This window comes from Panthera pardus, unplaced genomic scaffold (assembly GCF_024362965.1).
Source record: "Panthera pardus isolate Hobbes unplaced genomic scaffold, ASM2436296v1 HiC_scaffold_20, whole genome shotgun sequence".
Classification (NCBI taxonomy): Eukaryota; Metazoa; Chordata; class Mammalia; order Carnivora; family Felidae; genus Panthera; species Panthera pardus.
In genome coordinates this window covers 57552892-57697070 of record NW_026526766.1, presented here as the reverse complement: position 1 = coordinate 57697070, position 144179 = coordinate 57552892, and the positions used below count along the sequence as shown (strand labels likewise).

The 144179-nt window shown below is 42.3% G+C and overlaps 3 protein-coding genes across 17 annotated transcripts in view; 2 read left to right on the top strand and 1 right to left on the bottom strand.

Annotated features, from left to right (window-relative positions):
* RNF38 (ring finger protein 38) overlaps nt 1-20239 on the top strand; it is a 130206-nt gene extending 109967 nt beyond the window's left edge. For all 10 annotated transcript variants that reach the window (XM_053908098.1, XM_053908096.1, XM_053908101.1 and 7 more), the window contains 8 exons: nt 3737-3904; nt 5167-5337; nt 8250-8411; nt 8679-8785; nt 10290-10374; nt 13890-14011; nt 15278-15377; nt 16772-20239. In XM_053908098.1, coding sequence (XP_053764073.1) covers nt 3737-3904; nt 5167-5337; nt 8250-8411; nt 8679-8785; nt 10290-10374; nt 13890-14011; nt 15278-15377; nt 16772-16834 — 978 coding nt within the window. In that variant the 3' untranslated portion in view covers nt 16835-20239. The remainder of the gene's footprint in view (nt 1-3736; nt 3905-5166; nt 5338-8249; nt 8412-8678; nt 8786-10289; nt 10375-13889; nt 14012-15277; nt 15378-16771) is intronic.
* A 50839-nt stretch (nt 20240-71078) lies between these two features.
* GNE (glucosamine (UDP-N-acetyl)-2-epimerase/N-acetylmannosamine kinase) lies at nt 71079-109447 on the top strand. 6 transcript variants are annotated; one of them, XM_053908094.1, is made up of 13 exons: nt 71159-71250; nt 73699-73901; nt 76360-76565; nt 82730-83181; nt 84529-84681; nt 86795-87007; nt 91482-91569; nt 92311-92521; nt 95391-95520; nt 96566-96787; nt 98680-98862; nt 106508-106624; nt 107715-109447. In XM_053908094.1, the coding sequence occupies exons 3-13, from the start codon at nt 76402-76404 to the stop codon at nt 107948-107950; spliced, it is 2169 nt and encodes a 722-aa protein (XP_053764069.1). In that variant the 5' UTR covers nt 71159-71250; nt 73699-73901; nt 76360-76401; the 3' UTR covers nt 107951-109447. The 6 variants fall into 6 exon arrangements, with proteins under 6 accessions (XP_019310046.1, XP_019310047.1, XP_053764069.1 ...); XM_019454502.2 differs by lacking the exon at nt 73699-73901 and having other exon boundaries at nt 71118-71250; XM_019454498.2 differs by lacking the exons at nt 71159-71250; nt 73699-73901 and adding an exon at nt 71257-71560.
* Nucleotides 109448-116943: 7496 nt separating this feature from the next.
* On the bottom strand, nt 116944-138887 carry CLTA (clathrin light chain A). The gene is given in 8 exon segments (XM_019454503.2): nt 116944-117372; nt 118325-118360; nt 119541-119594; nt 123895-124006; nt 128678-128795; nt 130829-130866; nt 138539-138578; nt 138580-138887. Coding segments are annotated over 8 exon segments (747 nt in total). The 5' UTR covers nt 138757-138887; the 3' UTR covers nt 116944-117200.
* Between the last annotated feature and the right edge of the window lie 5292 nt (nt 138888-144179).

Here is a 144179-nt window from a genome sequence, read left to right as displayed (position 1 = left end):
GTTACAAACTTAGAGGTCTTCTAATTAACTGCAATATGTAAACCATTTTTGGATTCGGATCCAAAAAAAGAAAAATGCGTTTAAAATTTTTGATATTGATGACACAATTGGAATTTTGAACTAGAATACTTTATTTTTAAGGGATATACCTTATTTTCCTAATAATGCTATTGTGATTGTGTCTTCCAGGAATACGTACTAAAATATTTATTAAATGATGGATTCTTGGGATTTGCTTCAACAAAATACAGGAAAGGGAGAAGTTGATGGAAGTTGATGGGTTAATGGTTTTGGAGGCTAAGTGTTACATATAGGGGTTCATTACACTACTTTTGAGCATGTTTGAAATTCTCCATAATATTCAAGTAAAAAAGTTTCACTGAAAAGTCAAAATAGTATGCAGGAAGTTATGCAACAATCTTGGCAAAAGATGTTTAAGATTTCTATGTAGAAGATTATAAAACTTTGTTGGGGCAGTTTAAAGAACACTTATCTAAATACTGAAGGTTTGGCTTGAAAGATCCAATTTTGTAAAAACTGCTTGTTGTCAAAACTGACATGGAATAGATAAAAATAATGTAATGTCCAATAAATGTCCAGTAAGTTTTTGGTGTACCTTGGGCAGCTGATTCTGTAATTTCTATGGCATTTTATAAAGGACCTGGAATTACCTAGAGTGGGGAAAAGCAAACTACTGCTGGCTGTTTTTGTAGAGTTTTATTGAAATACAACTATGCTTGTTTATCATCTATGGCTGTTTTGTGCAGAGATTAAGATGCCCACAATCCTAAAATATTCACTTTCTGGCTCTTTCTGAAATAGTTGGCCTACTGACACTCTGGTCTAGTGATTCTCAAAGTATGTCCTAGATAATCTGGTGGGCAGAACATCACCTACACGTTTGTTAGAAATGCAAATTTTCAGACTACCTTAGACGTTGTGATTCAGAAACTCTTGGTGTGGACCCAGCAACCTGTTTTAGGTGATTCTAATGCCAGAACACTAAATAGGCTAATGAAGTAGAACATAAAGCCCAGAAATAAACCCACACATTTGTGAATACTTGAATGATAAATGACTTCAACAAATGAGTTGGAAGAAGACAGAATTTTTCATAAATGATCCTGGGACAATTGGGTATCCAAATGAAAATATGAAACTGGATCCTTTATCACCTGCCATTCACAAAAGCAGTTCTGGGTAGATAAAGATGTAAATGTTAATGGCAAAACTATAAGCTTTTGAGAAAGTAATGTAGCAATAGCTTCATGATCTTAAAGTAGGGAAGGCTTTCTTAAGACATAGGAAGAGTACTAATCATACATAGAACTGTTGATATATGGTCAGAAATAAACATTTATTTGTCACAGGTGCTAAAGGAATTCAGGGAAGGAAAGGGAGGTCGGTCTTAGTAATGGTGTGGTAACAACTGGGTACAGTGCAGATCAAGTTGAACCTTGACTCCTACTTAGTATCATACACAAAAATAAAGTTGGGTTCTAGATCTAAATGTGAAAGGTAAAAAATTAAGTAGTTAAAGGAGATTGCCTTCATAAGGTAGGCAAAGATTTCCTAAACAGGATATATAAATAGCCACTTAATAAAACCCCAACATGGTATATTTCATTAAAATAAAAAATTACTGCGTATCCAAAGATAGTATTTAAAAAGTGAAAAAGCAAGTCACTGCTTGGAAGAAAGTATTTGCAGTATTTTCATGGAAAAGGCTATGAACCAGAACATAAAAAGAGATTCAGTAAACATTTCCATGAAAATCAGATATGAATGCCTTTGAACATCATTTTTGACGGTTCTTTATCACTAAAGCAAAAAGACAAGTAAATAATTAGGTTGAATCTTTGATTGAACAGGTAGAATTGTATACATAGGAAAGTGATTTTTTAAATTCTGGAATTAAGTTGGATCAGATTATTAGTTTCAAAATACATAAAAATCTAACTTTTCTCATAGTGCTAACCAATTTATATGGAAATAGAAAAAAACCATTGACAATATAATTAAAACCTATAAACTTTAAAGGAGCTTTGAGGAATAAATTTTGTAAGAGTAATACATCTTTATGAAGGAAAGTAATTTCTTGAAGGACAGTACTATAGTATTGAATATGTGGCATAATACTCCAATGAAAAGCCTTAAAATAAAATTATGTGTCCTTTATAAAATAACATAACCTTTAACACAGATTAATAGAAATTACATAAGAATAAATGTGTGAAAATGGCCAATAAAAAAAGTATGGTAATAAGAATTTGTCTTCCTAGGTACTAACTTTTCTAGTAAGGTACTATAACAGAAGCAGCACAAATTTGGCACAAAATATAAGTGGGAAGTTACTGAATGGAAAAAGATGGTATTTCCCTTTATAGAGAAAAAGGACATCTTAATAAATGAAACAAGTATTTCAAGAAAAAATTAGCGCTTACCTCACACTATAAACAAAAACCGGTTTTAGTTGGAGTATAAATTAAATGTAAAAAATAAAGGTATCAGAAAATTTAGGAACTTATATGTATAACCTCATCAATAAAGGGAACTACAAAAGCTACACTTTGTGTCCAAGAAATATAAATTCATGGAAGATACACTTTAACCATTAAAAGGTTTATCAAAAGATAAAACATATGCTGGGAAAACAGTTTTATTAGACATGACAAGCAGTAGTTGTGTCTCTAAAAACAAACTATAAATGAATGTGACAGAAAACCTAATAGACAATGGGCAGCAAGTAAAGGATACAGTTTACAGAGCAAGTGCTGTTTTTGTTTTTTCATTCTTCAGGTAGGTAAGAACACTTGCAATGAAAGTACATCTACTTTGAGTGGAGGTGCTGGGAAATGGGCCCTATATAGACTGTTAGGACTGTGGCTTACTCAGCCTTTTGCAAAAAATTTAAAATTCACCCTTTACCCAGTAATCCCTCCAAAATAAATGAAACTACTAGTATGTAGGGATATGTTCAGTGATATTTTTTTTACAATTGTGTTTGTGTTGGCGAAAGAGTGAAAACAACTTGAATATCCCATTAGTATATTAATGATAGGACTGTATTGAGTGAGTGTACTTGAAATATCTGGCTAGTATCAAAAACAATGAATTGACTTTAACTCCCTTGAAGAGATCTCTACAATACTAAATGAAAAAAGTAAGTTGCAGAGCAATATCTCATTTTTGTTAAGGAAAAGAAAATAAACATGACATCGATTTGTGGATAATCGTGTATATATATATTTGTGTGCTTATGGAGCTTCAGGTAGGATAGGAATAAGACTGGCCAAGAGAGAAGGAAATTATTTAACTTCTTTTATACTACTTTACATTGTTTTACTAGTTGGGTTTACATAAAAAATTTTTTTCGTATTGGATGTGGCTAGATATTAGAAGGTAGGAGCTTTCATGTTTCAAGTTTCCTCTAGAAAAGTTTATTCTGTAAAGGAGGCAAGAAGACTTAATACATCAAGTCATTATTTTCTTGGCCTTTTCAAGTCTTTTTGAGGGTAGAGTTGAATCCCAGTTCTCTGGTTTTCATATACTATTCTTGAAACAGCTTTCCTATATAATGACAAAGAATATTCTGGTTGAAGCTGTTGGAGAAGTATATTGTGGAAATCTATGTAACTGAGAAGGGAATCAATAAAGGCCCAGATTTAAATTTTTAGTAGTTGATGTTTTACCCAAATAGCTGAAGTTCTAAGGTTCTGTTTTTCTTTCCTGATAGCTCCATCAGGGCACTGTCCCTGTTTCTTACACGGTAACAACAGTGGCACCGCATGGGATTCCACTCTGCACAGGCCAGCACATCCCTGCTTGCAGTACCCAACAGGTCCCAGGATGCTCTGTGGTTTTCAGTGGACAGCACCTCCCTGTCTGTAGTGTGCCTCCTCCGGTAAGTCCGCAGCCCCTCTTTAGAATGGCTAAGTGTGTCGTGTAAGCAAACAGAATTGAAGAGACTGCCTTTTGTAAAAAGCTTTTCACTTCCAAGTAAAGGGCAATTTTATTGCAACAGAAGTCTCAAAGTATACTTATAATGACAGTTTAATAAAATTAGCTTTAAAACGATGTATTTTTACATTAACTAAATTTATACATATTTGAATATCCTGAAGATCAAAGCATAGTCCTTCATATATCAACATTGTTTATAATTAAACCTTGATAAAGGTTGAGTTGAGGGTACTAACATAGGATAACATAGGAACTAGTTAGTTATAAAGTCTCACAGGCTTTACTGATCAACAGTAATAGTCTCAGCACTTACGGGATTCTAACAGGCACTTCGAGTGCTTGGTGTTACTTACTTAACACGAGAGGAAGCCCGCTGTAGTAAAAATGGTATCCCCATTTTCTAGGTGATGAAATTGAAAAATGTCCCAGAGACAATTAGTATGAGAGAACAGGGATTCACACCCACTTCTTTCTGCCTTTTAAGCTTATGCTTTATCCTTTATTCTACCAACCTCCAGTCCAACCTCCTTATTTCACCTCCTTATTTCACTGTAATCCAGAGGATTTAAATGACTGTCTAAGGTCTTCAAAGGAAAGCACTTTGCTGAATCTAAATATAATCCTAATATCCTTATTTCAATTTGAGATTAAAAGGAACACATAAACACCAACACTAGTTTAACTTATTTATCCCAAGCTAGGTTTGGTTTCTCAGTAAGAGATTATGGAGTCAGTGTACTAAATTAGCAGACTAAAATTATGAGAGACATAACATAAAGCACTTAACTGTGAATCGGGCTCTTAATAAATATAAAAATTCTAGAAATAAAAACATTTCTCTAAGATTGTAAAGGAGAACTTCTTGGAAAGGAAAGCAGTAATACCTGCTACTTCTTCAGTCAAGTAGAGAGGGCTTCCTCTTCTGTGCAACACTTTTCACCCCATTTCATAGGACATTAGGTGTTTTGACTAATTTGTGAGAACTGTATAAAATACAGAATTAAGTACTAATTACCAGTATTTTACTAGCAGATGAAAAAATACACTTGTTTCATTGTTAATATAGGTTACTAAAACATTTTGGTATTTTGAGGGGGGTATGGCAATGATATTTCAATCTCAATGTATAGACTTTTAAAAAATTGTTACCACTGGTTATACATTCTGATACTTTTTAACAACAAATAACACTATCTTTTACAGATGCTTCAAGCATGTTCAGTTCAGCACTTACCAGTACCATATGCTGCGTTCCCACCCCTTATTTCTAGTGACCCATTTCTTTTACATCCTCCTCACCTTTCTCCCCATCATCCGCCTCATTTGCCGCCACCGGGCCAGTTTGTCCCTTTCCAGACACAGCAATCACGATCGGTAGGTATCTGCTCTTGTGTCTTTAATTTTCACAGAATGTGTAGAGACCCTAAGAGGCAGATTAATTTAGTAGATGTAATTTGTTACCATTTAAAAACTATAATTTAGATTCTTAAAAGAATCAGGGAATTCACAGACCTACAAAAAAATAACAAGCATATTTACCTACAATTAACTTGCTTTCTTAAATTTTCCTAGTTGTTTTTTTTTTTTTTTTTTTTTTCCTTAAAGGGTGGGGCTTGAATTCACCCTGAGATCAAGACCTGAGCTGAGTCAGACGCTTAACTGACTGAGCCATCTAGGAGCCCTTCTAGTTCTTTTATATGTGTTTTGTATAATTTAAATTTCTTCTCTCATATCGGCAGTCCTGCAGGAAGTAAATCTGAAGAAAAATTCAGTTCTGTTTTTTCCTTTTATGTATTTCTGAAATAGAAAGTGAAAATATAAAATTGTTTATACTTGCCACAATAATTTTATTCATTTAGGCAAGTAAAGTAACTTTCTGACCCTCAATCTTTTTTTTTCTTAAGTCCTGTTTTTCTGTATTCTGATGAAAAGAAGATGAGATCGTCTGTTAACATAATTCTGTCTTGGGACTGGAATATAGCTAAGAGGCATATTTTGGAGGGTAGGGGGTTGGAGGAGGGATAAGCACTGTAGAAGAGGAAGGGAGGGCACAGGAAGAAGGTCCAGATATCTTTTGGACTGGCCAAATTGAGCATCTGAACCATCAGGCATGGGTAGAGATTTCAGCCCTGTGAAAGGAACTTGACAGTGTATTCTACAGAACCTAACCATCCTTTACCAAGGATTTATGCACCATGCTGGGTCTCAGGTAGAGGTGAACTTAATGGCTGCTCTCCTGAAAACTGTAGAAGCCAATTTTGACAGAAGTTTGGCTAATCCAAAAAGTTAGAACTACTTCTACAAGAAAAGCTTTTATTAGAATCAGGGCAGGATTGATGCCAAGATGTTTCTTAGTTTCCATTACCTGGGAATTCAAGGTTAAAACAAAATTTAGCCATCACTTATTCCTGGGTTTGGAATCCTTTAAAAGGTCCGGTCACATAATCAATTCAGAACTTAGGTTGTGTTATCACAGTGTCAGCCGTTGTAATTTCTCTCAACCATGCATAAGCTCCCACATTAAAGTGTAACCACTTATGTTTGAATAATGTATTGATACTGCCTAACTGCAAGGGGAAGTCAGAGTAACATTTAAGCATAAATGTTCATAGCAGCATTATTCCTAATAGCCAAAAAGTGGAAAGAGTTCAAATGTCTCATCAGCTGATGCAGTGGATTATTTTTTTAACTATAAACAGGAATGAAGTACTGTTGTACTAAGTACAAGATGGATGAGCCTTGAAAACATTATGCTAAGTGACAGAAGCCAGATACAAAGGACACACATGATTTCACACATGTGAAATGTCCAGAACAGGCAAACTTTGGAAACAGAAGGTAGATTGGCAGTTGTCCAGGGCTTGGGGAGGACTGGAGAAATTGGGTAGTGGACTGCTTGATGGGCACAGGTCGGGGGTGGAGGGATGAAAATGCTATGGAATTAGGTAGTGGTGATGGTTACACAACTCTTGTGCATCTACCAAAATCTATTGAATTGTACTCCTTAGAGGGTCATTTCTATAGTATGTGAATTATACCTTAGTAAAGCTACTGTCAAGAAAAAAACATGCTCTGTGCTTTGATTTTGTACATTGTCTCAGTGTTCATAATACACTTTTGAAGTAGGCTATGAACGTGTCAGTTCTGTAGATAATAAATAATGAGGTTCATGTTACATTATTTATATAAAAGTTACATGGCTGTTTAGTGACAACAACAAGGATCTGTCTGATGTATTAGAAATACAGCATCATGCCTGCTGAATTTTATCCCTTTAACCCTGGTTTTGCTTTATAAATATATACCCTATGTGGGACGCCTGGGTGGCTCAGTCAATTGAGCAGCTGACTCTTGATTTCAGCTCAGGTCATTATCTCACAGTTGGTGAGATCAAGCCCCGTGTTGGGCTCTGTGCTGACAGCGTGGAGCCTGCTTGGGATTCTGTCCCTCCCTCCCCCACTCATGTGTGCATGCTCTTTCTCTCTCTCTCAAACTTTAAAAATAGATAAATATATACTATGCTCAATTTCATCTCTTAAAGATTAAGTGCCTGAAAATTTTGTGAGTAGGTAAGTGTATATGACTAAAAAGTAATTTTAACTTTCATATGATTGACTTACCCTTTTTGTCTCTTTTTAAAGAGAAGTTTCAGATAATAAAAGAACTGTATGGGGGAGCCTGACTGGCTCAGTTGCTAGAGCACTTGACTCTTAATCTCAGGGTCATGAGTTCAAGCCCCACGTTGAGCGTGGAGCCTACTTCAAAAAAAAAAAGAAAGATACCTTTGTTTGTTTGTTTGGTTTTTTTAAATTTTTTTTTAATGTTTATTTATTTCTGAGACAGAGGGAGACAGAGGATGAGTGGGGAGGGGCACAGAGAGAGGGGGACACAGAATCCGAAGCAGGCTCCAGGCTCCGAGCTGTCAGCACAGAGCCCAACACAGGGCTCGAACTCACAGACCGTGAGGTCATGACCTGAGCCGAAGTCGGACGCTCAACCAACTGAGCCACCCAGGCGCCCTAAAGAAAGATATCTTTGAATGGATAGTGGAAATGTTTAATGACGTGTTTCAGAAAGTGTCTTATTGAAATCCAATTAAAGACAGGAAGATACTACAGTCTGTTCACATGTATGAATTTAGATTGATATAAACATGAAGAAATAAATGGCCTTAAAAGTGTTTTGTGGGTAGTTAATTTTTATTATTATAAAACACTCTCTGAACACTAGGTATCTAATATACTGGAAGTATGTTAATATATTAGTTTGCGTTTTTCCTCCCTCAGCCTCTGCAAAGGATAGAAAATGAAGTGGAACTCTTAGGAGAACATCTTCCAGTAGGAGGTTTTACTTACCCTCCATCGGCCCATCCCCCAACATTACCTCCATCAGCTCCCTTGCAGTTCCTAACCCATGATCCTTTGCATCAGGAGGTGTCCTTTGGAGTAGTAAGTTTTCATTCATTGTTATTAATTTATTACTTGCTTGGATAACTTACGCCTAACTTTTATGTTTTAAACTAGTTGTGTCTGTGTTAACATTTAAGACATAGGAAATGTGACTTAAAGAACTTTGTAGATATTTTGGTTTCTTTGGGGTTTTTTTTTTTTTTTTTTTTAACTTTGTTGGTTTTTTAAGAAGAGAGACTGTTTGACAGATTAAATAGTTGCAAAGGTGGAATGATCTTAAATTGTTTTAACATTTTCCCCTTACAGCCTTATCCTCCGTTTATGCCTCGGAGGCTCACAGGACGTAGTAGATATCGATCCCAGCAGCCAATACCACCTCCCCCTTATCATCCCAGCTTACTACCATATGTGTTGTAAGTTCTGTTTTTCTCATTTTAATGAATTCTGAATTTTTACACCCTTGAGAGTTTATTTTATGAAATGAATATCTTCTCTGTGATTTATAATTTAGGCTGTGTTAGATATTAGGTTTTTTTTTTTTTAACGTTTATTCATGTTTTTAGAGATAGAGACAGAGCGTGAGCAGGGGAGGGGCAGAGAGAGAGGGAGACACAGAATCTGAAGCAGGCTCCAGGATCTAAGCTGTCAGCGCAGAGCCTGACACGGGGCTCGAACTCATGAACTGCGAGATCATGACCTGAGCTGAACTCGGACGCTTAACCAACTGAGCCACCCAGGCACCCCCAGATATTAGTTTTTATTTAATGTTGAGTGGTTGGGGTGGGGGACCATTTAAAGGTGAACTAAAGAGAAGAGCCAAGGACAAGGGAGAAGTGGGAGAGGAAGAAATTTGTGAGCCAGAAAATAGGTTTAACAAATCAAAAGGTAGAAAAATTGACAGTTTTTGCCTCTTACGCAGCTGTCATCACTTGTCACCTTTGATTATCCAGCTTTCGATGCTGCTGCTTTTCTCAAGGGAAGAGAGAAAAGTTATCTGTGCCTTAGAAATATTGTTAGGATTACATTTGTAACATACACCCGTGGGTTAAACGTGATAGCTCTTTTTTTCTCTCTCATGGAATGAAGTTCAGAAGTAGGCAATTCAGGGATTGTTTGTTACCCCATAACTGAGGAATGGTTCTACCATCTTCAAAATTTTATGGCTTTCTCTATGTGATTAAAGATGGTTCCTCAAGTTCTAGCCATTACATCTATACTCCAGCTAGTAAAAATGAAAATGGATCTCTCTGCCCACCTCTCAAGGCTACTTCCTAGAAGTTGCATGTCTTGTACTCCTGCCTACATCCCATTGGCTAGAATTTAGTCTTGTGCCTATAATTAATTTCTAAGAAGGGTAGGAAATGTTTTGTACAGAGGGCCATGCGCCAATGTCACACTATTTTGATAATTATAGCTTTATTATAAGTCTTAAAATCAGACAGTATCAGAACTTGGTTCTTAAAATGATTTAAAGTCTTGAATGATCCATACAAAGTTTAAAATCAGCTAGGTTTCTACTAAAGCATAGCTTGCTGGGATTTTGGTGTAGGGACTGCATGAAATCTGTAAATCAGTTTTGGAAGAGAATTGACATCTTCTAGTCCACTCAACAGTATATTTCTTTATTTGTTCATTTAAAAAAAATTTTTCCCAGCAGTGTTTTTAGTTTTTAATTGTATAGGTCTTGTACATGTTTTATTAAACTAATCCCTAATATTTCATATTTTTTATGCTATTCTGAATGGTATTTTTAAAATGTCAGTTTTTGTTTATTGCTAGCAAAGTCCATTTCATTAAAATTGCCACTGAGTAACACTGACCGTTCTTTATCCCTGTAGCATTAGCCTTGTTCTTCCCACCTGTTCATTGAAGTGATGTACCAGTGTATCAATGCTAGTTTTGATTATTTCACTGCAGATCAATGCTTCCAGTGCCACCTGCAGTGGGCCCAACTTTCAGCTTTGAATTGGATGTGGAAGATGGAGAAGTAGAAAATTATGAGGTTAGTAGGTGAACTGTGAGTTTGTTTGCATAGTATTATACACAAAAGAAGTATTTTTTTACTCATTCACTCATTCATCTAATTAAACATGTATTAGATAAATCGTTGTACATTTCACAATACAAATATATCAAAAAGTGGTTAGCATCCTTAAGGATATTTCTACATGTACCACACAGCTGTGATAATGAGATAGACTTTGGTGTCCTGTATTAGAATTATATATAATTCCTTTGAGAGAATGTACATGAGAAAGCAGTGAATTATGATTGGATATTCTGAAAAGATTTTGTGGAAGCACAGTTGTTTAACCTGGCTCCTGAAGGATGGGAAGGCTGCTTTATGCGTGAGATTGAGGTAGGAAAGTGCTGGATATTCTTGAGGAACAACATTGGTGACTAAAGTGAATATTGCGGGAGGAAGGTGCCTCCCAGGTGCCTCATATTATTGGAGGTTAGGAAGAGGAGGTGCAGTTTAGGGGTTGGAAGGCAGCTTTGTATTGTTGAATGTGAGCGACAGTGTCACTTTGTTTTGATACTGCTAGTTCTCTTTCTCACTCCATCCTCACTCAGTCTCTATTTGGACACTGTGAATAGAAGCTAGAGACAGGGAAGAGACACATACATACACACACATACACAATCTTAAAACACCTTTAGTTTGGTTTTTTTTTTTGGTTTTTGTTTTGTTTTTAACACATGTGAAAGAGATCAGGCCAGATGGTATAATATTCTGTAGTTTTCAAAATGGTATTGTGTCATTTTCTTTCTATATATATAGTCACACTGCCCTGACCTTTGGATTTCATTTCCACTTAATTTTTTTAGTATTTTATTTACTTTTGAGAGAGAGAGGGAGGGAGTAGGGGGTATAGAGAATCCCAAGCAGGCTCTGCGTTGACAGCAGAGAGCCTGATGCAGGGGTCAAACCCAGGAACTGTGGGATCATGACCTGAGCCAAAGTCAGATGCTTAATTGACTGAGCCACCCAGGTACCCCTCCATTTCCAGATTTCTAGAGAGAGAAAGGGGCTGTAAAGATTTTCTGGTTTTGTTTCTACACTGATGACTTCAGTTTTCTGCAAAGGAGTTAGTTGTCCTTTAGGCATTCTGTACTAAAAGGAAGTCATAAGTCATGTCGCCAAAAAAGACAGCTCTTGATTAAATGATCATGTACCCATTAATGAAAAAAACCGTGATATACTATCCCAGTGTAAGAAAAATATTTTTATTTGGCATTACCTTTCTAAACTATATTTTAGGTTAAATATGTTTGATCTTCTGCAGTCATACTTTAATCCAGTCAAGAATTTTTTGCTTTTCTTGTTTTGACCTAAAATCCAGTTTAGAAAGGTATTCCAGTGCCAAATAAAAAAATACTTTTGCATTCTTGCCTAAGTGCCTTTACTCCCTTTGTCCTTCTGCCTAAGAACTTTCCTCCTCCTCCACATTTAAAACTTAGCCATCTTTTAAGACCCAGCTAAAAATACTACGTCTATGAAAGGCATTTCTAGTCCATTTCCAGATCCAAATGAGTTTCTCCCTCCTTTTTGTTCTTAAAGTTCTTACGAAACCATGCGTACTGGGGCGCCTGGGTGGCTCAGTCAGTTAAGTGTCCAACTTCAGCTCAGTTCATGATCTCACGGTTCAAGAGTTTGAGTCCCGCCTTGGGCTCTGCACTGACAGTGTGGAACCTCCTTGGGATTCTCCCTCTCTGCCCTTCCCCCACTTATGTGTACATGCTCTCCCTCTCTCCTTTCCTCCCTCCCTTTGTCTCTCCCTGTCCGTCTCCCTCTCTCCTAAAAAAGTAAGTAAACCTAAAAACAAAAAGAAAGCCATGCAGACTTGTCATGTTCTGCCTTCAGGTGTCTTGCTTGCTAGATCATATAAATTCATTGAAGACTTGATTATCATAGCCTCCACCCAGTAAGGGCTTAATGATCATACTTTATTGAATATAGTTGTCTTAAGTTGTTTTCATTGACCCAAGTGTCCTGTAGTATAAAACAGTTAATACCAGCTATATTCTAAATTTTATGTGCTAATTGTAATCAGCATCAATTAAATTTAACAATTTGCTATCTAACATTTTAAAAGGACTTAGGGGCATGCATGGTGAAGGAGGAGCAATTTATTTAGATGACCCAATTCTCCAAATAAAGCTGTATCGAAAACAGCATTGTGGCTTCAAATATCACAGCATTAATTATTGAGATTTTGGGAAGTTGATTCTATTCCTCTCATTGTCCATCATCATTTCATTGTTATACATTCTCTGTGTATACCCTGTGGTAGCCTAAGAAAGAGGGGAAAGCAGCATACGAAAGACTGGAAAATTGTAGAATAAAGCAAAATGAGTAATTAGAACCAATGAAAACTGGGAGAAAGGAGGTACTGTTGTAAAATCAGTAAGTGTAATAGCAGCCATATATTGAAACATAACAACTGTCTTAAAATCCATGAGTTCTTAGTGATGACTTCAAAAAATAAAAGAAAAAAACTCATTGGCCTACCCTTTTCTATTTAAATTATGCTACTGAGTACAGTTTCATATGGGGCAGTTGCTCAATATTAGTAATATTTCATCTAATAAATTAAGAAAATGATAGAATATTACCATTTTGCCATCTTTAATGGATTAATGGTCCTAGGGATGATGAGCCTAATGGGAATAGTTGAAGCCACCAATTTATAGGAAGTACAGGGGACAGGAAAACACAAATCTTGGGTAGGTAGGTTCAGTCAGCAAAAATCAGACTGTGAATTTGTACAAGCCATTGACCCGGTTTGTTCAACAGAACAAACAGTATCTAAAAAAAGATACTAGAGACCTGTCAAACAGTGGTAAGGTACGGATTGATTTGGATCCTGATTTGAACAACTATTTTTAAAAGTGTTTTCGGAAATAATTGAAACAATCAGAGATGCTTAACATTTAAGGAATTGTTAATTTTTTAGGTGTGATGTTACTGTGATTATATTCTTTTAAAACTTCTTTTACTTTTGAAAATGGTGAGTCTCAACTTGAGGACAGTTTTACTCCACCCTGGCCCCCAGGGTATTTAGCAACATCTGGAGACAGTATTGGTGTGCTGTTACTAGCATCCAGCAGCTGGAGGCTGGGGGCTGCTACTAAATATCCCACAATACACAAGGACAGCCTCCTCCCCCCACCCCCAATGAAATTTTGTCCAGCTCAAAATGTCAGAAGGGCTGAAGTTGACAGACGGTTTTAAAGATATACACAGAACTATTTTATCAATGAAATACAATATTTTACTTTTGTTTCAAAATAATCTGGGATTTAGGAGTGGACAGTACTAGGTGAAATTAGCCATGAATTGTTGAGTCTGGGTAATTGGCATGTGGAAGTTCATTATGCTGTTTTCTACTAGTGTATGTATTAAAAATTTTCCATATTAATGATAGGGTTGCGGTTTTTTGTTGTAGGGGTTTTCGATTATTGAAATAGAAAACTTAGAGATTAAAATTTTTACTCCTTTTGCCCCCTTTCTAGGCCCTCTTAAACCTGGCAGAGCGACTGGGAGAGGCTAAGCCTCGAGGACTGACTAAAGCAGATATCGAACAGCTTCCTTCTTATCGGTTCAATCCTAATAACCACCAGTCAGAGCAGACTTTGTAAGTACATTTTGCCGACATCACTCTATGTGAAATTTCCTTTTTTACCTTTATAAAATAAAAACTTGAAAGTCAAAGATAACTTGATAAATAGTCTCTATTGCATACCCTAGGCCTGTTCCGTATGGTAGCCACTAGTCATGTGTGGCTGTTTAAAATTTTAAAGTTAAGTTTATTGCACTAGCTAGTGATACTGTGTTGGAAGATGTTCAACATTTCTGTCTCAGAAAGTTTTGTTGGACAGTGCTGTTCTGTATTTTGAGGTTGCCTAGAAATTGTTTTTGATTATTTTATTATTAAAAAAATTTTTTTTAATGTTTATTTTTTTTCTTGAGAGAGAGAGTGCAAACAGGGGATGGGCAGAGAGAGAGGAAGATGCACAGAATCCAAAGCAGGCTCCAGGCTCTGAGCTGTCAGCACAAAGCCCGATGTGGGGCTTGAACTCATGAACCCCGAGATCATGACCTGAGCCAAAGTCGGATGCTTAACCAACTGAGCCACCAGGCACTCCACTTTTATTTTTTTAATGTTTAATTTTTGAGACAGAGAGAGAGAGAGTGGGGGAGGGAGAGAGAGGAGGAGACACAGAATCTGAGCTGTCAGCACAGAGCCTGACGTGGGGCTCAAACCCACAAATCATGAGATCACGACCTGAGCTGAAGTCAGACGCTTAACCAACTGAGCCACACAGGCACCCCTAGAATAGTTTATGTAAGATTGAAGAGTCTCATACATGTAAAGATTGAGGTTTTTACCTAAACACTCTGCTTATTATTATCTTTAATAACAACTTTATGGAGATATAATTCACATTTAAAGTGTACAGTTTGGGAGTGCCTGGGTAGCTCAGTCAGTTAAGCGCCCAACTCTTCATTTCAGCTTGGGTCATGATCTCACGGTTCATGGGTTCGAGTCTTGCATTGGACTCTGTGCTAACATCGCGGAGCTTGCTTAGGATTCCCTCTCTACCCTTCCCCTGCTCGCTCTCTTATCCCTCTCTCAAAATAAGTAAATATTAAAAATATTTGTTAAATAAAATAAACTTTAAAAATAAAATTTTCGTGATGATCTCTCAGTAGAGCAAAGCACTCTTACTAAATGTCTTAAGGTTATGATTATTTCAGGGTATTGATAGATTACTTTGTCTTAAAATTTAAATGACATTTTGAAAAGTGAGATGGTAAATGGTGTTGTAGGCTTCAGTAGTCATAACAAAATAGGAAACCACTTGGTTTTATGGTTAAATGATCTTTTTGCTTTTTTTAGGTGTGTAGTATGCATGTGTGATTTTGAGTCAAGGCAGCTACTTAGAGTTTTACCCTGTAACCACGAGTTCCATGCCAAGTGTGTCGACAAATGGCTTAAGGTAAAGAGATGGTATCTGTGAAGAGAGTAACATTGAATTCTTTTTTACTGACTGTAGTTTTAAATCCATTGCTTGTGGAGGGTGGGTAAGGGGACAAAATTTTCAATGATTTCTGTGAATGAAGAGAAAACATCAGTAAAAATTAACTACAGTCATTAATGTGGGAGTAACTTGAAAATGAGTTATCTGTCCTTGGTCATCAGTGTTTCCTTTCTCATGGTGTGTGGGGACAAGGCCTGAACTTGACGGGCCATTTTTCTCTTAAGAGTTTACAGGTGGACCTCACTGGAGCTCCTTTGTCAGAGATTTACTTGGGAAATAAACCTCTAGTGCTTCTTACTTAATTCTGATCATTTTTTCTTTTGTAGATCTGAAAAACCCAAAGGACACAAGTTCTATATTTTATAATAGTAGAATGAAAATATGATGCAGTAAAATAATTTAAAGATGATCAACTGTTTTTTGGTTTGTTTTGGTTTTGGTTTGTTTTTTTTTTGAGCATTCTGATTAGGAGATAATACCCCTGGGGTAGAGAAGTTTACAGTTTGGTGAGGAAGACAGAGAAGTTAAAATAGAATCAGTCTTTTCTCTGTGAGCACAGATTAAGGGTGCCCAGTTTAGCCCAAACCGAACCCTGAAGGCAAAGGGTCTTAACTTTTCAGAAGAAGAAAGTATTTTATGTACTCACAACCCTGTCATGTGGGAACAGAGACTGACCCAAAAATGACAGATTCCGTATGGCTGATAGCGAGAGTGGCAAGAGAAGAGCCGTTCAAAGCTATGGCCAGTGAGTGACCGGCTTATGAGTGTGAGGGAGTGTGGACTTGATCCCAGAAACAGTGTGGAAGGCTGTGCTTGAGATTGTGTTTTAGAAAGACAACTGGCCACTGTTCGGGGACCAGAAAGGGAGAGATCTTTCTGAGAAATGGGGAGATGGAATAATGGGTCCTGGGCTAGCCAGAGAACAAGTTCTGGCAATTGGATGAAAAGAGGAGGACTGATTCGAGAACTGTCAAAATGTAGAAATGGGAATATTTGATGAATGATGGATGTGGAACGTAGAGCAGGTAATGCTTAGGTTTCTGCCTTTGGCAACTCGAAAAATGGTGGTGCCATTTGTTGAGATGGAGTTTTAAGCTAGTTATTAAATCTGAACTGGTGATAGGTAATCTTGTTGGTGTGATAAAACAGACCTATTAGGAAAATCCTCAGCTACTAAGTCTGAGTTGATGGTGTATTTTTTTTTTAAGAAAGATTAAATGATTACTTTGTACCTTTTTAAAGGAATAAAGAATGTAAAAACTATATGGGAGGTAAAAATAGTTTATTGCTTTTGACGTATTTCATTGTGTGACTCACAATTCGGACAAGTTTTTTTCTCTTTTATGTTTTAGGCAAATCGTACTTGCCCAATTTGCCGAGCTGATGCTTCAGAAGTGCATCGGGATTCAGAATGACCAACCTAAGAGCACAAGTTTAGTTTGGGTGTTCCTCATCACATGTATATACGGACTATCCATTGAACTTAATCTGTGTGGCTTCCAGCCCTCCCTTTACCAAAAGGGTCAATGGACCTTTCTTTGCACTGTGTGACTTAATCAACTATAAAAGCTTACAATTAGTCTTCACAATTATGGGATTGTTATACTAACCGTGTGATTGGAACTCCAAAGACTTTTTCTTTAGCTTAATTTTGTGTGTGCACTAACATTCCCTGGTTTTTGTGTGATCATTCCGAGTGTTGCTGCAAGATTACAGTGGACGTGATCTTTTAGCATGTGCTTTTATAAAAAGTGGTAGCTCCAGATGATATAGCAATCTACCTTATATAGAGCCTTCAGAAACTGTGAGTGGAAATGAATGCAGCGTGTGACTGTTGGTGATAAATGTATCTGTGTGAGAGAGAGAGTGTGCGCAACTACTTGTGTGAGGGCATGGTCGCTAACGTGTGTCTGAGATCCTATCTACCAGCATGTACCAAGAATGTGTGTGTAGTTTTAATTATGCTGCAATGTATAATCTGGTGTGTTATTTAAACAGCACTAGTACTGTACACTGGTTTTTTCCCTTGTGTTTGCTGTTGCACACTGATTGCTAAGGGTGCATCAATGATAAGCATTGAATACTCCATCCCCTTCCCTCCCAGTGAATGGAATGAGAAAAGCCTTCTTCCTTTGCTTCAGGCAGCTGTCACCTTCTCTTCGTCGGTGGTCCCGAGTGGGTCACTTAAGAAAAAAAGTGTAACAGATTCTCACTCCATGAACCTGATTTTTTGATTCTGTTGTGGGAAAAAATTTTGTACTCTCCAACTTGCTGTTTCCAAAAAGAAGGTGCAATATCATACATCATCAGTTAGCAATATTAGCATTTCAATCAGTGATTTGAATGTTGATGGTTTGTTTTTTTCCTTTACATTTCCAGTAAGCTTCTTACAGGAAGCACCTGTGATTTTTTTTTTTTTTAATGTTTAGATTTGTAGTCTATTCTGAAGATATTTGAGTAATATATTTCTAAGAATACCGCTCGTCCCACGAAGTCTCACCTCCTTTACTTCCACCAGAACAAAATTTGTTAACTAATTCAGCTTGACTTCTGATATGTTCTTTGTTAAGCTCTCATAGGCAACTAAAATATTTTAAGAAAACTCTATTTCTGTTCGTATTGATTCACCTGCCAACCTCCAATTCTGAAAGTTGTCTAGTAGTGCTTCTCCTGGAAACCCTCATTTCCAGGATGGGTCAAGTGCTATGACAGCTTGAATTCTTAGACCTGATGTGCTTTGATGTTTTATTGCTTTTAAAATTTTTTTTTTTGTTTGAGAAAAATTTAATATAACAGGTCCAGAATACTTGCAGTATAAATGAAGATTTGATTTTTGTATAAAAAATAATGCTGTAAAACAGGAATTGACCTTCATTTAGTCGATCTGAAATACATAGCTGTGTGGGTTTTGTTTTTTTTTTTTTTTTTTTTTTTTTTTATAGGTTCATTGAGCATCATTTAGATTGTTTAAAGTCATTTTTCCAGCAATGTTTCGATTCCTCTCCTTCTGTTGTATTCAGCATTGTCTGCCTCTTCCTGCAGTTGGTGTCATTGCTTTGTTCGCAGTAGCACAAGCTGCATAATCCCAGTCAGGACTGTGAGGACTCTCCGCCAGCCTCACTCAGCTCTCAGCTGGCTCTGTGTCAGTTTTCTCCTCAGACAGTGTTAACGACTTGTTACTGCCATGCTACTTGCCTTCCCTTGAAGTCTCCATAGACTCATCCCAGCTTAGAGTTCAGTAAAGTCAATTCACACAGAAGCACAATTTTGCCCTTTTCCAGACACTGTTGCCTCTATCTAGTCATACAAATAGGATTTTGCACACTTTGTTTGCCCCTGTATTTGTCAGTGCATCAGAAATACATCTCAACAGTAGTAAAGTGCACGTTACTTTTAACTCATTGGGACACTCCCCACCTGTTCCTGATGAATAAAAAGTGTGTTAAAGACCAAAATTATTGGCATAATAATCAGCTACATTACAAATCACGTATAGTTTAATCTTTTTTTTAATTAAAAAATCATGTTGAAAATGGCAAAAGCCCATCTTATACATAGACTCTTTTATATAGCTGCAAAAAATTTATATCTGTACAGATCTAACATAACACTACTACACTCAGTATTCATTTTATTGAAGCATGCAAGTAAAGCACTTTTTCTAATTTATATAGATACCTAATTAACAAGGCACATTGTACTAATGACTAGGAAAAGTAGCCTTTTCTCCCCTCCCTCTGACGATGAATTCTTGTCATACAATCCCTTGTCCAGCAAAATTTTGAGAGGCATTTGGCAACTTAGGAGGCAGCAGGGTCTATTTTGGTAAAATCCTGGATTGTCGCCCTCTTGTGACTGATCTCTCTTTGGGAATGTCTTTCTGTGCATGGGGCCCTTAGAGATGTGTACAGACTTGCTTATTAGGTGGGTAGTGCGGATTAGGAGCATATGTGCATGTGCTCTGAACCAGCTCACGCCAGCCACGGTGAGCGCCTGTGTGGCGACCAGAAGAGAAGGAACAGTTGATTCATGCCCGGCTGTTGCCACCTTGAGCGATGCGCCAGGTAGCAGGCAGATGTTGGTTTGTTGCCTTCTTCCTCTTTTCTCCTAAAACGATATTGGCTTTACCATCTTAACTCTGCTGTGGGGTTTCGTTTTGTTTTGCATGAATAATCATCTTGAAATTTTTTTTAACTCTCTCCCCCCCGCCCCCACCCGCCCCAAAAGGACAAAACAAAAAACAAGTCAAGGCCTCCAGGTATCAAGATCTCATTAGGATTTTCTGTCCTGAATTTTTCTTTTTTTTTTTTTTTTTTGAGCAAAATCTGGAAAATGTGAACACATATTTAGATTTTATACACTCTCTGAAACGTGATTTATTAAGATTCTTAAATTTGGGCCTCTTACAGTATTTTGAATGAGATCTACCAACTCAAAGAGAATATTTTTCACAGATATCTTTAGGCCTTCATTAGAAAGCTATTTTCCCCCCTGTTGGTACATTTGGTTACCTCATTTTGCTGTTTGTTTCAGATTATGAAAGCTTACAGGGGTGTTTTTTGGAATCATTTGCTGAGTCATTTCCTGAAATCATATTCCATTGTATCAGTTAACATAGTTTTAAATGTACGTATTATAAATATCTGTAACCAAATCATTTGAAGGCTTGATAAATTTTTAACAAAGTTTGTACATTTTTTATGAAAGTTACTAGTAATGCTTTACTAAGTAGTGCAATGAATTTTTATTTTTAATCCCTGTGCCCAATTTTGGAGTTGAGAGGGTTGTTGGTAATAAATGTATGATGTACACTTAAAACATTTTTTTGTGGTTCATGTTTGTGTTGTGGAAGGGGTAGGGTTGTGTGTGCCTGGAGGGAGGGTGGTAGCAGGATTCCAGCAGGAAGATAGAGCTGCTGAGCTACTAGCAGCCAGATCTCATTTTTAGACTATAATTCAGATTTTGTTTCTGCATTTGTGTAGACGTCTTAGAAACTCAAAAACAACTAGCATTACAACACGTAGAACATAATTCTATCTTCTAAAAAGCCAAGAAGATAGCTGAACGTAGCCACACATGTGGCCTAAACTCACCGAACAGTAGGGCTACATAAGTAGGTAACTAGATTTCTTTCTTTATATGTTGACCATAAGATGCAGGAAAGAAGATTACAGTAGGTAACCAGGCAAAGTTGTCCACATTAGCTACAGCTTACATCCAACTTCTTGTCAGCATGATAGGGAAAGAGGAGCCTCTTTCATTTTCCGTACATGTTTGTGTAATTCCTTTCCTTTCACTAAAAAGGAAGAAAATAAGAGTAATCTACTTCCGTGTACATGCTGACTGTGTTACTTGAGAAGGAAAGTAGACACAAGATACAAAAAATTGAGGCGAAATAATCCCACTTCCTTCCGTTCCCTCTTTCAGGAAGCATTCGTTCTTTGGCTTAATTAAGGAAGGATGATGCCCTCTGCCCGCTCCAGTAGTTAACTGGTAGAGGCATTCAGTAAAGTGACCAAGTCCTGATTGTTTCTCTCTTGTATCCAGCATATTTGAAAGAATGTTTGTGTTGGACTTTGAATGCCTCAAGAAACCCAAAGCTGGTGCTGTCTTACGGCAGAGGCATTTTCTACTCAGTAAATACCGGTGCGCTCTCTCGTGACTCCTTACCTGCAGTGAAGGCAGGAAAGCCCATGCAGCTATTTGAGCCTTTGTAATGTGGAGAGTCCAAATTGAGATGTGCTGTAAATTTATACACTGGATTTCAAAGACTTGGTGTGAGAAAACATAAAGTGTCTCATTAATTTTTATACAAATCTGAAGGCCTTATAAGCATAGGTCCTGTGGGAGCATTTAAAAGCCAGCTCTCTTTTCCTCTGCCATGGTGATGGCAGCTCTGAGTTCTGAGTCACTACATGGGAAAGAGCTCTCCTAGAAGAAGCCTCGGGACTCAGCAGATTTTCTGTGAGCAATAGAGGCCCTTAAACAAGGTGTGAAATGTGGACTCTTATCAGGACTTCATCTTTGCCGATTTATTTCCCCCTTTTACAAATCTTTTACATCTTAAATTCTTAACTATGCTTTGACACTACTAAACCACTATTAAACTGGTGTTTAAATGTGTCAGTTAAACATCACTGGATACAATTACTTCTTAACAAATCATAAGACCTGATTTGTACCAAAGGAAAAAATTCTTGTGAGAGTCTGGTCAGATCACTGCAAGTGTTTGGGGTCTCTTGGATATTTCACATAGACTGCTGTCCAATACAGATGTAATGAGCCATATGTAATTAAAGGTTTTTTAGTGGCCGCATTAAAAAGTCAAAGGAAACAGTTGAAATATTTTTAATATATTCTGCCTAACCTACCCCAAATATCTCAGCATGTGATTAGTATAAAGATTAATGAGACATTTTACGTTTTCTCTTACCAAGTCTTTGAAATCCAGTGTATAAATTTACAGTACATCTCAATTTGGACTCTCCACATTTCAAATGCTCAGATAGTTATCTGTGGATGGTAGCCATTATGTTAGGATCTAGATAGCTGGCCTACATAACCTTCAAGAGCAAAGTTTTTCTTGTCAATACATTCCCTCATCAGACGTTTGCTTAGCCCTTTCAGGATTCACAGCATCTTGAAAGATTATTTGCCAGTCAGAGTTGGGCAGTCTGAAGGATTGGGAGCAGGAAACTTCCAACCCACCCTGAGATGATGGAGTAGATTCCTATCGCGGTTGCCCCATAGTGCATATGCTCTTAACCTCTTTCATGTGGCTCTCTCTACCTCCCAAGATGGCAAGCAGGAAATGCAGGAATAAGAAAGAAAAATAAACCAATGACAGCCGGGGATACTGAATGTCACCTTACAGTCTGAAGTCTGAAAATGTGCTGTAGAGTCAGTATGAATGTTTTCCTACTATAGAGGAAGTGAATGGAAGTGAATTGTTCGGTAAAAAGGAACCCATGTTCCCTTCAAGCCTCTGATTCTTGGTCTACACATGGAAGCAGTACAGTGGCTGGCTAATAAGACCTACAGCTAATACCCAATATCTGCCAGAACCCATCACCATGTACGGTAAACTTATTCAGAAGCTGCTTTCGTAGCCTCCCTTTCAAGTGTTAGTTAGAATCCCTTCCCCACAGACAGACCCTCCGTAAACTTAAGAGATTTGCAATGTGGTAGCCTCTTTCTTCCCATTACCGCAACCCTTTCGTGTTTGTATTATCCAACCTTATTGGTAGTTAATACTTCTAATAAAGAAGGGTTCTATAAATGTGGTAAGATAACGCTTCTGACAGTGTAAACTTTATCCTAGTAAAGATAGGCACTTCTGTTGACGGTGCAAGTATATGATATCCATGTGTTCTAGTTGGTTCTTTTCCTCCCCTTCTGCTTTTGGACATGTTAATACTGGACTTAAGCTAAGTCAGAGGAAAATGACCTTGACCCTTGTACCAAAATAAGGCCAGCCTTCTAAAGAAAAAATTTAAACTATTTGGTGATTCAGGCTCAGACTGCCCTGGTTTTGATACCAGTATGGAGGAAAATAGATGCATTTATTCTAATTCCAGAATTTCTAAAAGAAGGTTGGACCATTCTTGTAATCCAGACTGCTAGACTTTAGTTGGGGAAACAAGTCAGGAAGAAAAAGTGATGGGGCTCCTTCTGGCTCAGCTGGTAGAGCATGTGACTCTTGATCTCAGGGTCATGAGTTGAAGCCCCACGTTGGGTGTAGAGCTTTCTTTAAAAACAACAAAAACAATGGAAAAAGTGAGTTCAAAGTCAATTTCTTTTCCTTACAAAATGAGAGATTCGTCTTTCCTAAAGTGTGTTCACAGCCCCAAGGATGTGCTGTAAAGCTTCAATAGAGTACCAGTTTATGCCAGGCAGTGTCAGAATTGGGAGTTCATGTATTTAAAGTTTTTTTTTTAATGTTTGTTCATTTTTCAGAGACAGTGTGAGCGGGAGAGGAGCAGAGAGAGAGGGAGACACAGAATCCAAAGCAGGCTTCAGGCTCTAAGCTGTCAGCACAGAGCTTGATGCAGGGCTCGAACTCACAGACCATGAGATTTATGACCTGAGCCAAAGTGGGACGCTTAACCGACTGAGCCATCCAGTTACCCCAGGAGTTTTCAGGTATTTAGGGTTAGTTTCCTAGGACTACCGAAACAAATTACCACAAATTTGGTGGCTTAAAACAAATTCTCCCACCATTATGGAGGCCGGAAGTCTAAAGTCAGGGTGTTGGCAAGGTTGGTTTTCTCTGGACGCGGTGAGGGGCAATCTGTGTCTCCGTGGAGTTGTTTGGCCTGTAGATACATAGCTCCACAATCTCTGTCTCTGCACGTGAGTCTTCACATTTCCTCCCTTGTGTCTGTCTCTCTGTGTTCTCAACTGAATGGAAGGCTCTATGCCTCCACTTGGTCAGCTGTATGGGTACCTTAAGAAAAGCCAGATTTGTCTCATCTCAGGAAATTATTTGAATCTGCTCCAACAAAAGAACTCAGAACTCCAGAATTGATTATCGAACATGGCCAAAATAATTTCGACCTGGAAAATGTCAAAGGCAAACTATTCCTTAACCTTCAACACTCAAAGATAAACCACAGTGGCTGTCACAAATTGATTCAGAGTAGTGCGGCTTCCTAGTATATCCATGAAAATGTGTAAACTATGAAAGTTATAAATATATCGTCAGGTAAGGGAGCAATTAGCACTGTCTTTTAAAGGGGAATGTTTACACTTTGACCGTGATGGTTTCTCTGCTGAATCAAAATCTGATGAATCATGAAAACATGGTAAGTGAAAGAAGTCAGACAAAAGGCCACATATTGTGTGATTCCACTTATGTGAAATGTCAAAGGCAAATCTGTAGCAATAGATTATTTGTTGACCAGGGCTGAGGGGATGAAAGGGTCGGGGGTGACAGCTAAGGAGGCGTGGGGTTTCTTTTTGGAGTAATGAAAATATTCTGAAATTGTGATGGATGTGCAATTGTGGGAATATATTGAAACAAATGCATGCACCAAAATGCATGTATGAGAATATTCATAGCAAACTATAATAGCCTCAAACTGGCAACAACCCAAATTTTTATCAATTATTGAAATGACAAACTATGGTTGAGCTTCACAGTGGTATTGTTATATAGCAAAAACAATGAACTACAACTACACAGAGCAACGCGGATGGATCTTGTCAAATACACTGAATAAGACACAAAAGGATACATACTGATTATTCCAGTCATATCATACTCCAGTTATAGTACGTTCAAAAACAAGCAAAATGGATCTATGCTATGAAAAATTACACGAGTGGTCATCCTTGGCCCTAGAGGTTGTAGTGAATAAATAAAGGAGCTGAGGGCATAAGCAGGGGTCCATCCAGGCTGTCTGTAATTTTGTTTGTTGATCTATGTGCTTGATTACCCAAGTGCTTCAGTTTGAGAAATTTGCTGTGCTTTATGATTTGTTTAATTCTCTGTATATATAATTTTGTAAACTTTATTTTTTTAAAAAAAGGGTAGGTCCCCCTCTGTGACCCATTTAGTAGAAGCACATGGGCAAGTGAGTTTTTAACCAATTTAAAGGAGCCCTACTAGCTACATCGATATCCCTCCCCAGTGTTGCATGTTGCATCCCACAAAACCTAAATAAGCTAAAACCTAAATCAGTCACCCCCACCCCATGTGTAAGAGCAGGAATAATGTTTTGAGAGGATTGCCTTCTTGCTAATAAAAGATAAGTTTTTATGCATGACATCCACACCAGGGGGCACTGTTGTACACAACCAAGTTCCAAATAAAAGCCTTTAAAATACAGGTCAGGATCGATGCGATTATAAACATCCAAAATGTACCTTAATGTTGCTTTCACCTAGAAAGCATACATAGAAAATCTTTTCTCAGAATAGTACAGGATCACAAGAACTCAGAGACTCATTCCTTTCTGAGTAACACTGTTCCATACGAAGTGGGGTTTCTCACAGTGTAAATTTTTTTTTTTTAAGTTTTTTTTTTAATGTTTATTTTTGAGAGAGAGAAAGATGGCAGGGGAAGTGCAGAGACAAGGAGACACAGAATCCTAAGCAGGCTCCAGGCTCTGAGCTGTCAGCACAGAGCCCGATGCGGGGCTTGAACTCACGGATGGCGAGATCATGACCTGAGCCGAAGTCAGAGGCTTAACTGACTGAGACACCCAGGTGCCCCTAAATGTTTTTTTTAACGTTCAGTCTACCACTGGTTGGTTGGTTGGTTTGGGCTGTATTCTAAAATGTTTAAAATCAGGCTCCCTTTATATTGATCCAGATCAATTCATAGGTATGAACTCCACTCCCATACTCCTTCCACATGCACACAGGTGAGACAGAGGCTACTGTATCTGCTAAGACCAGTCCCAAGTTTACCAGCAGCTTCTTAAATGTCAAGTCCAGTGAACACTGTCCAGTCTTAGTCTTGCTGGACTTCTCTCTGGTGTATGACACTGCTCATTTCTTAGAGCTGTGTGCCTTTGGCTTTTGTGATGCTCTTCCCACTCTGACCTTCTTACTTCTCTTGGTATCTCTTCTCTCCCAGCTCTCTTAGTTTCTTTTCTTTGGCCCACCCCTTTCCTTTCCAGGCTCCCTAGGATGGTCTTCACCCTCTGGTTTCCCTACTCTGCACACTCTCCCTGCACACATTCCTCCTGTTGATTCAACGGTTGTCTCTCGGTTCTCGTGACTCACAGATTCACATCTCTTATCCCAGCTTCTCCCCCGCAGAGCTTCTGCCTGTGTTCCAGCTTCCTGCTGACCTCCCCTCCCTAATATCCCTCAGGCACTCAAACTCAGTGCCTCCAAATATAAACTCATCACATTTCCCCCCCCCAGGCTTGTTTCTCCTTCTGTGTTCTCTGTTTCCATTGCTGGCCCCACCAACCACCCAAACACCCCAGCCAGAACCGAGAAGTCATTTTAACTCACTCATCTCCCATCTCCCCCAAATTTAATCAGTTGTTCCTTTGTCTCCCCTTCCTCCTCCCCCGTCTCCCCTGGTTCAGTTTCCATCATCTGCCTTCTCAAGATCTTGCTTCCAGCTTTGCATCCCTCCCACCCACCCTCTTATTCAAACCTCTCCACAGCTTCCAGTGTGAGCCATTCAAAATGCAAATCGGATTTCCTTCACCACCCACCTCCCCCACGAAGTCCCAAACCCTCAAATGGCTCTCCATTGCCTGCAGAACTAAGTCCAGTCTTACTCTCCAACAAAAGCCCTCCTAAGTCGGCTCCTAATCATGGTTCCAGTCTCAACGCTCAAGACGCCTCCTCTCCTCCACTCTCTTCTCTCCTGACTCAATACAGGCATCACCTCTTCCAGGAAACCTTTCCTGATCCCTGTGCGCTGGGTTAGACACTCCACTCCTCCTCCTGAACAACCCGATGTGTCACACTCATTCTTGTGGGTTCCCCACTGGCCTCTGAGCATCTAGAGCCTGTTGTGATGCCTGTCTTTACCTTTAGGGCCTGGCACAGAGTCTGGCACTGGGTAGTGGTTCAAGAAAGGTTTCTTGAGAGGAGGAATGGAGAATGACTCCTCAGCTTGAATGGTTAGGCAGCTGGAGGGAACAATCGCCCAAGGAATGAATCTTGCAGGAGGAGCAGGTTTTGACAAAAATGAGGACAGGAGAGGAGAGTGTGTGTAAAAGATGAGGACCTGGCCTTTAGACACCCTCTGAGGTGAACACACAGGGGCGGATGGATACCCAGTACCCAGGTCTGGAGCACCAGAGAGAAGCTCCGGCCACTGAGTGTTAGAAACATTTAATCGTGTCAGCTAAGAAAAGGCGGACTTCAGGAGGCCTCATCAGGAAGTCTCCTCAGGGCTGGCTGCGGAGCCAACTGCACCTTCTCCCAGATCTGGGCCAGGTTCCATGTGGCTCTGGATGGTAGAAAATAAACACACTCTTTTGCTGACACGTGCCAGAGAGAGGCCGCCATGACTGTACCAGTTGCGGTACCGTGAACTGCCCTTCCTGGATTTGGGTAATGAATGACTTCAGGTCACCATTATCCCAGGCAGGGCGAGAGCCACACCCCACACGCCCAATACAGGTGGAGACCGCAATCAGGAGGAAGACCTGGCCTGTGCGAGGAACCCAAATGCCATCGGCTCCTTGCCTACCCAGGGTCCAGCATTTGTCTAGAAAGGGCCTTGCTTGTGCCCACCCCGGGCTGGCTTTCATGACTCTTCTAGGAATCCACTGCCCACACCCAACCTGGAACCAAAGTCCACGCTGGAGGGAATGCCCCAGAATCGCATTGCACAGCGATGTGGCGGGAAACTCAGGTTCCAAGCAACCATTTCAATGAGGGTTCTCAATCCACTCTGAATTGCACGATAAACTGCTGTAGGGGTTTGGACAACAGGCCTGCGGAGAAAATGAAGTCGGCAACCGGCAGAAGTGGGCTCAAAACTCGTTTCACAGCAACTCACCTGCTGCTGTAAGCCCCTGACTGAGCACACAGAGGTTTGCTACCTGTTGCTGGTCCACAAAGAAAATACCGCTCCTGGGTTATGCACTCCACTCATCATGACCTTAGCTAGGGGGGCAGAGGAGCAGCCATTTTGTATAATTTCATTTATCCCCTGTGCCCATGCGTGTGCCACCTCCAGGATTTAGGAATTGAAGGAGAAAGAAGAGGATGGTGACATTAGTGCCATAGATGTCCCTGGCACAATTTGGAAGGGGGGATCCTCAAGGGTGTGGATGCCGGGAGGCCAGGATCACTGGGGGCTGTCTTGGAGGCTGGCTACCAGAGCGGTGCATGGAAAGATGCCCCTGGGTGCAGAGGAGGATGGCTGTGCATCTCCTGGAGGTCTGGCACCAAAGTCCTAAACAGCTCACTACAAAGGAGAAATGTTCTTGACATCTCCTGACTTATCTCTCTTGTATTAAGTACTGAATCATTATGTTACATCCCTTTTTCGCCAGAACTTTGAAATGAATGTGACGCTGTCGTGGCCCCATGGCATACATTGGGTGTGTCCAGTGGTAAGCTTCTCCCAACTTGAGAAGCAGGGCAGGGGGTTAGATGGTGTGGGGAGGCCAAAATGACAAATGTTTATAAGAATCAGCAGCTAATGGGGCGCCTGGGTGGCTCAGTCGGTTAAGCGGCCGACTTTGGCTCAGGTCATGATCTCACGGTTTGTGAGTTCGAGCCCCATGTCGGGCTCTGTGCTGACAGCTCGGAGCCTGGAGCCTGCTTCTGATTCTGTGTCTCCCCCTCCCCTGCCCATGCTGCATCTCTCTCTCTCTCTCTCAAAAATAAATAAATAAATGTTAAAGAAAGAAAGAAAGAAAGAAAGAAAAGAAAGAAAGCAAGCAAGCATCAGCAGCTAATTTAAAAACCTGCCTGAGGTAGCTTGTCAGCACACACACAAAACAACCCAATGTCCATCATGAAATAAATAAACGATGGCATCTGTGACTGGATATTAAGGCGGGATTCTTTGTGTCTATGTTTCAGCTGAGACCCCAAAGGCCAAGACTACATACACAATGGATGCTTAGTTCCCCTACATCCCAAGGGAAGGACTGCACCACATATGTGGATCATGCTAAGACATCATGAAACACTCTTTGCTGGCATCAGTGCTCACTCCCAGCCAGCCTGTTGGAGTGCCAAGGCCTCCCCTTCCCTCTCCATCACCCAGTGGGGAGGAAAGATGCTTTCCCCTCCCCTGAAGCTGTGCCCCTGGACTTCGGGGGACAGAAGGGATGACATCTGATGCCTACCGGAGAAGTGGGGAGGCAGAGGGTACGGGAGACTGAACAGGGCTGCACTGGCAACAGTGACTTCTCACTGGCCAGGGCTGGATAGCAGGTGTTGGGGTAGCAAGCTACCTGCACTTGAGTATCTAGAAGGATCAGAACCAGAATATTAACAGTGACTGTCTGCAGAGGGGAGTGGAATTCAGGGTTGAAAGGAGTGGAAGGGAAGGAAGGCTCTGATGTTTTAATCCAAACACTTTTACACTGCTCAAATAAAATGTGCTTGTATGCTACAAGGACCAAAAAAAAAAAAAAAAAAAGAGAGAGAGAGAGAGAGAGAAAAGAAAAGGAAGATAAAGGAATAAAAAAGTGCATACAATAAATACAAGACAGTAAATTGTTTCTCCTGGGAGGCAGTTCTGGGAAAACACTTGCAGCGATTTTAGATTTTCATTGTGTTTGAAATTTTTACAATGAACACGTTTTATTCTTAGAAACAGAAACATATCCAAAGACAGAACTTAATAAATGAGTGAGTGAGTGAATGCATGCATGCATGCATGCATGAATGAATGAATGGAATAAAAGCCACCACACTGGCCAGTTGCGTCCCTCTTCTCTTCATTTCAACACACACTCAGACCTGCTGGGTGGGGCTGCCGCTCCCCTGTCGTGGAGGCTGTTGGCACCTGTAGAACGTTCTCTCCTTTTCTCGGACTGCCCACACCCAGGGTGGGGGAGTCCAGCCAGGACTGCGGGTGGGTTTGTGTTTAAGAGCAGCAGTGGTTAACTTTCCGATATGGGGAAACCGAGGCCCACTGGGAAAAGGAAGTCAAGCAGGAGGTTAGAGAGAGGCAGGGCCAGGGCTGGGACCCAGCTGTCCTAGTAGCTAGTATCATGTTCTTTCCATGAGTGGTGTTTGTGTGGGTGGTGGTGAGCATGGCGACTTTTTTCCTCCTTCGCCCTCTCCCAACCAGCAGCGCAACAACTCACCTATTTGCTCTTTGGCAAGTAAATGAGATTGGCTAGGTTTTTTGTTTGTCATTGGTTTTTGATCTGTACAGCACTGGATTCCTAGGAAAAACAGCACGCTTTGCTTACCGTGCCCCTGCAGAAAGCTCGGCATTGCCGGATAAGAAACCTGGAGGCTCTGCGGTGACCGCAATTACCTTCCCACACTCCCACCTCTCCTTACCTACACCTTAGCTGGGGCTAACCAGGGACATATTTCCGGGCAGTCACTCTAATAACCCTCCACAGCCTAGAGCTTTGCTATCCCCAGAGGCTGCTGCTTAAGCCACCCATACCAGTTCCCACAGAGCCTTTCTCCTCCCTGGTCAGAACCCCTTCCTGTTGGCTCCTGGCCATGCCCCTCCACCCCCGGGGACTGACTTGGAGAAATGGGCTGTCCCCAGAGTTAATGTGTCCTTGACGCATGGCCAGACTCTAAAATAGCCTCCTTAATGAAACAGAAAAATTAAGTTCAAGTGAGTGTTTAGCACTGAACTTTGGCTCGTACACTCAGTGACCAAATGGCAGCAGAGTCACCAAACAAAAGACCATAAAGTCCATCTTGACCTTCTTGAGGCAAGATGTTTGGAGTCTGAGAGTTCTTCAATAGGCAGAGCAGCTGGCCGGCAGGTGTTAGGAGCCAGCTGGGAGTTTTAAGCAGACAGTTGCCGAGTCTGTAAGGAACCAGCTGATGCTGCAGAGTGAGAGACGCTTAAGGGGCCAGGGGCCCCAAGCCTCTGCTGATTTCCACTCTAACTTAGGTGCTTAGACTCCGTCATGGTGTTGGGGGATGGCGGTGGGGAATGTCAGCTGTGACTTTCCTTTCCTTCATGTCTCCGGGGGCCTCCGCCCATTTTCTCCCACGTCTCCATCCTGCTCTCTGTTGGCCCTTGATCAACTTTCCAGGGCATGAGCAACAAAGAGCTTTGTGTCTTCTGAAAAGGATGTTGAAACGGAACTAAACACTTCTGTATTTCCAGAACCTCCCCTTTGCTGGCTGCTGTTCTGAGTTCTTAACCTTTCTGTGTGCCATGAGCTCACGCCTTTGGCAGGCTGGCTTTGGCAGGGGCTTTTCAGAATGCTGTTTCTTAGAATTAATTAATTTTAATTTTAGAGAGAGCATGTAAGTGGGGGAGAGGGGATGAGCCAATCTCATTTACTTGCCGAAGAGCAAATAGGTGAGTTGTTGCGCTGCTGGTTGGGAGAGGGCAAAGGAGGAAAAAAGTCGCCATGCTCACCACCACCCACACAAACACCACTCTTTCCCCCTCTTTCCCCCTCTCTCAAAGAGAGAGAGAGAGAGAGAGAGAGAGAGAGAGAGAGAGACAGAGGACCGTAAGCAGGATCCATGATCAACGTGGAGGCCAATGCAGGGCTCAATCTCACAACCATGAGATTATGACCTGAACCAAAATCAAGAGTCAGAGGCTCAACTGACTGAGCCACCCAGGTGCCTCTCAGAATGCTGTTTCTAGCTAAAATAACTGTGAAGGGAACTGACCATATTGAAATATAGTTACCAAAATATAAACAAACTTGTGATGTGGAAAATAAATGTTACTTTATTAACGCATTGAAGGACAAAATCTAGGGGCGCCTGGGTGGCTCAGTAGGTTAAGCGTCTGGCTCTTGATTTTGGCTCAGGTCACGATCTCATGCTTCATGAGATCCAGCCTCATGTCAGGCTCGATGCTGACAGTGCAGAGCCTGCTTGGGATTCTCTCTCTGCCCCTCCCCTGCTCGTGTGTGCTCTTCCTCTCTCTCTCAAAATAAATAAATAAACTTAAAAAAAAAGGACAAGATCTAGCAGTAGGTCTAATAACGATTATGCTTTTGAAGAAGTGATGAATGGGGGCACATGAGTGGCTCAGTTGGTTGGGCGTCCGACTTTGGCTCAGGTCATGATCTAATGGTTCAGGCCCCACATTGGGCTGTATGCTGACAGCCTGGAGCCTGCTTCAGATTCTGTGTCTCCCTCTCTGCCCCTTCCCCACTTGCACTCTCTCTCTCTCTCTCTTTCTCACTCTCTCTCAAAAATAAATAAGCATTAAAAAAAATTGAAGAGGTAATGAATGTAAGTGATATTTCAAGGTCTCTGCAGCAATCATGTGATAGTGAAAACATACGTAAGCCTAGCTGGGGCAAATGCCATGGTTTGTTGGCTACATTCTTAACTGAAGGCAAGTCTAAATTGTAGTTAGAGGTTAGTGAAAATCAGAGTGTAATTGCTTCCTTACTGATTGTACAGATGCTCTCAGTTCTATCTGTGGACATCTGGGAGCCCCCAAGTCAAGGCTTCTGCCTGTAACAGGCTCTTTGGTAGTGCTGGCCAGGGTCTTGCAGCCAGGCTCTCACCTTTATTCTCACCCTGTCCTTAGCCCCCCATCCCCTTCAGCCTCTCCTCAGCACTCTTTCCTCAGGGCTAGGAGTTAACATTTTCTTTTTTTTTTTTTTTTTTTTTTTTTTTTTTTCAACGTTTTTTATTTATTTTTGGACAGAGAGAGACAGAGCATGAACGGGGGAGGGGCAGAGAGAGAGGGAGACACAGAATCGGAAACAGGCTCCAGGCTCCGAGCCATCAGCCCAGAGCCTGACGCGGGGCTCGAACTCACGGACCGCGAGATCGTGACCTGGCTGAAGTCGGACGCTTAACCGACTGCGCCACCCAGGCGCCCCAGGAGTTAACATTTTCAGATTTAGATCCATTCGGCAAGAGGCAGGCATTGTATCCCCCAGTGAACCAGCTGGTAGGCAGGTAATGTCAGCCTCAAAATCCAGGTCTGCCAGTGCTCAAAATAATGTTTTTTCCCACTAGGTCTGTGGCTTTCCCAGTCATCCATGAGTGTTGCCCCCAGAAAAGCAATGACTGTCTCTGCTTCCCTTTAGCTCTGCAATGGTTCCCATAAATAAAGGGCAGCCAGTCAGACCTGCAATAAGAGAACTTTCAAATGCTCCCATGCACAGTGGGGCAGGAGAGCACTCATCTGGTTTTGCCTGCCTGGTCTTCAAGGGCTCCGGCCTGTGCACCCCAACATGATGGTGTTTCAAAATGTTGTTTGGTAAATGGGGCGCCTGGGTGGCCCAGTCGGTTAAGCGTCCGACTTCGGCTCAGGTCATGATCCCGCAGTTTGTGGACTCAAGCCCTGTGTCGGGTTCTGTGCTGACAGCTCAGAGCCTGGAGCCTGCTTCAGATTCGGTGTCTCCCTCTCTCTCTCTGCCTCTCCCCTGCTCACACTCTGTCTCTGTCTCTCTCTCTCTCAAAAATAAACATTAAAAAAAATGTTTTAATGTTGTTTGGTAAAGATCTCCCTTTATAGTCTCTATTAAAACTGGGGAAAAGGGGGCGCCTGGGTGGCTCAGTCGGTTGAGCGTCCGACTTCGGCTCAGGTCACGATCTCGCGGTCCGTAAGTTAGAGCCCCGCGTCGGGCTCTGGGCTGATGGCTCAGAGCCTGGAGCCTGCTTCCGATTCTGTGTCTCCCTCTCTCTCTGCCCCTCCCCCGTTCATGCTTTGTCTCTCTCTGTCTCAAAAATAAATAAACGTTAAAAAAAAATTTTTTTTTAAATAAAAAAGTAAAACTGGGGAAAAGGATCCAACCCCAAACCTCTCCCTGCCAAAGCCAGATACTTGTTTGTGTTTACTGCCTCTGTGTCCTACAGACGTGAATCAGAAAGCCTCTTTGACTGGACACAGGGGAAATGAAGGTCACACTACTCCCTGCACACATTGCTCTGAGGCCGAACAAAGGTTTGCCCACAAAAGGCAAGTGTCTGCTTCTACTTTCTTTGCAAAGGATTTAAAGAGCTGTCTACCAGTCAGACCTCTTTTTGAATGGCTCATCTGTCCCCCCCAACTCACACTCTGTCCCCCTCTTCCATTCCCTTGATGGAATCAAGACAGCCTTGCATATTTCATCCATTCATTTATTCACCCATTCACTAGTCATCACTTGATGAATATACAGATAGGTGCCTGAAGCCAGTCTCACCAAGCTCATGATCATTGGATTAAATTCCCTCTTAAAATGGATATAACACCGTGTTCTTACGTTGCTTTTTATTTTTTCTAGAAACACGTTCAAAAAGAGGATACTGGTATCCGAAAGCAATTTGTACATAAGCCTATGGATTATGGCTGGTTGTTAGAAATACAGAAGAGACAGAGCTTTAGTTCTGACCTGAAGGCCTAAAGGATGGACATCTGTCCTCCCTCCCCTGATAGCCAGAACCCTCTGGATGGCCATAGGGACGGTCCTAACCTATCTTCTCAGCACCATCCTTCGTAAACCCTTGGCTCTAGGAGCTCTGGTCAGGCTTAGATGCTTCCACAAAGCATCTTCCTGTCCCTGCTTTGGCCCTGAGACCCTCTGCCCTCCCTTCAGGCCCCGTGGGTACCACACGTCCTCTGCGAGGGGCCTTTCCTGTTCCCATGAAGTGAATGCCTCTCCTCCAAACGGACACGCTGCTGTCTGTGCTTCTTACCTGATGCTGGCCACGTGAGTTCTAGGACCTCGCGTGCATGTCATGTTTCTGTGTTACGATCGGCCGTGTGACACCTTCCCCTCCAAGTTCTCAAGATGCTGCTTCATCGTGTTCCTTACATCTGAACCTTTTTGTCAGTTACCTCCAGCCCTTGTCACTTCATCTTGAATATAACCTTTTATTTAGCGTCAGGTGCCTACTTGAGGCCACGCCCTGTTCTTTTTTTCAGTTTTATTGAGGTGACAAATAAAATCGCAAGATATTTAAATGTACGTGATGAGTTGACATATTCATATTGTGAAAGGAGTCCCACCATCGAGTTAATTAACACACACATTATTACCTCACATTTACCTGTCTTCTCTCTTTCTTTCCCTTCCTCCCTTCCTCCCTCCTTTCCTTTTTCCCTTCATTTCTTTCTTGCGAGAACATTTAAGTTCTACTCTCACAAAGGGCAGAAGTCTGCTTCTGCTTTCTTCACAACTGATTTAATGTGGGGTCTGTCCTTTGGGTGGCAGCTGCGAAAGTTGGGGCCCTTGATGTGTGGACAAGCTCTTTCTAGGAAGATAACAGTAACTGGGGGTTACTGTTGGAACAGCTGGAGGGGGAAGGCAGGAGGATTTGAAGGACAGCAGCCAGTCCCTAGCTTAGAAGCCAGGCCCTCAGACAGCATCTTGAGTAATGTCTGCAACCAAACCTCTGTCAGGGAGGGGCGTCTGGGTGGCTCAGTCCGTTAAGTGTCCGACTTCTGCTCAGGTCATGATCTCGTGGTTCGTGAGTTCGAGCCCCGCGTCGGGTTCTGTGCCGACAGCTCGGAGCCTGGAGCCTGCTTCGGATTCTGTGTCTCCCTCTCTCTCTGCCCCTCCCCCACTCATGCTCTGTCTCTCTCTCTCTGAAAAATAAATAAATGACATTTTAAAAAATTTAAAAAAAAACCCACCTTTGTCAGGGAAAGACAGGGAACTCTGGCCTTCTCTCCCTGTCCCGAGCCCTGGGGAGATGGCAGCAGTGCTGACCACTCATTGATAACTGTTTCTTTGTTAGCTACAGTCCTGTGAGTCTTTTGAAGGCCAGTTTTTCACGTGGGAGTCTTTTGTTGTTTGTTTGTTTGTTTGTTTTTACATCCAAGTTAGTTAGCATCTAGTGCAATAATGATTTCAGGAGTAGAATCCAGTGATTCATGCCGTATGTATACACCCAGTGCTCATCCCAACAAGTGTCTTCCTCAATGCCCCTTACCCATTTAGCCCATTCCCCCCACCCACAATCCTTCCAGCAACCCTCAGTTGTTCTCTGTGTTTAAGAGTCTCTCTTGTTTTGTCCCTCTCCCTGTTTTTATATTATTTTTGCTTCCCTTCCCGTATGTTCATCTGTTTTGCATCTTAAATTCCACATGAGTAGTAAAGTCATATGATATTTTTCTCTGACTAATTTTGCTTAGCATAATACCCTCTAGTTCCATCCATGTTGTTGCAAATGGCAAGATTTCATTCATTTAAAAAAATATATTTATTTATTTTTGAGAGACAGAGACAGAACATGAGCAGGGGAGGGGCAGAGAGAGGGAGACACAGAATCCGAACCAGGCTCCAGGTTCTGAGCTGTCGGCACAGAGCCCGATGCAGGGCTCGAACTCACAAACCGCGAGATCATGACCTGAGCTGAAGTTGGACACTTAACTGACTGAGCCACCCAGGCGCCCCTAGATTTCATTCTTTTTGATTGCTGAGTAATACTCCATTGTGTGTGTGTGTGTGTGTGTGTGTGTGTGTGTGTTTATTTTCTCTGAGTGAGAGATAGAGAGTGGGGGGAGGGGCAGAGAGAGAGGGAGAGAGAGAATCTCAAGCAGACTCCACACTGTCAGCATAAAACCTGCCAAGGGGCTCAATCTCACGCTTCAGGAGATTATGATATGAGCCGAAATCAAGAGTTGACACTGAGCCAAATGAGCCACCCAGGTGCCCCTATTCTAACGCTCTCTATCTCTTCAACCAATATTTATTTAACATCTAATTAAACGCCTGTTTAAACACCTAACTTAAGACCCATTAAATATATATTTAACATCTAATATTGGGTGGTGGTAGAGGGGAGTAAGTTTCAGCTATCAAAGAAGTACAACTTAATTGAAGACACAAGAAGTAACAATTTCTAAAACTGTAGACAAGTTAAATGATATGATACAAGATAGTACATGATAGTTCCAAGGTGATACATGATGAATTGTTTGCCAAACCACACAGTTTTGCAAAATTCAGGATGTATTGATTCTCTCTGGCTTGGCTTGAGGGCTTGCAAGGGCAAAGTAGGAGGGTGGCATGGGAAGCCTATTGGGGCAGCAAGTGGATGGAGGTCTTAAAGAATGGAGCTGCACATACAGCTAACTCCTGGGCTACCAGCTGGAGGAACAAAATGGTGGGTTTTGGAACTGGCTGTCCAGGCACACTGTCTCTAATCCCCATCATGCCCCAGAGAGAGCAGGATTCCTGTCGTCACTGACTGGGAATAAGGAGCTGGATATGGCAAGGGCCTGCCTATCTCGATCTAAGCTGTTCTCAGCTGACTTTGTGGTCCCACAGTTCAGAGTGAGAAAATGGCAAAGACTCCCTCCCAGGCCACATCCTAAATTAGGTGTAGGTTTTGTTAGGAAAAACTGTCCAAGATGGAAATAGGCAAAAGTGATTACGTACTAGGTTTCCTTTCATTAGAATGCTTAGGGGCGCCTGGGTGGCTCAGTGGGTTGAGTGTCCGACTTCCACTCAGGTCATGATCTCCCAGTTTGTGGGTTCAAGCTCCATGTCGGGCTCTGTGCTGACAGCTCAGACCCTGGAGTCCACTTTGGAATCTGCGTCTCCTTCTCTTTCTGCCCCTCCCATGCTCATGCTCTATCTCTCTCTCTCAAAAAATAAATAAACATTAAAAAAAATTTTTTTTAAAGAATGCTTATCACCACCTCTTGGAATCTCTGTCATTTTCTTTTTTTTTTTAATTTTTTTAAAGGGTTATTTATTTTTGAGAGAGAGAGACAGAGCATGGGCCAGGGAGGGGCAGAGAGAGGGAGATGTAGAATCCAAAGCAGGCTCCAGGCTGTCAGCACCGGGCCTGATGTGGGGCTCGAACTCATGAACTGGGAGATCATGACCTGAACTGAAACTGGACGCTTAACCAAGTGAGCCACCCAGGCACCCCAGAATCTCTGTCATTTTCTGTTTCTATACATTTGTGCAGCTTGACTGATTTCCTGTTGGTTGAGCTATTTTCCAACTCTGTAGGAATTGAAGCAAACCTGTGAAAAATGGCTCAGTCAGTTTAGTGTCTGACTCTTGATTTTACCTTAGGTCATGATCCCAGGGTTGGGATAAAGTCCCAAGTTGGGCCCTAAGCTGAGCACTGAGCATGGTGCCTGCTTAGGATTCTCTCTCTCTCTCTCTCTCTGCCCCTCTCCCCCACTCCAGTACTCTCTGTCTCTCTCTTCCTAAAAAACAAAACAAAAAAACGCACAAAAAAAACAACCTAAAAAAACAAAACAAAACAAAACAAAACAAAACCCAAATTGTTAGTAATGCAAGTAGTTCTTATCCATAGCAATACAAATGAATGTTGTCTGGTAAAGATACAAGCGATTTGTTCTCTGCAGAAAAGATAATCCCAAACATGACATTCTATTGCACTAGGATATTAATTAGTTTTGCATGTATTAGCAAAACCATTTTATCTTTCCTCATTGCCTCTCTGTTCCTCACATTCTCCTTGGAAACAGTCTTAACATCTTACTGGTACCCTTATGAACTGATGGGTTTGATTAAAATCTTTGACCCCTGTTCGTGTTATATTTGCCCGGGAGTCAGATTTTTACATTTTTGAAAACATCATACTTGAACACTGTTAATTCCTGCAGGTTAATCAGAAGAAAAGATCTGCCACAATTTCCATTAATGAACCAGAAGTAGTTTCCAGAAATTCTAACTGTGGAGCTTATTGGCAACACTTTGAGAATTCTAAGCAGAGTTTTAAACAGATGCTTTATGAGCAATTAGAAAAGAAGGGGAAAAAACATTTACTGTGTATATTGCCAATTGCCACGCTAGGTGATTTACATATATTATCTCACTTAATCCCCAGCAAATCTCTGAAAGAGGTATTATTGTCCTAATTTTGCAGGTGAATGAGCAGGAAATATTTGAGTAAGTATGGTAACACCCATCTGCAGATCATGTTACGTAAGTGGAAAATTACAGTAATGGTTCATGAACCCCGGTGGTTAAAAGGGAACACCATAGGGACGCCTGGGTGGCTCCATCGGTTAAGCATTCAACTCTTGATTTTGGCTCAAGTCATGATCTCACAGTTTGTGGGTTTGAGCCCTCTGTTGGGCTCTAGATGGACAGTGTAGAGCCTGCTTGGGATTCTCTCTCTCTCCCTCTCTCTGCCCCTGCTCTTTCTCTCCAAAAATAAACTTTTTTAAAAAAGGGTATACCGTAAATAAGGGTGCAAATGCAATAAATATGTGAGTGAGCGGATAACCAGCAAGATTAAAGTCATGAATGAGTAAAACCGGTGCCAGTGCTCAGCTCTTAGTGACACGGCAGAGATATTTACACATCCTGTTTCTTTACACCTCAGTTAACAACGGATCTTCCCACATATCCACCTTCTGCTGTCTGCTTCCCCTTCTGAGCAGGAAAGAGCGAATTTAGGGTCTACTTCAGTGCCTGCCTTCGAGTACCAAGGGACGTGTGCTCCTCTGCCAGAAGACATCTCCCCCCCACAAGAAGCTGAAGGAAATGGAGTCGCCCCTTAGAAACAGGAAGGGCGGACCCCTCTGTGATATTATCTGTGATATTAATCTCATTACAAGACTTACTGCAAAATGGCATAATGCTAACATTGAAAAGCTAGGCAGTTACATTTTTCTCTTTTCCAGCCTCTGTATTTCATTAAAAAAAAAAAGTTTATTGTTAAGAGGGAAAAACATCTGGCGGGAAAAGGTTTAAATTATTCATTTCGATTCTGGCCCACCCTCTAACAGCAGAGAGATGAGGGGGCCGAGGGAAGGCGGGGATGACGCCTGGTGTTCTCAACACCGCTGGGGCCCCTGTTCTACCCCTGCTGCTCCCAGGCCATGGACTCTTCCTGTCCGTGTCCGACCTCCCTGGTCCATAGTCCTCTCTGTCTTACACGTGATAGATGCCTCTTCCTCTGGGACACCATCTCTTGGAAAACGCAGGCCAGCGCCGGGAGATCCCACACTTATGAGATCTGCTGGCGGAGGCCGTGAGCGTCTGTGGGTCTCATGCCTCCCCTGGCTCCGCTCTCCTGGCTTCAGTTCTCACCCAGCCCCGCCCTCTGAATCTTCTGCTCCCCCTCTCTGTATCTGTGTCTTTTATTTTATACTCTCATCAATATATCCCCCATCCAGCACACACACACACACACACACACACACACACACACACACACACACACACACACTGGCCCAGACCAGTGTGTTACAGGTGCTGCAACTTCACAACAAACACCTGTTGATAATAAATTAGAGCCTGGGGGGTGGGTTCCTGCCTAGTTTTGCCTGAAGCCGACCCGTCCTCTCTGGCTCTGGGAACCACTGCTGTAATGGGGTGGACGGGGTGGCCCGCCTGCTTCTTTTTTTTTTTTTTAATTTTTTTTAATGTTTATTTTATTTTTGACAGAGAGAGACAGAGTATGAGCAAGGGAGGGTCAGAGAGAGAGGGAGACACAGAATCTGAAGCAGGCTCCGGGCTCCGAGCTGTCAGCACAGAGCCCGACGCGGGGCTCGAACTCACGGACCGCGAGATCGTGACCTGAGCCGAAGTCGGACACTCAACGGACTGAGCCACCCAGGCGCCCCAACCCCCTCATTACACTCTGGCAGCTCTGCCCAAGTCATTGGGAGGACCTGGGGCTCACATTCCAGCAACACGTGAGTACAGCTCTAGGAAAACACCTGTCACCCCTCCCCAGGACACCTGTTTCCCCGCTGGCAGAGAAGCCGCTGATGTCTTTGAAAGAGGTTTCTGCCACCGTCTGATAAAAAGGAGTGCGTGTAAGGGCCTCCAGGTCTCGGCAGAGAGCACTAGGTGGGCTACGGGGTGCTGAAGGAGCCTGGAATAGCAGCAGGGGAGGGGGCTGCCCACGGGCTGTCACAGGAACACTCCTCAGGCCTTTGTTTTCCTGACCTTACCTGAGTCTCGGGTCACTCTGACATGGTCACGGTGCCTCAGGGGCTTTTCCTTCTCCCTAAGTCCCACCCACAAGTCTTTACGGTAAACGGTCTTACTTCACTCTCACCTGACCCCCAGGTCTCCCTCCTGACAGTGAGTCTATCCTGACCGGCTCAGACTGACACCCATGTGGAACCAGAGGCCCCTGTCTACACAGTGCCCCAGGCAGCTGACTAGTTTGCTTCCTGTCAACAGAAAGCAAGGCGGCTGGTCTGCTATGTCTCATTCGTTATGAATCTTCTTGTTCTTCTGAACCACCTGACTCCCCATGGATCATGCTTCCTTTCTGAAACCCCGGGTTTTTCCTAATGACCTTCTCAGAGGCCTTGTCACGTGGCTTTCAACATTTCTATTTTTAGTTCTGGGCTCTGAGGGGGCATGAGAATGGAACATGAGAGAGAAAATGTCTCATGAAGGCTGAAGGTACACTGTGTGGAAGGCAGCTTGGCCAGAGCTGCTCTGAGGGAGTTGACGAGTGCAGGGAGACAGGGAAAGAGACCAGAAAACAGCCCCCTGGCTGCCCTCATCCGGGGTGGGGGGCAGAAGATGAGTCAGGAAAAGCCTTGAAAAGGAGCCACACAAGGCCCCCCCGGTGCCACAGCCAAAGGAGGGTCAATGCGCCATCACGGGCTGCCGAGGTGGACAAGGGTGCTGACTTTTCAGATGGCGTTTCAGGAGAGCGGTGGGGCCTGAAGGCAGACTGGACAAGTTAAGGAAGAGCGGGTGGCTGGCGAGTGGAAACCCTAAGTGTAACCTGTTCTCACAATATTATGTCACGAGAGGAAGGAAGGAGATGCCCCCTCCCCCATGCAAAGTGGCTACAGTATCGAGAACTGGTTTGGGTTGATTGTGTTTGTTTTTGTCCTAGAGAGACACGTTGGTACACAGACAGGAAGGCCTGTCAGGAGAGGAGGGGACTGAAAAGGCAAAAGACGAGGGGGATGATTGAGCAAGCCCCAGTCCCAGTGAAGGAGGAGCCTTGGAAAATCAGACTGAGGTGAGAGTCCGTTGTGTTGAAGCAGCACGCACATCTGACAGTCAGACAAAGCCGGGTGGAGCTCTTGGCCTCGCATAGAGCTGGCATCTCCCAAACCACCCCCATATCCGAACCTTGGCATCTCAGCGCATGGACCTGGAGCCCCAAGCAATGTTTTGAGAAGGATGTAGGACCCTGAGGAAAAGATAAGAGGGTAAGTGTGGCTTGCTTACCCAGTCGCCGTGGCCCTGAGCCAATTTACTCTGCAACGGCCCCGAAAGAGGAACTGAAGGCAAAGAGAGAGAGAGGAACACACACACCCAGAAGATGGCCAAACCCACACAGCAGGCTTGAGTCGATTGTCCTTACCTATAAGGAAGACTTAGATGAGAAAGTAAGAACAAGATGCTCAGGCCTTCAAATAGACCTTCCAGCCCCCAGCCCTTTCAACTTCCCTCCGTTCCACTGCATCGCGGCAGTGGAAGGGCGAAAGAAAGCCTCCTGGGAGCGCCTGGCTGGTTCTGTCAGTAGAGCGTGCAACTCTTGATCTCAGGGTTGTGAGTTGGAGCCCCACATGGGGTGTCGTGATTCCTTTAAAAAATAATAATAATAAATAAACTTGAATGCAAGAAAGCCTCCCACCCAAGGCCTAGGATCGAGTGCACTCTGTCTGGGCTTCTTGGTAAACACATAACAGACCCTCCTAACCAGTGTGGCAAGTCATGGATCTTAGTCCCAGGAACAAGGGGGGTCTGGGGCCGACTGCCTCAGCATGGGTGCTTGAGAGCCTAGATTTGTGCCAGGCTGTTCTAACTCTACTATCTGCTAAATGAATGGCTACATGTATTCATTATCATTTGTATTGGAAAAAAAATCTATTAACTGGCATGGTAATCCTATGGAAAGCATAAAAGTCACTCCATATCTTTTAAAGATCTGTGCGTTGGAAAAATATATAATTAGTCAGTTAAACCCATGATGTCACAAATATTATTCGCTAGTACAAGGTTAAGTAAAGAAAAAAAAAGAGTTGATTTAAAGTTGATTTCAGGAAAAATAAAAGTAAAACAATATTACAAGCAGATAGGGCAGTCATCAGACTGAGACACACGGTCTCTCCCATTGCCCTCCGCCCACGAGCGCCTGTGTCCCATTCTGCCCGGGGCCTGGGGAGAGGAAGGAGCTCACTGAGTGACACTCAGTGTCACTGAGTGTCAGGTGCTGGGTGTGCATTTTGCATAGAGGTCCCCTTCGACCTGGCAACAGTCTTCTGAATATTCTCCCTTCGGAAGTATCATCAACCTTAGAAAAGCCCAAGATCAAGCAACTACAAATGGCAGAGGCAGAATTCAAACACAGCTCTGGCTGACCCCTCCGCCTGGCTCCTTTTACTCTCTGCCAGGCACAGAGAAGAGGGTGAGTCAGTGTTTAGAAAACATTCAGCTTAGGGGAGGAAGCATGAGGGAGTTTCCTTGGGAGGTTCTCTGTCTCCACAAAGTCGTTGGTGAGGCCACTGTGGGGGATGTGATAAGAAATCACGCTGACTGAAACTTTCATCTTTAAATTTTTTTTTTAACGTTTTTATTTATTTTTGAGACAGAGCGAGACAGAGCATGAACAGGGGAGGGTCAGAGAGAGGGAGACACAGAATCTGAAACAGGCTCCAGGCTCCGAGCTGTCAGCACAGAGCCCGACGCGGGGCTCGAACTCACGGACCGCGAGATCGTGACCTGAGCTGAAGTCGGCCGCTTAACCGACTGAGCCACCCAGGCGCCCCTGAAACTTTCATCTTGATATGATAGAAAATTAAAAGAAATACAAGCACTGGAAAAGGAAAGCCTTCAGTAGGTTTGCAACCACCCATGGCTCCTCATGCTGGGAACTACTTAGGGATTTACCTGTGGCAAGATACTTTTACACTCATCCCCATATTTGAAGGGCCTCAAAGTTTCACAGTCCCCCCTTCACAGGGATCTCTAGCTCCTTACTGCTTACAGTGCGGTCCGTTGGACCAGTATTAGGGTCGTCAACCAACTCGGTTGGCTGGGGGCTGAGGGACAAGGGGACAAGGACATTTCAGCGCTAAAACTGGGATAGTCCTGGGACACATTGGTCACCCTGACCAGTAGCACCCAGAAGCTTGTTAGAAATGGGGAATCCTGGGCCTCATTCCACATCTACTGAATCAGAATCTGCACTTGAGCAAAATCACGTGCCTATTCGGGTCTGAGAAGCAGTGTCACAGAAGGGATATTGGTGTAGTACATCTAGTGGTAGTCCCCTGGATTAGTCAGGGTTCTCCAGAGAAACAGAGCCGATACACAATATACGGATAGATACATATCTAAAGACGTTTATTTTCATGAATTGGATCACATGATCGTGGAGGCTTGGCAAGTCCAAAACCTCCCCAATGGGAGGGGCTGAGAGGCTGGAGACTCAGTAAAGAGTTGTTGTTTGAGTCCAAAGGCAGTTAGGCTGGAGGCCCAGGAAGAGCCAATATTGTAGATGAAGTCTAAAGGCCATCTGCTGGCAGAATTCCCTCCTGCTTGGTGGAAGTCAGCCTTTTGTTCCATTCAGACCTTCAACTGATCGGATGAGGCCCACCCACATCGTGGAAGACAGTCTGCTTTACTCAAAGTCCACTGATTTAAATGTAAATCTCATGCAAAAACACCCTCACAGAAATATCCAGAATAATTTTTGGCCACATATCTGGGCACCATGGCCCAGCCAGGCTGACACATGAAATTAACCATCACACCCCCTCAAAAGATATGTCCACGTCAAACCCTGGGAACCAGTGAGTAAGTGTTACCTTACTGATAAAAAAGAACCTTTGCAGGTGTAATTATGTATCTTGGGATGAGAACATCCTGGGTCCTCCGACATAAACCCTGAATCCAATGACAAGCATCCTTACGAAAGACGGAAGAAGAAAAGGTCATGTGAAGATGCACAAGAGGTGAGCGTGACGTGGCCACAGCCAAAGAAACCAAGGTACATCTACAGCTGCCAGAAGCTGGAAGAGGCAAAGGAATCTCCCCTCGAACCTTCGGAGGGGGCGTGGCCCTGCCGGCACCTCCATTTTGGACTCCTGACCTCCAGAACCATGAGGGAATACTTGTTGTCGTTTTAAGCCCCCAGTTTGTGGTAACTTGTTGGCTGCCATAGGAAACGAATGCCACCGGGAAATAGCCAGAGGCTCCCTCTCGCCCACCTCTCTGCTGTGGTCCATCACCTGCACACTTGCCCACCTGTGAGAAAAGGCTAGAAGCAGTCCTTCCCTCCTACTCCCGGCTTCTGCTACTTGGGTGGTTTGAGTCCAGGCCCCCATCCCACGTCAGGACCCTTTGCCTCTAGTGCCCTCGAACCTCCTGCCCACCCAGCCCTGCAAGCCTGCCCGCCTCAGGCCTCACAGACTGCCCGTCTCCTGGGACATAGTGCGGATGGTGTCTTTCAGGCTCTCTGCTCGGCCTTGGGCCCCCACGCTGTCACCGTCTCAAGTCAGCAAGCGTGTGTTGTGTGTCTGCTCCTGATGCCCCCAGAAGTCCTACCCTCCATAGGTTTACTGTCAGCTCAGTCATTTCCCACCCTCTCACCTCTCCGGAAACGCGGCCCGCGGCCACCAAGGCCCAGGAATCCGCGAGGTGCCTGCTCCTCGGTCTCCATGGGTAAGAGCACACCCCACACCCCCGTGTGGGGCAGCGGGACCGATGGAACTGTAGAGCCTCTTTGGAATGTGCACTTCACCTGTTGGCCTTTGCTGAGGAAGAAGCCAGGTACCAAACGAAAGTAAGGCATGGGCTGACTTCCACCCATGGAGTCAGAGATTGTTCTTTCATGAAAACCTCAGACCCGATGCTCAGGCATGTTTGTATAAGAAAAGATAGGGAACAATGAGGGTATGTTTTCCAAACTAGAATAGTTAAAATTTACATAACCGTTACCACAGCCGCTGGAAAAATATAAAGGCAGGCCTCATTTCAAATCCTGCATCATGAAAAAAACTTCACACTGTAAAATCCACTCACTTCAATAATCAAGATATTTCATCAGTAGAGATTTGTATTTATCAATTTATTATACTCTTTGAGGATGGGAGAGTATACTCTCTCCACATCTGATTTTCTTTAAAAAAAAAAATTCTCTTTTATATCTTTGATATAGTTGTCACTTTAAATAATCCAAAATGTGTTTAATTACTTAAAATTTTTGTTTAATGTTTTATTTATTTTTGAGAGACAAAGAGAGACAGAGCGTGAACAGGGGAGGGGCAGAGAGAGAGGGAAACACAGAATCCGAAGCAGGCTCCAGGCTCTGAGCTGTCAGCACAGAGCCGGACGCGGGGCTCAAACCAGGAACCGTGAGATCATGACCTGAGCTGAAGTTGGACGCTCAACCGATTGAGCCACCCAGGCACCCCATGTTTATTTACTTTGGATCAATCAAATAATCTACGCTAGACATAAAATCATGAAGATTAAGACTGAACTGACCTTCAGCACCAAAGAGACCATTCTTGTCTTTCTCAGCATTTTTTTTTTTTTTTAGCACTCTTACCCCCATTTATATCAGAAATCATGGGGGTAATTATAGCAGAAATTATCTCACTTTCATTGAACTCACTATTTACCTACTTGCTGAGTGTCTACTATGTGCCTGGCATTATACAAGATTTTGGAAGCACAAAGATGAAGAAAACGGCTGTGGCCAACCCTAAGGGAGTTTACAGTCTACCGGAAGTGCCATAGTATACCCCGAGCGGTGGTTCTCAAAGTATGGTCTGGGGACCCTGGGGAAGGGAGAGGGGCCCTGAGACACTTGCCAGGGCTGTGTGTGAAGCCCAAACTATACCCCTATATTCATAATAATGTAGCCTGTTCTCGTTACTTGCAGTAGTCATGTTCTATGAGGTGGCTGTGGATACTGAATCAGTGAATACTATTGCTCCCAAGGGAAATGTAAGGTTATGTTCCTGCACGTCTCTGGTCACAACGTTTTTGTCAATGGATCAATAGAAAACCTTGTTTTATGTGTGTTTATGTTTAAAGGCACCTTAACATGAGGGGATGGGAGGCTTATGGGCCATCTCTCCCCTCCCCAACTTCTCTGGGAGGATATCTTGACATGATTTCTTTTTTTTTTTTTTAAGCTTTATTTATTTATTTTGAGAGAGACAGAGACAGGGTGAGTGGAGGAGGGGCAGAGAGAGAGAGGGAGAGGATCCCAAGCAGTTTCCACACTGCCAGCACAGAGCCCGACGCCGGGCTCAAGCCCACGATACTCTGAGATCATGACCTGAGCCAAAACCGAGAGTGGGACACTTAACCGACTGAGCCACTCAGGCGCCCCTGGTGACATGATTTCTTAAGACCTTCTAGGTTCTGATGCGGTGAGGGGCCTTCTGCCTCAGTCCCCTCAAAATAGACCTTCAGAGCATTAAACTGCTCAGCTGCAGCCCAGAATGGGGTCTTCAAATGCGGGTGTCCTACCTCTCTACAGAAGCAGCCAGCTGGCTTCTGTATTGTCCTTTCTGGTGTGTGGGACGAAGACCAGGGGAGCTGGCCCCCCAAAAGTGGCTTGTTGTATCTTTACCCAGTCGGGCTCATCCTCAGCCTTGTGTGTACTTGATAATCAGAGAGACCAAAGGGCAGATGTAGGAGAGTTACTCTGTTCACAGCTGAGCCATCTGACTCGCAGACCCCAGCCTGCAAGCCAGCGACGAGAACATTCTTTCAGTTTTAGCCCTCACGGCTGAGCCTTCGTGACAGAGACTGGAAAAGGAGGGAGGGGAGAGGAGGACTTTTTTTCCCCGAGAGGTTTTAGGTAAGTGAAGAGGAACAGACTGGATGTGAGGAAATAGTTGGGAATGAAGTGTGGAGATTTAATGGAAGAGTGTTGCTGAGGGTTTTGTATACCCTTAGTCATTTTTGGCAAATGTAAGAAAAAAAAATTGAGTTATTTAAAAATCCTCTTTGGTGGCCTAGCTGGTTTCTCTGATTGCAACACTGCTTTTAAATTCAAACCATGGCTTGCTTCATAATCTGTCAACATATAATGGTTAACTAGGAATTTCTGTGCCTGGGGCGGGGGAGACTCGTGAGGCATGACACCCTTGAATGTCCCGATGAAATGGCAGAAGACAATTCTATTATTTTCTATATAAGTACAAATTCCTTAAGCTTTCTACATGTGGTGAAAACAGAGTGGGCGTAATACTTCAGCAGAATTTCCCAGTGGGAATGGTCCTGCCTTTTGGGACAGGAAAATTTCTTGTTGGGCAAGAGAGTTTCTGGCATTGACAAAAGTTCTCACCCAGTGAAAACCAAAAGCACCCACTCCCCCTTGTGACAGTGGAAAATAACACCCCTCCTCCACACACATTGTTTTAAGTTTATTTATTTATTTTGAGAGAGACAGAGAGAGGGAGAGAGTGTGTGCAAGCATGCACAGCGGAGGGGCAGAGACAGGGAGAGAGAGAATCCCAAGCAGGCTCCACACGGTCAGCGCGGAGCCCGACACGAGCCTCAATCCCATGAACCGTAAGATCATGACCTGAGCCCAAACCAAGAGTCAGATGCTTAACTGAATGAGCCACCCAGGCCCTCCCCGCTCCATTTAAAAAATATACCCCCTTGGGGATGGAACTGCATCCCTTGAGAACGACCGTGAGTCAAGAGTAGATGAGAAAGATGAGAACTTCAGGCACTGGGTTAGGTGCTAGGAGCGCAGTGAGAACAAGACAGACATGGCCTCTTTTATCAAAGAGCTTGAGAAATTTCATCAAAGAAATCTTTGATGAATTCTTTGATGAATTTCTGAGAAATTCAGCTCCAGCCTTCTTCTGCCTAACTGTGCCATATCATTTATTTCACTCCTGTAGCCTCCCCATGTTGACGGGGCAGGGGAGAAGGGGGCCCATCTTATGAGGCATTCTTAGAGACCAAATGTTTGTGTCTCCCCCAAAACTCATATGTTGAAACCGCACCCCCCCCAAACGTGATGGTAGGAGATGGGACCTTCGGGAGGTAGTTCGGATTAGATGAGATCGTGAGGGTGGGGCCCTCAGGGATTAGAAGAATTAGGACAGTGCTGGCTTTCACCAGAACATAGCTATGTTGGTACCCTGAGCTCAGACTTTCAGTCCCAGAATTGTGAGAAGTACATTTCTGTTGTTTACAAACCAGTAAATTATTTAACTATAGACTAAAACTTCTTCCTGTAATTAACTATACAGTGAAGATAAAAATTTAAACTCCTGCAAAACATTTTATGTTGAGTAATTATGCTATTATAGGTCATTCATTCATTCATTCATTCATCCATCCAAGCATTCTACAAATATTTATTGAGTACTTACTGTACTTTAGGCACTGGGTTCGGTGCTAGGAGCACAGTGAGAACAAGACAGACATGGCCTCTTTTCATCAAAGAGCTTTCAGTATACAGGGACAGGAAAAACTTAAAAATTAATTAAACCAATAAAAATCCCAGTTGGGTTTCTCATGAAACTTCACAGGTTGATCCTAAAATTTATATGGAAAAGCAAAAAAGAGAGGAAAAAGAATAGTCGAGTGTATCATAATACTAAAATAATTAAATAGTAAAGACTATATATCTGAATTTTATAAATCTATAATAGGTTTAAGTGAAGACTGGAAATCCTATTTGAATTGTGCTTTTTTGAATGTTACATTGCTTTGGAAATAAAATGTGATTTCGTGACTACAATAGTTATTGACATATGTATACATAACTATCAAGTGTATAGAATATAGTTTAGATTTCTTTTTTACATACATGGGATCATACTATTCATATAGTTTTGATGTTCCTTTTTCTTTTCTTTCCTTTTCTTTTCAAGTAGGCTGCATGCCCGGTATAAAGCCTAATTTGGGGCTTGAACTCATGCCCCTGAGATAAAGACCTGAGCTGAGATCGAAAGTCTAATGCTTATCCGACTGAGCTACCCAGGCATCCCTGACACTCCTTTTTCATTTAACAGTGTGTCCTAGAAGTGTTCCACGTGTGTTCCTTTTTTTTTTTTTCAGATTAATTAATTAATTTTTTAATTTACATCCAAGTTAGCATGTAGTGCAACAATGATTTCAGGAGTAGATTCCCTAATGCCCCTTACCCATTTAGTCCATCCCCCCTCCCACACCCCTCCAGTAACCCTCTGTTTGTTCTCCATATTTAAGAGTCTCTTATGTTTTGTTCCCCTCTCTGTTTTTATATTATTTTTGCTTCCCTTCCCTTATGTTCATCTGTTTTGTCTCTTAAAGTCCTCATATGAGTGAAGTCATATGATATTTGTCTTTCTCTGACTGACTAATTTCGTTTAGCATGATACCCTCTAGTTCCATCCACGTAGTCGCAAACGGCAAAATCATTCTTTTTGATTGCTGAGTATTACTCTATTGTATATGTATACCACATCTTCTTTATCCATTCATCCATCGATGGACATTTGGGCTCTTTCCATACTTTGGCTATTGTTGATAGCGCTGCTATAAACATGGGGGTGCATGTATCCCTTCGAAATAGCACACCTGTATCCCTTGGATAAATACCTAGTAGTGCAATTGTTGGGTCGTAGGGAAGTTCTATTTTTAATTTTTTGAGGAACCTCCATATTGTTTTCCAGAGTGGCTGCATTCCCATCAGCAGTGCAAAAGAGATCCTCTTTCTCCTCACCCTCGCCAACATCTATTGTTGCCTGAGTTGTTAATGTTAGCCATTCTGACAGGTGTGAGGTGGTATCTCAATGTGGTTTTGATTTGTATTTCCCTGATGATGAGTGATGTTGAGCATTTTTTCATGTGTTGGTTGGCCATCTGGATGTCTTCTTTGGAGAAGTGTCTATTCATGTCTTTGCCCATTTCTTCACTGGATTATTCATTTTTTAAAAATGTTTATTTATTTTTGAGACAGAGAGAGACAGAGCATGAACGGGGGAGGGTCAGAGAGAGAGGGAGACACAGAGGCAGAAGCAGGATCCAGGCTCTGAGCCGTCAGCACAGAGTCCGATGCAGGGCTCGAACTCACGGACCGCGAGATCATGACCTGAGCCGAAGTTGGACATTCAACCGACTGAGCCACCCAGGCGCCCCTGGATTATTCATTTTTTGGGTGTTGAGTTTGAGAAGTTCTTTATAGATTTTGGATACTAACCCTTTATCTGATATGTCATTTGCAAATATCTTCTCCCATTCTGTCAGTTGCCTTTTAGTTTTGTTGATTGTTTCCTTCACTGTGCAGACATACGTGTTCCTTTTAACAATTACATGGTATTTTATAGTATGGATATTCTACATTTATTTACCTAGTCTCTTATTAGAGTTATTTAGGGTATCTCCAGTTTATTTAAAAGGTACAATGATCATGATTGTACAAGTATCTTTGTATGCATTTGCAGGTACATAGGTGTAATAGATGAGTAGAAGTGGCAGTGATTAATCAAATAGTATATATATTAAAATTAAAAATACCGCTAGATGATGAGGTGCTTAGGTAGCTCAGCTGGCTAATTGATGGACTTTTGGTTTCAGCTCAGGTCAAGATCTCATGGTTGGTGAGTTCGATCCCCTCGTCGTGCTCCGCGATGACAGCAAGGAGCCTGCTCGGAATTCTCTCTCTCCTCTCTCTGCCCCTCCCCTGCTCAAGCATGCACGCGTGCGCTCTCTCTCTCTCTCTCTCTCAAAATAAATAAATGAACTTTAAAAAAAATGGATAGATATTGCCAAATTGTTCCCCAGGAAGGATGCAACCATTTATACTCTTAGCAGAGAATGAAAGTTCTTGTTCTGCCAACATCATTGCCATCATTATATATTATCGAATCATTTTATTTCATTTTATTTTTTATTTTAGAGAGACCACACGAGTAGAGAAGAGGGGCAGAAGGAGAGAGAAAGAATCTTATGCAGGCTCCATGCTCAGCCCAGAGCCTGATGGGGTGCTCAATCCCAAGCCCTTGGAACCATGACTTGAGCTAAAATCAAGAGTTGAATGATCCACTAACTAAGCCACGTAGGTGTCCCCAAATCAATTTAGCTTTGGAAGATTTGATAGGCAAAAGATAATTACTCTGTCTTTTTTTTCATTTATGTTTCCCTGAGAACTAGTGAGGTTGAAGATCTTTTCAAGTATTTACTTGAATATTTGTGGGTTTTGTTAGTTTTTTTTTTAAGTTTTTTCAATTATTTTTATTCTTTTAATTTTCTTTCGGAGAGAGAGAGAGTACAAGCACGGGAGAGGGGCAGAGGGAGAGAGAAGGAATCTTAAGTAGGGTCAACATGAAGCCTGACTTGGGGTCGGATCCCATGACCCTGGGATCACAACCTCAGACAAAATCAAGAGTTGGAAGCTTAACCGACTAAACCACTTAGGTACCCCATCAAATATTTACTGGAATATTTGTGTTTCTTCTTCTAAGAATTATCTGTGTTTCTACTCTTTTTTGTCTATTAGCCTTATTTTTAATCCTGTATTTATAGAAATTCTATATATTACAGTTAAGCATTGTCTATGGTATATGTTGCAGATGTGTTTTCTAGTCATTTACTATGAGGAGTTTTGAATTTCTATTTAATAAAATCTGTTTTTGCTTATGAATACTGATTCTTTTTCATCCCATGGTTACAAAGATACTGCCCTGTGTTTTCTTTTAGTGCTTCCATAATGTAGGTCTTGAATCAGTCTGGATTTATTTCTGAGTATGGTATGGGGTAGGAATTCACTTCATTTTTTGTTCTTGTGGCTCTTTTATTGTGCCAGTACTATTTCTTTCTTTCTTTCTTTTTTTAATGTTTATTTTTGAGAGAGACAGGCAGTGTGAGCAGGGGAGGGGCAGAGAGAGAGGAAGATGCACAGAATCCGAAGCAGGCTCCAGGCTCTGAGCTGTCAGCACAAAGCCTGATGTGGGGCTCGAACTCATGAACCCCGAGATCATGACCTGAGCCAAAGTTGGATGATTAACCAACTGAGCCACCCAGGTGCTCCTCTTTCTGAATACTCTTTCATTTTCCCACTATTTAGAAATTCTGGGGCGCCTGGGTGGCGCAGTCGGTTAAGCGACCGACTTCAGCCAGGTCACGATCTCACGATCTCGCGGTCTGTGAGTTCGAGCCCCGCGTCAGGCTCTGGGCTGATGGCATGGAGCCTGGAGCCTGTTTCCGATTCTGTGTCTCCCTCTCTCTCTGCCCCTCCCCCGTTCATGCTCTGTCTCTCTCTGTCCCAAAAATAAATAAAAAACGTTAAAAAAAAAAAAAATATGGTGCTGGTTATTTAAAAAAGAAAAAAAAAAAAAGAAATTCTGCCTTTACCATATGCTAAAATCCCATGAGTACACAGATAAATTTTTGGACTCTATCCTCTTTCATTAATTTATTAGATAAATAAATTCCCACTCCAGTACTGCATTGTTATAATTACTGTAGTTTTATAGATTGTTTTCATATCTGTAAGTTCTTCACCTCATTTTTTTCTGCAAACTTTTTTTCATTATTTTTGTTGGCTGCACCGGCTTGCATTCCCACCAACAGTGCACAAGAGTTCGTTTATCTCCACATCCTCGCCAACACTTGCTATTTCTTGTGTTTTTGATTTTAGCCATTCTGACAGATGTGAGATATTGGATTGTGGTTTTGACTTGCATTTCCCTGATGATGAGTGATGTTGAGCATCTTTTCATGTGTCTATTGGCCATCGTATGTCTTTGGAAAAATGTCTACTGTTAGTGTCTCCTGCCCATTTTTAACTGGATTATTTGGATTCTTTTTTTTTTTTTTTTGGTGCTGTGTAAGTTCTTTCTATTTTTTGAATATTAACCCCTTATTGGATATAGCATTTGTAAACGTTTTCTCCCATTCAGTAGGTTGCCTTTTTGTTTTATTGATAGTTTCCTTCACTGCACAAAAGCTTTCTACTTTGGTGTAGTCCCAACAGTTTAATTTTGCTTTTGTTTCCCTTGCCAAAGGAGACATATCTAGAAAAATGTTTCTATTGCCAATGTCGAAGAGATTACTCCCTATGTTTTCTTCTAGAAATTTTATGGTTTCAAGGTTCATATTTAGGTCCTTAATCCATTTTGAGTTTATTTTTGTGTGTGGTATAAGAAAGTGGTAGTTTCATTCTTTTGCTTGTAGCTGTCCAGTTTTCTAGCACTATTTGTTGAAGGACTACCTTTTCCCCATTGTTTATTCTTGCCTCCTTTGTCATAGATTAATTGACCATATAATCACGGGTTTATTTTTGGACTCTCTATTCTGTTCCATTGATTTATGTGTCTATTTTTCTGCCAATACATACTGTTGTGCTTACTACAGCTTTGTAGTGTATCTTGAAATCTGGGATTGTGTTGCTTACAGTTCTGTTCTTTTACATGATTGCTTTAGCTATTTGGGGTCTTTTGTGGTTCCATACAAATTTTAAGATTATTTGTTCTAGTTTTGTGAACAGTGGGTATTTTGATAGGCATTGCATTAAACGTGTAGATTGCCTCGGATAATATTGACATTGCAACAATATTTGTTCTTCCAACTCATGAGCATGGAAGGTCTTTCCATTTCTTTGCATTGTCTTGCATTTCTTTCATCAGTGTTACTATAGTTTTCACAGTATAGGTCTTTCACCTCTTTTGTTAAGTTTATTCCTAGATATTTTTATTGTTTTTGGTTCAATTGTAAATGGGACTGTTTTCTTAATTTCACTTTCTGCTGCTTCATCATTAGTGTGTAGGAATGCAACACATTTCTTTTTTTTTAATTTTTAAAAAAATGTTTATTTATGTTTGAGAGAGAGAGAGAGAGTGGGGGGGAGGGGCAGAACAAGAGGGAGACACAGAATCTGAGGCAGGCTCCAGGCTCTGAGCTGTCAGCACAGAGCCCGACACGGGGCTCAAACTCACGACCCGTGAGATCGTGACCTGAGCCGAAGTCTGACGCTCAACCTACTGAGCCACCCAGGCACCCCGAATGCAACACATTTCTTACGGTGATTTTGTATCCTGCAACTTCACTGAATTCATTTACCAGTTCTAGTGGTTTTTGGTGGCATCTTCAGGATTTTCCATATATGGTATCATGTCATCTGCAAATAGTGAGAGCTGTACTTCTTCCTCACCAATTTGGATGCCTTTTATTTCTTTTTGTTGTCTGATTACTCTGACTAGGATTTTCAGTACTATGCTGAATAAAAGTGGTAAGAGTGGATATCCTTGTCTTGTTCCTGATCTTAGGGGGAAAGTTCTCTTGTTACCCACTGAGAATGATGTTAGCTGTGGGTCTTTCATATATGGCCTTTATTATGTTGAGCTATGTTCTCTCTAATCCTACTTTGTTGTGAGTTTTTCTTATGGTAGATATTGTACTTTGTCAAAGGCTTTTTCTGCATCTACTGAAATGGTTATATGGTTTTTATTCTTCCTCTTGTTAATGTGGTGTATCACATTGGTTGATTTGTGAATATTGAACCAGTCTTGCATCCTGGGAATAAATCCCACTCGATCATGGTGAATGATTTTTTTAATGTATCATTGGATTCAGTTTGCTAATATTTTGATGAGGACTTTTGCATCTGTGTTCATCTATAGTTTTCTTTTTTTGTAGCGTCTTCGTCTGGTTTTGCTATTAAGGTAATGCCAGCCTTGTAGAATGAATTTGGGACCTTTCCTTTCTCTCTATCTTTTGGAATCGTTTGGGAAGAAAAGGTCTTAACTCTTCTTTAAATGTTTGGTAGAATTCATGTCTGAAGCCATCTGGTCATGGACTTTAGTTTGTTGATAGTTTTTTGATTACTAATTCTATTTCATTGCTAATTGATCTGTTTGAATTTTTGGTGTCTTCCTGATTCAGTTTTGGGAGGTTATATGTTTCCAGGGATTTCTGTATTTCTTCTAGATTTTCCAATTTGTTGGTGTATAATTTTTCGTAATAGTCTCTCTAAAAAAGTTTTTTTTTTTTAATAGTCTCTTATAATCTTTTGTAGTTCTGTGGTATTGGTTGTTATTTCTTCTCTTTCATTTCTGATCTTATTTGTTTGATTGGGAGTCTTTAAACCAATTTCTTTTTTTTTAATTTTTTTTTTACATTTATTTAATTTTGAGAGACAGAGAGAGACAGAACACAAGTGGGGGAGGGGCAGAGAGAGAAGGAGACGCAGAATCCGAAGCAGGCTCCAGGCTCCGAGCTGACAGTACTGAGCCCGATGCGGGGCTCGAACTCATAAACCGTGAGATCATGACCTGAGCCGAAGTAGGAGGCTTAACCGACTGAGCCACCCAGGCGCCCTAAAACCAATTTCATTTTTGATTTGTGCTAGCTTGCACTGGTTCAGTAAATGTGCTAGCCTATGCTAGTGTATATGCTTCCCACTGTTCATTGTTTTTTAAAAAAATTTTTTTAAATGTTTATTTTTAAAAATTTTTTTTTTTTTTTTTTGGGACAGAGAGAGACAGAGCATGAACGGGGGAGGGGCAGAGAGAGAGGGAGACACAGAATCGGAAACAGGCTCCAGGCTCCGAGCCATCAGCCCAGAGCCTGACGCGGGGCTCGAACTCACGGACCGCGAGATCGTGACCTGGCTGAAGTCGGCCACTTAACCGACTGCGCCACCCAGGCGCCCCTATTTTTAAAATTTTTTAAATGTTTATTATCTTTGGGAGAGACAGAGACAGAGAGAGCAAGCAGGGGAGGGCCAGAGAGAGAGGGAGACACAGAATTGGAAGCAGGCTCCAGGCTCTGTGCTGATGGCAGGGCTCGAACTCACAGACTGCGAGATCATGACCTGAGCTGAAGTCAGCCGCTTAACCGACTGAACCAACTAAAAATAAATGCTTATTTATTTTTGAGAGAGACAGAGTATGAGCAGGGGAAGGACAGAGAGAGAGGAAGACACAGAGTCTGAAGCAGGCTCCAGGCTCTGAGTTGTCAGCACAGAGTCTGACACGAGGCTCGAACTCACAAACCATGAGATCATGGCCTGAGCTGAAGTTGGAAGCCCAATTGGCTGAGCCACCCCGGCACCCCTGTTCATTGGTTTTAAAAACAGCGATATAAAGTATTCCAAAGTAGAATGTAAAGTTGTGTAGTAGATAAGGCTAGGCTGGTGATGTGTTCAAATGAACACACACCAATGAAATGGAAATAAGCAGATGATCAGCCTATACCCTTTGCCACCAATCTGGCTGCAAGGGTCCCTGAGCACCAAAAGTGCAAGGTACATCCTTGATAAAATGTTGCAATAATTTTCTATTCTAACTAGCTTAAATAAAATGTAACAGTACTGATTTTTCCTTCAATCTCATGAAACTAAGGATTCTAAATCTGTTGAGGTCTGTGACTATTAAAAACCTTGAAACCCTCCTTGAATTTTAGTTTAATGTTTGAATTAAATTTTTAAATTATTTTAGTTTTAATTTAACTTTAGTTTAAGTTCTTTGCTTTATTCCTTTGCTCAAGAAGTACATCAGTTGGGATTCTGATAGATTTTTGTTTCTACCTTCAATAAACTCAGAAGAAAATACTTTTTCTAGTGGAACCTAGAATCAAATGGTAGAGACAGAGAAGTAACAGACACTGACTGTTCTCATACTTTCAAGCTACTGTCCAGGAATACAGGAAGAATTTAGAATCTTTTTTTTTTTTTTTTTTTTTGGGTCTTCCTTTTCAGAGAGGCGGGGCTCAAGATTTAGTCTGTAGTTCAGATGCCTATTAATGACTGTTCTGTGGCAGCTAAGCCAAGAGAACAAACAGCTGCCCTGTTCATTAATTTGAACAACACCAGGTCCAGAGCTTGTGCTACAAAGCTTTTTGCTCCGGGATGGAAATCAATGTGTATCCTCACTGGAAGTTATGTTTTCAAGGACCTCATGTAAGTAATTTGGCAATTCGATAGAGCTTCATCATGAAAATTGCAGTCAGAAAAAATGAGGACATTACAAGGAAGAAGAGGAGAGCTTTGGTTTTAAGTCTGTCCCAGCCATCTTTTTTTTTTTTTTTTTTCTAATGTCTTCTTTTTACTGCTAACTCAGGTTAGTCATTCTGTGGTTCCTATTTATTTCTCAGTTACTGTGCTGAAATCCCCAGTCTCCTTAGCATTTCTAAACTGAGCTGAAAATGAACTCTTTCCCTCAGATTCCTAATGTCTTCATCAGATAAAGTGGGTTTGCTTTTACTTTATGAAACTCTGCTTCATAAATGCAGTTTATTTCCCAAAGTGTGATGTTTGTTGCAACTATTTTTACTTTCTCCTTTGTTTTTGGTACATGATGCATAGAGGGGCCCAGCTGATACTCCTTTCTCCCCCAATTATTTAACTTTTGACTAACCACATGGGGGAGAAGAGTGTGTTTACTCTGAGTTAATTAGTATCCAATGATAATGGAAATTACCATGTTTATCAAAATATATCTATGTCATATACTGTAGTATATTATAATGTAACTTATTTAATTTCAATTTTTTATTGAGGTGTATGGAAATCCAGATGTTTTAGGAATTATCATCACATTTCAATTTGGTGATTAAACAACAACAACAACAACAAAATATATATATATATATATATATATATATATATATATATATATATATATTAGTTTGTTTTTAAGATCACATAGGGGCACCTGGATGATTGAGTCTGTAAAGCATGCGATTCTTGGTCTCAGGGCTGGGAATTCAAGCTCTACATTGGGTATAGAGATTACTTAAAAGAATAAAATATTAAAAAAAATAAAGATCATCTACAGTTAAGGAATGGTTTATGAGCAGTTTTCAATCAAATAACATCATTCTTGCAATTATTGTCAACACAGTTGACTTCCAGCTATGTATCATTAATGCCTAATTTCAATTTGCCTTCCTCACTGAGAATTTATTATCTTTATTTTTTTGTAGCAGTTGCACTTATGTTTAGGCTCAAGGTCAGATTTTCTGAGTTCTGAGTTGGAACTTCTTAGGTTTTTTTTTTTTTTTCTTCCCTGTCATGTCTTCAATGAAATCTAAGAAATGGTTGTCTTTAGTTACAAAGGTAATGGTTGTTCTGACTCCCATTTTTCATGGAACTGATTTTTTTTTTGATGCACCTTGAAATTACCATTTCACCCATCTGCCTAATGTCTGGTGGTTCTACAACCACATCAACTCTGAAATACTGTATGTAGTTTCTAAGCTCCCTTTCAAGATACTCTTCCCCTTAATACTACACCCATATTTTCCAGTATTCCTCAACAAAACTTTTCTGCTGTCACGCTAGCCTCCTTTACATATTATTGTCCCCCCCTTATTATGTTCAACCACACCATGCTCTCTTCTCGAAAGATGCCCGTCTAAAATGTAAAATTAATAGGATTTCATGACAGAGTGAATTTGAGAGCTAATGGGGCAGGAGTCGAAGAAGCCTCCCAGAAGTTACTGGGTGGAGGATGATACCCTTCACGGAGAATTAGAGTAGAGAAAGCCCAAGTTTATGGAGGAGAAGAGACTTTCTTTTGGGCAAGTGGATTTGAAGTGCCGGTGGAACACAGCCAAACGCAGATGTCCTGAAAGGAGTTGGTTATTTGGGTTTGGACTGAGAAGACCGGGCTGGAGGTTCACATTTAGCAAAAACTTAAAATGCTAGTTTGTGAGGCCATGTAGGTGGATGAGGTCACCTTAGGTGTATAGGGAAGTGAGATGAATGTAAGCTAAGAAGGGAATTCCATAGGGCTTTGGGGGTTAGCGGTTTGAGGAAGGATAGCAGCCAGAGAGGTTGCTGGTGGGCAGGAAATCAGGTGTCATGGAAGCCTGGGAAGCACAAAGTTGGAAGAATGAGGCAGTGACCACAAGTGTAAAGAAGGGGTTAAGAGAAGGGCCGCCGAAGGGCAGAAAAGACTAAGGGCCCGGGCAATCGGAAAAAATGAGTGGGGAAAGAGGGAACTGGCCAGGAAAACACCACTGAATGTTTGACATAGCACACAACACACTGAAATCTCTGGGTCTCCACAGAGTTTTATACCCTGATAATGTCTAAGAGTCTAATCCTCTAGGACTTAGAAAACTGTTATATGTAGAATATTAGAAAAAGCGAGCTGAACCGGCCAGGAGTAAAAGTATAACAAACTGGGCTGGGCATCAGGGGCATTAAAAACGTCTGGCGAAACAGGTAGAACAAGAAGTGTAGTTGGGTATCTTGGGCTGAGAGTGTGCCAGGCGGTGTATTTCAAAATAGATTCGAATTTTGTTGGATGAATTATGCGTATCACAATAGGTATCTCTGACCCATATCATTCTCCAGGTCCCCAATCAAAGGAAAATGCCCTTTAGGCACTGTAAATTCAACATATCCAAATCAGAGATCCTATCTTATCACCGCCTCCAGCCCATCCCAGAACCTGTTCCTTCTCTGTTTCGGACGGCTCTGCTGGCCACCCAGCTGCTTGAAATAGAAACCTCAGTCGTTCTCTTACATCATCAGGCCTCCCATCTCATCTCTGCCATCAAGTTCGGTCTGTGCTTTCTCCACATTCTTTTGATTCCATCCTCTTAATTCCCACACCACCACCTTAATTCGGGTCCTGAAATAGGATTCCTGACTGGTCTGCCTTCTTCTAGTCCTTCCCCCTCTTCCTGACCCATCTTCCACAATTGTAATTAAGCAAATCTGTTCACATCACTCCCCTGATTTACAAAACCTGCCCGTTCTAGCGAGGAGAAAGAAAGGCTGACCTCCTCAGCAAGACATCCTACAAGGCCCTCGCTGACCTGGCTTTACCCCATATCTTAGCTGCATCTCGTTGCTTTCTGCCTCCACATCCAGCGTATAACACCATTAAGTTTCCCCTGCTCTTCAACTCACCATGCTTTTTTACACTGAATCCCCTGTAAAGTCCGAGCATCGGTGCTGTACTAGTAAGATCATAAGCTTGGGTGCCGGAGGAGGGGAGATGGGGAAGTTGAATCCAAGTGACATGGACTAGCCATAGAGAAAGGAACAGGGATGGCAACGACTTTTTTTTTTTTTTTAAGATTTTATTTCTTTCAAGTAATCTTTACACCCAACATAGGGCTCAAACTTACAACTCTAAGATCAAGAGTCACATGCTGTACCGACTGAGCCAGCCAGCTGACTGGCAATGACTCTTTGATAGGAGATAGGATCCCCCCATTTCACTCAATGCTTATTAGATTGTATTTCTTTTTTAAAATGTTTATTTCTTTATTTTGTGAGAGGGAGAAAGAGTGCGTGTATGGGTGCACCCACGAGTGGAGGAGGGGCAGAGAGAGAGGGAGAGAGAATCCCAAGAAGGCTTCATGTCATCACCGCACAGCCTGATGACTGTGAGATCATGACCTGAGCCTAAATCAAGAGTTGGACACCTAACTGACTGAGCCACCCAGGCGCCCCAGATTGTATTTCTTTTAAAAGGTTTTTTTTTTAACGTTTATGTATTTTTGAGAGAGAGAGAGAGAAATAGCGTAAGGTGGGGAGGGGCAGAGAGAGGGAGACTCAGAATCTGAAGCAGGCTCCAGGCTCCGAGCTATAAGCACAGAGCCCGATGCGGGGCTTGAACTCACGAACCATGAGATCATGACCTGAGCTGAAGTCGGAAGCTCACCCGGGCACCCCCCAGATTGCATTTCTTACATAAGTCATGGTTCAAGGAACTATCAGGGAGACAAACATACCCAACAGAACAAACTTCAAGGAATTTCTGATCTGATGAGAAAAATAGGACATAGAGAGTGAGTAACTAAAGTGACCGATTTTCTTAGGTTCCTTATAAAAGATCAATCAGATCCATTATTTTACAGTCATAAATATATACAATCAAAGATACCAGGTAATTAAGTGTGAAATGAGTAATCAAGACAAATGCTACAGGCATTTAGAAGAAGAAGAGATTATTTTGGGATAGGGTGTTCCGATTAGGTTTTATTTTATTTTATTTATTTTATTTTTTTTAAATTTGTTTTTTTTTTTAAGTTTATTTATTTTTGACAGAGACAGCGTGTGAGCATGAGCAGGGGAGGGGCAGAGAGAGAGGGAGACACAGAATCCGAAACAGGCTCCAGGCTCCAAGCAGTCAGCACAGAGCCCGACGCGGGGCTCGAACCCACGAACTGCGAGATCATGACCTGGGCCGAAGTCGGATGCCTAACCAACTGAGCCACCCAGGCGCCCCGCGATTAGGTTTTAAAACAGAGATAGGACCTGAAGCATGAGTAGGCATGTAAGTAGCAGGAGGGATGATGGCCTTCTCATTGTGGGCAATGACACAAAGTGAGGCAGAGAAGGATCTGTTCAGGACAAAAGGATTTGGGTAGGACAAAATGTGGGTTGCAGGAAGAGGTCAGGGTGTGATTCTGGGGGACCTTCAAAGCCAAAGTTGATGTCCTAGGCACACCTTGCCTAGCAGGGAATGGGGAGCCACTGAAGTTTTTCTTAAGCAAAGAAATGACTTCATGAAAGCAGTCCTTTAAGGGGGGATTGACCAGGCGGTAATGTGCAGGACAGATTACAAAAGCAAGGGAACACAGGCTGGGTGAGCAGGTAGAGGCACAGTAATTTAGGTCTAAGATGCCATGTTTTCCTAATTCCAAGACACTATTGACATAACAGAGTTTGTAATAAAAATAATTCTACATGAAATGCACACATTGATTATAAGATAAATCTTGCTTTTAGGTATGAAACATCCTAAAAATGTAGGCAATTTGGAATTAAGGAAATAAGGGCACCTAGGTGGCTCAGTCAGTTAAGCATCAGACTCTTAATTTCTGCTCAGGTCGTGATCTCACAGATCATGGGATCGGGCCCCATGCTGGGCTCTGTGCTGGGCGTGAAGCCTGCTTGGGATTCTCTCTCTCCCTCTCTCTCTTGGCCCTTCCCCTGCTCTCTCTCTCTCAAAAAAGAAAAAAGAATTAAGGAAATAACAGGATGAACTAAGATAGTGATATTAGGAATAGGAAGGAAAGAGTAGCTGCAAAAAAAAAAAGGGGGGTGCCTGGGTGTCTCAGTTGGTTAAGCATCTGACTCTTGATCTTGGTTCAGGTCATGATCTCACAGTTTGTAAGATTGAGCCCCATGTGGGCTCTACGCAGACAGCATGGAACCTGTTTGAGATTCTCTCTCTCTCTCTCTCTCTCTCTCTCTCTCTCTCTTCCTCTGCCTTCCCCCCCACCCCGCACACACAAACACCCATGCTTGCTGTCTCTCTCTCTCTCTCTCTCTCTCTCAAGATAAATAAATAAACTTTAAAAAACAAATCCAAAACCATTTTGAAGAAGTTGAGACACTGGATGTTAAAAGTCAGAGAGAAGATTACAATGACACTGTGCTTTTGAGTCTGAATGCAAGTGGCAAGTTGGTACCATTAAAAGACATGGGGAAGTCAAGAGGAAAAATAATGAACCAAATTTTATATATTGAGTTTGAGGTAAGGAAATATCTAGCAGGCAATTGGGACATGGGCCTAGAACTAGGAAGAAAGGTCAGGCTAGAGTGTGCATCCACGGAATTATCTACACAGAAGTCAAAATGGAAGACTTGAAAGTGAATAAAACTGAAGGATGGAGTATGTAGAGGACAGGGGGCAGAGGTGTAACCCTTAGGAAACACCCACATTTGGAGACAGGAAGTAGGGCAGGGAAGAAACACAGAATGATATGAAAGGTTGGATTGGATTCCTTCCAGGATAGGGGCATGAAAGTCATGAGAAGGGAAAGGTTGAGGCTTTATGTTCATGCTTAGGATTTATAGACGTTAATGATGTGTACTTGGATGTGTCGCAAGCATTCACACAAGTATGAAGAAGCCCACTTCAGTCCAACGGAATGTCCACGTGGGACCCACCTTCATCCTTAGCTGTAGGCTCACTACCAGGTAGGGGCTATTCCTCAGCTCCAGGGGGTTTGGACCAGTATCTTGGCTGGTTCCTCAGCCTATGCTGAGAAATCATGAAGTTTCCCCAAAGGCTTGTTGCTGGTATTGAGTGCTGTTGATTTTAGCCAGCTCCTTTTAGGTCCAAAAGAATATCCTTCTCTCAGAACTCTTTAATAAGCAGGTATTTTAGAACATAATTTTGTTGACCTAACTTTTTATAACAGAGCCAAAGTTAAAGACAAACTAGTTTTTAACACTTTTCCAGTTCTTCTGGAATAGCTGTGCAAATTAAACTTTGTGAACTCCGATTGGTCAGGGATGGCTGAGCTGTCGCTGGCTTACCACATTCCCTGAGCAGACAAATAAGAAAATTATTTGCTGGTTTGAAATATGATCCTTTCATCGCTCATAAAGAAAGATACATTTAGGGCACCTGAGTGGCTCAGTCGGTTGAGCATCCGACTTTGGCTCAGGTCATGATCTCACAGTTTGTGAGTTTGAGCCCCAAACCAGGCTCTCTGCTATCAGCGCAGAACCCCGCTTCGGATCCTCTATCCCCTCTCTCTCTGCCCCTCCCCTCCTCGTGCACTCTGTCTCTACTCTCCCTCTCTCAAAAATAAGTATTAAAAAAAATAAAGATAGACTTAAAGATCCCCAAAAAGGGCAACAGTTCACAAAAGCAAACACATGGTCATTGCATTTGTTTGTACTTTTCTTCTATAATTGGGAAAACTGGCCCAGGGATGGCTCACAACCACAGGTGCTCTAAAAAGCTGATTGGCTGACATAATACACTGATTAGCCATTGGGGATATGAATAGTGATTAAATGGTCCTGAAATATGAATTTCAAAAGGCCTCTCTTCTTGTTATGAATACCTTCATCAGTACCTTTGTAAGCATATCTTTCCAGCTCATGCTCTTGCAAACCTGAAGTTGGCATACAGTTTAGGACGTTACTGAATTATTTTCAGTCAATGTAACCTTAATCCTTATGTGCTTTTCCTAAAGGGAAAAGAATTGTTTTTCCCCCTATGTAGTGTAGCCTCATCAGAGCAGTAAGAGAAATCCTCTCTGTTCTGTGAAGGTGCCTATATGACTTGGTTAGGCTATAAACAATCTTACGCAGTGATATCTGGTTTGTCAGATGTGTTTTATCTTTTTTATATCCTCAAGAGATTCTGGCAATTAAAAGTGTTGTGCCTGAGATACAGAGTAGGGTGAGGGGAACAGTTAACGAAAGGATATTTATTAAAGGGGAAATATCCAGCATAATACGGTGATTAGTTGCTCAATTTTTTCCATGTCTTGATTTCTTCATGACACTGGCTAAGGGCAGGAATGGCAAGTATGTGGCACCGTCCCTGCCTTCCTCCCATCCTACCCCAAAACAGCATAACAGGTACCAGAAGACTCTTTTCCATTGAACACAGTCTTTCCCATTTTCCACGCAGTTTTCTCAGCAGCCACTACCAAATGGTCAGAGTTGGGAATTGAAATGATGGGGTTGGGGATTCTTCCCGGTTTACATTTTTGATGTGAGTATCTTCTGATTGCAAGGAAACAGGGCACCTTAAGAAAAAGAGGATTTATTTTAAGGACACACATGGATTGAAGTTGTTCAGGATCCAAGGCAAGTCAGGGACTGGATTCTCTCCCTATGGCCCACCTGTCCTACCTTTTATAACATATCTGCTGTGACTATGATTTGTGCCTCATTTCCCAATCCACTACCAACTGGCCAATCCTCCCAGTATTCCACAGTCTAAATGCTTCCAAGAGCTAGTATAGCATGCTTAATCAGTACCCTAGTGTCTATTAGTAAGCATAGCCTTGGTGCTAGGTCTTTTCATAGGCCATGGACAGGCAGTCCTTGGGTACACAGCCCATAGACACTGGCAATGTTTTATTTCTTTATTTTAGTGGTAGTTATCCAGGTATACTCACTTTATGAAAATTCAGAATTCAACACATACTTATTATGTGCAAGTTTCCTTGTTATATTTCAATAACAAGTTGATTTTTTTTTAAAAAAGGGCCAAACCAATCTCATTTTCTTTTTTGAAGGCTTTATAAAACTTGAATGGCAGAAGACTGTCATAGACATTGTATATCTTGATTTTAAAGGAGATATCTTTAAAAGTCTCTTAAGACATTTATGTATGCAATTCAGAGAGATGTGGCTGGATAATAGAAGAGTTATGTGAATTCTTTTTTTTTAAGTTTATTTATTTAAGAGAGAGAGAGAAAGGGAGAACATGGGAGGGGCAGAGAGAGAGGGACTGATAGAGAATACCAAGCAGGTTCCACACTGTCAGCGCAGAGCCCTATGCAGGGCTCAAACTCACGAACCGTGAGATCATGACCTGAACTGAAATCAAGAGTCAGATGCTTCACCGACTGAGCCACCCAGGCACCCCAAGAGTTATGTAATTCTTAACTAGCAGAACAGGATACCCAAAGATTGATGATCAAGTTCAACCTGGAGATAGGTTTCTATCATAAGAAGGACTGTGTTTAGTATAAAGAGAAAATATAGGGTAGTGGCTAAACATGTGGGATCAAGGCCTGGGTTCTTCTGTGTAACAACTGTGTGACCATAGGCAACTTTCCCTTTTGTGGTTTCCCCCTATCTATAAAATGGGGGCGATGAAATCTACATTTTTGTTGTTAGGAGTACTGAGGGAATGTAAATAAAGTCTTTAGAATAGTAGAGTACTAATACATGGGCAGAATTTATAGAGAAGCAGAGTACTTTTTTAATTAAACCACCAAATAAAAGAGGAAAATAAGTCCCTATTAGAAGAAATGTTCCCAAAGTCTGTCGGGGGTGATTTTGAGAGGTTTCCTCCTTCAGTGTAAAGGGTGGGTTAGATAATCTTTTAATATTAAGGATACTCGTGGTGCCTGGGTGGCTCAGTTGGTTAAACATCTCTGACTCTTGACTTGGGCTCGGGTCATGATCCCAGGGTTGTGGGATCCAGCCCCACTATCAGGATCCATGCTGGGTGTGGAGCCTGCTTAAGATTCTCTCCCTCCCTCTCTCTCTCTCTCTCTCTCTCTCCCTCCCTCTGTCCCTACCCCGCTCGAGGTCACTCACTCCCTTTATCTCAAAGGAAAAAAGATTTAGGATTCTCTGATAACCTAATTATGCCATAAATGCTTGAAGTTATTCTGTTTATGGAGTAATCTATAGAAAAATATGATTTTATTATATTATAAAGCCATAAAAGTGCTTTTTTATAGCTTGTAGAGCCCTCAGATTAAAGCCAAAGGAAGCCAAACCAAGCATACAGAATGTAATGACTTGGGAAGATTTTTGATATGTTAATTCACTCTGTTAAATAGCAAAGTAACAGAGATCCAGAATTATAATATTACCTATAGAAATGTGATCTCAAAAAGCCAGAGGGAAATGCTCCTACAGCTCCTTGCTACAACTACATCTTAAGAGAATATAGGGGAAAATTCTAAAAAGAGGGCCATTTCATTCATTTCATTTTCACTTCAAGGTGAAATGATTCCATGAACACAGAACTACTAGACTGTATATGGAAATATACAGTTCTCAATATTGGTCAAACAAACATAAAATCTACAAGTGGCTTAATAAGGCACAAATTCTCAAAATTGTATTCTCTTTACAAAATGTATTTATATTTCTAGTTACATTTTTTCCTAGCTATCATCTTTTTTTTAATGTTTATTTATTTTTGAGATACACACACACACACACACACACACACACACACACACATACAGATTTCGAGTAGGGTAGGGGCAGAGAGAGAGGGAGACACAGACTCTGAAGCAGGCTCCAGGCTCTTGACTGTAAGTGCAGAGCCTGAGGTGGGGCTTGAACTCATGAACCACGAGATCATGACCTGAGCCGAAGTCGGACACTTAACCAACTGAGCCACCCAGGTGCCCCTGCATTAAGTATTTTAAAAAAAACATTGTACTTGGGGGTACCTCGTAGCTCAGTCAGTTAAGCATTGACTCTTGATTTCAGCTCAGGTCAAGATCTCACGGTTTGTGCATTCAAGGTTTGTGCATTCAAGCCCCGCATGGGGCTCTGTGCTGACAGTGCGGAGCCTGCTTGGAATTCTCCGCCTCCTTCTCTCTCTGCCCCTCCCCTGCTCTCTCTCTCTCAAAATAAATAAACATTTAAAAATTATATTGTATTTATACATAGAAAAAAGTGCAGATATCTTAAGTGTACAGTTTGAGTTCTAATAAACTAAACACACCCATGTAATAAGCACCCAGATTTTTAAAAACTGAACATTTACATTGTTTTTTAAAAATAATTTTTTGTAACTTTCAAAAGAAAAAAATTAGTGTTCTTTTCTGGATATTTGCTGCTATGGCATGTAACTTCATTTATTTATTTTTAAATGTTTTATTTTTAAGTAATCTTTACACCCAACATGGGGTGAACTCACAAAGCCGAGATCAAGAGTCACATGCTCCACCAGCTGAGCCAGCCAGGTGCCCCTGGCATGTAACTTTAAAAGCAATATGCCCATCTTGAACATCTCCTGGGAGTTTCAATAGCACTTGTGGTAGGCAACATAGTAGTTTCCCAAAGACAGCCATGATCATCTAGCCATGATCCCTAGAATTTGTGAATGTTTCCCAATACAGCAAAAGAGATTTTGCAGATGTGATTAAGGATTTTGAGATGGGAAGATTATCCTGGACTATTTAAGTGGGAACAATGTAATCACAAGAGTCTTTTTAAGTGAAAGAGGAGGAGAATCCAAGGAGATGTGACAAGGAAAGCAGAGGTCAGAGGGCCACAAATCAAGGAATTCAGCCTGTAGAAGCTGGAAAAGGCCAGGAAACGTTGTTACTTGCTCCCTAGGGAAGGTAGACCTACTGAAAGTTTTTGTTTTTTCCTAATTATTTTATTTTTGAGAGAGACAGAGACAGCATGAGCTGGGGGCTAGAGTGGGGGCGCAGACACACAGAGAGAAAATCCCAAGCAGGTTCTGTGCCGTCAGCACAGAGCCTGATGTGGGGCTCAAACTCACAAAACTATGAGATCATGACCTGAGCCAAAACCAAGAGTCAGCTGCTTAACTGACTGAGCCACCAGGTACCCCCCACTGATACCTTTAAAAAAAATTGACATATATATTATACTTTATATATATATTACATTAGTTTCAAGGGTACACCATAAACATTTGGTATATGTATATACTGTGAAGTGATCACCACAATGTCTAGCTAACATCCATCCCCAAACATAGTTATAATTTTTTTCCTATGATGATACCAACATTGCTACTTTGATTTTAGCTGGGTGAAACCCATTTCAGACTCCTAACTTCCAGAACTGTCAAGATAATATATTTGTTTTTAGTCATTAAGTTTGATGTGATTTGTTATAGCAGCAATAGGAAACTAAGACACCCTCTGGTGAATCCGTGTCCAGAATCATGTATCTTACTGCTCACTTAGTAGCTTCATCTGGCTACTTCATAGGCATCTCAAACATATACCAAATTAAAGCTTCCCTTTTAACTCCCCAAACCTGGTTCCTGCCTCGGCTTTTCTCTCATCTTGGTAAATGGCACCCATCAACCAATTACTAATGCCAGATACCTGGAAGTCACCCTTGTTTCTTTTCCTTCCTTTTCTGTCATTCCCTCATAGCCAATCCCGAATTTTCAGTTCTACTTCCAAACTCAACCTCATAGCCATCCGCTTCGGTTGAGTTTCACTGCCACCATTATTTTTTTTTTACAATTAATTGTATTCTCTTTAATATGAAATATGTACATATATTGCAAAATACAAAAGATATTATAAATAGGTATTCACTGGAAAAGTCCATCCCCTTGCAGCCTATCGGTGTTACCAGTTTTTTACGCATCTTTTCAGTAATTTTTTTTTTTTTACACTGCCACTATTCTTTAAATGCTAATCCATTCTCCCCATAGTAGCCCAAGTGATATTTTAAAAAGAAATCTGATGGCACTTCCTTACACAAATCCCCTTAAGATCTCTCCTTTTGTGTCTGATATGACCTTCCAGTAGCTCCAAGCTAGTTGCAGGGTAACTGATAGTACATTGAGTACTCTGCAAATTAGAGCTTCATTATTAATGTTTATTTATTTTTGAGAGAGAGAGAGAGAGAGCACAAGCAGGGGAGGGGCAGACAGAGAGGGAGACATAGAATCCAAAGCAAGCTCCAGGCTCTGAGCTGTCAGCACAGAGCCCCAATGTGGGGCCCTATCTCCCAAACTGTCACATCATGACCTGAGCTGAAATTGGACGCTTAACCAACTGAGCCACCCAGGCACCCCTAGAACTTCATCATGAATTGAAATACACGATGTGCAAAAGTTTGATTGGATTTGAAAAAAATTTTTAAGTGTTTATTTATATTTGAAGAGATAGTGAATGAGCAGGGGAGGGGCAGAGAAAGATTGAGACAGAATCTGAAGCAGGCTCCAGGCTCTAAGCTGTCAGCACAGAGCCCTAGCTGGGGCTTGAGCTCAGGAGCTGTGAAATCATGACCTGAGGTCCAACACTTAGCCAGCTGAGCCACTCAGGTGCCCCTGAAATTTGCTTTATAGCAACAACTCTGGATGGGTTGTTAGATTATTTAAATAGTTTTACCTGTGGTAAATTACTTAAGGATTGTAAAAAAAATGTTTTACTGTTTTGTAACACCAACTCATTCAACGTTTGTCACTGGTGCCTTAGCAATTTGAAAAGATCACTAAAAAGTCTTTATTAGGAGCTGTGGGAGCCTTTTCCCTGACACCTTTTCTGCTGCTGCCAAGTTCCCCGCCGGACGTCCCTGGGGCAGGGCTGGTGGGAAGTTTCCTAAAGAGGAGGCCTAGGCTGAGCGTCTTATAAGGATCAGCCGGTGTGTGGCTTGTTTGGGTCATCATCAACCCTCCATCAGAGCCTTCTAGGAGACACGGTCCTGGAGCGACAAGGGTTTAACTCAAGAGATGGCTCTGTGGCTGACCAGCTGCACGGCAGAATTGTTTTGGTGATAGCCTATAAAATGCCGGAGGGAATACAAGGCCTAATTCCCCCTGGGTGCAAGGCCAAAACCACTACCCTGGGTGAGGACCGGGGCTCCCGAGCGTGCGTGGCGGCACAAGAGAAGGCGTCGGGGCGGGAACAGAGCGAGACCAGCAAGACCCCGACCGCCACGACAACGGAAGGCACTCGGCGCCCCCGCACCGGCCCCCTCCAAAGACCGTTTGGCCAGGGGGTGGGGCACGGGCGGGCGCAGCCAATCACAGGGTCGCTCTCAGGTTACGTAAGGGCGCGTTCGCCGATTCGGCGCTCGGGGTGGGCGTGCAGGGGCGTGCGTGGCTGGGATCTAGACCCGAGTCGTCCGCGCGCTCGGCCGACGTGAGGAAGGCGCGGGGGCGGTCTTGGGCCGGCCCGCTTGCTGGTGCTGCGTTCGGCTCTGCCCGCGAGGCGGGGCGGCGGCGGCGTGCGAGGGAGCGGCGCGCCAGCGTGTGGTGAGAGCCCCGCGTCGGCCGGGACTCGGGAGACGGGCCGGGGAGAGCATCCTTCGGACCCCCACGGCCTCTTCCTCCGGCCCCCGCCTCTTGGCCCCCGCAGTCCGGCGGCCGCCCGTTACCTCTCCGCGTCCCCAGGCCCGCACAGACCCCGGCCTCGTCCGGTCTTCGCAGGCCTACGTGCCAGGGCCCCTCCGTATTCCTGTTACGGGCTCCGTCTTGTGGCCCGCGGAGCAGACCGCTTCATTGCGGGCCCCGGGCGGGTAGCCGGAGGCCTGGCATGATTCCATCCCCCGGGCAGCGCTGCCCTGTAAGGAAAGGGGCTTTCCTGGGAGATAGTGAGGGTTCTGTTACGGGGGTGTGCAAAAGAGGGTGGAGAGCTCCCTGACAGACAAGTTGCCCTGGGGTGTTAAGGGTTGGATTAAAAGATGATTTTGAAGGTCTGCCCCCAACCCTGCCATTCTGAGTCTGGGCTTCCTTAGTAGTTTGACGCGCGTTTATTTTCCTCTCCAATCTTGAGCACACCTGTAAAATTGTTAGAGCACGAACAAGTATTCTGGGCTCCTCGGAAAGAGAGGAGTGCCGTGTAGCAGTCTAGATAATTGGCTAACCCAGCTAGAGAAGCTCTGGAAGAGGCCAAACCAAACTACAGCTCGGGAATAGGCTTCAGAAATTTCAGGCCGCTTTTACATAGCTCCTTCCGTCTTAATTGTAAGTCGCATCCCCGCTGCACCGAGGGAAGAGTGGTATGTCATGTTCTCTTAATTGCTATGGAGCCTGGCAAGACCTGCCACGAAGGCCCGTGGATGTTAAGGAACAGACACTAGGCAAACAATGGATGTGTAATATCCTGCGTGCTGGGTCTGATTTTTAGTTCTGGCAACAAACTGTACTTTGGGGCAGGTAAATTATTTTGTCTGTACCTCGGTGTCCCCGTCTGTAAAATGGGATTGGTGAGAGGGCTCTCAGGATGAGATGGTTAATGTAAAGCTCTAAATATAGTTAGTGCTTAGCACCTCAGAAGTACTTAGCAGATGCTTACTGTTACTGTTTCTTCTGCTCAGTGACTACTTGAGCCAAGTGCTGGTGAGTCTTTTTCCAACATTTCAGTTGAGGTCCAGAGGAATATTTTTCTGGGAAGTGTTGATCATGTTGATCACCTTTTGTTAGTATGTAAAATGGTCACTCTTGAAAGAATGCAGGAAGTGGGCTTTAAGAATTGGGTTTCTCAGAGACTGCCAGTGAATTCGAGATGAAAGCATACTTCTCTGGAATTTAGCTATATTTTAGTTACAATTCTGGAATTAATAGGTGAAATGGGTGTAAATATCCAGCCCCTCCTGACTTTCTGAGCTTTAGGCTTGAGGGAAATGTGGACAACATAACTACTTCACAGTGTCTATTTAAAAGATTCTTAAAGATTTCTTGTTTTGATAGTGACAATTTCAAGTATGCTGAAAAGGACAGAAGACAATATGACACCCTCTACCAGTCACCAAGATTTAACACATATTAATATGTTACCGTGTTTGTTTCACATCTCTGCCTATGGTATGATTAAAAAAAATAAATGTTACCTAAGCCTTTTAAGCCCCATTTTTCTTTCCCTTCTCTCCCTCTCCAGAGATAGTAACTACTTTCCTGAGTTGGTGTGTAACTTTACTGTAGAGAAATAAACAACATATGATGTTTTATACATTTAAACAGTACATTATACATTAAGACATTTACAAAAAAATGGTACCTTATTGTATCTAAGATTTTAGAATTTGTTGTTTTCCTCTAATGTTCTGTTGCTGAGATTCATAAGTGTGGACAAATATAGACATAGTCCATTCTTTTTAATTGCTGTCTGGCATTCCAGAGTGTAAAGAAATGAGTTTTATCTTGTTTCCTTTACATTGCACTTCATGCAACTTAAATCATGCTGGTATAGTTTAAGTCCATTTTGCCACATTTACTCATTCTATATTGGTTACGGGGACTCTGGTCACAGTTCTCAGTATAAAAATGTATCTTTGGGTATGACCTCTTATGCAGAATAAATGATAATGTATACTGGGCTGAAAAAAAATTCATTTTGTTTCTGGTGCTCCTATTTGGGAAAGTGAACTAGTTAAGATCTATTATGTGGCCTGGTGTCAGGTATTAGATTTAAGTTTCTAAAAATCAGAGACTAGGTCTTTCTCAGCTCTGTGTCTGCCTCAGCTCTCTTCATAGTTCTCTGCACATAAATGTTTGTGACATTGATTATTTTTACTTTTGGGGTTCTCATACCCTTCATATATTTGAAGAGTTGATGGTGCAATTTTCAAAACTTTGCACCTTTAGGTTTAATATTTCCAGTGCCTTTTAAGTTTTCCAATTTTCCCATTCAATTCAGAAACAAAATTAAAAGCATTTTATTTTTTAAATTAAAAAAAATGTTTTTATTTATTTTTGAGACAGAGAGAAACAGAGCATGAGCAGGGGAGGGGCAGAGAGAGAGGGAGACTAATCTGAAACAGGCTCCAGGCTCTGAGCTGTCAGCACAGAGCCTGATGTGGGGCTCAAACTCACGGACCGTGAGATCATGACCTGAGCTGAAGTCGGATGCTCAACCGACTGAGCCACCCAGATGCCCCCAAATTAAAAGCATTTTAAAAAGCAAGGTATGAATATCAGTTTGTAGAATGTTACCAGTTGCATAATATGTGCTGTATGTATTTGTAAGCAAATACATCTGTATTTATATATGCATATAGTTTACTTATAGAAGTATAGATAAGAATATAGTAACTCATAGCATCCAGTGAGAAGAACTACATGGCTGGGGAACACAGATGAGAAGAATTTTTGCTATGTAGCCTCTTGTGATTTCTCAGTTTTAAACCATGCAAATGTATTACCTAATCAAAAAATAAGTTAAAATTATATATATACATATATATGTATATATATAAAACTTCTCCCCTTAAGCCATTTTACCATATTTTTAAGATTTAACTTCCTTTCCTTAAAGCTTTGGCCTTAATAACATTTTTGCCTTTTTCATTGTTGGTTTATTTAGCTAGCTTACTCTCAGTTTTGTTAGAATAACCTTTGACTTGGTAAATACTAAGTATTTTAGTATTGCAAGATAGAGTTCTTCTAAAATGAAAACAAATTAACCAACCATGAAAGATTTGCTTTGCCTCACCCAGCAAGTTGAATATCACCAACAAGTTATTCAACTCAAATTTAATCATCAGTGAAAGAGGGATAATGCACAAGAACATTTAAAATAACCATTTTTGGAAAAATATTTTTGCCTTTAACGATATTGGTAGTGCTTAGAGCTTATGAATACAACTGTCTTGACAGATGCTTATTTCATTATTTTATAAATGATTTCTGTTGGGTGCCATTAGCTTTTACCAGAGATTGTGAAGTTCAGAATGGGCCTAATGATGGGGCAGTTTGTGTGCTCACAGAAGTTCTAGCCCAATACAGAGGTGAGATGGCCACTGATGAGATTTCCAGCGGGTTTTAGAGTATCCTGGTCTAAAAGGCAGCTCCCCTTTTACTGGCGTCTTTACTCAAGCTTCTCTGTATTACTGATTGCAAGTTCTAAGTATTGACACACTTCCTGAAGCAAAAGCATTGCATCCATGAGGTGGAATTTTACATTGATATAGAGAAGTTTAAAATGCTCCATAAAACATCTCTTATCCCTTGCCACCAATTTTTACTTTTGAATGAAAGGTGTAGATGGCAGGAGGGCAGAGGAGTTGAACAAAAGTATATATGTGTATGGTAAGGCCATACTGCTCAGAGGAAGATAGCAACTAAAAGGGGTGAGGTGGAGAGGGACCAAAGTTTATGTCAGGGTTTTCAGTAAGAGGCAACCCTGAGACTGGGTTTTGAAGAATGGGGAGGAGGCCAGGCAAGGGGAAAAGGAAGTTTTAGGTAGAGGTACTTCTATCTAGAAAGGCACAGAGATTTGAAGACTCACTGGTTGAACCGCAGGCACTTTGGTATGGCTTTGGCACCGAGTACAGGTAATTGTAGGTCGAGGAGAAGTGGTTGGAAAGATGGGCTAGGCCCAGATCAGCAATTCGTACTTCATCCATAGGTTATGTATTCTGTCGATCATGGTAATCAGATTTACAAACTTTGGACCGATCACTCTGAAAGCCTGTGCGAGGCAGGCAAAGACTGGCAACAGGCAAATTCCTGTGGCAGCTCTTCACAGTAGTTCAAACCTAAAATGAGAGGTTGGGCTAGGAGATGTCCTGGTGGGGAGGAAGAGGAGGAGCTAGATTTGAAAGCTGTTTGGGAGGCGGAATTGACAGGGCTTGGGAGGTACAAAGTAAGGAACAGAGAAGACAAGGATGTCAGAGCATTTGGATGAATGGAAGTTCATAACTGACTTACATAACAAGGAAGGAGGAACAGAAATGAGGGGGGAAAAAAGTAAGTTTGGGTTGGGCTACTGACTTTAAGGTGTTTGTGTATAAGACAAGAGATCTCTCGTAGGCATTTGGAGTTGTCCAGTTTGTAGGCACTGGCTGTAGGTGCTAATGAGGCTTTGAAGGTAGGGGTTTTTATTTTACTGTTCTCTTCCTCAGCACTAATCACAGTGCTTTGTATATAGTGGGTATTTAGTGTGAGGGTGAATAGATCTTATCCCTTATAAAATGTGATCTTGAACCTTGAGTTAATTTCCTCTTTCAAGACCTGTGTTTCCCTTTTTGTAAAAGAGAGAGTTGAACTAGATCAGTTATTCTCAGTCACAGTTTTGTAGTAGACCGGTATGTTGGGATCAGTTGTGAGACATTGAAAGTAGTTTCTAACTAATTAAGAGCTGATGGTTGCTTGCCCTTTAAAGAGGAGTTGATTTATATCACTGTTTCTTAATTGCATTCTGGTGTGTTATCTTGAGTGTCACAGAAAGAGGTGGAATTAGTCAGCTGGAATTTCTTAGCTCTGGGTGTACCAGTGGGTGTGTCACACAGGAGTGGGGGTGGAAAAAAGGTTAAGAAGCACTGTGTTAAATGTTGGTTAAAGGCTTATTAGAACTTCAGAATGCTGTGTTTATATCTAGGACCTATCATTCTGGTTATAAATAATTTGTTTTTGCAACTTTAGGAACTCTATTTTAAGAATCTCTCAAAGCAAAAGAAGCAAGTCATGGAGAAGAATGGGAATAACCGAAAGCTTCGGGTTTGTGTTGCGACTTGCAACCGTGCTGATTATTCGAAACTTGCCCCGATCATGTTTGGCATTAAAATGGAACCTGAGTTCTTTGAACTTGATGTGGTGGTACTTGGCTCTCACCTGATAGATGATTATGGGTAAGATGAAAGCATTTTCTTATGATATTCTTAATTGCAACAAGGTGTGCGGAGAGCTTGGCTCTTGGCCTCATGTGGACCTAGCTTCAAATATCAGTTGTGCCATTTAGTTTTTATATGGCTTGGAGAAGTTGCATCTTCAGGTTCCTCAGTTATACAATGGAATGAAACCCTACGTTGCATGTTACTGTGGAGAACGGAGATTGTGCTGTAAAGCGTCCATCACAGTGTTGCTGCTTAATAGGTGCTTGATAACTGAAAGCCATAAATATTTTTATTATTACTTGTTACATTCAGTAGAAATGCTACTTATAAATCTATATTGTGTGACTACAATAATGTAACTACCTGTAATGTATTTTGTGACTTCTAATGGTACTTTGTTAAAACTCCTGTATAGATTGACAGCATCCCAAGTAGTAGATATGGAATAAGATTTTAAAAATCTAATTGATCTACAACATAAGGTAGAATGTTACATTACCATTGGTATTTATTTTGGTGATATTAGGTTTATTATTGATCACAGTCTAAATTTGAAAAAATGACAGTGGGAAATCTTGGAATAGAATGTCTAAACCAGAGATAAACATTCATTGTGTTCTGTGTAATAAAGTGGCATTTAGTGCACTCTTGTGGCATAAAAATATTAATGCAGTTTCCAAAGATATCAATAATACACTATTACATGTGAGAGAACCTTGTGTTAAAGTACAGTTGCCTTTTTCAGACTATTCTTTAAAAGCAAGACAACAACAACAGCAAAAGCAAACAAAAACCTGTCTCTAAAAACCAGTCCGCTCTAGGTAAATACATAAATACATAAAGTAGAGAAGAAACTTATGGCTAGCTCAAAAATTCATAGGTTTTAAACATGTCAAATGAATTCTGGCTATCTAAGAAAATCCACTGGGTTTTCGTATGTACATAGAGCAAAGTAGAAGAGAAATTTTAGCCAGAGCCTGAGATGAAAGTCTAAGTGGTTCTTTTACTTCTGTGAGAAGAATTTGACAGGAAGACTAGTGGAAAAGAGGCTGTGAAGGAACTTGTGCTAGGTTTCTTATCTGCCAGCCACTATAAGGTTAGAAAGGCAGTATTTGTTTGGTGAGACTGATAGATAGGAAACTTGACTGGTACTTAATGGAAATGTTGTATGAAGTACACTGACATAAGTTTCTGGGAGAGGAACTGGATGACTGGGAAACAAAAGTGAGAAGGTAGCCTTTTCCCTGTAGAACCTTTTGTATCTTAAATTTTAAACCATTCGAATGTATTATTATATTAAAAGACATTAAAACAACAGAAAAATAAGCTACCTTCTATTTCAACTACCTGGGTACTTTTTTTAAAAACAGCATTTTTAGGGGTGTCTGGGTGGCTCAGTTGGTTAAGTATTTGACTCTTGATTTCGGCTCAGGTCATGATCTCGTGGTTCACGGGTTTGAGCCCTGCATGGGGCTCTTCGCTGACAGCATGGAGCCTGCTTGGGATTCTCTCTCTCTACCTACCCCCTCGCCCCCCCCCCCCCATCTCTCTGCCCCTCTTGCTTGTACCCACGTGTGTGTTCTCTCTCTGTCAAATAAATAAACATTTTTTAAAAACATAGTATTTTTATACTCCTAAGAATTGGGTGAAAAAGAAAATCAAATAAGTAACAACAGACTACTTAGAAATTCATTTGTTCATTCATTTCCTATAAGTTGGTAATAAATTTTTTTTTTAAATTTTAGAGCAGTTTTGGGTCTACAGCAAAATTGAGCAGAGGGTTCTGCCTTCACACATGCATAGCCTTTCTCATTTTCAACATCAGCCCTCCATCCCTGGTGGTACATTTGTTACAGTTGAACTTAAATTGGTACTTCATTATTATCGAAAGTCCATAGTTTACATTAGGGTTCACCGTGGTGGTTTAAATCCTATATGTTTGGGCAAATGTATAATGACACGTATCTACCATCATAGTATCAGAGTCGTTTCCTTTCACTGCCCTAAAAATCTGTTCTTTAACCACTGTTCCTTTTACCATCTCCATAGATTTGCCTGTTCCACAATGTCATAGTTGGAATCATAAAGTACACAGTCATTTCAGATTGGTTTCTTTCACTTAGTAATATGCATTTAAGTCTCCATGTATTTTCATGGTTTGATATTCCTTTCTTTTTAGCACTGAATAATATTCCATTTTCTGGATATACCATAGTTTATTGATTGATTCACCTACTGAAGGGCATCTTAGTTACTTCCAAGTTGAGGCATTTATGAATAAAGCTGCTGTAAATATCCGTTTTGCAGATTTTTGTGTGGTCATAAGTTTTCAGCTCCTTTGGGAAATACCAAGGAGCATGATTGCTGGATTGTGTGGTAAGAATATTTTAGTTTTGTAGGAAACTAGTGAGCTGTCTTCCAAAGTGGCTGTATCATTTTGTTTTCCCACCATCAGTGGGTGAGTGTACCTGTTGTTCCACTTCCTTGTCAGCATTTGGTGTTGTCAGTGTTCTGATTTTGGCCATTCTAATAGGTTTGTAGCAGTATCTCATTGTTTTAATTTGCATTTCTGTGTTCTATGATGGGGAGCAGCTTTTCATATGCTTATTTGCCAGTTTTGTATCATCTGTGATGAGGTGTCTGTTAAGGTCTTTAGCTCATTTTTAAATCAGGTTGTTTTGGGGCACCAGAGTGGCTCAGTTGGTTGAGCATCCAACTCCTGATTTTGGTTTGGGCCATGATCCCCGGGTCGTGGGATTGAGCCCTGTGTCAGGCTCTGGCTGAGTGTGGAGCCTGCTTAGGATTCTCTCTCTCCCTCTGCCTTTCTCCACTGCTCATGCACACCGTCTCTCAAATTAAAAAAATTAGGTTGTTTTCTCTTACTGCTGAGTTCTTCTTTTTTTAAAAATTTTTTATTAATGTTTATTCATTTTTGAGAGAGAGCGAGCGAGAGAACATGACAGCAAGTGAGGGAGGGGCAGAAAGGGAGACAGAGGATCCGAAGTGGGTTCCAAGCTGAGGGCAGAGAGCCTGATGCAAGGCCAAACTCACGAACTGTGAGATCATGACCTGAGCCAAAGTCAGATGCTTAACCAGCTGAACCACGCAGGCACCCCGTTCTTACTGTTGAGTTCTAAGCCTGTGGACCAAGTAAGTTTTAAGGGAAATTGGAAAATCTTCTGAACTGAATAATATTACAGTATATCAAAATTTGTGGGTATAGATGAAGGAGTGCTTGGAGGAAATTTATAGCTTTAAATACTTAGATAACAAAGGAGAAGTTTCGAGTTAATGGTCTATTTTCACTTTCTTAAATGAGAAAAAGATGAGAAGACACCTAAGTAAGTAGAAGGGAGAAAAGAATGAAGAGTGGAATTCAATGAAACAGAAGTAGGTTAAGCAATAAAAGAATTATATTTAAAAATATTAAGTTGACAAATTCCTAGCAGAGCATAAGAAAAAGAGAACACAGATCTTACCAATTTAAGATGAGAAAGAGGATATCACAACTGATCTTCTAGCCATTAAAAGAATAAAAAAATATTAGGCCAGTAAAGTTGGCAATCAGTGTATATAAAATGGACAAAGTCGGGGCGCCTGGGTGGCTCAGTCGGTTAAGCGTCCAACAGCTCAGGTCACGATCTCATGGTCCGTGAGTTCGAGCCCCGCGTTGGGCTCTGGGCTGATGGCCCAGAGCCTGGAGCCTGCTTCCGATTCTGTGTCTCCCTCTCTCTCTGCTCCTCCCCCGTTCATGCTCTCTCTCTGTCTCAAAAATAAATAAAAATGTTAAAAAAAAAAAAAATTAAAAAAAAAATGGACAAAGTCTTTGAAAAAAAACACTGCTTACCAAACTGACATAGAAGAAATAGAAAAATCACAATAGTCCTGTATCAAAGAAATTGAGTTCATTATTAAACACTTCCTATGAAAATAATTTCCTACAGAGATGGGGTCACTTATGAAATCTATCAAACATTTAAGCAAGAAATAATGCCAGTCTTTTTTTTTTTTTTTTTTTTAGTTTTTAATTTTAATTCCAGTATAGTTAACATACAGTGTTATATTAGTTTCAGGTATATAATATCATGATTGTGTACATTACCCAGTACTCATCATGATAAGTATACTCTTTAATCACCATCATCTATTTCATGTATTCCTGCCCTCCCACCGCCGTAACCATCAGTTTGTCCTCTACAGTTAAGAGTCTGTTTCTTGGTTTGTCTTTTTCTCTTTTTCCCCCTTTGTTTGGAAATAACACCAAAATTCTTCTATATTAAAAAATTTTTTTAAGTTTATTTTTCAGAGAGAGAGAGAGCATGCACAAGTGAGGGAGGGGGCAGAGAGAGGGAGAAGAATCTTAGGCAGACGATATGCTGTCAGTGCAGAGCCCGATATAGGGTTCAGACTCACAAACCGTGAGATCATGACTTGAGCCAAAATCAAGAGTCAGACACTTAACTGAGTTACCCAGGCGCCCTGGGAATAACACCAATCGTACATAAACTCTTTTAGAAAATAGATGAGAGGGGAACTTTCCCAGATTGTTTTATAAAATCTGCATAATCTTGATAATAAAACCTGACAGAGACATTGTAGGAAAAAAAAATTACACCAGTATCCCTTATGAACATATATATATATATATATATATATATATATATATTTTTTTTTTTTTTTTTTTTTTTTTTTTTTTTTAATTTTAGAGAGCATGTGGGTGGGGGTCGGGGAGAGAAAGAGAAGACCTTAAATGCTCAGCACGGAGCCCAATGCAGGGCTCGATCCTGTCACCCTGTGATTCATGACCTCAGCCAAAGTCAAGAGTCAGATGCTCAACCGACTGAGCCACCCAGGTGCCCCCATAGACATGAAATTTTTTAACAAGATATTAACAAATCACATTCAGCAATATAAAAAACAGCTAATACATCATAACCAAGTAGGTTTATCTCAGGAAATCAAGACTGATAGAACATTTGAAAATCAGAGTTATTCACATATTAACAGAATAAAGGGGAAATAAATACCAGATCATCTCAAGAGAGGTCAAAAAAGCATTTGACAAAATTAAATCAGTTATGATAAAAGCTCTTAACAGACTTTGAATAGAAGGGAAATTACTCAATCTGGTAAAGACCGTTGTTAGAGACAACATGATGGTTTGTGTAGGAAAATCCCAAGGAATCTGTAAAATGACTATTAGCACATCCACATGATGTAAAATGATGTATGTAAAGAATCATGATCAGAGAAAATATTGTATGAAATGGATTAAATAGATTATAAAATTGTGTGTGTTCTCCCCATGTTAAGGTATCATGCATAAAATGGCAAGAAAAAAAAAATAAAAATGATTACACTGATATTGCTGAGTGGTAGGTTTAGGGAGGATAATTTTCTATATTTTCCAATTTAAAAATACAGATTTTGAAAAATTATACAGAATTACATTATTATATGTTTATTAAAAACCATATCTTTTTAAATCAGTCATAACAGACAGGAAACTTTGAGGCACTGAGAATTGCTATTGTTACTAAAGCATGAAACAGACATGAAATTACATTTTATAGCCAATTTAATGCTGTAAAACCTACATTTACACCCCATTCAGAATTATGCTGCACTAATGGTACAGTACAAATTCAGAAGAGAATTTCCATCATTCAGAAATTTATAGTGTAGTGACATGTCAGGGATCCTGATTGCCTATTTTTTAATAAAAAATGAGCTTTTCTTTTATAAGTAACATTTTTTTAAAATTAGGTAGCGTATTGTTTTAAAAAAAAACTTATAAAAAGAGAAAGAGAAAAGTCAACCACCAAAAACTTTGGTTTCTATTTTAATAAATTCTCCCCCAGTACCCTGAGTGCCCAGGTATTGGCCAGGACACTAGTGAGACACTAGTGAGATACTAGTGAGGGTGCTGGATATGTTATATCTTGATCTGGGTAGTAGCTATAGGGGTATTTATGTAAGATAATCAAGGGATCTGTACATTAATGATCTATGCTTTTTAATTTTTGTGTGTAAGTTACACCTCAGTTTGTCTATTTTAACAAGTACATCTTATAAAATATTTCTCCCTTCAGGGTTGCTCTTAGATTGGTTTTTCATATGTTTTTATTGTCCTGTGTTGAAGAACATGCTCTCATATCTTTATTTCTTTCCTGCTTTAGGAACACATATCGCATGATTGAACAAGATGACTTTGACATTAACACCAGGCTACACACGATTGTTAGGGGGGAAGATGAGGCAGCCATGGTGGAGTCAGTAGGCCTGGCCCTAGTGAAGCTACCAGATGTCCTTAATCGTTTGAAGCCTGATATCATGATTGTTCATGGAGACAGATTTGATGCCCTGGCTCTGGCTACTTCTGCTGCCTTGATGAATATCCGAATCCTTCATATTGAAGGGGGAGAAGTCAGTGGGACCATTGACGATTCTATCAGACATGCCATAACAAAACTGGCTCATTATCATGTGTGTTGCACCCGAAGTGCAGAGCAGCACCTGATATCCATGTGTGAGGACCATGATCGCATCCTTCTGGCAGGCTGCCCTTCCTATGACAAACTTCTCTCTGCCAAGAACAAAGACTACATGAGCATCATTCGGATGTGGTTAGGTACGTATCAAACTGTATTCACTCTGATGGTTGTTTTTGTCGGTGTTGGGTATGTTTCAGTTCTTTCAGAAACCGTTGTAGGTAGAATATTCCGTTAGAAATCGGAAGGCTAAAGTTTTAGTTCATAGATCTCACCTTATGGCATGACTTCACCTCTCTGAGACTTTTCAAGTTTTTATTTTCACTTATTTTGAGAGAGAGTGCACACCCACGTGTGAGCAGGGAAGGGGCAGAGAGAGAGGGAGAGAGAGAATCCCAAGCAGGCTCCGTTCTGTCAGCACAGAGCCTGATGTGGGGCTCGAACTCATGAACCCTGAGATCATGTTTACACCTTAAAGTAATCTTGAGTTTCATCGATTCATTAATACTGCTGGTAATTTGCTAGAAACGGAGAAGATTTACATTTTTCTAATGCTTTGAAATATTTTGGATTTTATTTAATTAATTTATTTTTATTATTATTTTTTAATGTTTACTTAGAGCAGAAGCAGGGGAGGGGCAGAGAGAGAGGGAGAGAAAAAATCCCATGCAGGCTCCATGCTGTTAGTGCAGAGCCCAATGTGGGGCTTGATCCCACAGACTGAGATCATGACCTGAACTGAAACTAAGAGTTGGATGCCCAACTGACTGAGCCACTCAGGTGCCCCTACTTATTTACTTTAAAGTTTATTTTGAGAGAGAGAGAGAGTGCAAGAGTGTGCATGTGAGCAGGAGAGGGGCAGAGAGAGGCGGGGAGAGAGAGAATCCCAAGCAAGCTCCATGCTGTCAGTGCAGAGCCTGACTTGGGGCTTGATCTCATGACCTGAGTCGAAATCAAGAGTCAGATGCTTAACCAACTGAGCCACCCAGGTGCCCCTGAACTATTTTGGGTTTTAAAACAATGGGTTCTAGTGACAGCTACTTAAAGTTAGAGATTTTGTTTATGGTAGCAAGCACCTTTATAAAATTTGCTGGATTCTTGGACTTGGTGCTCTAAATTCTTACTTTTTTATTTTTTTTTATTTTTATTTTTTTGAGCGAGAGTGCACAGGGAGGGGCAGAGAGGGAGAGAGAATCTTAAGGTCCACATCCAGTGCCAAGCCCAACTCGGAACTTGATCTCAGGACTGTGAGATCATGACTTGAGCCAAAATCAAGAGTAGGATGCTTAACCGACTGAGCCACCCAGGCGCTCCAAGTTCTTAGTGTTTGATCCTATGTCCAGATACTCTACCTGGAATGTGACAAACTGTTTTTTCCTTAGAACTTTTGAAAACACAGACTTTGGGGTCTTACGCTTTAGAATTTGCTTCTTCCTCTTTAAGATTCTTAACTAATGAAGCAACGTGGTTTGATTTTCTTTAAACAGGTGATGATGTAAAATCTAAAGATTACATTGTTGCGCTACAGCACCCTGTGACCACTGACATTAAGCATTCCATAAAAATGTTTGAATTAACATTGGATGCGCTTATCTCATTTAACAAGCGGACCCTAGTTCTGTTTCCAAACATTGATGCAGGTAATTGGAAATGAAATTATGCCACCTCCTTTTCTGATTTTATGTTTCTATTATGTCCCCTTTTGACTGCCCCTCCTATCTTATCTTATCATTGAAGGCCACTGTATTCTGAAATGCATTCCAGTTTTTAGGGGGTCACCAATTTTGTAGTAGATTGAAGTTTGTGATGTTTTTGCCAAGTCTGATAGAAACTGGGTAGGAAAGAAAGAAATACTTAAAACAAGTTTTCTCTAATCTCCACTGTAGTTCCAAGTTTAGTCTCTGTCCCCCAGTTTCCACCAATGAGAAAATGCAGTAGCTAAAAGACAAACCTTAGAAAGTGAAAGGGTATCTCTAGGAAAGTAATGATCCGAGTGAGTGCAATAAAATAGCCCTTACTGTTATTTCTTGTTCCCTTATTTATATTAGCTATACCTTAATCTTGAGCACAGGCAGTTTAGATCCGGAGTCCCCAACCAGTTTGTCCTTAAGCCTGACCTGGTTGATCACCTACTGGTGGATGGTACTGTAGCCTTTGGTGCTAGTGAGACCTTAGGCAGGTTAATGGGAATGTGAGCTATAAGTGAGAAATGCAGAGCAGGGCCTGGTGCTACAGAATTTTCAAGTACTGGTTTAGCTGACACCACTCGTTGCTGAGCTTTTAGGCATTTTTTGGTAAAGGAGGCAGGACCCTTCTCTGCAGTACCAAGATGTCAGCATCTTACTCTGAAAGTATCCTTCTTAGTGTCTCTTGAATAATCTTTTCTATTAGGGGAAACAAAGTAGGATGTTAGTTGGAAAAAAGAAGAACTCCCAACCCAGGTTTCATCCAGGTAACATTAGTATTTCAAAAATGTTAATATTGATTCTTCTAACCCTTTAAATTTTCTATAAATATTTGGTAATGTAATTATATATCTTTGATTCAATATTCATTGTCCGCGATACTCTGTTTATAATATACTTTCCTGATTGTACACACTTTAGAATTAGAGATATTTTTCCCCAGTGAAAATAAAGGGTCCCAGGAATGCCCAAGTCATGTCTGCTACATGCCCGTCTCCTCCTCACAGGGCTTTTGACAAAATTAACACAAGGAACTTTAGGGAAGTAAGAATCACGGCATCCATTTATCATTATGAGGCTTAGTGCCCAATTCCCCAATGGAGGAGAATAGAAGTAGTGTCTGTGGTTTAGGCTTAAGGCCAGAGAAAGCCTTCAGTGAGCCTAAATCTGAATCTCAGAATAGTACTACCTTCTGGCATACTAAATACTACAATAATTATAGTTGATGACTGATGTGCTCTGGCAGAACTGGATATAGAGAGAGGTGGCCAGGCCTGCAGTAGGGAGTTAGACCCTGAGTCTGTCACCTACCTTGCCACATAGAGGAAGTTAAAAAGAGAGAAAGCACATGTGTGCCCAACTTCTGTTACGTCAGTGGCTCTGCCCACCATTAAATATGGTGTGCTAACACAGTTTGGTGCTCACGGTCTTGTCTAAGTAATAAGATTAGCAACCTTATCTCCCTTGTTAGATGCTGGTTAGGAAAGGGTGAGTAAAGAGGCAAGCAGAGAGGCATTAATTATTGCCTCCCCCTTCATACACCTGTACCATTTTAAATAATCCTGCATTTAATATAAAATACCAGCCACAATATCAGGATCTACATGCATTTTGTTGGAGTTTAGTCCATGTAATCAGGGATGCTATCCAGTTGAGCAGTTGTTAGGGTAAATATGAGCATAGCTAAGGCAGAGGCTCTCTAATCAGCTTGGTGTGTGGAGCCCGAGACCTTTCAATTTAGGAACTCCCAGCTTAAGAGAGAGAGAGACTGTTGGCCAGTCTTGCTTCTTAGTTGTTGTTTAATGTAAAGGCTTTTATTGGGGGATTAGTAAGAGGTGTTTACTTTGATGAATGCTGTTTAATGTTCCTAGATGAGTTGAAGCAGAGAGCTGACCAGACATTTTAAATATTCATCATTCCTGGAAAGATCAGTAATTAAAATTATTATCTCCCTAATAACCATTGTGCATTTGCATAGAACAATTTCTTTAAGTGGGGCTATACTTGCCAGTGAAAATGGTTTTTTAAATCTCATAAACCATTTAACAGTTGATTTTCATTATCACAGGGAGCAAAGAGATGGTTCGAGTGATGCGGAAGAAGGGCATTGAGCATCATCCCAACTTCCGTGCAGTTAAACACGTCCCATTTGACCAGTTTATACAGCTGGTTGCCCATGCTGGTTGTATGATTGGGAACAGCAGCTGTGGAGTACGAGAGGTTGGAGCTTTTGGGACACCTGTGATTAATCTTGGAACACGTCAGATTGGAAGAGAAACAGGTATTTACTTTTGTCCATGTCTCAGCTATCTAGAGATATATAGGAAAGCAGTGGCTCTGGCAAGCACAGTGTGGTCATTGCCCTGCTGTCTAACCAATCAGATTAGTAACTTGGCCTCCCATGGTAGGCAGTAGCTAGGAGAAGGTGAGAGAAGAGGCATTAAGTATTGGCTCCCCCTCATACATCTGTAACATCTTTAAAATTCTGTATATGAATTATTACAAGGCAGTGCTGGCATATATTTTTATGAATCAGTGAGTGAATGAGGTTAATGACCAGTTGTAGCCTAAAATCTATAAATAGCACAAAGTGATTACCAGATTTTTTTAGGGCTCTACATTTATTTTTATTGTTTTTGTAATATCAGAGCTAAGAGTTTCTTAGCTGATTATGGTCTTTGATGGCTGTGGGTAAGTTAGAATCGTTGAATATATTATAAGTATATGAATGCTAGTCTCATTTTTGGGTACAGTAGAGTACTTTTAGTGAGTAGTTTAGAGCATGAAAACTCTAAGATGCCCCCTTAATAGCTGAAGGATAAAGAAATTTTATTATTAATTTGCTAATTGAGTTAGATCTTGTTTTTAATAGTAGTCCAAATTCTGATACTATACATAGAAATATATTTCTGTAGCTAATGGAAAAATGTATGGACTTTGTGAAAAAAGAACAAGACTAGAATCAAGGAGGTTAGTTTCAGCTCTGCTTTTTCTCTATTCGTAATTGCTACCCTAATTTTCTGTTGTCTTTAGGTCTTCTTTCCCTTACGTTATTATTATTTGTTTTTAATTTACATCCAAGTTAGCATATAGTGCAACAATGATTTCAGGGGCAGATTCCTTTATGCCCCTTACCCATTTAGCCCATCCCCCCCTCCCACAACCCCTCCAGTAACTCTCTGTTCTCTATATTTAAGAGTCTCTTATATTTTGTCCCTCTCCCTGTTTTTATATTATTTTTGCTTCCCTTGTGTTCATCTGTTCTGTGTCTTAAAGTCCTCATATGGGTCATATGGTATTTGTCTTTCTCCGACTAATTTCGCTTAGCATAATACCTTCTAGTTCTTTCTGTGACTAATTTCGCTTAGCATAATACCTTCTAGTTCCATCCATGTAGTTGCAAATGGCAAGATTTCATTCTTCTTGATTGCTGAGTAATACTCCATTGTGTATATACACCACATCTTCTTTATCCATTCATCCATCGATGGACATTTGGGCTCTTTCCATACTTTGGCTATTGTTGATAGTGCTGCTATAAACGTTGGGGTGCATGTGTCCCCTTGAAACAGCACACCTGTATCCCTTGGATAAATACCTAGTAGTGCAATTGTTGGGTCGTTGGGTATTTCTGTTTTTAATTTTCTGAGGAACCTCCATACTGTTTTCCAGAGTGGCTGCACCAGTTTGCATTCCCACCAGCAGTGCAAAAGAGATCCTCTTTCTCCACATCCTTGCCAACATCTGTTGTTGCCTGAGTTGTTAATGTTAGCCCTTCTGACAGGTGTGATGAGGTGGTATCTCAGTGTGGCTTTGATTTGTATTTCCCTGATGATGAGTGATGTGGAGCATTTTTTCATGTGTCGGTTGGCCATCTGGTTGTCTTCTTTGGAGAAGTGTCTATTCATGTCTTTTGCCCATTTCTTCACTGGATTATTTGTTTTTTGGGTATTGAGTTTGATATCCCCTTTCATTCTTAACATATTACCTTGCTCTCCACTTCACAGAGAAAATACAAACCACTGAATGGAAATTCTTTTGACTCCATTCATTAAGAAAATATTTAATAAACACCTAGTATGTGTAGGCACTGGGATTTGTCAGTAAACCAGACTAACAAGGGCTCAGCTCTCGTGGAATTTCATTTTAGTGGGAGGGGAGATAGATGATAGACAAAAAAGAAAAAAAAAAAAAAGACTGTCAGAATTTATGTGTGGTGTGCAGGGTATAACCTGCAGGTGATGTGCCGGGCTACATTAGACTGCATCAGGGAAGGCCTCGTTGAGGAGATGACACTTCAGCTGAGATCTGAGTAACAGTGAATCCTCTGTGTGAGGATCAGAGAGAAGGCAGAGGGAACAGCCAGTGAGAAGACCCTAAGACAGGAACAAGCTTGATGTATTTGAGCAGCAAAAGGCCAGTGTAGCAGGAGGGTACTGGGCGGGAGGAAGAGCGATACAAGATGATGTCAGAGAAGGAGGCAGACCTTTGTAAGCCAGGGTAAAAAATCTGGGGTTTTTCCCAAGTATCATGGAAAGCCATTTATGGGAGGATGACACGATGTGACTTGCATTTTGGAAAAACCACTCTGCTGCTCTATGAGAGTGGAATGTGGTGGGACAGGAGTGGAAGCAGGGAGACTACTTGAGAGGTTGTTTCAGTTGATATGAGAGTTGATAGTGGCTTAGAGTACATGATAATAACAGAAAGGGACAAAAGTTAGATTTGGGGATTGTTATAGGACTTGCTGCTGCTTGGATGTGAGCGGTGAAAGGAAGAAACTTGCAGATTTTTGGATTGAGCAGTGGGGGCACTCTTTGCTGATATAGGGGACACCGTGGGAGGAACACATTTGGGGGGGGGTGTGCAATTAAGAGTTTTCTAATAGATGTGTTAATTTCGAGATGCCTATTAGATATCAAAGTGGACATGGCAGACAAGCAGCTAGATAGTTCCAGGGAGAGTCAGAGTTGGAGATAGAAGTTTTAGAGTGATTGGCACGTGGATGTTGTTTAGTTAGGATATTAGTTCATCTGCTGTAACAGAGAGAACCAAGATAATAGTGCCTAAGTGGGATTTTCTTTGTTTCTCATTGGTATAACTCCATGGTTATCAGAAATTTAGCCTCCATCTGTCTGCTTGAGGGATGCTAATCTTGCTATCAAGTCCACGTTTTAGTCATTGGGAAGGAAGAGGAGGGAAGATGTCCTTCTTTTAAAAGCGCAACCTGTAAATTTCAAATATTTCTTCATGTATCCTGTCAGAACATAGTCACAGGGTCACAGCTAGCAGTAGGGGAAGGTGAAGAATATAGTCTTGAGCTGGATTATCAGATGCCTGGCTAAAAATTCTGATGCTAGTACAGACAAAGGATATGGAGATAATGGTGCACCCTGCCAGAGATGTCATTTAAAATGAAGGGATTGGGGCGCCTGAGTGGCTCAGTCGGTTAAGCGGCCGACTTCAGCTCAGGTCATGATCTCGCGGTCCGTGAGGGCTGTGAGTTCGAGCCCCGCGTCGGGCTCTGTGCTCACAGCTGAGAGCCTGGAGCCTGTTTCAGATTCTGTGTCTCCCTCTCTCTGACCCTCCCCCGTTCATGCTCTGTCTCTCTCTGTCTCTCTCTGTCTCAAATATAAATAAATGTTAAAAAAAATTTTTTTTTTAAATAAAATGAAGGGATTATAGGAGATTAACCAGGGTAACACGTAAATAGGGAAGAGAATGGAATCCACAACCAACTGCCGGAGCTAGTCAGCATTTAGAGTTCTGGTGAGGAGGAGGGGGCCAGTGGGAAGACTGAAAAGGAGTTGCCAGTGAGTCCAGAGGAAACCCAGGAGTGTGATAGCATTAAAGCCCAGAAAAGAAAGTGTTTCCAGGAGATGGTGTTGAACGCTGCTCAGAGTTCAAGGACAATGTGAAAGAAGAATTGAACACTGGATCTGGCATCGGGTCTTTAGTCAAAGGCAGTCTTGTACTTTGTCATTTGTCACCACACTTCTATAAACACATGTCCATCCATCCTTTCCTTCATACCTCTTTACATTGGAAGGGTTGGCATCTCTTTCCTGCCCATTGCTCAGCCTTCTACCCGTGTTCTAGATCCATACCCTTCCTGCCTTCTCAGGGACCTCAGGGGTATCCTTTCTCTACCATGATTCTTTAGCCTCCTCATCATTTAAACATGCCTTCACCTCTCACGTCTGAAAACCAACCCCTTCCTCAACCCCATGCCTCTTTCCAGCTCTTCTCTTCTTAGCTAGGTCTGTTGAAAAATATGGCCATTTTCACTGTATTTACTCCATTGCACTGGCCAGAAAATATATGGAGAAAAAGTGACTGAACAGCTGACTGGCTGATAGACTAATGGAACGACCTGGCCTGACTGCTGATGAACACCTGGCCGAGTAGATGGAAAGCAGGGTGGATTGAAAGAAGGGACGCACTGAACGATTAGATGAGGGGTGGGGGGTAAGTGGGTACTAGATTAATGTACATCATTTATTTCAGTAAATCAACAAAAACTTGATTTATTCTTTTTGGGAATAAATGACCCTAGTGTCCTTAAGTATTTGGTACATGGAAATCTTGTTGAAAGTGCTTTAAAGGTATAAAGGAGAAAAGTCGATGTTTCTCTGATAGACTCATTTGAAGTCCTCTGGGTTTCAAGGTTAATGAGCACAACACATTGCTAATTTCTTTATTCTTTGGATATTTCCACTTCCAAATCATTGTAATGTGTCACTGGGTTCATCTAGGGGAGAATGTCCTTCATGTCCGGGATGCTGATACCCAAGACAAAATACTACAGGCACTGCATCTTCAGTTTGGCAAACAGTACCCTTGGTGAGTATATACCCTTTCTAAAGAAGTGATTTAAAAGGGGGAGCTGTGGGCACTGTTTTTAAGCTGTGATCATTCTTCAGTCATTTTAACAGAGCTTTTGTTATATATCCCTAGGGGTCCCTAGCTGTCAGGGAGACAGGGCTTGGTAATAGAACCCCTATTACTCTACCAGGGGTTCAAATGGAGGATAGCTGTTTTTTATTTGTCTCAGTTAATTAATATAGCACTTCTGCCAGGAAATACTTCCTTAACCTACTTTGACTTTTTATAAATATTAGAAAATAACTGATTTTCTTTAAAAATAGTCTAGTTCAGCATTTTAATTTAGACTGCTCACCTTTCTGTTTCAAATTAATGAGATTTTCCTTTATTTGGATGTTTGAAATGTTTGAATTCTGAAAATAACTTTTTTTTCCTCACGAATGTAAAGGTTTAAAAAGCAATAAATAAATAGATTCATTGTCCCAAATTATGTTATATTCTGAAATTGGCTTAACAAAGGTAATTTGTCTTTGATGATAGAGACATTTGTTAATGGTATCCCAGTCTGGAATAGTTGTATTTCAACCAACAGTGGAGTTAGACATTCCGTTGATAATATGCTAAAGATATCGGATGTTATTTCAAAATGAAGAAGCACAACTTTATTACCTGAAGTCTTGGTTTCTATTAGTACCGTGTCCTCCATACCATTTCACATGTATGAGAGAAGCATTTAATTTGACTTTTTTGATACTGCAGTTCAAAGATATATGGGGATGGAAATGCTGTTCCAAGGATTTTGAAGTTTCTCAAATCTATTGATCTTCAAGAGCCACTGCAAAAGAAATTCTGCTTTCCTCCTGTGAAGGAGAATATCTCTCAAGATATTGACCATATTCTTGAAACTCTAAGTGCCTTGGCTGTTGATCTCGGTGGGACAAACCTCCGAGTTGCAATAGTCAGCATGAAGGTAAAATAATTCCTAAGTCTTAACTTCATACCTCATATAAATAATTGGTCTTTTCTTTAAAGTATGGTTGGAAGGTAGGACTAGAAACATACATTAGAGTTTATAATCATTTGCCCACAGGATTGACTTTTAGATCCATTACAATGTTTGTCTTGCAATATTTTACAAATTATTGACATTTCAGAGAAATAAAATTCTCTGGGAATCCAAGTTAGTGAGACTTGAATTAACCATGGGAGACACCTTAGGCACCAGAGAGGGCTCTTGCCACCCAGGAGACCTGGAATTCTATATTTGGTAACAGCATGTAGCATGTTGATTACGGTCATTATCCAGAGGAAGACATCGGCAAATGGGGAAGGGAATTGCATCTCCTCTAGAACATGATTTTTAGTTGAGTACAGCATACTTCAGTCCCTTAACCAAAAAATCAGCAGTGTTGACAGAGACTGAGAGAGCATCATAAAAACACTAAATTGTTCATGTTAAAAGATCTCTGATGACTTAAGAATAAACCTACCAGAGGGGCACCTGGGTGGCTCAGTTGGTTGAGCATCTGACTTCGCCTCAGGTCATGATCTGAAGGCTGGTGAATTCTAGCTCTGCGTTGGGTTCTATGCTGCTGACAACTCAGAGCCTGGAGCCTGCTTCAGATTCTGTGTCTCCCTCTCTATCTGTTCCTCCCCTGCTTGTGCTCTGTCTCTCAAAAATGAGTAAAGATTAAAAAAAAAAAAAAAGCCTACCAGAGAAGGTTCTGAAATCTTGTGGATATATAAAGTTTTAGGAGTCCATGAAAAATAGTAAGGTCTTAAAAAATAAAGTTGTTTAGGGGCGCCTGGGTGGCTCAGTCGGTTGAGCGTCTGACTTCGACTCAGGTCATGATCTCGCGGTCCGTGAGTTCGAGCCCCGCGTCAGGCTCTGTGCTGACCGCTCAGAGCCTGGAGCCTGTTTCAGATTCTGTGTCTCCCTCTCTCTCTGACCCTCCCCCGTTCATGCTCTCTCTCTGTCTCAAAAATAAATAAACGTTAAAAAAAAAAAATAAAAAAAAAGTTGTTTGGATCAAATAGAGCAAAACAAAACCTAATTTTCTCAAAAGAAGTGGTGGTCTCCTTTGTAAATACTCTTTAAAAAGTATTAATAGAATGGGCACCTGGGTGGCTCAGTTGGATAAGTGTCCAACTTCGGCTCAGGTCATGATCTCACATTTGTGAGTTTGAGCCCCCCACTGGGCTGTCTGTGTCAGTGTGGAGCCCACTTCAGATCCTCTGTCCCCCTCTCTCTCTGTCTCTCCCCCGCTTGCATTCACACATTCTTTTCTCTCTCTGTCTCTCAAAAATAAACATTCAAAAACATATATTAATAGAAGATTTTCTTAACCTGAAGATGATCTATTCTGTATCAGTGGTCAGCACCCTTTGTAGTGGTGAAATTCTAGGGACATCCCTATTAAAATCAAGAAGAAAAGAAATGTTTTCTGCAGCATTATTTCACATAATTCTGGGGGAGTCACAAAGGGATAAAGCAAAGAACAAACAGCACAATCTCTCCTTCTCTCCCCCTCCCCTGCTTGTGCTGTCTCTCTCAAGATACATAAATAAAATTTAAAAAGATCAGTAACTTTCTACTTGAAATTTTAGGCAGATTTTTGAGTTTTCCTCTTGGTGAGTGTTTGTTAGCCTGACTCTCCATTAGCATTACCTGGAAGCTTAAAAAAAAAATACAGATGCCCAGGCTATTTGAATCTCTGCAGGTGGGGTCCAGGGCATCACTATTTGTTCACTATTTGTTGAAGGTTGAGAAACACAACTTTAGGTTTACTTTTTAAAAAAATATTTATTTACTTTTGCACATGTGTGTGCACAAGTGGAGGAGGGGCAGAGTAAGAGGGAGACAGTGAATCCCAAGCAGGCTCCTCGCTGTCAGCGCAGAGTCTGACGATGTGGATCTCAAATCAAGTCAGATGCTTAATCAGCTGAGCCACTCAGGCGCCCCACTTTCAGTGTCCTTTTAATGACAATCATTAGTGATTGCTTTAACCCTTGTAAATGGATAAAATCCATTAATAACAAAAGATTGGGAAAGAGCCTATTCAGAACAACAACCAAAATTGTAAGAATCATCTAAACTAACAATTTACGCAATCTATCTATATGAAGAAAAGTATAAAACTTCAACAAATAATGTAAAGGCTTGAAAAGTGTCCTAGATGGGAATGCTGAGTATTTTTAAAATGTCAGCACTTTTCCAAATTGAATTACAAGTTTAATACAATTCTAGTCAACATTTCAGTGGGATTTTTTTAAAGTTTGGCAACATTATTCTGAAATTTACTCAAAATGATGCACAAGTGAGAAGAGCAAAGAAAAAACTTAAAAACCATAATTTGGAGACACTCTTCTTGACTGGCTTTAAAACAGATCACAAAGCACAGTAATTTAAACATTTTGGAACCATGCCATTATTGGCTTCACTTATGGGAGGTGATCAGCGCTTACCTCCCTAGGATATATATTTAGGTGCCTCAGTTTTTAAGCAAGGAAGTTTTTTCAGCCTGAAAGAGTAAACTACGACCTTTTTGTGAAGATTGTGATTAGCCAGCACTGACTTTATGCGTAAGAGGGGCACCGTGATTTGCTGTGAGCTGTTGTTGCTTCAGTAGCCATGTGCCAGGATCGTTTCTCAGGAAACTACTTGGACATACCCCACGGCCAGCCCACATCAGAGCAGCTCCCTTCCTGAGCAGTCCTCTGAATCTACAGTACTCTCTATCCTATAGTGAAGTCTGATGTATCGTGAAAAAGGTCAGAAGATTCACAGGCTGCTTCTTAGCTTAGATCAATGAGACAGGGCTTGTTTTTTTCTCTTTTAGGGTGAAATTGTCAAGAAGTATACTCAGTTCAATCCTAAAACCTATGAAGAGAGGATTAATTTAATCCTACAGATGTGTGTTGAAGCTGCAGCAGAAGCTGTAAAACTGAACTGCAGAATTTTGGGAGTAGGTGAGATTGTGAATTACATATTCAAGAAATGTTCGTTTTTTTTTAAATATGAAATTTATTGGCAAATTGATTTCCATACAACACTCAGTGCTTATCCCCACAGGTGCCCTCCTCAATGCCCATCGCCCACCCTCCCCTCCCTCCTACCCCCCATCAACCCTGTTTATTCTCAGTTTTTAAGAGTCTCTTACGGTTTGCCTCCTTCCCTCTCTGTAACTTTTTCCCCCCTTCCCCTCCCCCATGGTCTTCTGTTAAGTTTCTCAGGATCCACATAAGAGTGAAAACATATGGTATCTGTCTTTCTCTGTATGGCTTATTTCACTTAGCATAACACTCTCCAGTTGCATCCACGTTGCTACAAAAGGCCATATTTCATTCTTCCTCATTGTCAAGTAGTATTCCACTATGTATATAAACCACAATTTCTTTATCCGTTCATCAGTTGATGGACATTTAGGCTCTTTCCATGATTTGGCTATTGTTGAAAGTGCTGCTATAAACATTGGGGTACACGTGCCCCTATGCATCAGCACTCCTGTATCCCTTGGGTAAATTCCTAGCAGTGCTACTGCTGGGTCATAGGGTAGGTCTATTTTTAATTTTTTGAGGAACCTCCACACTGTTTTCCAGAGCGGCTGCACCAGTTTGCATTCCCACCAACAGTGCAAGAGGGTTCCCGTTTCTCCACATCCTCTCCAGCGTCTATAGTCTCCTGATTTGTTAAGAAATGTTCATTTTGACATACAGAGTTTTCCAAGTTCTGATGCATGACTGACCATCAAGTCACTGCTCTGTGTACAGATGGCTCCAGGGCCTATCTGTGGGCCCCAAGCAGACTTCCTAGAACCCCAGTAATTGTCATGCGTACATTGGTGGGGAGCTACAGATTTTGCTCAGAATTGCCTGACATTTCCTTGCAATCTTTGGTAATGCTTGTCTTAGGAGATCTTGGGTGAATTAATTTGTGTTTGAAACCCAGTAAGTTGGCATACTTTCTAAGGTTGCTTATGAGAATTATTTTCCTTGTGTGTGTGGTGGAGCTCAGGTATTTCCACGGGTGGCCGGGTAAATCCTCGGGAAGGAATTGTGCTGCATTCAACTAAACTGATTCAAGAATGGAACTCTGTGGACCTCAGGACCCCCCTGTCTGACACTTTGCATCTCCCTGTGTGGGTGGACAATGATGGCAATTGTGCTGCCCTGGCGGAAAGGAAATTTGGCCAAGGAAAGGGCCTGGAAAACTTTGTGACACTTATCACAGGTACAGGTAAGAGGAGTAAGAGGTTGTTTGAGGAGCTAGAATGGGTGTTGGGGCATGCCTTCAGCACCAGCAGGCAGCTTGTGAGTCTGCTTTAGTGTTCACTTTCTGCCTGAGTAGAGCCAGGAGGTGAGCCCCACATGAGAGCTTAGGGCCTTCTCAGTCTTTCCTGGGCATATGCCCTGCCCTGGGCATGTGTGTGGACCTCAGATTGCTAGGAACTTGTCAGAGCTGTTCAAAGCTCTTACTCCCCAAAGCTTCTCATTCCCAGCTTTGCCTCCCAGTCTTCTTGGTTAGTATATTATTTGCCTCATCTGTCAGCTGTCGCCCTAGGCAGCAGAGACGAATAAATATATTTTGCCTTTAAATGTTTTTGACAAAGGCCACCTGAGTGCCTCCCCAGCTCTAGGGGAGTTCTGAGGTCAGTGACACAAAGGTGAGCTGAGCTGAGCTCTTCGAGTTGGTCCTCCACTAGCCGCCAAGTAGGTCAGAACAAGCAACCACAGGTTTTCGAGAATGAAGTTGGTCCTGCTTCTTCCAGTACTGCCGTCTCTGTGCAGGATGTGGGCTGGTTCAAGGCCACCAAACTGGGGAGTGGGTGGTGGGACCAGAAAATGCCAGAAGGAGCTCTTAAGAATCAGTTGTTTTTTTTTTTTCTTGAGTAAGCATTCCCTGGTTGTTACAAAACCTGTGGTTAGTTTCCAGAGTTCCAAAAAAAAAATTGGTTCTGAGAGTTTTTGCCAGTTTATTCATTGCTTTAGTGGAGGGATGGACTTTTGGAGTCGCCTACTTTGCCATTTTTGCTGATGTCCTACTTTTGGAATGAAAAACAGACTGAGCTAGTAAGTGGTTGAGCCACCATTTTTCCCAGATATATGTAACTTCAAAACTTGTGTGCTCTTAAACTCTGAATTATGCTACCTCCTCTTGAAGCTCAGGCCCTTCTTCTCTTAGTTGCAGATACAGTTTTAGCAAGCTTGGATATCATTTCTTAGTTCAGAGCAGGTAATTTGCAAATTAGAAGGGTGGAGTTGAAGAGTAGGTGCCACAGGAAGTAACTGATGGCAAGAGAGCTCTAAAAATAGTCTTCTCAGGCTTTCCTCCTTAATAACTCCTAAACTTGGTAACAAGAGTCATTGACATTCATAATCATTGAATCATAGATTTTTGGACATGGTGGCATTAAGAGGCAAAATCTTAATATTCTCTGTTTAAGGAAGAAAGTGGTGTGTGAAAGGTGGTGTGCGATACATTTGGGAAAGATGGTCTTATCTTGGGTTTCTCCCACAGCAGAGCCCAAGACGAGGACTTAGGTGTGAGAATTTTATGTTGGAGGTGATCCTGAGAAACAGGAGTAAAGGAGTGAGAAGAGTAGAACAGAGTAGATGGAAAACCGTTATCCAAGTTGCCTTGAGGGCATTGGGGGCTGAAATCTACCAGAACCTCCCAAGAAACCTGTGGAATATCATCCAGAATTGTCCATTGAAATCTGTTGGCTCTTACCTTGCTTGGTTGAGGATGCCCTGTGCTCACGTGGACAGTTAGGCTCTAACGTTAGTGTTGGAGATGGCCTTGGTGAGAACAGGCATTGTGAGCTTGAGGTGGTATACTGTCATCACACGGTGAGTCTGAGCCTGCATGGATCTGTTTCCCACAGCTGTGCTTGAAATCACAGTGAGCCACGTAGGTGCGACACAGAGCATCAGAGGATCTGCTAGATAGATTTTCCTCCAAAATGCTTCCAGGTGAAGTGTTAATAGTAAGTTTCCGCTATTTAGGAAAAGGGGCATCATAAAGAATCTCACATTCCAGAGCTTTGCTAAACACATGAGGCATTGCCATATTTCAGCTTTCTGTTTCAGGGGAAGAGCCACCTCACTGATTATTGTCTCTCACTGTAGGAATTGGCGGGGGTATCATCCATCAGCACGAATTGATCCATGGAAGCTCCTTCTGTGCTGCAGAACTTGGCCACCTTGTTGTGTCTCTGGATGGGCCTGATTGTTCCTGTGGAAGTCATGGGTGTATTGAAGCATATGCCTCTGGAATGGCCTTGCAGAGGGAAGCAAAAAAGCTACATGATGGTTGGTTTCTTTCTCCTGAGGGATTAAATAGCTAAACTGTAGACAAGTATTTCAAAGTACATATTCCAAAAAGAGCTGAACACTGAAGCCAGAACTTCTACCCTTCTCACTTCCTGGAGGAAAGGTGGGGTTCCTCATACTAAAACTCCCAGGTACCCTTAGTCTTGACCCATATTAACACTTTCCTCTCCAATGCTGGGGGTGGACAAGGGTCTTGAGTTCCAGGAGAGCAGGGAGGATTTTTTTAATTTTTGTTTCCTCGGCCTCTAGCACAGGGTGGGTGCTTAATACACATTTTTAAAACTTTCTTTTTTTAATGTTTGTTTATTTTTGGGACAGAAACAGAGTGTGAGCAGGGAAGGGGCAAAGAGAGAGACACAGGATCTGAAGCAGGCTCCAGGGTCTGAGCTTTCAGCACAGAGCCTGATGTGGGGCTCAAACTTGTGAACCATGAGATCGTGACCTGAGCCAAAGTTGGACGTTTGACCGACTGAGCCGCCCAGGTGCCCCCTTAATACACATTAAAAAAAATTTTTTTTAACATGTATTTATTTTTGAGAGAGGCAGAGCATGAGCCGGGGTGGTGGGGGGGGGGGGGGGGGGAGAGGGAGAGAGAGAAACAGAGACAGAGAGAGATACAGGATCTGAAGAAGGCTCCAGGCTCTGAGCTGTTTGTTAGCACAGAGCCTAGCACGGGGCTCGAACCCACAAACTCCAAGACCATGACCTGAGCCGAAGTCAGGTGCTCAACCAACTGAGCCACCCAGGCGCCCCCCATCCCCCAACTTAATACACATTTTAATGAAGAAGTAAATGGATTAACATACTACAGTTGTGAAGTCTGAGAAGTCTATTTGAGTTAAAGCTATTTCTGGACATGTTAATAAAAGGATGGTTTCTAGCCTAAGAAAAAGGAGTCATTTAATATCATTATAATATAGTGTCAAGTGCACTGCGAATGATGGCCAAGGAATGTAGACGTATAGAAGGACACCAGCGTTCTCTCCCTGCCCTCTTCATATGGGGAAGGGAGTGTAAGGGTGCTGCCTGGAGGTTGAGAGAGGGTAAGTAGAATTAGCAGGGCAAGTTGGGATGAGCCAGGGATGCTTCCAAGCCTGGGAAACAGAAACAGTGGTGTGGGTACATAAAGGGCAAGGTAGGGTAGAGTGTAGCAAGAGGGAGGCCAGGACCAGCAGCTAATGAAGCCATTGAGAACTTTTAGGGGAAAAGCATGGTCAGATCTGAATTTTAGACTCTTCACTACACTGTAACTTTCTGTTTTCTGTGAGAAAAATAGTAGTTGAATGGAGTGGCTTTATTTTTCAAAATTTTATTTAAATTCTAGTTAACATACAGTATAATACTGGTTTTAGGAGTAGAATTTAGTGTCTTTTTTCCATTGGATATTCTTTTCTGCTTTGTTGAAGATTAGTTGACCCTATAGTTGTGGGTCCATTTCTGGGTTTTCTATTCTGTTTTCCTGCCAGTACCATACTGTCTGGATGACTACAGCTTTGTAATATAGCTTGAAATCCAGAATCGTGATGCCTCCAGTTTTGTTTTTTTCAGGATTGATTTGGCTATTAGGGATGATTCCGTAGAAATTTTAGGATTATTTGTTCTAGCTCTGTGAAAAATCCTGGTGGTATTTTGATGGAGATTGTGTTAAATGTGTAGATTGCTTTGGGTAATATAGACATTTTAACAATGTTTTTTCTTCCAATCCATGAGCAAGGAATGCTTTTCCATTTCTTTGTGTCCTCTTCAATTTCTTTCATAAGTGTTCTGTAGTTTTCAAGAGTACAGATCTTTTACCTCTTTGGTTAGGTTTATTCCTAGGTATCTTATGGGTTTTGGTGCAATTGCAAATGGGATCGATTCTTTGATTTCTTTTTCTGCTGCTTCATTTTTGGTGTATAGAAATACAACCAATTTCTGTATGTTGATTTTATATCCTGCAACTTTGCTCAGTTCATGTGTTAGTTCTAGCAATTTTTTGCTGGAGTCTTTTGGGTTTTCTACATAGAGTATCATGTCGTCTGCAGATAGTGAAAGGTGGACTTCTTCCTTGCTGATTTGGATGCGTTTTATTCCTTTTTGTTGTCTGATTGCTGAGGTTAAGACTTCCGGTACTATGTTAAATAGTAATGGTGAGAGTGGACATCCTTGTCTTGTTCCTCAAGGAGAAAGGCTCTCAGTTTTTCCCCATTGAGAATGGTTAATTAGCTGTGGGTCTTTCATATGTAGCTTTTATGATGTTGAGGTATGTTCCATCAATGCCTACTTTGTTGAGGGTTTTTATCAAGAGTGAATGCTGTATTTTGTCATCTATTGAGAGGATCATATGGTTCTTATCCTTTCTTTTATCAATGGTGGTGTATCACGTTGATTGATTTGCACATATTGAACCAGCTCTGCAGCCCAGGAATAAAAAATCCCATTTGATTGTGGTAAATAATTCTTTTAATGTAGTGTTGGATTCAATTTGCTAGTATTTTGTTGAGAATTTTTGCATCCATGTTCATTAGGGATATTGGCCTGTAATTCTTTTTATTGGGGTCATTGTCTGGTTTTGGAATCAAGGTAATGCTGGCCTTGTAGAATTAGTTTGGAAGTTTTCCTTCCATTTCTGATTTTTGGAATAGTTTGAGAAGAATAGGTATTACTACTTTTTTTTTTTTTTAAGTTTGTTTATTTATTTCTGAGACAACGTGCATGCACAAGCTGGGGAGGAGCAGAGAGAGGGGAAGAGAGAATCCCAATCCATGATGATAGCATGGAGCCTGACAGAGGGCTCAATCCCACAAACCGTGAGATCATGACCTGAGCCAAAATCAAGAGTCAGACGCTTAACCTACTGAGCCACCCAGGCACCCTGGTATTAACTCTTCTTTCAAGGTACGGTAGAATTCCCCTGGGAAGCCATCTGGCCCTGGACTTTTGTTTGTTGGGAGTTTTTTGATTACAGTTTCAATTTCTTTGCTAATTATGAGTCTGTTTAAATTTTCTATTTCTTCCTGTTTCAGTTTTGGTAGTTTGCGTGTTTCTAGGAATTTGTCCATCTTTATGATTGCCCAGTTTGTTGGCATATAATTTTTCATAATATTCTCTTATAATTGTATTTCTGAGGTGTTGGTAGTGATCTCTCCCCTTTCATTTGTGATTTTATTTATTTGGGTCCTTTCTTTTTTCTTTTTGACAAGTCTGGTTAGGAGGTTATCAATTTTATTCTTTCAAAGAACCAGCTCTTAGTTTTGTTGCTCTTTTCTTTTTTGTTGTCGTTGTTTGTTTCTATATCATTTATTTCTGCTCTGTCTTTATTATTTACCTTGTTCTGCTGGCTTTAGGCTTTATTTTCCCATTTCTAGCTCCCTTATGTGTAACGTTAGGTTGTGTATTTGAGACCTTTCTTGATTCTTGAGGTAGGCCTGTATTGCAAGATACTTCCCTCTTAAGACTGCCTTTGCTGCATCTCAAAGGTTTTGGACTGCCGTGTATTCATTTTTATTTGCTTCCATGTACTTTTTTATTTCTTCTTTAATTTCCTCATTAACCCATTCATTCTTTAGTGTGATGTTATTTAACCTCCATGTATTTGTGGTCTTTTCAAATTTTTTCTTGTGGTTGACTTCAAGTTTCATAGCGTTGTGGTCTCAAAATATGCATGGTTGATCTCAGTCTTTTAAGGGCTGATTTGTGACCCAGTATATGATCTATTCTGGAGAATATTCCGTGTGTACTCTAAAAGAATGTGTATTCTGCTGCTTTAGGATCAAATGTTCTGAATATATGTGTTAAGTCCATCTGGTTCAGTGTGTCATTCAAAGCCATTGTTTCCTTGTTGATTTTCTGCTTAATCTGTAAATTGGTATAAGTGGGGTGTTAAAACTCCCTACTAGTATTGTATTTCATCAGTGAGTTTCTTTATGTCTGTTAGTAATTGATTTGGGTGTCCCAGGTTGGCATAAATATTTACAATTAGAACTTGATGGGTAGACTCCTTAATTATGATATAATGCCCTTCATTTCTTTTTACGGTCTTTGGTTTAAAATCTAGTTTGTCTGATAGAAGTATGGCTATTCCAGCTTTCTTTTAGTATCCATTATCATGATAGATGGTCTCCATCACCTCACTTTGAATCTGCTGATGTCTTTAGGTCTAAAATGAGTCTCCTATAGACAGGTTATAGATGGATCTTGTTTTTGTTTTTTGTATCCATTCTGATACCCTGTATCTTTTGATTGGAGCATTTAGTCCATTTACAGTCAGGGTGATTATTGAAAGAAAGATAGGAGTTTACTGCCATTATGTTACCTGTAAAGTTGGTGTTTCTGATGATGTTCTCTGTTCCCTTCCAGTCTTCATTGCTTTTGGTCTTTTTTTTTTTTTTTCCCCCAGAGTCCCTCTTAATATTTCTTGAAGGAATGGCTTAGTGGTCACAAATTCATTCAGTTTTGGGGGAAACTCTTTATCTCTCCTTCTATTCTGAATGACAGCTTTGATGGATAAGGTATTCTTGGCTACATATTTTTCCCATTCAGCATGTTGAATATATCCTGCTATTCCCTTCTGGCTTGGCAAGTTTCTCTGGGCAGATTTGCTGCGAACCTGATCTGTCTTCCTTTGTAGGTTAAGGACTTTTTCCCCTTGCTGCTTTCAGGACTCTTTCCTTGTCTGTGTATTTGGTGAATTTGACTATGATATGCCTTGGTGATGACCAGCTTTTGTTGAATGTAATGAGACTTCTCTGTGCTGCTTGGATTTTGATGTCTGCATGCTTCCCCAGATTAGGGAAGTTTTCAGCTATAATTTGCTCACCTAAACATTCTGCTCCTTTCTCTCTCTTCATTTTCTGGGACTCCTATGATAAGAATGTTATTCCGTTTTAATAAGTTGCTGAGTTTCCTAAGTCTACCTTCATGATCCATTATCTTTGCTTCCCTCTTCTTTTCAGCTTCATTATTTTCGATAATTTTAACTTCTGTATCACTGATTCGTTTCTCAGATTCATCCATTCTCACTGTTGTGACATCCATTCAGGTTTGCAGTTTGGTTATAGCATTTTTAATTTAAGCCTGACTGGGTTTTAGCTTTTATCTCTGCAGTAAGGGATTCTCTACAGTCTTCTAAGCATTTGTCAAGCCCAGCTAGAATCCTTAAAATTGTTGTTTTAAATTCTAGTTCAGACATATTACTTATATCTGTATTGATTAATTCCCTGGCTGTCATTTCTTCCTGTTCTTTCTTTTGGGGTGAATTCATCCATCTTGTCATTTTGGAGGGGAAAAAATAATAATAAAATGGAATTTAAAAAATAATAAAGGAAGCTAGATCCTTGATGTATAGCTTTAAGCTTTATAGAAGAAAAAAGATGAAGAAAAGGTAAAAAAAAAATTTTTTTTTAATTAAAAAAAATAAAATACAATAAAAAATAAAAAATTTGCTTTCTGTATCCCAGGAAAAAAAACAAACACAAAAACAAATATAGAAACGAAGCAAAGAAACAAAACCCAAGGGAAGCTAGATCCTGTTTCCCCTAGAGCTGAAGCTTTGCAGCATTCTATGATCTGTAGACCTAGTGCATGGAAGCGGTTTGTGTTGGTCTTCTGGTGGAGGGGCCTACTACTTTGATTCTCAGGCTAACTTGCTCTACCAGAGATGTGCCTGGAGGGTGCAAGGGGGCGGGCTTGGTGTATTGGCTCTGTTCTCCACTTGGTGGCTCCATTCTCTACTTGGTGGTGCTGTTTAGCTCACTGAGGTTGATCAGTGCTGATGGGCTAGGGGTGAAATGGCTTCACCCCACTCTGTAGTCTCCCGAGAGGGAAGTTTGTGCCCCACAGATGTGCAATCAGTCATCCTCCTGTGTCCCCAGATTCTGTCAGCTCCCCACCTTCATTCACCCTGTGTCTGCGCTGTCCACCTGCCATATGGTGCCACCCTCCTGGGTTTTATCTCAGACACAGCTGTGTTTCAAAACCCCACACTTCAGAGACCCCTGCGTCTTGGGACCTGCATTGAATCCTGTGGGACAGCATTTTGCTGCACTGTGGCTGGTGCCAGCTTGTCCTAAGCAACAGTTGCGCGACTGTGCAGCAGCAGTGGCTTAGAGTTTATGGTAAATTGCAACACGCAGCCAGCATCTTTGTTTCTGTACTGGTGAATGGGGCAGCTCAGTGGTACCCACCAGGGCTTTTGCCTGCTTGAGAGGCCATGTTGCCTCTACCAAATGCACTCCAGGGGATCCTCAGACCACACTGCCCGCTCCGGGGCTCTGCCCTGCTTCCTCGAGGGAACTGACCTCCAAAACTTCAGACTCTGCACTCCACCTTCTCCTTTTTCCCCATCATTGGTTTTGGGGAACAGTTTTTTTTTGTGTAGTCCCCTGCATGTATTTTCACTCTTTTATTTTTTTTCTTCATTCTTATCTCCCCTCCCCCTGATCAGGGATCCCTCCCCTTCACAGTGTCAGCCATTCTTTTCTTCCAACGACTCAACCTTCCACAGTTCCTACCTTGCATGGGTTGTTTTTTCTGTTCGTAGACAGGCAGTTTTGTCTTCTAAGACTTCCGGTCAATTTCTTAGGTGTTCAGAATAATTTGATACTTATCTAGCAGTTTGGGGGAGGAGGCAAGCTTGGAGTCACCTTACTCCTCTGCCATCTTGCCTTAATCCCTCCAAATGGAGTGGCTTTAAATAGTACAATTCTAGAGTGACTTCCCGTTTTCTAGTCGGACAGCTGGGGGTTGAGAATATGAAAGGAGGAGCAAGTTGTGGCAGAAGATGATGGTTGGGTGCTTATGGGACATAGGGTGGAGATGTGTAGGCAGAGCCTGGCTACAGGAGTCTGGTGCTCGGGAGAGAGGACTAGAGGTGGGGATTTGGGAATCATCAGTGCTGAGGTGGCAGTTAAACCTTTGAATTGAATGAGATTGGAGTGAGGCAAGAGTTAGAGGTGGAACCTTGCAAAAACAGTGTTTAATGGGCAGAAAGGAAAATCAGGAATGGGTAAAGTCACAGAAGCCAAAAGGGAGAGTGCTTCAGGGAGGGAATAGTTGGGAATGTCAAGTGCTGCTTTTGAGAGAGAAAATCAGAAAAAGGTATTGATTTTGGCCATGAGGACGCTATTTGAAGCCCTGAAAACTATTTTTCAACCTCATTTTTTACATTCAGCCCCCCTTAGGAGCCTGTTCAGACTTTTCTTAGTCCTGGTAGTGGCCGAGCGCTGGTAGTGGCCGAGCGCCAGCAACTGAGAACCCCTGTCAGCGTCAGTTCTTCAGGCCCTGCCGGGGAACGTGGGGCACTCGCAGTAATGTGACCTGCATCTGGGGTGGATAAAGGAAGGAGATAAATACAGAGGAGTCTGATAATTTGGGGGAAAAAAACACGTTAAGGATTCAGTTTCACGTGGAGGTGAGAAGTAAAGAAACTAGAGAGCCGGATAGGAGGCTGTGGTTGGAGTTGAGGATTTTCCAGGTGGGGAAGTTCTGGATGATTGCTAACCAAGACGGCAAGAGGACAGCGGCCTCTGGAAAATGTATGTGGACATTTGTGCGTGATAAAAAGCTTTGCAAATGTGAAAAGAAACCTGCTGCATGACTGCCACAGCCCAGTGATGACTGCTGCCTCTTGCCTCTTCTCTAACAGAAGACCTGCTCTTGGTGGAAGGGATGTCAGTGCCAAAAGACGAGGCCGTGAGTGCAGTCCATCTCATCCAAGCCGCAAAACTTGGCAACGTGAAGGCCCAGAGCATCTTGAGAACAGGTGAGCATGTGGCTCTGGGCAGCTGTGCCCTAGAGGGCCCCTCAGACTGCCCAGGGCTCCGACACGTACCCAGCCCCCCTCGGGACCAATGCATAAACTACTTGTTCATTTTATAGGAGATCTAGAGAAATACAGGAGAGTAGGAAAATATCCCTTTGGGGAGCCTGGGTGGCTCAGTTGGTTGAGCGTCCGACTTCAGCTCAGGTCACGATCTCACTGTTTGTGAGTTCAAGCCCCACGTCCAGCTCTGTGCTGACAGCTCAGAGCCTGGAGCCTGTGTCAGATTCTGTGTCTCCCTCTCTCTCTCTGCCCCACCCCCACTCTCTCACATGCGCTCTTTCTCTCTCATTCAAAAATAAACATTAAAAAAAATTGAAAAAGTATCCCTTCAAGTTTTACTCTTCAGAGATAGTCAACTATTAGCATTCCCTTCCAGTCTTTTCCAGTTTTTTTTTTTTTTTAAACATAGTTGAGAGCATATGGTGTAGTATTACCATATCTAGCTTTTTTTAAATTTTGAAGCATAACGACATTTTCTCATATTAAGAATAAATCATGAGGGCGCCTGGGTGGCTCAGTTGGTTAAGCATCCGACTCTTGATTTGGCTCAGGTCATGATCTCACAGTTTGTGAGTTTGAGCCTGCATTGGCAGTGAGGAGTCTGCTTTGGATATTCTCTCTCTCTCTCTCTCTCTCTCTCTCTCTGCCCCTCCTCCACTCAAGCGTACGCTTCCCCTCTCAAAATCAATAGGAGCGGGTGGCTCAGTCAGTTAAATGGCCAACTTCACCTTAAGTCATGATCTCATGGTTCATGAGTTTGAGCCCCACATCAGGCTCTCTGCTGTCAGCACAAGCCTGCTTTGGATTCTTTGTACCCCTCTCTCTGCCTCCCATCTCAAAAATAAACATTAAAAAATAATTAATAAACCTAAAAAAAAGAATAAGTCACAAACAGCTTTAAAAGTACCACTTTCTCTTACGTAGTATGAATGTAGTGAGTATTCTGGGCTGCTGACTCTTTCCACTGTCCTCTGGTGTTTTTGATTTGGCTCTCTCCTTGAGACTTATTTTCATTTTTGTTTTCTTGTAGCTGGAACGGCTTTGGGTCTTGGGGTTGTGAACATCCTCCACACCATAAATCCTTCCCTTGTGATCCTCTCTGGAGTCCTAGCCAGTCACTACATCCACATCGTCAAAGATGTCATCCGCCAGCAAGCCTTGTCCTCGGTTCAGGATGTGGACGTGGTAGTTTCGGATTTGGTGGATCCCGCCCTGCTCGGTGCCGCCAGCATGGTTTTGGACTACACAACTCGCAGGATCTGCTAGGCCTCCCGGGAGGGGACATGGACCAAGACTCAGAACTTCTTCGTGGAATCAGGTTGTCTTTTAGATGAGCGTTTCTTACAAAGCAAATTTGGTATTTAGCAGGTGACTTCAGCAGTTAAGTTTTTGCTTTTAGTCTCCTCTTCCAAAGTCACTTTTCCCAACCCGTTTTGGTAGATGCTGCTCTTTCTGGGGTCATTTTAGCTCAAACCCTGTAAGTACCAGTCATAATTTTCTGTGCCAAAGGAGCTGTGATAGTAGACAAGGAAGCCTTAGGACTCTGCTCACCAGACGTACCACTTAGACCTGCAGGCCTTGCTTGAGATGGGACCTTGATAACTGGAGTTTGGATTATTAATCCTTCCTACTCTGACCTTAAACTCAGATTGCAGAAAGGGATCCAGTCAGGAAACAGAAGGAAATCTCACCGTGAATGGCTAAAGTAAACTTTTTTAAAAACAGCTTTACTGAGATATTTTTAAAAGTGTACAATTTGGTAAGCTTTGACATATGTATATACCTGTGAAACCATCACCACAATCAAGACATTGGACATACCTGTCACCTCCAAATGTCATTTGCTTAAAGATGTTATTTGCTACTACTCTTGGAGAGTCTTGAGCAACTTTAGGGATCTGAATTACAGTGGCTTTAAGTGACCTTGTCCTTATCTTCTTAAGGACAGCTGAGAAGCCACTAGGACTTAACAGCCTCTGAAAGGAGATTAACCATCCCCAAAAGATCTTCGCTATGGACAAACACCTCTCCCTTCAATAACTTTTCATGCTAATGTTGAGTATGACCCTGGAGTATCTCCTAAGGCAGTGTTTGTGGAGCCCGTATCTGTGAATCTGGATTCTGGCGAAATATGATTTTGTGCTTTCATTGGTGTCTAGATACAAAGGCTAGGGTTCTTGCTATCAATTTCAACCTGGAAGAAATACGAATACCCACCATTTATTAAGTGCCTACTGTGTGCCAGGTTCTGAACTAGGTGCTCCATATACGTTATTCTAAATTCTCACAACCTGGGAGGTAGGTGTTTTAATTTCCATTTTATACAACCGCAAATTAAGTCTTGGCGCGTTTAAGTGATGGCACCTAAAGCTGTGTGGCTAGTGACTCTCAGAAACAGGATTTGCTCCCAGGTCCATCTGTGCTTTTCTGCTAAGCCACACAACCCCTCAAATAAAAACCTTGCAGAAGGTACCTATATCCTAATTTAGTTCAGACTAACAACAGCTTTAATAAGACTGTCTCATTAGCAGATGACTCAATTTGTCTTTGATGCTGTCCCTCAGTGATAAATTTAATCAAATATTCTTCTCTGCTGTGGACATTTTGCCAATACAGTATTTTGTCTAGTGACAGATTTTTATGGGTACTTTCAGATGATCTAAGAAAGCATATGCATGTTTTTCAGATTCTTATTTTAGGACAACCAGAAAGTTTCTATTGTTTCAGTGTTAGCATACAAAATAAAGTGTGAAAGAATCAATATTGCATTTGAACTACTTCCTTCCTGGTGGGTTAATGTGAATAGATAGGTTGGCTGATTCCAGGAACTCCACCGGCCCTGAAATAATCTCCAGGTCCTGGTTATTGTTGAAAAATTCCACCGTGATTCCTAGGAAGGAAGCTAGTTCTGCTTGGCGTCAGCGTCTGGGGTGAGGTGGTGTCCTGTGAAGGGACACCAGTTGTTCCTGGGCGACATCTGTAACTGCTCTGGACACCAGACGGTTGCATTGCTACCAGGCTTCATACCAAATATTTGGAAGGATGGTTCTAAATCTAAAACCAAATCTTAGTTTTTATTGAATTCACAGAAAGGATAATTAATATATTCCAACATAATTATTACTGACAGTTAAATCACATATTTATTTTAGTGTAAATATTTGTATGTTACTGTTCTGAGCCAAATTCTAAAAAAAAAATAAATATATTTCTTTGTGGAAATCCTAACATTTTTGCATTTTGTTTTCTTAATTAACTGTCTAGCTAAAATCCCTTCCCAGAAGAAATTTAGGTTGTTGCACTGCTTACTTTTTGAAGGTCATGTAACTTCTTAAGGCATCTAATACAGATTTCTTAACCAAATAATAAATCTTTGATACTACGGAGTACTGCTATATAATATTTTTATATATTGCAGATGATCACCACAGTAAGTCTAGTTAACAGCCATCACCATACCTACAGGACTTTTTTTTCTTGTAATGAGAACTTTTAAGATCGACTCTCGTAGCAACTTTCAAATATATGGTATTTGAGGTACAGGCGTACCTCATTTTACTGCGCTTCACAGATAATGTGGTTTTTCTTTTTTGTTTTTTTTGTTGTTTTTTGTTTTTGTTTTTGTTTTTGTTTTTTTTACAAATTGAAGGTTTGTGGCAACCCTGTGTCACACAAATCTGTTGGCACCATTTTCCCAACAGCATCTGCTCACTTTGTGTCTCTGTCACTAGTTGGTAATGATCGCAGTATTTCAAACTTTTTCATTATTATATTTGTTGTGGTGATCTGTGATGTTACTGTTGTGTTTGGGGGCACCATAAGCTGCACCCATATGAGATGGTGAACTTAAACCAAGAAATATGTGTGTTCTTTTTTTAATTTTTTTTTTTGTGTGTTAACGTTTATTTATTTTTGAGACAGAGAGAGACAGAGCATGAACGGGGGAGGGTCAGAGAGAGGGAGACACAGAATCCGAAACAGGCTCCAGGCTCTGAGCTGTCAGCACAGAGCCCGACGCGGGGCTTGAACTCACGGACCGTGAGATCATGACCTGAGCTGAAGTCGGCGGCTTAACCGACTGAGCCACCCAGGTGCCCCGAAATATGTGTGTTCTGACTGCTCCACGGACTCGCCGTTCCTCCATCTGTCTCCCTCCTCACACCTCCCTATTCCCCGAGACACAATATTGAAATTAGGCCAGTTAATAACCCTACAATGCCTTCTGTGTATTCAAACAAAAGGAAACGTTACACATCTCTCACTTTAACTCAAAGGCTAGAAATGAGTGAGAAGGGCAGGCCAAAAGCCGAGACAGGCCGAAGCTATGCTTCTCACGCCAGATAGCCAAGTTGTAAATGCAAAGGAAAAGTTCCTGAAGGAAATGAAAAGCTCACTTGCTACTCCAATGAGCACACATATGATAACAAGGCGAAACAGCCTTATCATTGGTATGGAGAAAGCTTCAGTGGTCTGGATAGAAGATCAAGCCAGCCACATTTCCTTAAGCCAAAGCCTAATCCACAGCAAGGTCCTAACTCTCTTTAATTCTGTGAAGGCTGAGAGAGGTGAGGAAACTACAGTAGAAAAGTTGGAAGCTAGCAGAGGTTGCTTCATGAGGTTCAAGGGAAGAGGCCATCTCCATGACATAAAGTTGCAAGGTGAAGCAGCAAGTGCTGATGTAGAGGCTGCAGCAAGTTATCCAGAAGAGCCAGCTGAGATCATTAACGGAGGCGGCTACATGAGACAACAGATTTTCAATGTAGACAAAACAGCCATATATTGGAAGAAGATGTCTTCTAGGACTTTCATAGCTAGAGAGGAGAAGTCAGTTCCTGGCTTCAAACTTCAAACGATAGGTTGACTCTCATTAGGGGCTAAGGCAGCTGGTGACTTTAAGTTGGAACCAGTCAGTGTTCATTCATATAGCATTCCAAAAATCCTAGGGCATTTAAGAATTATGCTAAATCTACTCTGTGCTCTGTAAATGGAACAAAGCCTGGATGACGGCACATCTGTTTACAACATGGTTTGCTGAGTATTTTAAGCCCACTGTTGAGGCCTACTGCTCAGAAAAAAAAGATTCCTTTCAAAATACCACTGCTCGTTGACAAGGCACCTGGTCACCAAAGAGTTCTGATAGAGAGGTACAATGACATTAATGTTATTTTCAAGCCTGCTAACAAAACATCCACTCTGCAGCCCATGGGTCGAGAAGTCATTTCAACTTTCAAGTCTTACTGTTTAAGAAATACCTTTCATCAGGCTCTAGTGCCATATATAGTGATTCCTTTGATGGATCTGGGCAAAGTTAATTGAAAATCTTCTGGAAAGGATTCACCACGTCTGGTGCCATTAAGAACACTCATGATTTATGGGAAGAGTCAAAATATCAACATTAACAGGAGTTTGGAAGAAGCTGATTTCAACCCTAATGGATGACTTTGAGGGGTTCAAGACTACAGTGGAGGAAGTGAGTGCAGATGTGGTGGAAATAGCAAGGGAACTAGAATTAGAAGTGGAGCCTGAAGATGTGACTGAATTGCTATTACTGTCATGATAAGATTTTAATGGATGAGGAGTTGCTCCTTATGGATGAGCAAAGAAAGTGGTTTCTTGAGATGGAATCTACTCCTGGTGGAGATGCTGTGAAGACTTGAAATGACAGCGAAGGATTTAGAAATTACATAAACTTAGTTGATAAAGCAGTGTGGGGTTTGAGAATTGACTCCAATTTCAAAAGAAGTTCTGTGGGCGAATATCAAATGGCATTTAAATGCTACAGAGAAATTGTGAAAAGAAGAGTCAATCAATGTGGCAAATTCATCGTCTTATTTTAAGAACTTGCCACAGCCACATCAACCTTCACCCACCACCCTGATCAGTCAGGAGCCACCAACATTGAGGCAGGACCCTCCACCAGGAAAAAGATTACAACTCACTGAAAGCTAAGATGATGGTTAGCATTTTTTAGCAATAAAGCATTTTTTAATTAAGATATGTATGTTTTTAGACATAATGCTGCTGCACACTTAACAGACTACAGTATTATAATGTAAACATTTATTTGCACTGGGGAACCAGAAGATTCACTTGACTCACTTTATTGCAGTATTCCCTTTATTGCAGTGGTGTGGAATTGAACCTACAATATCTACAAGGTAGGCCTGTATTATTTATTTTATTTATTTTTTATGTTTATTTTTGAGAGAGAGAGAGGAGACAGAGCATTAGTAGGGGAGGGACCGAGAGACAGGGAGACACAGAATCTGAAGCAGGCTCCAGGCTCTGAGATGTCAGCACGGAGCCCAACACAGAGCTCAAACTCACCGCGACATCATGACCTGAGCCGAAGTCAGACACCCAATCGACCGAGCTACCCAGGAGTCCCGGTAGGCCTGTATTATTAACTATAGTTGCCACACTGTGCATTACTTCCCCATGACTCACTTAATAAGTGGAAATTTGTACCTTTTGACTCCCTTCAGCCATTTCACCAACCCCTTCCCCATCCTGCACCTCTGACAACCACCAGTGTGTTACCTGTTCTCTATGAGCATGGTTTTTGGAGTTGTGTTTTTGTTTTTTTTTTAAGATTCTACTTAGAAGTGGAAATTTCATATGGTATTTGTCTTTCTGACTTTGCCCTCAAGGCCTATCCATGTCACAAATGGCAGTATTTCGTTTTTTATGGTTGAATAATTGTGTGTGTGTGTGTACATGTATGTGTATGTAGATACCACATTTTCTTTATCCATTTATCCACTGATGTACACTTAGGTTGTTTCCAGATCTTGGCTATTGTAAATAATGCTCTAGTGAAGACAGGGGTGCATTTATCTTTTCAAGTTAGTCTTTTCATTTTCTTTGTTAAAATACCCAGAAGTGCAATTGAACTATACATTGGTTCTATTTTTAAATCTTTGAGGAAACTTCATACCATTTTCCACTGTGGCTGCACCAATTTGCTTCCTACCAACATAGTACAAGGAGTCCCTTTTCTCCACATTCTCCCCAACCGTTTTTTGTTTTTTTTTTTTAATGTTTTTATTTATTTTTAAGACAGAGACAGCATGAGCAGGGGAGGGGCAGAGAGAGAGGGAGACACAGAATCCAAAGTAGGCTCCAGGCTCTGAGCTGTCAGCACAGAGCCTAACGCAGGGCTTGAACTCACGGATTGTGATATCATGACCTGAGCTGAAATCAGATGCTTAACCGACTGAGCCACCCCGGTGCCCCGTCTTTTTGACAATAGCCATTCTCACTGTGGTTTTGATTTTCATTTCCCTGATGATCAGGGATATTGAGCATCGATGCATCTAGCTGTTGGCTATCTGTATGTCTTTGGAAAAATGTCTGTTCAAATCCTTTGCCCATTTTTAAATCGGGTTTGGTTTTTCTGCTGGTATAGGAATTTTTACATATTTTGGATTGACCCCTTATCAGATATGATTTGCAAATACTTTCTTCCACTCATTAGGTTGCCTTTTCATTTTGTTGGCTTCCTTTGTGCACAAGCTTTTTATTTTAATGTAGTCCCACTTTTCATTTTTGCATTTGGTGTCAGATTCAGAAAATCACCAAGACTGATGTCAAGGAGTTTATTGCCTACTGGTTTCATGTCTTATATTCAACTCTTTAATCCATTTTGAGCTAACTTTTGTGTATGGTGTAAGATAAGTGACCTAATTTTCCCAACAGCAGTTATGGAATACACTGTCTTTTCTTGATTATATATTCTTGTCTCCTTTGTCGTAAATTAACTGACCATACATTCATTGGTTTATTTCTAGGCTATTCTGTGCCATTAATCTAGGTCTGTATTTATGCCAATACTCGATTACTATAGCTTTGTAATAATATAGTTTGAAATTAAGGAGCATGAGGCCTCCAGCTTTGTTCTTTCTCAAGATTGTGTTGGCTGTTTGGAGTCTTTCGGGGTCCCATACAAATTTTAGGGTTGTTTTTTAAAAATGCCATTGGAATTTTGAGAGATTGCATTGAATCTGTAGGTTGCTTTGGGTAGTGTGAACATTTTAACAACATTTGTCCAATCCCTAAGCATGGAGTATCTTTCCATTTATTTGTCTGCAGTTTCATTTATGTCAGTTTTCAGTGTACAGGTCTTTCATGTTTTTGTTTAAAAATCCCTGGGTATTTTGTTTTTGATGCTGTTTTATAAATGGGATTATTTTAATTTCTCTTTCTGGTAGTTTGTTATTAGTGTACAGAAATGCAAGATTCCTGTGTATTGATTTTGTGTTCTGCAACTTTACTGAATTTATTAGTTCCAACAGTTTTTGGTCTTTGGGGTTTTCGATATGTCATTTTATCTGCAAAAACTGACAATTTGGGTGCCTTTTGCTTGCCTAATTGCTCTGGCTAGGACTTCCAATATTATGTTAACATTTAAAATTTGACATAAAAAGCAAAGTGGTCCAAAGAAAGAAGTTTGAAACTAAATGTTGAACACTCTACTGAGTCCATGGACCAAACTCCCTCCTTTTTATGAAACCCCATGTGGGTGATGCAGGTTATCAGGAACAATTCTAAGTTACTACTGCTTTGTCACAAACCACCCTAAAAACTTAAGAGGTTCAAACAGTAATCATTTCTCTCTCGGATTCTGTGGACTAGGAATTTAGGAAAGGCTCTACTTGGCAGTTCCGACTCCAGGTATCAGATGTATTTGCATTTACAGCGGCTAGAGCTGGGCTAGTGGGAAGTTAGAACACGAGGGACTGGCCAGACGTTTCTCTCTGCTTGTAGTTTCAGGATCTCTCTGTGTGGGCTAGTCTGGGCTTCCTCACAGAATTGGCTTCAGGGTGACTCAAGGACTACCAGCCTGTGTAGCTTTGCGTGTTCCAACAGACCAGCTATAAGCTGTGTTGCCTTTGATCTAGCTTTGGAAGTCACAGAGCAGTCCTTTTGTCGTATCAACCAGTCACCTCTTGATCTGGGGAATGTCAGACTTTATGGATCTTTTACAACCACCACATCTCCCCTCAGGAAGCCCATCTGGTGTGAGAGAGGCAAGACCAGCCTAGATACTGCCACCAGGAGAATACCAAAAGGTAAGCTGCCCCACATAGAAGGCCATGGGAGCTCACAGAGGGGAGTAAGGGAAGGCATTTTGGAGGCGACCTTTGAGCTGGTTCTTAAGATGGATTTTGACATTTTGAATGGCATTAGCAAGGTCCAGAAGTAATAAATGGTTGAACAGCGAGTGATTGACTGCAATCAAAAGTGGCTGAAGGAGAAGGAGTGAGCAGAGGCCAGAAATGTGAGCCAGATCAAGGAATGGCCAACCTAAGCAGCTTCGAGAGAGGTGGGGACTTGGGCAGAAAAGTAATGAAGGTTCCTCTCCCCTCCAGATACAATTACCATGGGAGAGATGGTGAACTTTCCTTCGTGGCAATATCTACTACCCCTCCTGGGTGGTATTACAGGAGTTTATAGCAGTCTCTAACTGGAAATAGTATCAGGTAACTATAAGCATGTATTTCTGATTTGGCTTTATTAGTTGCTTGAACTATCACCTAAAATGTGACAGGCTGAAAGGCATATAACACGTGTTGAAGCCTGAATGGAGTACACAGTCTCTTAGTGCTACCTGTCGTGTAGATCAGTATGGTCCAGAACTTTCTGTGAGGATGGCTGGGATGCTGCCTAACCACAGGCAGCCATTAAGCATATGAAATCTAGGGCTGGAAATGTATTTTAATTTAAGCACACGGGCCTAGTGTGTTGGTTAGCCAGGCCTACATGAAGGGTTTGGCAAGTGCAAGAGTGGAGTCCTAGGGCTGGCACAGACCCCAATGTGTGCTGTGGAAATTCAGAGTAACAGGGCTAGCCACAAAGTAATGCCATCCTGATTCAGGTTTACTGGGTCAATCCGATGGAATAATATATACCCCAGAGAGACCCCTGGTGAAAAATACTACCCAAGCCCCTAGGGTAGGGGACAGTGACAAGAGCCGGCTGGGAAAAATATCTGGGTTGGTAAGGGGAATCACAGCTCTCTGGGGAGCAATGGGAGGTTAATTTTCAGCCACGGGACTCCCTTTTTTCAAATAGAAACTTCTACAGCATCCTACTACATACAGATGGCAGTAACTTGGAGCTCTTTCAGTTCAGAGCGGGGGTGGACACTCCGTGGCTGTGCCTCCTCAGTGCTAGAAATGATAAAAGGAAATCCATCATCCTTTCCAATCTTACTCCAACGTGCAGTGTATCTTGAGGTCAATAATGAGACTTCATGGTTATTGTTTCTGAAACAAATTTATTCTCAGAATAATGCACAAAAGTAGAGGTTGAGGCTACCTTTGGGAGGCTTCCTCCTCTCTGAATGCCAGGGAGAACACAGTTGAGGGAAACATGCAATCACAAACAATGATCAACTCTAAAGACAAAAACGTTTGGTCCAAAAGAACTCAACATAATTAATCCAATTACTGTGAACAGCTTCACTGAGTAGGATTAAGATATTGCAGATGTAGTGTTTCCACAGGGTGGCTCTTCAGTGCACCAGGGGGGCCTGCTTGAGGGAGATGAGGACAGAGCGCATGCGGGAGACGTCTTTGGCCTGCTTGCTGGACTTGGGGTTAAAGTCACACAGCCGGGCCACCCGTTCCCACTCAGTGCCTGGGGACGACTCGTCTATGTCGTTTACAAAGGCTTCTTCTGCTGCCCTGGAAGCAACAATGAAATATGTTGGTTTAATGTAGAACCCCTTGTGAGCTACCTGGTGGCTGCCTCTTCATGCCTGACTGAATGGCATCTGCTTTTCCAAAGAGTAACAGCCCCTGCCTGACTCAGGTCAGATTCAGGAGCAGACACGTGGCCAGTTCTCCCAGGCACAGGGGCCCGGACTGCTGTGTAAAATGTTGGAATACAGGTGTTTGGTGCAGGGCTCACTCTCTCTCTGTTGACACAGAGCATTAAAAAAGCAAGTCCTTGGCCAGCTATGCACTGCCTTCATTAACAGGAGCAAAGCAGCAGGCTGGTCAAGAATGTGAACAGTGGTTTTATGTTGGGCTCTACTGAGTTTCAAGTAAATTCAGAGACTTCTAAAAAGCCCACCGGTCATTGCACGATAGCCTCTGGATTTATCCCTCAGACCGGAGAGAAACAGGGCAGATCAAAAGGAATTCAAGACAAAGCTCCCATGCGAGCAGGCACTAGAGACTTAAAGCCATTCTGGAAGGGGGTTTGTTAGGACATTGTCCAGTTCAGCTCAAAGTTGGCCATTTTCCCTCCAGCCGGGTGCCTTGGGCCACTCAGGGCACTCTCTGGAAGGGGTGGGCATCTGATGGCTGAACAGCCAATCAATGTCAGTTGCTTTTTGCTAGGATGCTGCTCCAAGGATCTTTCACGTCAAGGTCAGCCCACCCCCCAGTTGGGAACTGGTGGGAGCTACAGCCTGAAAGGACAGCGGAAGGAGGAGGGAAGACACACTATATTCATCTACTCCGACAAGCATCACGGGCAAAGCAAAAGCAATGGAGATGACTGGTCTGTGGGGACGGGGGGTGGCACTCTCACAGGGATGGCCGTGGCAGACACTGCTGAAGCCCAGAGCCACTACAACACTGCGACTTCATGGCACACACAGTTAGGGGCAGTGAGAAAGGTTTACTTAACTGTTCTAGGCTGTAGCAAGGATGGTTTATGTTTGTGCTTAAAGGTGAAGAGAAGAAAAGAAACAAGGAGAGAAACTTTAGGTCAGATATAGAAAATGAGAATGAGCTCAATGCAGATGGTCAGTAAGCTAGACATGCCCTTGCCACTCTAGCTACACTTGGGAACGTGCAGCTGGCTTTGCTGGGCCACCCTGCTGCCCAGCAAACCCAGACTCGACCTTTCCAGTCTCCATTTCTACTCCAGAGAGAATGTGCAAAAAAATCAATCCAACACCACCTGTAAGTCCAGCATTTCACAAATCTCATTGCAAATGCATCTGGGGACCCAGGGAACCCCGCTCTGTATTCTAAAGAGATGAACGTGTAAAGGTCACAGGCCCTAAGAGGCTCTACAGCCATGAGCCTATTGTCCACCCTTCTACCCTCATCTCCCTTATATCAAGCTAGTCCTAATTCTTAAGGAAACAGCAATACTGCTCTGAAAACAAGAATCCTTAAGTACTTTTCCAGAGAAGATGTAGTTTTCTTTGGAGGAAGAAACCACAGTGGCCCACACCAGACAGCTTTGGCTATCTGGACCTTAAAAAGCTTGGGGCCTCTTTGTGCCACACTAGGGGGACAGGGCATCAGAAGGTGGCCACTAAACAATTTCCAACATATAAAACCATAGAGAAACAATTACAGAGCTCCCCCCTTACCCAATGAGACAATCTCCTCTGGACTCTGCTGCCCCAAGGGAGAAGCAACCAACCCCACATGTCGTTCTATAGAATTAAACGTAGGAAATCCTGCCTCCCCCCTCCCCCCTCCCCCCCCCCCCCCCCCCCGAATAGCTCCCAACCACGGAGCTTCCACCTGTTCCAGGTGGGGACACGTCCCGTCCCCACCTAGGGCAGGTAGGTAGCAAGAAGTTAGAGCCCACCCCCGTCCCACAGCCTTCCCAGACAAGGTCACAAATGACCCACATTTTAAAAGGGAATCTGCTTCCTTCTCTCCAAAACCCTGGATGTGCAAAAGGGCTATCGGAGTTAAAGGGAGTCACGATTCTGCAACACAAATCGATGGGTCATACCCCCAACCTTATAACTCTTAGGCAATCCCCAGAGTGCCAATCTGAAATAATTCAGAAAGCAAAGCAACTTGTGACATAACAGGAACATTAACTCTAAACAAAAAGTAGAATCAAAACAAGAAAAGGAATTAGTTTTGCAACATACACATAACCAATCACGTCAGCGAAGGGTTGTTTGTAGAAAGCTTCATCTGCCACCCTAGACAGCAAGAGGTCCAAAAGGCAGGCAAGCAGGCAGGAAAAAAGAGAGAACATTGAGAAGCAGAAACATCTCAAATCCACAGTAGAGGCATGACTGTGCTCCAGGGCGCTGCTCCCAAGGCTCCGTCCTCACCCAGCAAGGCTTCAAGTGCTGGAGACCAGCAGGCAAGGTTCTCCACTGGCCTTCCCCAGGGGCGGGTTCTCCCAAGGGAGCCCTGCCAACTCCTTCCCCACCTTCTCCTGACAACGGCGAGCCTTTCTCAGCACCTGCTTCCAGGTAAGCCCTTTTAGAGACTCCGAATCCATCCGATCCAATCCTCAACCCCAACGACCTAGGAGAACACTAGGACGTGGTCTCACCAACACTTTACAGATCAGGTAACAGGAGGCCTAGAGATGAAGCAACCTGCTCAAGCCCAGGCGGCAGAACTCGGAAGCAGGCCGGCCTGTCTCTCTGCACTGTGCAGTAAGGCTTCTTCCCCGCTGGCGGATGACCGGGAAGCCACCCCGCCTTCCCGTCAGCCTCAGGGAGTCTCGCTAGGCACAAACGCTGCCAGCTGCCCGACACCAAACACGCTAGGCCCCAAAGCCACTATCCAACTACTGCTTCTGAACCACCCTGGCTGAATGGGATCAGTTTTCAGTATTCTGGGAACAGATGAGGAAAAAGTTGCCGGACACAAGTGGTCTGGCGGAAAGGACTGCAGCCCAGGGTCCTGGCTCTGGCACCGTCTTCCTGTGTGTCCCCGAATAAGCTGGTTCGTCCGTTCAGTCCATGCCAGACTGGACTGCCACCACAAGGTGCAGTCCAGAAACCCCAACTTCACTTCCCCTCTCTCTCACACCAGGAATGGATCAAAGTGGCAGGGCTCTATGGGACAGAAAGGGAAGGGGGGCACGCTGGGTGGAGGAGTTTACACCCCCACAGACAGGCTGGCTTATTTAGACTTTGTTGCCCCAGGCTGAATCCCTGGGCCCAGCCAGCCCACCCCATCTATTGTGGGTGGGCAGGGAACCTCCCTGCGGAAATCTTACCCTGTCCTTTGCCAGGCTGGTTTTGGGGCACAGGAGCGGAAGGGGCATTTTGAAGGAAAATCATGCCTGTTTATTAACCTAGGGTCACTTATTTAAAGGGAAATTCTAGTAATTTTATTTCAGTTTATTTTTAGACTCACCCACAGCCTGCCTTCTTTCCCATTTTGGTTTATACATGGGAGGTGTTTTGTGGAAATTTGATTGTAACTCTCAGTGAGTCAGCAGGAAAACAGAGTTGTTTGTGGGCAGAATGAGTGGGCGGGAAAGGAAAGGCCAGACAGCTTGTAAGCCCATAATCCTTTTAGTTTACACAAAGGGCTAAACCTAATCAATTTCAGTTTGTGCTTGCTCCTACTGGAAGAAAATAAAGGTTTAGTGACTCCAGGGGAGGCATCACTAAGACAACAAAAGCCTGAATGCCAGGCTTCAGTTCCTTTGCAGTTAGCCCCAAGACTAAAGAGCTTGTTAGTGACAGCAGAGCCCCATCCGGGTCGGGTTACAGACAAGCAGGACAAATGGAAAATCATCATCTAAGTGGCCTGTTTGTTCTTCACCCACCAGACAGAAGGGCCTGAACGCAGCAATCCTCATGGAAGCCTGTGGGAAAGGCTGCTTTCCCACAGGGTGCTCAAGAGGTGACCCACATCCAATAGCCCCAACGGGGCATGGGAAAAATGTCTGCCAACTTTTAGAAGTCTTGAAAGAGGGGAAAAGCTAGCACCAGAGACCCCTGTAAAAGGGGAAATGTTTCTGTCAGTTTGGAAGGGAACATGCTCTGCGGCCGGTCTGGAGTACACACTGTCCTGACTGGCTCCCGTGGAGGAGGAATTTGTTTCCACAGGCTGTCACTAATAATTGATGGCTCTTGTGCAGTGGCATCTGCATCCTGAGTTGGGATAAAAGCAGGGAGATGCAATCTGAGGACTGATACCAGTCTACAGATGCAGTGAAGGCAAGATCTGCTGTCATCTGCCCAGCACCGTGCCTGGGCACCTAGAAGGTTTTAGTTTGGGGCACCTAGAAGTCAGGAGGCCTGACGATACAAATATAGGCCCTTGCTACCCACTGCATTTCTTCTTTCAAACTATTCTACCTATCTTTGTGTTCCCCCTTAAAAATCCAGCTGCTGCAAAAGTCATCCAGAGAGAAGGGCTTGAAACGAACACTTCATTTTCTCAAAATACTCACTCTTTACCTATGAACAGAGTTCCTTTACATATATAAATGGGACTGTCCCACAGGATGCTGTTTAGAGAATCAAACACGGAGGGAGAGTGGTCAACAATGTCACAATCTCGAGGAGGGGGTGTGTGCCATTGGAAGAAGTTCCCCACGGTGGCTCTAAACGGCTCCCATGCTAGTCCATGAAAACTAACTGGAGTAAAATGTAAAAACCACCCCTTCTATCCTGGAACCCTGGTGACAATGGCTCATGTGCCTCTAGTTTTACACACTCAGAGTCTGCCCTGTGCTTCGTGACCTGGTTTTGAAACAGCTACACATTCTCCATGAGTGGCAAGTTTAAGTCTTTTCCCCTCCCTGGAACTTGGGAAGTTCACCTACGACATCATCCAACCAGACATTGTACGATTCTAAGAAAGGTACCAAAGCCCTAAACCGATGCCTGGAGGGACTAAACCTTAGAGACTGAGCTCCTGAAAACAGGAGTGCTTACTCCAAGGATAACTGATACTGTATACAGACAATCCCTTTCTTTCCAGAAGGGCTACAGTTTAGCAAAACTGGCCTGAAATTTCTGCAATTAGAAGCCTATTCCCACCATAATAATTTTTTAAGTCTGAGAATCTGTATGTCAACTTGTTTACACATCAGGGACCCTGAACAGGGAGGGTCAGCCTGGTTTTACCAAGTACTTCCGGGCAGACGGACTCCTGGGCAACTTGCTAGAATAAATGGGGCCTCACACGGTACTTGCACAAAGAACTCGCTCATCTCCCTTTAGAGATGTGAACTTGTATCTGTGGTAAATCATCTGGAATGAGCACAGAATAAAGCAGCCTGGACCTGTCAGCACTTCAAAATGACCACAAGCTCAGGAGAAGCCCTGGTAGTTAATGCCACCCTGAGCAACTCAATGTGAAGACCAGAGGGCAGTCCCCACTGTATTAGAACTTCACTGGAACCTGAGAAGCATTCCTAGAAAACACCTCCCCACAGGAAGGGGGCCAGGACTAGGCTCCCATTTGGCATTTAAGACGCAGCCAACAGAACCAACTATGGCCAACAAGAGAAAGGTAGCCGAAGCCTACCGCACACAATGGTCCATCTGTTCTGCTGTAGGTGCCCCACGATGGCACAGGCTGGCTGGCAAAGCGGTCTGCTCCCTCTTTTCTGGCAGATTTCCAGCAAGAAGCTGCCAGAGACCAGAGCACTTAAACCAACTTCTGCCTCTGAGGCAGGAACCTAAGAAGGCGCTTTACCCTGAAAATTACAACTATCCCCAGGCTCAGTCTAGCCTAACTTTCCACTGAGGTAGTGAAGCGACCGTGTGAGAGCTGGGCTCGGGATGCAGCAGGAAGGCAAGCCATTGGCCTACATCAAGGCCAGCAGTGCTGCCTCCACCTCTCTGAGCTACTTCCAAGCAGACTGAGCATGAGACCACAGCTCCTGCTCGGCGGGGAGAGGAGGAGGCGCTTAGTTTCTCCCTCAACTTTAGGGAGTACATCCTGAAGAGCACTTTCAAAAGGTCAATCTTAGGTCAGTTTTCTCAGACAGATGTACGCGGAGGATCCTTCGTTCTCAAGTCACAGTGTCAGAACATCCCTGGCTACTGAATTACAAAGCACATTTCCCTGCTAACGGGCCCCTCTGCCTAGCAGCTTTCAGAAAGCAAGGCTGTATTTAGGGGCTGCAACATGACCAAGTCTATAATCCCCAAAGTACTGAGATCCTGGTATATTCATGAACGCAGCTCTTCATTTCAGGGTTACGTTTTTGCATGTGGACTTAATCCATGACATAACTTTCCCTTTTGCTGCTTCATACCAATACAAGCAACACATATTAACCAAACTCTTAGCTGAAGAGCTAAATCCACTGCAACTGGGATGGCTAAAGGACAGGCTGGATTAAGCTCATAAGACCCGAGAGACCTGCAACCTTTATGTTTCAAGTACTTTTTCCAAAACCTGCAAATACATTTCACACTAAAAGAGGCAGCACGTGAGAACTACATTGGCCACTGGATATGAATTTGATTCCATCCTGGAAAGCAAGCAGTGCTGGCAGCACCGGGGACTGACCTGTTATTTGCTTTTGTTTTCTGTAGCTGCTCGTCCTGCCTCGCATACCACTCTTCTAGCTCCTTTATTGCTTTTTCTTTCCACTCTGCTTCTTGCTTCCGAGAATTGGCATCTTTGAAGGGAAGGAAAAGAAATAAAATGAGGCAAAACACAAATTGAAGTCTGTTCCATAAATTTTTTAGTCTTATGAAAATTGCTGTGTGCTGGCGGGAGACTAGGCAGGAAGGAAGACAAAATTCTGTTTTCCCTGTTTGTGCATCCAGTCTCTGATCTCAGGGATTCTATTCAAGGGGTTTCATATTTTATCTCAATCCACTGACACTAGTGGATTCACTAATTTTGGGATTTCTTTTGGGGGTGGGGTAGGGGAGGAATACTTTCTTTTTTATTTTATTTTTTTAACGTTTATTTTTGAGACAGAGAGAGAGCATGAACGGGGGAGGGTCAGAGAGAGGGAGACACAGAATCTGAAGCAGGCTCCAGGCTCTGAGCTGTCAGCACAGAGCCCGACGTGGGGCTTGAACTCACGGACCGCGAGATCATGACCTGAGCTGAAGTCGGCCGCTTAACCGACTGAGCCATCCAGGTGCCCCAGGAATACTTTCTTAATAGAAAAAAGCCTTTGGGGACACCAACCAGGGAAAAAACAACTAAGGGCCATTCTTTAATAATGCTGTCAATATCAGTTCAGGGTGGACAATTAATATTACATCATCTAACAACATCTTCTCCCAAACTATATTTAACAGCCTAGGTTTGACAACCAATGGTTTTGTAAAACATAAGTTGGCACTCTCTTTTAACTAAAAATGGTAGAAGCACCTCTATGAAGCAGGGAGCTGTTGTTAAAATTACCAGAGGTAGAGAAGATTCAGGAATATAGGCGGTAGAATATAGATGGTAAATGTTGAGGGGGACCACAAAATAGCTACTCCTGCTTGGACTGCAGAGTGAGTCTGTGGCAGAGCTAAGACACAACTAAAGAAACTAATGGAGGACTGCTGGGGGTTGAGGTGGGGTAGGGGATCACTAACAGTTATCCAAAAGGTTCTAGAAATTAGAAGACGCAAACTTAGCAGGTTTGCCATACTGGATTCTCAAACATTTAGTTTCTCAGAACTAAGTATTCACTAAGACATTTAGCTAAAAAGACCAAGTCAGTAGAGAGCGGGAGACAGAAATGCAGGTCACATGTAGCTGACATCTGAAGTTACTCTGAGAGTTCACTTTTAAACATGTTCTTAAGGAAACACTCTCTGGCAGGTGTTTTTATTTAAAAAAAAAAAAAATTTTTTTAAGTTTATCTTTGAGAGAGAAGACAGCAAGTGCGCACACACGAGTGGGGGAAGGGGCAAAAAGAGAGAGAGAGAGAGGGAGGGGAAGGGGGGAGGGGGAGAGGGAGAGAGGGGGAGGGGGGAGAGGGGGAGAGAATCCCAAGCAGGCTCTGCACCATCAGCAAAGAGCCCAATGTGGGGCTTGAACTCATGAACTGTGATCATGACCTGAGCCGAAGTTGGATGCTTAAGCGACTGAGCCACCCAGGTGCCTGTCGCAGGTGTTTTATAATAGACCCCTCATTGAATCTTTATAACAATCCCAAGAAGGTAAACTCTAGACCCATGCTCAGCACTGAGACAAACTATAGCTCAGAAAGTTTGAGTAACTTTTCCTAAAGGTTAAAGTCAGTGGCAGAGCTAAGATTCAAACCCAGATCTGCCTCTAAAGCTTACACGATCTTACTTCATTAAGCTGCCTCCAAAGGGAAGGATGGGAAGGAAAGCAAGCCTAGAAAAAAAAAAAAAATCACAAGATGTGACTGGAAGGTGCTCACCAGTGCTCCAGAAAAGAGTCTGGACAGCACAGAGCCAGAGCCCGACCCGTAAGTAGCATCCTCGAGGAGGTTACAAAGCAGCGGTGGTGGCCAGTAACCCCCTGAAGGAAAGAAACTGAGCATTTGGGAGCATTTTTTGGGCCTTTGCAAGCACATTTTATAGTAACAACCTACAGAAAAGGCTGTGTCTGTAAGTACTAGAAATAGCCTACTGGCACCTAGAAACTCTCCAAAAGTTTCAGGTTCTAAAGCAGCTGTTAGCCTGTAGCCTGTTGTATACGTGAAATGGAGAACGCCACGATGCGACGGGAAATGCTGTGAGCTGGCAGTGCGTGTGGACAAGAAACCTAAGAGTACCAAGGTTAAAATTGAAGGTCACCTTTTCAAGAGTGGTGAAATCACTTCTAAAACATTACTTTTTGACTGCAGAGTATTTGCCTTTGTGTGTAGTCTAATGATGATTTTTTTAAAGTTATTTCTCTGAAAAATTAAATAAAAATTGTGATCTGCAGATTGTAGTCGCTGCAGAAAACCACCTCTTTAAATCATCTACTTGCTTTTACAGATTTATGAAGGGACACTAGCAATAAGAATTTAGAATTCTTAAATGCTTAGTACAACAGGGCAGAGATCTAAGCTGCAATACAATCTCTGCATCTGGGCAGGAGAAAAGGGAGGGAAGGATGAAGAGTCCCCTTAGAGAGCAGGGCACATGGACGGCTGTCTTCTCTGGCAATCCCTATTACTGCTCATGGAAAGGAAAATTATTTGAGGACACAGCCAACAGCTAAGCTGAAAACGACTGATGTGGATTCTCTATTTTTAGCATCTGTGCTTTCTCACAGTTCTTGCAAGGAAAAAAAAAACAAAACAAAACTGAAAAAACACCTAAGGTTCACAGACCAATTTAATTCATTTGCAAAGCCACATGTTTGACTTCCTTCATAAAAACATCCTAAGGGGCCACCTGGGTGGCTCAGTCGGTTGAGCATCCGACTTCGGCTCAGGTCACGATCTCACAGTTTGTGGGTTCGAGCCGCACGTCGGGCTTTATGCTGACAGCTTGGGGCCTGGAGCCTGCTTCAGATTCTGTGTCTCCCTCTCTCTCTGCTCCTCCCTTGCTCACCCTGTCTCTCTCTCAACAATAAATAAAGATTAAAAAAAAATTTTTTTTTTAAAAAGCATCTTAAGAAAACTACAATTCACTGAACATTCCCAAGGTGCCCAATCTGGTAACTGAAAAAACGCAATTCTTCCAGACACCAAAAGTGTACTCCCTCCATGGAAGACAACTTCACTAAACTTTGGGGAAAGGGAAAAGATAAAGTTGGGTTCTGAAACGTGAAAAACACTAATACCAGCTAAGTCTTGCCTCTCAGCTTACTCAGAAGCAGCAGCCAGGACCAAGGCTGCCGGCACCACGAGGACAATTTTCATCTTATCCGATGCAGGAGCTACTAGCTACACGTGGCTGTTAAAATTTAAAATTCAGTTGCTCAGTCACATGAGTCACATTTCCCGTGCTTAACAGCCACATGTCGCTAGTGGCTACCATTACTGGAGAGCAGAGATAACGTAGTATTTCCATCATCAAAGACATTACTACTGGATAGTGCCATAAAGGTTCAAATAGAAGTGTGTCCTTTGATCTCAAAGTCACATAAATTGGACTGGAGAAATAACAGACTCGGTCCTACTTCCATGTGTCAACTACCCCAACTGAAGAACAGGACTCACGTGTTTACTAATTCAGTGGTTCCCAAGAAAGAATAACGCTGACATTGTGGGCACACAGAAGAACATCGTTATTTCTAGATACACAATAAAATATTTAGGCATAAAATACGTGATGTATCTGAAACTGGACTAGAAATGTGTGTGTATAAGACATACACACACACACACGCATTACATTTATATAAAGATAACCCAATATGACAAAATGTTAATTACTGAATCTAGGGGGTACACACAAGTTCATTTTACTCTTCTTTCAACTATTCTGTTTAATGAATAACATTAACATTTCATTCTTTTTAATGAAAAGTTGAGAAGACTGCCCCATGGCTTTATGTCCACACTGTGCCATACCTCTGCAACTCTCAAGTACAGATACCAAGCCTCCCAATCCTGACCGAAAGCGACACTCCATACACAGATCTTCACCGAAGGCCAGGCCGGCTGGCACTGATCTTGGGCTGGGCCTGCCTGGTGGGATAGTGTTCACTAAATGCCATGTGACTAAGGGACAGATGGGTCTGGACTATGAAACAGGGCAGACTCGAGCTGAATTGTGACTCCACCACTTCTTAGCTAAGTGACTCAAAAACTTATCCTGGGATTCTCCCATTCCTCACCTACCTACAGAGGTAAAAACGTACCTTACAGAGCTATCAGAACAGGAAAACAAAATTGTACATGTTTCCTACAATTTACATTTTCCTCTTAAAGCATTACCTTAAATTCAGCCTTCAAATGATAAATGGACTCTGGAGTCTCTCACATGGACAGGATACCTACAAGTTTATACAACACCCTTATAAATACCACCCCGGACTACCCTTGGGGTTGGTAACACTGATCTTATTCCACAGAGGAAGTAACAGACACTGGAAGGTTTGAGCAACCGAGTGCCCAGAGCTGGTAAGAGTTAAGCCTGGGCCTTGAACCTAGTCTTCTACTCCAAGCTCAGGACTCTTTCCACAGCACTGCTCTGCTCTTCCTGAGAGGATGCACTCAGTGGTGACTCTCCGAGCTGCCCTAATCCTCACACAAGGCCTGTGATCAAGTGACTCCATGCGGGTGGCCTCGGGGCCTTTATTTAGGTTGAGAAAGAGATCTTCCCAAATACGAGACAAGGACATTATGGCTAATTCTAGTTAAAAAGGGTAAGAGTCAAGGTCAACTATCACACTGAAAACAGACACCCAAAGACATAAAGGGATTCCTTACCAAGGGCTTCCAAGCGTTCCGTTTGCTCTTCTCTCCACTTACGGATACTTTCAGGCTCTGACTGCAAGCGATCCACTTGTGAAATAGCTGCATAACTGTCTGTTGGACCATTACTCTCCTTAACACAAAACACAATTGTGTTCTATCAGTACCAGATGTTCCTTCCTGAAACACACTTCATCCGTGGCAGAACCCCTGGTTATGTACAGCACGGAGGCTGTTGTAAAATGTTAAAGGATTACCTTAAAAGCAACAACACAACCTCACGTGCCAATAGGGAGCTTTCAACATTACTGCACATAATCCTTACAATCTACAAGGGAGGTAGTTTTTATCCTACCTGTTAATAAATGGGACGTGAGTGGGAGAGAGGAAAATTGGGGAGGCGGGTAATAATGGACTTCCTAGGAAACAGTGTTAACGGTTTTTGTTTCCCCACTTGACACACAACTTCTGTGGAATCTTCAAAGTAACAAAGGTAAATACACAGCCCAGAAAGGCCTAGAACCTAAGGCTTCTAAATGCCATTATACAATGTAGGAAAAAGATCACTTAATGCCACCTAACCAAAATGTGAGAACTCTGGGTAAAAGAGTCCAAAAGAAAACGTGCAGTCCCTACAGTCACACCAAAGAAAAGAATAAAAAGGCAAGCAAATATGAGTCACAAGTGGGGGGGGGGGGGGGGGGGGCGGGCAGATTCTCTTTTATAGTGGCTAAGGTCTGACAGCTGATACACTGATAAAGACTCAAACAGAATTTAATCTTTAAGAGATTTATCTTTTAGATTTTTCACCTGTTGAACTAGGAAATAAATTCCAAATTAACCTAACCAGACCATAAAAGATGGAAGGGGAGTTACTTAAAATATTAGTAACTAAAAAACAAACAAACAAAACTTAGTAACACTTTCCATGTGTCAGGCACATAAAAGCTTTATCCCCCAAGCAAAGTTTTTCTTCCCATTTCACAGCTGGAGAACTGAGACACAGAACTGACACATCCACTTCACAGCTAGTTAGGGACAGAGCCAGAATCTGAACGCTGTTGTGTCTCACTCTAAGGATTAAGCTTTAAACCAGGGATTGGAAACTAGAGTCCGTGCCAGCTGCCTGTTTTTGTAATTACATTTTACTGGAACACAGCCGTGCCCATTCACTTATGTTCTGTCTATGGACGCTTTCACAGCACAGCAAGAGTAGTCTGACAGAGACCTTCGTGACAAAGCTTAAAATGTTTACGACCTGGTACTTAACGAAAAAATTAGTCCATCCTTGGTTTAAACCAATTAGACTAACATCCTTCTTTAACTGGTTGAGGGATGGGCAGAAGAAACCCAGGCATAAGCAAAGCATCATGCTATTCCCCCAAGGCTATAGTGACTACTTCCACTTGGTCCAGGAGGAAACACAGAACTCTTGTTGGGTGCTTGGGAGAAGGGACAAACCTCCACTTGTTCTAGATAAAAGGACATGCACACGTGAAGCCCAATGTGCCCTGTGACCACCATTCGACCACCATGAAAAAAGCTAGAGCACAAAAATGCATGCTTGGCAGCCAGAGTCCGAGAACACTTCAATTACATAAACTACTAAAACTTCTGTGTTTAAGGTAATCCAAGTTGGGCTAGCAACCGAAAGCTTAGTGAGGAAGAGGTAAAATAATGGTAGTAACCAAAAATTCCAGCCACCCCCACCCCCAATATCGTCTCAAAAGTTCAAATGCTGGCCCCACCACATACCAGCTTTGTTACTTTTAGACTACTCTCTCTCTGTGCCTCAGTTTATTCATCTGTAAAATGGGAAGAACAATAGTACAGGTTCCCCGGGTTGTTGAGAAAATTAGAGATTAAGTAGAAACACTCGACACAGTACATGGCACATAGTGTTTAGTCACTGCTACCATCACCATCACGAAGGTTCATTTCTGGAGAATAAAACTGGTAACACTAGGGCCAGGTCAGTAACATTTTAGAAGAAGGCTCTATCAACGTCACTTCTCTTCAAATCCTTCCATTCTAGCAGGTAACATACTCAATAGTAATACATCTAGGAAAGTCAAAAGAGTGGAGTCCTTTCTAGATCAGTGAATTCAAATCACAGGAAAGGAAGCCTTGACCACTATCATTCAACATAATCAGAGTACTCTGTACCTGGTAGTATTCGCCATTCATCACTCCATCAACAGCATCTGCAAGACATAAAATTCAGTCTATCAATTAGGGCTGGTCAAACGCTAGGCCAAAGCACTCTAGCATATAATACCATACTATATGCTGCAGGTACTGTAAGTTATACTAACACTATCCCTTGTTAGGCACCAGACAGAACAAATGACTTCCTGTTTAATGAAATCAAGATGTAGTTATACACAAATTACTTCACCAAAATGTGGATAAATCTGCACCAAGCCCCTAGTTCAAAACCTTTTGATCTTCTGGCCTAGAAAGAGAACACACGGACGCCTGGCAGAAGAATCTCAGAGAGCAACAGTGTCTATGAAAGTTCTGGAGAAGGCAAAGCAAAAGTGGGCCCTAGAATCATCCAGTCAGCGGTGACATGCGGCTTCATATTCAAACCAAGGTGCTTTCTTGGAGGTAAGAACTCTCCATCCTGTGCCTATAGAGACCCAGGGGTCTACACTTGACTTCTTGCTAATTCCTCCAGACTACCTGGAATTAGCCTGGGCTAGTAAGATTTGGGCATACCAAATTAAATCAGTGTTTTCAAGGACACAAGTTACAAAAAACTCAAAGTATGGTGTACAATCCAGTCTTGCACAATTAATTATTCATGAGCTAAATGAGAAGGTCCATCTGAGAAATGTAAAAAATGCCTTTTCAAGTAAGACCTAGAGACTACCAATCCATATGGTACACAATGGTGGTCCAAGGGTGCCTAGTGGCTCAGTCGGTTAAGCATCAGACTCTTGACCTCAGCTCAGTCAGGTTCGTGAGGTGGAGCCCCGTGTCGGAGTCTGCGCTGACTGCTCTCTGAATAAATAAGCAAGCAAGCAAGGAGACATTAAAAAAATTAAAAGCAAACAAAACAGTGGTCCACAAGCTAACCATATTTAAAACACAAGTAAGTACTAAGTAAGAAAATTTCCCAAACCGGGATGTCCAGGTTTGGGGATGAAGGCAGGCAGACGGACGATCTGGCAATACTGGGCCTCTATGAAAGGATGGCCTTTACATACAGCGTGCTCTGGTCTATCTGCCGGGATCCCCGTCCCACTTTTTTTTAAAACTCCATTCTGTATCTCACTAATTCAGTTACCTGATCAGCCTGCATCCTAACCCCTGCCCTGACCCAAAAGCAGTCACTAAGAGGCAATCTACAGACTGAATGCCATTCCCGTGGAGGGGCTGCTCTGCCTTCCTTCAAAATCCCTGATCCAGGCAACATAAAAATGTAGCTTCCACCTACACATTCTGCACTCTGTAGCTGCTGGCCGACCTACATCTACTACCTACTATGAAGGACTTCTATCATGTATCCAATTTTTTCAAACTACAACGACCATCTTGTTGCCTGGGGCGGGAGACGGAAGATAAGAGATGAACCTAAAAGACACAAGGACCCACAGAGTGAAAGAACGCCAAGCAAGCAGTTAGTGTGGGCCACCATCAACAAGGCCCTCAGAAGGCACTCTATGGAAACATCAGGGCTTTCCTCGAGGCCTGGGGCAGGATGCTCTCATCCTTCCCTCGAACAGGCAAAGATTTCATTAAACCACTCCTCTGCTCTTGATTCCTAACTAATTAAACCCAACTCGAACTATTTTCCAAACCAACCCTAACATTTTATCCATTCTTTTGGTTCTCTTGCTTCTCCCAGTTACTCTCCTCTTGGCTTTGAGTATTGAAAACTTTTATAGATTATTTCCCCAGCACATCTCCCTAAGACATTTTTTTTAAAAAAAGGAAAAGAGAGAAAGAAGAAAGAAATATGTAATTTCAACGCTCAGCCCATCGGCTTCTACCCTTTAGCACACACATGGCAACTGCTTTCAGTGAAACCAGACTCCTACAAACATATGCTTTCTTGGAATTCGTTCATCTATGTCCTTAACTTCTCATTTTTTTTAGTATGAAAGAACCTACTATTGTTTCCAAGGTGCCAGGCACCATGTCCAACATTTTATACACGTTAAGTTTTAATCCTTACAATAAACCTAGATGTATCAGCCCTTCACAAATGACCTGAAAATAGGTGTAGGGTTCCCTGAAAGATAAGGTGTTCTTGAAGGGGCAAATAATTAATGACAGTATTTTCTCTCTTGATTTTTTAAGATATGTAAGAAAAAATAATAAATGCATGTTTTATGAGATAATCAGCTTTTCAAAAGTGGTGCAATACCTCAGCAGGCCAGGAAGTCGGAGGAAAGATCATCTGATATATGAATACAAACAGCCAGGATCTAAGCATTTACCTACCTTCATGGATTTTGATCTATGTTTCAACGGCTGGTTATGGTTCTTGCTTATTTCAACATAGTTCTCATATTTTTTAATAAAGCTTGATTTTTTTCCCCTGTTTTCTTTTAGAGGGAGTGTGCAAGTGGGGGAGAGGGGCGGGGGAGGAGAGAAAGAGAGAGAGAGAATATCTTTATTTTTTTTTCTTAACGTTTATTCATTTTTGAGACAGAGAGAGAGCATGAGCAGGGAAGGGGCTGAGAGAGGGAGACACAGAATCCGAAGCAGGCTCCAGGCTCCAAGCTATCAGCACACAGAGCCTGACGCGGGGCTCAAACTCACAGACTGTGAGATCATGACCTGAGCCAAAGTCAGACACTCAACCGACTGAGCCACCCAGGCGCCCCGAGAATATCTTAAGTAGGCCTCACACTCAGCACAGAGACTGACACAGGACTTGATCCCATGACTCTTTGAGATCATGACCTGAGCCTAAATCAAGAGTCAGAAGCTCAAGCCTGCTTAAGATTCTCTCTCAAAATAAATAAATAAACTTAAATATATATATATATATATATATATATATATATATATAGAGAGAGAGAGAGAGAGAGAGAGAGAGAGAGAGAGAGAGAGAGAGAGAATTGCTGGTCACAGGATGTACATTTTATTTTTTTAATGTTTGAGAATGAAAGAGACAACATGAGTGGGGGAGGGGCAGAGTGGGGGAGGGGCAGAGAGAGAATCCCAAGCAGGCTCCACACTGTCAGTGCAGAGCCTGATGTGGGGCTTGAACTCACAAAACTGTGAGATCATGACCTGAGCCGAGATAGAGTCAGATGCTCAATGGACTAAGCCACCCAGGTGCCCCAGGATATACATTTTAACTAAACATTGACCACCTGACCCCTTTTAGTCTATTTCTATTACTACCATCAGCACATGACTGCCCCATTTCTCAGACTTTTCTTTTTTTTCTTTTAATGTTTGAGAGAGCACTAGCACAAGCAGGCTGGTGGGCAAGTAAGCACAAGTGGGGGAGGTGGGGAGAGAGAGAGGGGGGAGGGTGGGGAAGGGGAGGGGGGAGAGAGAGGGGGGAGGGTGGGGAAGGGGAGGGGGGGAGAGAGGGTGGGGAAGGGGAAGGGGAGGGGGAGAGGGAGGGGGAGGGGGAGGGGGAGAGGGAGGGGGAGAGGGAGGGGGACGGGGGGGAGAGAGGGGGAGAGGGGGAGAGGGAGGGAGGGAGGGAGGGAGGGAGGGAGGGAGAGAGAGAGAGAGAGAGAGAGAGAGAATATGAATATCCCAAGCAAACTCTGTGCTAAGTGCAGAGCCCTTCATCTCATAATTGTTGAGATCATGACCTGAGCCAAAATCAAGAGTCAGATAGATGCTTAACCTACTGAGCAACCAGGTGCCCCCATTTCTCAGACTCTTAATGACACTAAAGACTGAGTTTTGGTTTTTTAAATTTTGGCTAATTTGATAGCAGGGGAAAAACTTAAGGTGGCTTTGTTGTGTCAATCTTATTTCTTGTGAGGTAGTCATGTATCTGACGTTTGATTTTCTTCCTTACTGAATTGTGAGAATTTTGCCCATTTTTGTATCTTCTGATCTCTAAATATTCGCTTTGTATTATTTGTCCTCTTATTACAAATATTTTTCCCATTGTCATTTTGTATGATTTATAATATTTAACAACTAAAGCTACTTAACTTGTATGCGGACACTATCAATTTTTCCTTTAGGATTTCTGTATCTGCTTTTATGCTGAAGGACTTTTATACTGAGATAGTTGCTTTTCTTCTGATACTAAAATAACAAAAATGCCTCTCTTTAATCCACCTGGAATTTAGTTTTTGTGAGACAGGAAGAGTGAGATGATCTTGACTCCTAGAGCTTATAATAGCTAGTATGGTCAGGCCTAAGCCTAAATTCTGGTTAATTTATTACATTTAACACACCAACTGTCCTTAATATATTTCAACCCAGGGCCATTCCCAACAGGAAGAGACTTTGATCGCTACTCCATATACAAAACTAGGAGCAACTGTCATCCCATACCTCCTCCTAAGTCACATGCTGCCTGTCCTTTAGGTCTGAAGTCTCATTCAAAACCCACTGGCAAGTGATCTGAACTCTTGTTAGTTACTGTACAGACATTCAGCTGGCCCAAGTCCAAGAATTTCCTATTGCTACAAAAACATGCATAGAGGACATTTAGGGCCTTGATTTATTAGGGTAACTAAGCTAAGTAACCTGATGCTCCAGAAGGAAACTTCCTAGGGCATCTCAGGAACTCCAGAGAGAAACAAAGGCCAGAATTAGTTTCCAGAGAAGGAAGATACTTTGTCCCAAACCCACTTCGACTCCCACATTCCCCATCCACTGGGGGTCAGGCACACATCGGTTTGAATTCCAGTGGAGACATGTATTAGCTTGCTACCTTAGGAAAACTGCTCAGCTTCCCCGATGATCAGCTCTTACCTGTAATAGGAAGCCACTACTTAGCCTGCGCTTACTGCATGGATGTGAAACTACAAAGCTGGCATACATTAAGTAGGCAGTACTACTAATTATCATGCAGGAGACTTCCCTGAATTCTCTCCTCCACTGCTACCAAGAAAATAACTCTCCTCCTCCAGAAAACTTTAATTCATGTGCCTCCCTCCCTCCTTCTCCAAGGATAGACTTGTCAGAAACAACAAATATTGCCTCACTGCCATAATCTCTCAGTAGCTCCTTACCCGCGGTCTCCCCTCCCTCCTTAGCCGTCATGATCGAGGCTTTTCCACAGGTCTAGACTTATGTTGCCACTTTCCTGACTACTTGCTCTTCAGTATGCGAGCCACTTCACTCAGCTGGTCACCCCCACCCCCCCCCCCCCCTCGAAACTAACCTCTCTTCTCCAGACCTCCTAACAACCGAGGGAGTCATCCAAGGCTCAGGCCCTCCGGTTTTTGCCTGTTCCCATCCTTCATGGGAGTTTCCCCCAAGGCTGGGGAAAGTTTAAGTATGTTCCTCTTTCCTGAATCTGTTAGAGCATCCTGCCCATATATTTCTGTACGGTAACATATCCGATACAGGGCTTCCTCCTAAAATCTGTTTCCTCAGCACACCCCAAGGCCCATAAGCCTCGTAATGCCTCTCTCTCCCCGCTACTCCCAAGGAATAAGAGTACAGCCAGGTAACTGTGGTATTACTACCAAGTAATACCAAGTACAGTGTGTTAACGCTTTACAGGTACTAATGTAATCCTATCAACTCTGTAGATCTGTACAAGGCAGCGGTGGTTACGGAAGCTGCCTGAAACCACAAAGTTAAACTTGGGCTCAAGCAGTCTAGGACAGCACAGAATCTTAACCACTAGAGTGCCTCTTTGAAAGGAAAGAAAGCAGAGCCCAACTAGTTCTCTAATTCCCAAAGGAAGTTGCTGACCACTACACTATTACCGATCTCAACTGCACTGTCAGGGGACTGGCTTCAAGTCCATGAACGCTTAGGTCACTAACAAAATCCTTCCTAGAAACTAAGTCAGCAACCATCCCTTCCTTCCCTTTGCTGAAAGCTTAATGCACAGGGGACCTATCCCCTCCCTTTTACCTCTCCAAACTGCCCATCACCAACATTTGTCTTTCTATGCAGGACTCTCAGACCTAATATTTTTGTTCATTCCTTTGAGTATCTATTACATGCTAGACACCCTGCTAGGCATTGGGGACACAACCGTGAGCAAGAGTAACACTGTCCTTGAATCAGGACAGTTTTCTAACTATGGGTCCTGATTCTCTGAACTCTGTCCTACCCAAGGCAGGCACAACTGCCTACTTCTGTACCTTTCAGAAATGACCATCTCTTATCCCACGAAACCCCTGCTGACACAACTGCAACACAACATGGTACAAAGGGCAGGGGGACTTGGGGCACAGAAATAAACTTGCCCTTTTTTCCTAAGCAACTCATTGCTCTGTAGGACTCAAGTTTTCTTTTATTAAATGAGGGAAGTAAACTAAGGATCTAAAAAGTAAATTTATGATTCTCCGGCAAATGTTAACACCACCCAACCACAAAAACCTATTCACTTAAGGCCAACTTCATCTCCTGCCACAGCCCAGTTCACAGTTCAGTCCCACCTGCTTGCTGTAATTTGCATTTTCAAGTGTATCATACATTCTCATGTAAGTTTTTATTGGGGGACTGATTTGCTTAGGAGGTACCATGGTGCAGCATAAAAACTCAAGAGTCTGTAAACATGCAGTCTCCCCACTCCTACTCACAAAGATGGTTCCGCTTGGCTGGCACAGTAATTTGAGAGTTCTGAGTCCGAATCCTTCCATGAAGAGCACAACTACAGTGCAACAAAATCTCGGTCTCCAATACTCCTTAGCGTCTCATTCCCAGCAGGTTTCTCTCATTTATGTTATCTGCCTGGCCCTTTAAGGCTGTAGTACAAGCACTCCTATCTGCCCTACTGTGCCCTATTCTCCTTTAATTCTTTTTTTTTTTTAAGTAAATGAAAACCCAGGTCTTACTTCTTCCAGCTAATTTCCTACTTCCCCATATGACTAGAAAGGTCTCTTCCACTCATCTCTTCCTTCCACCATAATTCCAAACATCACCCACAGCTAAGGCATTCAAAGGTCGGGCTGGCATCCTAAGGCTCGTTTTTTGGTTTTGTTTTTGCCAGACTCCTGCTGGGAAAAGGCCACACAGTATTCTCTCTTCACCTTTTGGAAGGCTAGTCCAGGCTAATCTTAAATTCTGCTTAGGCAACACTGCTTACCAAAGCTGTTCCTAGAGGAAGTAGAGCTCCAGAAATCCTGGCTGTAATCCGTCCAATAAATGGTAAAACTCTTATCCTTCTTTGGCTGGAGTTTCTTCCTCCAGGGCTAGGCCACCTTCCTCGAGTTCCCTACTCACGCCTCCTTTCGTCCCCATAATCCAACTCTACACCCCTGAAGTCCTTAAATGCTGAACTGTATTGCCACCTCTGTTGGTGTATATCCCCAAAACGACAGCACTATGCTCATTTTTTCTGCCTTCCTTTCCCAGTAACTGGTTCTGTGCTGGGTTCAGACTTGCCTTTAAGTCTAGCCAAACTGCGCCAATGCGGCTATGTTTCAGAGGCCAGGCTCAAAGCACAGCAAGTGCTCAATGAAAAGTTCCTGAGCTGAACCGGCTTCTTCAGGCTCGTCAGCCTGACAAGTACTTTATTTTCTTTGCTTTCTCGCTCTATCCCGTCCAGGAGCACTTAAACACACTCATACGACAGAGTAGGCTCACCGAACCTAGGTTTCTGCAATGACTGGGCCAGGGTCTCGTTTCCTCCTTGCACTCTTCCTTACCCTCCTCCCCGTTCAGGAAAAAAACAAGTTACACAGAGCCCTTAGACCCACCCTGGGCCAAGTTTCTACACAAGTCCTCCCGCCCCAAACGCGCCCGCACTCTCACCCGGACCCCCCGGCGGCTCGCCGTGCGGCTGGGGCCCGGGGGGCACCGCCGTCCAGGATGGCGAAGGCCTCGTCGTTCTCGATGCCCGCAATCTCGCTCTCCTGCTGCGCCAAGAAGGCCGCGGCCGGGTCTTCTTCGCCGGCACCGGCCACCCCGTTCCCCAGCGCGGGGCCGCCCGGGGCGCCAGCGGGGGCGCCGAACGGATCTAGTTCAGCCATGGCGGGCAGTTCAACGGCACGGACACCAACGTTGAAAGACAAGCCAACCGCCCCACCGACACCGCGCCCCGCAGCGGCAGCTGTGGCGGCAACCGCGATCCGACGACAAGCGGGAGGGAGAAGGCGGAAGCGGAAACCCTGCCCCTATATCCGGTTGGTCTAGGCCGTGTTGGGGTGGGAGCCGAAGGGGATAACAACCAATCAGAGGACAGAAATAGTTCAAGAACCACCCAATCAGCAGGAGGAGGGGAGGGCCTCCGAGGAAAACTCGTGACTCGGGCAGCGCGGGCTGTGAGGGTAGTGAGCCCAGTCAGGCCTGAGGAAGGCGGAAGTGGCTTGACTTGAAGCAGCCTTACCCACCTGGCCTTTGGGGCTGCTCTGACCCTGGACTACCATCTCGGAGGGACTCTAGTGCTGAAGGCGGAGGTGAGGTGAAGTGAGGGCGACAACGATCGGTGGATTACGGAAGAGGCAAGCTACTTACGCTTTCTGAACCCAGGTTTCCTCGTTTGGAAAATGGGATGGAGAATCTGGCACTGCCTCCCTCCCAGGCTCCTTGGGAAGACTGAATCCTTTCAGAGCTGTTTACTGGCTTTATTAAAAATTTTGTATTTGTTCATTCATTCACCCAGCCTGGATTATTTTCACCTGTGGAGAAGCCTGACTGAAACGTAATTCATTCAGGGCCGCCTGGCTGGCTCAGTCCGTGGAGCATGTGACTCTTGGTCTCAGGGTGGTGAGTTCGAGCCCCACCGTGGGTGTAGAGATTACTTAAATAAATAAACTTAATTCATTCCGATTTTTCTACCCCACAGTATTTTTATAAAAAGGCGAAGATCTCTCCTTTTATAAAGCCTTTTTGCAGCGAGTGTGTCTTACCAGGGCTACACATACATTTCTAGAACTGAAAAACTCCTTAGGGATCACCTAGGAATTTCATAGGGAAACAGGCCCCTGTGTGGGAAGGGATTAATCACCCAGGGAGTGCTCAAGAGGAAACCCAGGTCTTCTGGGCACCTCAGAATTGGTACCACCTCTTGTATGTACATACCTCTGTCAGCGAAGGACAGCAGTTTTCTTTAAAATTCCTTCAGTATAGGGGCGCCTGGGTGGCTCAGTCAGCTAAGCGTGCGACCTCAGCCCTGGTCTTGATCTCCCCGTTTGTGAGCTCGAGCCCCAAGTCGGGCTCTGTGCAGACAGCTCGGAGCCTGGAGGCTGCCTCGGATTCTGTCTCCCTCTCTCTGTCCCTCCCCTGCTCACGCTCTGTCTCTCAATAATAAATAAACGTTAAAAAAATTTTTTTTTAAAATTCTTTTAGTATTTAACATCAGGGGATTTTGTCTACACCATAAAAATGATAATGGGTGGTTACATTTAACCCCCCACCATCCCCCCCCCAAAAAAGAAAAAAGCAAAACCCAACCAACCAGAGGTCAAAAATGTCTCCTGAGATGGTCAGCAAAGGACAGGAAAGTGGTTTCTTGAAAACTATATGTATCTTTAATGACATGGGGTGCCCGGTGGCTCAGTTGGTTGAGCGTCCGACTTTGGCTCAGGTCATGATCTCACAGTTCTTAAGTTCAAGCCCCGCATCCGGCTCTGTGCTGACAGCTCAGAGCCTGGAGCCTGCTTCGAATTCTGTGTCTCCCTCTCTCTCTGCCCCCACCGCCCCCCCCCCCCCCCCCGCCCCACTTGTGCTCTGTCATTCTTTCTCTCAAAAATAAATAAACATTAAAAAAATTTTTTTAATGACAAAAGGAGGTAATTATTTGCTTAAAGCATGTATTTTTAACGTTATTTTTAGTAGGAAATGTAAGCAAGTTTTGAAGAAAAGCATTTAAGAAACTTAAAATCTTAGGCCTGCAATTCATTCAGTTTTCTCCTCCCTCTTTTTGTTTAATGCTCATCCCTAGCATAAACTATCAACAACATAAGGAGTTTCACATTCGTCTTTTCCTTGAAACCATCTCTGCTGCCCCTGGGTGGAGGATAATGGGAAAGGATAGCCATGAGGGGGGCCAAGGAAGACAACTGTTGGATGCTCACAACAGTAGTAGCTGAGGGAGACAGCCTTCACTCTTGAAAGTAGATGGATACGGCTGAAGACAAGTGTATTAGAGTCAAATCAGTGAGGGCTTGAGTGCCCAGGTGAGGATTATTCCTGAATTGCAGGGGCTGAGAGGAGACTTTGAAGGACTTTAAGCAGTCAACAACTTAGAACCCTGTTCTGAAATCTGGCATCTCAGGCAATATAAACATAGAGGGTTCTGAGAGCAGAGACGACAGTTAGGAAAGGTGCTGCACTGAACCTACAGTGGTTCAGGAGGGAGACGAGGGGGACCGAGGATGATATTCCAGGGAACTGAGCAGCGGGCTCTGATGGAAGAAAAATAATGGAGGTAATGTACACATAACTTGGTAACTGATCACATTTAGGAGGCAGGGAGGAGATCCACAGACAATATTTATAGCTTAGAAAACCATGAACAGAAATAGCCACGACAGGAAAAGCCACTTGAGTGCCATGAGGCAGGAGATGAGACAAATGAAGAGTTCAGTGTGGATTCTTACTGAGCACAGGGCACCTGTAACGTATTCAGGAGGCATTCAACAGGATATTGGAAATCAGTCTAACATTCAGGAGAGGAGGCTTTAATTCTAGCAATGGTGGGCAGAGTTGCTTAGGGCCAACTCTTCTGCTGAGAATAACCAGAAAAGCTGGGGAAGCAGTTTTTTTCAAAATCTCTCTGAAGGCATCAGAGGACTGACTGCCAAAGCAGTGAGGAGTTGCGGACCCAAGTCCTAGGAGAAGGGGGTAAGCCAAGAAAAGTGAGTCTAACATTTGGAGCCACTTTTCCTCTCAAGGAGATTGTTAGTTCTAAAAGCAGAAGCTGAGAAGCCAAGTAGAGCTCTCAGTAAACAAGGCTGGGAGGAGAAAATAGTTGAGGGCTTACCGAAAAGGAAGAACCCTGAAAACTGTACCAGGTTTTTATGTGGGGTCCAGGAGGGCTATGACTGTACAGTAGGAATCAAGGTGAAGCTCTTCTAAAGCCCAGCTTTGAATCTTACAAATCCTTGACTGGGCTTTCTAGTGCCTTTAGCCTAGAGCTGCCTGCCAAAAGCAAAAGTAAATTCTAATAGAAAAACATTCATCCAAAAATAGCTAAGCATGAAAAGACAAAACATGCTCAGAGACGTTTTCAGAGACAGACCTAGAATAGAAATCCCAGAGGATTCAGATAATGGAGTTATCAGACCTACGTTTTAAAATAGCGATGATTAAGGACTTAGGGGAATTAAAATAAAATAGAGAATTTCAGCAGTTTAAACATTTGAGAACCAAAATTTATAGTATCTGTTACTAACAAGTCAATGGATAAATTTAATAATGGATTAGACATGACTGAAAAGAGAATTAGTGAGCCAGAAGATAGAGCAGAAAAGTATCCAGGCTGAAATGGAGTCAAAAGGATGAAGAACACAGAAAAGAACATAAAAAACATATGGGATATGAGGAATAGGTTTTATAGACATAATTGTAGCTAGAAGGACAGGAGAGAGATTGGAGCAGTGTTAGAAGATAAAATGGCTGAGAATTTCCCAAACTCAAATTTCCCAAATCAAGCTACAGTTTCAAGAAGCACCACGAACTCCAAACATGTCCAAACAAAACAAAACAGAACAAAACCTCCCTTAAACAATTAAAAAAATAAATCTACAGGCCTTGGGGTGCCTAGATGGCTCAGTTGGTTAAGTGACCAACTTGACTTCTGCTCAGGTTGTGATCTCATGGTTCGTGAGATGGAGCCCCGAGTCAGGTGCCATGCTGAGTGTGGATGCTTGGGATTCTCTCACCCTCTCTCTCTGCCTCTTCCCTGCTCATGCTCTCTCTCTCTCTCTCTCTCTCTCTCTCAAAATAAACAATAAAAATCTACAGGCCTCTTGTGCATTTTTAAATTGACATCTAAATTTTTTCATAATTAGTGGCAAGGATTTAATTTCTTTTTTTTTTTAATTTTTTTTTTAATGTTTATTTATTTTTGAGACAGAGAGAGACAGAGCATGAACGGGGGAGGGGCATAGAGAGAGGGAGACAGAATCGGAAGCAGGCTCCAGGCTCTGAGCCGTCAGCCCAGAGCCCGACGCGGGGCTCGAACTTGCGGACCGCGAGATCGTGACCTGAGCTGAAGTCGGACGCTTAACCGACTGAGCCACCCAGGCGCCCCAGGATGTAACTTCTAATACAAATATTGGTCCTTTCCAACGAAATTGTTGTATTTCTCTTTTAAATGTATCCAGTGGTATCTATCATGATTTGATGCTACCATCCATTAAAAAAATACATCGCAAAACTTTTCATTAACACTAAGAAATTTCAGATTCTTACTTTTGCTCCCTGAACACATACTACCATTCCAACACTTGCCCCTAAATTCTACCCCGTTAGAATGTTTTTGTGCTTGAAAGACTTATCGATCAATTTATCATACTTCTTTGTAACAAAAATATGTAATACAAATATAATTGACTATTTTTAATGTTTATTTTTGAGAGAGAGGGCACGTACGAGGAAGCAAGTGTGGGAGGGGCAGAGAGAGAGGGAGAGAGAATCCCAAGCAGGCTCTGGGCTATTAGCATGGAGCCTGATGCAGGACTCCATCTGGCAAACTACGAGATCATGACCTGGGCCAAAATCAAGAGCCAGATGCTTAACTGACTGGGCCACCCAGGCGCCCCTATAACTGACTTTTAAAAAATATCCCATAACCATAAGGCTCTGTGAAAATTTTGTTTTGGATTGACATAATTAGTAGTATACATTCAATCAAAGCAGCAAAATATACCAGAAAATGTCATAATTATTAAATATAAAAAGTGAAATTTTATTAGAAATTCCTGTCTTACAGAGCTAGATGGGCTTGTATATTTATTGCTTATTAATAAATTATCTTAAAACTTAGCACCTTTAGGTAACAAACATTTATTATTTCACAGTTTCTGAGGGTCAGAAATCTGAGAGGGCTTAACTGGGTGGCCCTGACTCCGGATCCCATGAGGTAGCAATCTATCGGCAGTGGCTACAGTCATTCAAATCTTGATGGGGACAAGTTAACCACTTCCAAAGTCACTTACAAGGCTATTGGCAGGAGGCTTCAGTTCCTTGCCATATGGGCCTCCTCAAAATGTTACGACACAGAAGCTGGCATTCTCCAGAGTGAATAATCCAAGAAAGAATGACCGAGACCGAGGCATGGTATCTTTTTACAACTTTACTGAGATACAATTCACATCCCGTGCAAGTCTCCCATGTGAAGTGTACAATTCAATGGCATTTAGCATATTCACAGAGTTGTGCGTCCATCACCACTGTCAATTTTAAAACATTTTCATTACTCCCAAAGAAATTTTACACTCCATCCTCT

Bases quoted from the DNA above. Each gene is read 5' to 3' on its own strand.
- GNE (XM_019454498.2), top strand. From the start codon at position 71,531: ATGATTCCATCCCCCGGGCAGCGCTGCCCT. The intron at 71,561-76,359 runs GTAAGGAAAGGG...TTGCAACTTTAG, and splicing joins CCCCCGGGCAGCGCTGCCCT to GAACTCTATTTTAAGAATCT. The intron at 98,863-106,507 runs GTTGGTTTCTTT...CTTCTCTAACAG, and splicing joins AGCAAAAAAGCTACATGATG to AAGACCTGCTCTTGGTGGAA.